At 45.2% G+C, this 144,179-nt stretch overlaps 2 protein-coding genes and 1 long non-coding RNA gene across 3 annotated transcripts; 2 read left to right on the top strand and 1 right to left on the bottom strand.

The window, feature by feature from the left end:
- Positions 1 to 36,044: 36,044 nt before the first annotated feature.
- CUNH13orf42 (chromosome unknown C13orf42 homolog) lies at positions 36,045 to 53,492 on the top strand. The gene is made up of 5 exons (XM_021181343.1): positions 36,045 to 36,443; positions 46,781 to 46,795; positions 50,346 to 50,493; positions 52,254 to 52,488; positions 53,318 to 53,492. The coding sequence occupies exons 1-5, from the start codon at positions 36,045 to 36,047 to the stop codon at positions 53,490 to 53,492; spliced, it is 972 nt and encodes a 323-aa protein (XP_021037002.1).
- A 7,248-nt stretch (positions 53,493 to 60,740) lies between these two features.
- LOC110309748 (guanylate cyclase soluble subunit beta-2) lies at positions 60,741 to 132,731 on the top strand. Its single transcript, XM_021182478.3, has 17 exons — positions 60,741 to 60,863; positions 64,047 to 64,169; positions 69,366 to 69,439; positions 84,244 to 84,338; positions 93,769 to 93,929; positions 102,872 to 102,971; positions 103,845 to 103,996; positions 105,957 to 106,068; positions 107,268 to 107,371; positions 109,530 to 109,746; positions 112,185 to 112,505; positions 113,366 to 113,514; positions 114,374 to 114,520; positions 115,881 to 116,035; positions 117,491 to 117,642; positions 121,319 to 121,417; positions 132,586 to 132,731. Exons 1-17 carry the CDS (start codon positions 60,741 to 60,743, stop codon positions 132,729 to 132,731), a joined length of 2,430 nt encoding a protein of 809 aa, XP_021038137.1.
- On the bottom strand, positions 61,239 to 66,512 carry LOC115029254 (uncharacterized). Its single transcript, XR_003834832.2, has 3 exons — positions 66,429 to 66,512; positions 64,383 to 64,557; positions 61,239 to 63,262 (listed from the first exon to the last, which is right to left on the bottom strand). It is a non-coding gene; the product is annotated as an uncharacterized LOC115029254 (long non-coding RNA).
- Positions 132,732 to 144,179: the final 11,448 nt, after the last annotated feature.

The following is a 144,179-nucleotide window of genomic DNA, read 5'->3' as shown; positions in this document are numbered from 1 at the left end:
TGTTAGCTTTAAGTATCAGATGTGTGTTTCAATCAGAGTAACCAACCACAGAGGTTAGGTGACTAGTTAGCGACCATCAGGGATCAGGGGATCTTCCAAGATGATCCCCTGTAAGTAGAATACAATGTTATAAAGAGATAAAAGTGAAAATTAGAATAGGATGATCAAGTGGGAAGGGAGATGGTAGAACAATGAAAAGAAGGAAATGTGGGTAGGGACAACAAACACTAAAAACATGTTAAAAAGCCATATGCAAACCTACTACTTACTAAGCTTTGTAAGAATATAAAAGGAGTTCAATGGAGTCACTCTATAACGGGGGAGACTGTTTCAACTAGACATCTCATGTTACCAAGTAAAGCTACCCCTCTCAGTAACAGGTTATATTTTGTTGAGTCATTGGACAAAGGGGTCTAGAGACATCTCCCCACCCCCAAAATATACAGGCTATTGATTACCCTCCATACCTGATCCCTCAGCCCTTATCATAGAAGTTTCTTCTTGCGATAGATGGTAGTTAACACAGAGACCCACAACTGTACAATGTGCAGAGAATGGGAGACATCGGAGCACTCAACCCTAAATAGGATGTCTTTACCAGGCCCCCTTCCTCAAGGCTCAAGGGTCTATGCAGAAGAAGAACCGGAGCTGGTGGCTGAGTACAGGGAAGCAGTGTCTTCTATGCACAGGGATCAGCAAGACTGATGCACATGGGAACTCATAGAGACTGTGGTAGTGTGCACAAGACCTGAGTCGGTTCAAAGCCAGACAGGAGAGAGTAGACACAAAGTCCCACCACTGATCAAGAAGTGATTTGCAGTTGATAGCACTGGAAAAGGGGTAGTCAGTTTCCTCCAGGAGAGGAAGCCTGGGCGTATCCACCATGCTCCAGGTCCAGGACCCAGGCCAAGGAGTAGTTGTCCAACACAAAACAGACTCCATGGTTTTTTGTTTTTTGTTTTTTTTTTGTTTTTTCTGTACTTTTTGTTTTGTTCTATTTTGGTTTGGTTTGGTATTTTTTTTGTTTTATTGGGTTTTGCTTGTTTTGTTTTAATTTTTGTTTTTTGCTTTTGAGGTGAGGGAGAAAATGAAGTTGAGTGCGCAGGGAAGTGGAGGTAATCTGGAAGGAGGAAGGGAGGGGAAAGAAAATGCTCAAAATATATTATATAAAAAAATTAAATTAAAACATAAAGTAACAAAAAAGTAATTTCACTGTTTTTCTAAGTTTGCTTCCATGTTTGTTATCTAGGCTTATACTAATTAGAGTATATGGACATTTATTAAAAATAAGTAAACATGGCTTTGCAGACACCTCTGTCCCCTGTCACTATTTACTGTAGCCATGTTCTTTGGTATCATGAAGAAGCCCTCCTCTCCTTCCAGCTGTTTGCAGACAAAATTCCAAAGTCAGAAAGCTTTGGTGGTCTAAGTACTGGAGAGTGGATCTGGATACAGGGTTCCTCTTTTCACAGAATTATTCCAGGATTCATGTGCCAGGGTAGAGAGTTCACACGCCATAATGCACTGGTGGCAAGTCCATCTACTGAGAGAAATCTGAGGATGAGAACTTTATCCTGAAGCATACAGGCCCTGGTATCTTGTCCATGGCAAATGCTGGACCAGACACAAATGGTTCCCGGGGTTTTGTTTGTTTGTTTGTTTTTATCTGCACTGTCAAGACTGAGTAGCTAGACAGGAAGCACGTGGTGTCTGGGAAGGTGATAGAAGCTGTGAGCATTGTGGAAGCCATGGAGCATTTTGGGTCCAGGAATGGCAAGGTCAGCAAGAAGATCACCATTTCCAACTGCAGACAATTCTAATTCTTCTGGCTTGTAGGCATTTTACCCACCAGACTATTCCTTCTGTAGCTCAGGAAAGCCCATCCCCAATTCTGCTCATAATGCCCTATAATCTCTTTTCTCATTAAAATTGTTTGGTGTCTATATTTTCCTCATTCCCCTCCAAGTCTACCTGGATTGCAGAGTTAAGTTTATGATTATGAATAAAAACTAGATAAGAAAAAACAGTTAAGTAAATATGTAGTAGTTCTGTCCAGGTCTGCTTTCTGTTGTAATGAAATATCAGAAGCCAGGTATGCCATGATATTCTGGTGTGAGTTTCTTCAGCAGCCAGGTCTGAAGTCTCGAGAGTCCAAGAGATTGGGGGAAGGGGCTCTTCTTACTGCATCACAAACTGTCAAGTCAGAGAAAATTAGGGAATCTCTTCTCCCTAAGTCATTGTCACCATCTTAAGGACCCTACTCTTATGACCTCACCTGATCCTAGTTACTTCCCAAAAGCCTCATGCCCATGTATCACTAACATGTCAACCCGGAGGAAAAAAAAATCTATTGAGAAAGGAATTTATTGGGTCAAATCCACATTCATAGGAACTTGAAGGTTGCATTCAAATTACAGCACTAGAAACTGTCTTGTTGAGACCTCGAGTAGATGTGGAAGAAGTGTGAAAATAATCAAAATTGGATAGATCCCAGAGCTAGATCAGGACTAGTGGCTCCTGGCATATTTTGGGCCATTTGTCATGTCTATGGGTGTTTCTGCTCCCAGAATTATATTTAAACCAAAAAGGAACCCTTTTCTTGCTGTCTTTCCCCTCTTCCTCTAGTCTTCAAGTTATGTGTAGTTTTTCTATTTCATGGACCTAGAGGGGCAGGGCAGCCACCAGAAAGTAAACACAAGAACCGGCTGAATCCAGCACACAAGCACACTAGACTCCTACCTGTAAGTACGGTACTCAAGCGGATTCCCAAACCTTCAGTATCTCTTCTAGTTCTCTCTAGATAACTTTCCACTTTCTTTACTCTTCTCTGACAGCCATTTATTTTGACTTTTCAATGTACATCTATTGGTCATTTGACTCCCAACTGACCAATTAGTTCACAGCTGGTGTGCTGTTATCTTGGTCTTTCCCCTTTGTGTTCTGTCCAAGGGGATAGTGCTGCCCACAGTAAAGGAACAGATCCCAGCACCCAGCCAATCCTCTCTGGAAAGGATTGTGCCCAGAGATGTGCCCCAGTCTCCTATGTGATTCTAAGTCCAGTGGAGATGGCAGTAAACATCTCCATGACCCCCATCATGGCTTCATCCCTGTCCGCTGACAGATGCCTATTGCCAACATTAGGAAGGCTCAGGACTCCTTGTGCTGTGCGGTGGCTGAGCTCATACCTGGCTTTGATTCTCTCTTATTTCACTGTCTTCCCATCTATATCCTAAAGACATTAACAAAGTACTTTTTACCCAGAACACTGTGTGTGTTCCGTTCACTCACAGCACCTCTTTGATGTGTCTCAGAGACAATCATGCTTCCTATTATAGACCCTTGGATGCTGCTAAGGTTTCTTATTTTTCAGAATCTTTGAACTTCGTGCATTCTTTTGCATGCTCAATGAGTAGCTCTGGAAAGTGTTGGGGGGGGGGTAACAAAGGCTCTGCTAATCTTGTATTCACCTAAGTCCTTTTGAGGAAGCAACACCTGTTTCTCAGAAGGGGAGGCAGAGAAAAAAATTGTAATTTAAAACAAACAAAGGTATTTTAGTTAGGTTTAACCACAGTGGCAGAGATCCAAACAATGACAACAGGCTAGGAACCTGGCTCAGAGTGGTGACACTTGTAATCCCAGCACTCAGCAGAGGCTGAGGCTGGAGGATTGTCGGGGGTGTGAGGCCAGGTTACATTATACTGAGACTCTGTCTCCATGAAAGAATGAAGCAGAAAAGGGGTGGGGGAGAGACAAGGTGAGGGAATGAGGGTGGAAGGAAAAGAGGCGGGGGCAAGAAAGGCATTGTTCCTCTCTGTTCATGGGTGGCTGGGATGTCAGTGGTTACACTGTGGTCTATGCACCCTCTCTGTTGGAAACTGTCCTATCCATGAACTCCAGAAAGGCTCACCATTATTTTGCCTTCTATGCCAGTGGGAAGGAGAGGGGGAACCATATTTGTGTAATAAAGCAAGCCTCAAGAAGCTTGTATCATGTCAGCATGTCGCTACTTGCTGTTCATCAGTGCGTAGTCACGGTGCTGTGAGGGAGGTCAAGAAACCAGCTTTTGGTTTGGGGAACCCATTCATGCAGCTAACACTGAGTGAGAAGGGAGGGTGTGTGCTGGGGAGGAGGGCAGTCAGCCAGCAGGAGATTTGTCCTTTGCACTCGGAGACCTACCAACCATTGAAACTGAATCTTGCCTTTATCACCTGCAATTTGAGCTTCCCTTGGGCATATTTTGTGATCTATGAAACAGAGATGGTAAATGGGGATGGATGCTTTCAAGAAAGGGGAAGAAGGGATGCTCTGTCAGGCTGCGTTGGGTAGCTAATGGAAGGCTTGGAGCCAGGCTTGCTCATGGGAATTTGGCATCTGTGTGGACATGTGTGCTGGGCAGTGGCTGCTGCAGAGCCTCTCCCTGGGATCAGTGGGGCTAACAGAGACTAGAAGTAAAAGTCAATGGGTAGCTCGGGAGATGCAGTCCAGCTCAAACCTGGCCATCAGGCTAAAAGTAGTTTCTTCCAGCACACCTGGATGGTGTCAGTAATGCCTAGATATCCACGGTTCAGGCGCTTTGAGACTATGTAGATGGGATGTCTGCACAGATGACTGAAAATAAGTAGAGGACACACAGCCACTTTTCAACCATGAAAACAGAATTTAAGGGTCATTTGTCACTTCCCTGCCATTTTGCCTTACTAGGAGACACACAGGCTTCCTGTCCTCCCTCCTGTGTAGTGGGATGGTCCCTGTATCATCTGGGAAGTAGTCCTGGGTCTTCATGGTCCATTTGGCTTCGAGAAGAATTTGGAGACACCCTTCTCATGAGCTTCTCATGAGCTATGTTACTTTTGCTTTTTTTTTTTTTTAACCAAAATACCTGACAGAAGCAACTGTTGGCAGGGAGGTTTGCTTTGGCTCTTGGTGCAGAGGCATTGCTGGCTCTTAGGGCATAGGACTGTGCAGTGGGGACTCCTCACATGGTGGCTGACAGTAGCAGAGCTGGAGAGATGAAAGAGTGAATTAAAGAGAATAACTTTGGTCTGCCCCGGCTCTTTCTTGTAAAGCTACAAGCGAGGGGAGAGAGGTGAAAACATGAGGCTATGAAGCACTTTTCAAATTCAAACCATCACAGGAGCTTATGGTGGATGCTCCTGGATAGACACCCACAAAGGCTGTTATCAAATTGAGCTGGTGCACTGGGTATTGTTGTCTAGAGAGCCATCCCCTCCTGTTACCCTCATAGGCACACAATGTTCAGGTTTCTCTCCTCAACCCTCCCCAGAAAGGTATACAATACATAAAAGTGTGTGTGTGCCAGTCAGAATGGCTAGGATCAAAAATTCAGGTGACATCAGATGCTGGTGAGGATGCGGAGAAAGAGGAACACTTCTCCGTTGCTGGTGGGTTTGCAAGCTGGTACAACCACTCTGGAAATCAGTCTGGCGGTTCCTCAGAAAACTGGACATAGTACTACCGCTACATCCAGCAATACCTCTCCTGGGCATATACCCAGAAGATGTTACGACTTGTAATAAGGACACATGCTCCACTATGTTCATAGCAGCCTTATTTATAATAGCCAGAAGCTGGAAAGAACCAAGATGTCCCTCAACAGAGGAATGGATACAGAAAATGTGGTACATTTACACAATGGAGTACTACTCAGCTATTAAAAACAATGAATTTATGAAATTCTTAGGCAAATGGATGTATCTGGAGGATATCATCTTGAATGAGGTAACCCAATCACAAATGAAGTCACTTGATATGCACTCACTGAAAAGTGGATATTAGCCCAGAAACTTAGAATACCCAAGATACAACTTCCAAAACACAAGAAAACCAAGAAGGAAGACCAACGCGTGGATACTTCATTCCTCCCTAGAATACAGAATAACATATCCATGGAAGGAGTTGCAGAGACAAAGTTTGGAGCTAAGATGAAAGGATGGACCATCTAGAAACTGCCCCACCTGGGGGTCCATCCCATAATCAGCCACCAATCATAGACACTATTGCATATGCCAGCAAGATTTTGCTGAAGGGACCCTGATATAGCTGTTTCTTGTGAGGCTTTGCCAGTGCCTGGCAAATACAGAAGTGGATGCTCACAGTCATCTATAGGATGGAACACGGGCCCCAATGGAGGAGCTAGAGAAAGTACCCAAGGAGCTAAAGGGAAGTGCAACCCTATAGGTGGAACAGCAATATGAACTAATGAGTACCCCCAGAGCTCATGTCTCTAGCTGCATATGTAGCAGAAGATGGCCTAGTTGGCCATCATTGGGAAGAGAGGCCCATTGGTCTAGCAAACTCTATATGCCCCAGTACAGGGGAACGCCAGGGCCAAGAAGTGGGAGTGAGCGGGTAGGGGAGCAGGGTGGGGGGAGGGTATAGGGGACTTTTGGGATAGCATTTGAAATGTAAATGAGGAAAATATCTAATAAAAATATGGGAAAAAGTGTGTGTGTGTGTGTGTGTGTGTGCGCAAATGTCTGTGGTGTAGGTACATGCATGTGTGTGGTATCTGTGTATGTGCATATATATGTGTGTGTGTGGTTTATGTATGCACATGTGTGTGTGCATGTATGTGGTGTGCATACGTTTATGTGTGTAGTTTGTGTACATATGTGTGTGCACACATGTATGTGTGTATACATATGTGTGCTTGCTTCCTCTGGAGTTCAAATGTAGCCAGTGTATTTTCTGGACAGAATGCTTAATATGTGAGTTCTCTGCTTTAGTCTTTGGCAGATATTTGCATATGGAATTGAGGCTGGTTGAGACAAGTATTTTTTCTATTGTAAGCTTAAAGTGATGTCTGACTTTTTGAAAACAAACTTCTAAGTGGAAAGTCCACACAGAACAGTGACTTGTCGGAGCTCTAGTCCCTCTGCTTTCTAGTTTTGTGAATTTGGAAAAGTGATGTAACTTCTCTTGTTGCTGATCTCTGTTTTTTACGTTACCCCCAGAGTGTATGTTCTGTGAAGCAGACATACTTCTCTTTGCCACCATACCTCTATAAATAGAATGTCACTTTGCTCATGACATTCAATAAATAGCAGTTGAATAACTCAATCAAGTGGAAATAGTAATCCTGTCTCATGGGGCAACCACAGAGATGGAGCAAGAAAGCCCTGCCAAGTCCCTGGCTGGGTCCTCTGGAGCTTTTCCATGTGAGTCAACATTTCATAACTCTCTACATGTTTATAGTGTTAAGTGACTAAAATGACGGCTTAAATAAGTTTTATGTCCAATATTTTATGATTTGGGGCTCAAAGCCCCAGCTTTATGCATGGTATACAAGGGCTGTGCCACAGAGTCTCAGCCCCAGGGCCTTTATAGCCAGTTTCCCAGAAGCCACGGCTATGTGTCATCACCAGGAAGCTCACCAGGGTCTCCTCTTAACGTTGTTCCTGTGACCTCTGCACATGGACGGTTCTGTCATTCACTAAGGCCCACCAAAACTGCCTTTGTCAAGTCCATCAGGGACTACGGCCCTGCTGAGCCGTGGCATTTCCCAGTCAGCCCCGTCTCCTGAGGTTTTGGCCTTGCTCAGTGTCCAGGATGCTCACACTTTCTTCAGCTTCCTGCTGCCTCCATGGAGCCTCCTCTGAGCCCTCGTCACATTCCCCTGTTCTTGTCAGCCTCTTAGGCTGAGGGTCACAGGTCCCTAGCCTTGAAGCTCTGTTTTCTCTCTGCATTAGTTGTTTCCTAACTAACTGAGAAATTTGAGGAGAGTTTGATAATGTAAATTTTATAAACATCATTTAGAGCATTAACATTACACAACAAATACAGCACTTACCATGAGGCTATGTTCCAATAAACCCATTGATGACAATATTGTAGGTGGACCATGAACTGCATATGTCTACCATGCAGACATGATAGATCAACAGGGCAGCACTTAGAGTGTAGGTTTATATCTCTTCTGCTTATGGAGATTTCTGTCACTGCCCAGTGTGCCAAAGGATGTCACCATGCCACTCCTGTACCAGGAAAGATCAAAAGTCAAGATCCAAATTGATTTGTACTAAATGTGCACCACTTTCACAACAATATAAAATAAAAAAATAAATAAGTAAAAACCAACCTATTACATTGTTGAATCATCTTTAAGTTATGGACCATCTATGTTATGGTATTGGAAACTGGGGGTTCCTGGAACCCAGAGAGGTTAGCAGAATGTGCTAGCTACTGGCTGGGAACTGTAGACAGAGTCAACACACTGCTCCACAGGGTGGATCTGCAGAGGCCCATGGCTGGAGAGTCTCTCCTATTGCTTGATTTTGTGCCCATATACAGAGCCCAAAGCCAAGTCAGAAATCTTGTTAATAAATTCCAGTGAACCAGGCTCCTGGGGTGAGGGTGTTTGTTCACCTCTTTGTTTCCAGTCCTTACAAGGTTTCTTTCTTTATCAGGCTGGCCTGACACTGTGGTGATGGGCTGACTTGCCTTGTTCTCGTTTCAGGGAGGATTGCCGTGGGGAACAGTCCTTACTGTGGGATTTCAGTAGATACTTTGAAAAGTCAAGTTAAGGATTTCATGTCTGTTTCTAGTTCACTAAGAGATCTTAATCATGGTCACTGTTGCCACTCATGTTCTACCTGCTACTTTGAGGGCAATTCTCCTCACATCCTTAAGAAATGACCTAGTGCTGAGTATCTTATAGTCAAGACTACAATTCCTCATCCAGTTTCAATGGGGAGAGGCTGATTTCTGACTTACGTTTTGTGCACCATAAAGTATGTCAAAAGTATGTCATTGGAGAGGAGGGAACAAATCATACAAACACACACACACACACACACACACACATTGGTTTTTCAAGACAGGTTTCTCTGTGTAGCCCTGGCTGTCCTTGAACATGCTCTGTAGACCAAGCTGGTTTCAAATTCATAGAGATCTGCCTGCCTCTGCCTCCCGAGTGCTTGGATTATAGGTATGTGCTACCATGCCGGATGCTCTCTCTCTCTCTCTCTCTCTCTCTCTCTCTCTCTCTCTCTCTCTCTCTCATCTTATGTGCTTTGGTGTTTTGCCTGCGTGTATATCTGGGTGGAGGGGTTGGATCCCTGGAAATGGAGTTATAGAGAGTTGTGAACTGCTGCTGTGTGGGTGCTAGGAATTGAACCCAGTCCATTCTAGAGGAGCAGACAGTGCTCCTAACCACTGAGCCAACTCTCTAGCCCCACAAATAATATTTTTAATCAGCATCATACTGACCCGGCCCTAATGTTACTGAGCAGGAATACAAAGCATCACGCTATGTACAAGGCATTAAACAGGAAGTGGACACTGTTCCTTCTTAGTCAACTTTGGCTTTTAGGTGAGACCCCAGGTCCTCAGGGTCTTCCCCTTTTATTGTGTGTGAGGCTTTCAGCTGCAGGCTCACAGTGGTAGCCTTGGCTCTCAGAGGTGGGATGGCTCTCAGAGGTGGGATGGCTCTCAGAGGTGGGATAGCAGCAAAGATTCAGAGTGGCTGATCCTTTTATAAAGTTACTAAAAATTCAGTTATAATCCATTCTCCAAGGAGAGGTCAGCAAGCCAGTGTCTCCCGAGGAAACACGGGGACACAGTGTCTCCAAGAGAGACTTCAGAGTCATTTTCCCTTCTTGCCCCCGAGTCCTCCATTTTCTGGCCCTACCATGACTTCAATGTGTCCATCACTGTCAGTGAAGGCAAGTGTGATGCTCTCCAGAATCCACAGAAGCAGTGTGCCTGGAGGAAGATCATGATGCACGGTTTGTAAGTTACCTCGAGTTGGTGCTCTGTTGGCTTGCCTGTCTGATGAGCTCCTGTGCATACGATGGCAGGTGATGGTGTGGCCCATGTGGAACATACCAGTCTCAATGACTCAGAACTAGGCAGTGTCTGTGTGGTGAGGAAGAGAGATTGGGTGAGCTCATTTTGGCATCAAACAAGCGCCCCAGAAACGGTCAGAAAAGTGAAAGTGAATCACAGACTGCCGGCATATTGACATGCAGTAGAATGCGTCTAAATGTTTTCCAATAGCCTGCACACAAGTAGGGACAGGACAAGATTGTCATTGGAGAAAGTACCTGCTATAACCTCTCTCTAATGAGCAGCTCCACTCATTGTCTGAGGGCACACTGTCATTTCATCTCTATCACACTGAGAGCAGTGGCTGGGACAATCAATTCCACAGAGCGTCGGTCAATTCAATTAAACAACCAGTGGGCAGGGGAAAAACCAGCAATCAATAACTGTGGCTTCCCTGAATGGATGGGTCTATTGGTTGGCTTGTGTGTGCAGTTGCTGCCAAGCCTGTGGAGTGTTTTGAGGACCTATAGGTCAGAGACAGGCCCCTGGGAAAGCTTACTATGTGAAAAGTGACACAGCAGGCTTACCAAGGATGGTGGTAGGGCTTACTGTATGTCAAGGGCATATATCCTTGTGACCCGAAATGGCCTTTGGAAAGCCCTGGGTCCCTGCTGTTATCAACTGCCCAGAGCTGAGCATCAAGCAGGGCAGACACTTTATGCATTACTGTTACTCACTTCTCAGTAAGCCAGCAAGTTGGATGTTGTTTTCCCTCCCTCCTCTTACTACTTGAAGAATGAAAAGAAAGTGCTCAGTCCATTAGCCAGTGATGAGAGGCAGGGCCAGGAACCCTCTGATCATTGCTGTGGTGGCCAGTCTCAGCTGTCAACTTGTCTGCATCTGGTCACTCCTGTAAGGGAGTCTCTTGATCAGGTTACTTGGTGTGGAAAGACTCAGTCTGGTGGCAGGAAGGTAGAGGTTAGGAGGGAAGTTGTACATTCTGTCTGCTCCCCTTCCCATCACGATGTTGAGACCAGTGGCTTTCTGGAAATCCCCTGTGCCTTCAATGGCTGGTTGGGACTGTTAAGACACGCAGCCTTGTATACTGAGTACTACTGTGTTCTTATCCTTTCTGGTCTGAAGATAGACGCTGCTGTACCTGTGAGCCAAATTAATAGTCTCTTTAGAACACACACACATTTCATCCTTGGTTCTGTTTATCTGGAGAACCTGAGTACCACTGCCAAGGTCCTAACCCTCCCGAGGATACCCTGTCCTCCTCCATCCACCTGCTGTGACTCAAAGGGATGGTCTGAATATTGGCATATCTACTTACTGTGCAATCTTGGGAAAATCATCCAACGGCGTCAGGTGTCAGGTTTCCCCTCTGCAGAGTGGCTTTAATTAATATACAAAATCCACTGTATCAGGCAGTGTAAATGTAGATGTAAATGTAGAAAAGCCAGATTTGTTTTTTAATTTAGATTTTTATTTATTTGTATGTGTATAAGTGTCTTGCCTGCGTGTATGCTTGTGTGCCACTTGTATGCACTGCCCATGGAAGTCAGAAGAGGGAGCCCTTGGAACTCAGGTTATAGGTGGTTTTGAGCTGCCACGTGGGTGCTGGGTATCAGATGCAGGTCCTCTGAAAGAGCAGCTAGTGCTCTTAATCATAAAAAAGCACTCCCACGGGGGATGCTCAGTAGGAGTCACATAGGTCACATAGGTGGGACAACTGTACTCATTCACATGTGGTCCTGGTAACGATGGCCTTGACTTCTCCCCCACAATTGATCAGCTTAAGTGAGCATTGGCCCAGGCAGCAGTTCCACTGTGACAAATGGGGACTTCCTCCACTTCCAGATAAGCACCAGATGACCTCGACAGTCAGTCCCCTCTTTCTAACTGTGGTAAAAGCCACTGTCTACTGCGCTGGGCCCTTTATAGATGCAGATATTTCCCCTCTAATCTTTACAATGATCTTATAATGTAGAAATCTTTTGTTCCAGTTTACCATTGATTCTGCAAATTATTTTACAAGCATGTGCTGAGCAAATCATTTGCCTTGGATTTCCCCTGTAATCAACTTTACAACTGAAACTAATGCATTGCTGTAATCTTTTATTTTCTGTTTTTAATTATATATTTTCTTTATTTACATTTCAAATGTTATCCCCATTCCTGGTTTCCCCACCCACTCCTGCTTCCTGGCTCTGGCATTACCCTATACTGGGGCATAGAGCCTTCAAAGGACCAAGGGCCTCTCCTCCCGTTAATGTCCGACTAAGCCATCCTCTGCTACATATGCAGCTAGAACCATGAGTCCCACCATGTGTTTTCTTTAGTTGGTGATTTAGTCCTAGGGAGCTCTGGGGAGGGGGTGCAAACCCCTTCAGCTCCTTGAGTACATTCTCTAGTTCCTTCATTGGGGACCCTGTGCTCTGTTCAGTGGATGGCTGTGAACATCCACTTCTGTCTTTGTCAGGCACTGGCAGAGCCTCTCAGGAGACAGCTTTATCAGGCTCCTGTCAGCAAACACTTGTTGGCGTCCACAATAGTGTCTGGGTTTAGTGGCTGTATATGGGATGGATCCTTAGGTGGGGCAGTCTATGGATGGTCATTCCATCAGTCTCTGCTCCACACTTTGTCTCTGTAACTCCTTCCATGGGTATTTTGTTTCCTCTTCTAAGAAGGATTGAAGTATCCATACTTTGGTCTTCCTTCTTCTTGAATTTCATGTGTTTTTGTGAATTGTATATTGGGTATTCTGAACTTCTGGGCTAATATACACTTATCAGTGAGTGCATATCATGTGTGTTCTTTTGTGATTGGGTTACCTCATTCAGGATGATATCCTCCAGATCCATCCATTTGCCTAAGAATTTCATAAATTCATTGTTCTTAATAGCTGAGTAGTACTCCATTGTGTAAATGTACCACATTTTCTGTATCCATTCCTCTGTTGAGGGACATCTTGGTTCTTTCCAGCTTCTGGCTATCATAAATAAGGCTGCTATGAACATAGTGGATCATATGTCCTTATTACATGTTGGAGCATCTTCTGGGTATATGCCCAGGAATGGTATTGCTGGATCCTCTGGTAGTACTATATCCAATTTTCTGAGGAACTGACAAGCTGATTTCTAGAGTGGTTGTACAAGCTTGCAATCCCATGCTCATGGGTTGGCAGGATTAATATAGTAAAAATGTCCCTCTTGCCAAAGAGCAATCTACAGATTCAATGCAATCCCCATCAAAATTCCAACTCAATTCTTCATAGAGTTGGAAAGGGCAATTTGCAAATTCATCTAGAATAACAAAAACCCAGGATAGCAAAAACTATTCTCAACAATACCTGACTTCAAGCTGTACTACAAAGCAATTGTGATAAAAAAAAAAAAAGAAAAAAGAAAAAAGAAAAAAGAAAAAACTTCATGGTACAGGTACAATGACAGACAGGTAAATCAATGGAATAGAATTGAAGACTCAGAAATGAACCCACATACTTGATCTTTGACAAAGGAGCTAAAATCACCCAGTGGGAAAAAAAGACAGTATTTTCAACAAATGGTGCTGGCTCAACTGGGGGGTTAGCAAGTAGAAGAATGAGAATTGATCCATTCTTATCTCCTTGTACAAAGCTCAATTCCAAGTGGATCAAGGACCTTAACATAAAACCAGAGACACTGAAACTCATAGAGAAGACAGTAGGGAAGAGGCTCGAACATATGGGCACAGGGAAAAATTTCCTGAACAGAACACCAATGGCTTGTGCTGTAAGATCAAGAATGGACACATGAGACCTCATAAAATTGCAGAACTTCTGTAAGGCAAAGGACACTGTCAATAAGATAAAAAGGCCACCAACAGATTGGGAAAAGAGCTTTACTAATCCTAAATCCAATAGAGGACTAATTCCAATAAACACAAAGAACTCAAAAAGTTAGACTCCAGAGAACCAAATAACCCTATTATAAGTGGGGTACAGAGCTAAACAAAGAGTTCTCAACTGAGGAATACCAAATGGCTGAGAAGCACCTAAAAAATGTTCAACATCCTTAGATATCAGAGAAATGCAAACCAAAACAACCCTAAGACTCTACCTCACACCAGTCAGAATGGCTAAGATAAAAAACTCAGGTGACAGCAGATGCTGGTGAGGATGTGGAGAAAGAGGAACACTTCTCCATTGCTGGTGGCATTGCTGTAATCTTAAGTTAAGCATTCGTCCATGCCTCTGACTCATGAATAAGAGCTGTGCCTTTGGACCTTTGGGTTGGGGACACAGGCTCATGGTATTGGAGTTCCAGCTTCTCGTCTCTTTGCTGTTTAAACTCAGCAGAATTCTTGACTCTATGAGCCTTCATGTGCTCCTCTTCAGAAACAGGGATAATGGTAGCTATCTCACAGAGGTGTTTGGGGCTAATCTTTGTACTGTACTGACCTCATACTGGCCTGAGTAAGATTATAGCTTACCATCAGTTATGCTGCTGAGTGAAGCTCATGGGCTCTCGGGTGTCATCCTTTGAGATGCAAAGTAACACTGTGGAGCCCAGCCAAACCACCTCTGTCTTGGCCTATAGATTAGGGAGACCAAATTCCCACATGTCTGAGAGGTTCCTGGATCTGGTTTGCTTCTTCTGTGAAGCTTTATTCTGGGCTCCAGGGCAGGAGGAGGGGTTGAGACCCATTGTTCTGTCAGACCTCAGATCTCACCACTGTTGTCCTCAAGTGAGCAATGGATACATTGATTTGAATGAATTAATGATAAACTTATCGTCATCACTCATGTGGCACTGTCACTTTAAGAAAAGGAAATTATAAAGCACTTTCCCCTGCTACCATTTGACCAAGAGAGAGCCCAGGTTTGAATTCTCTATTTTTCTTTTCTCCCTGGGTCTTCTGTCCTCCCTGTCTGTCTGTTGTATGTATGTGCTCTGTGCCTATCTGAATTTTGCCTTGTGAATCTGTGCCGAAGTCTGTACTGGTGTGTGTCCCTGACAAAGTGCTTGGCTCATTCATCTATTGAACAACTCAGAAAGCATCACATGGGGAAGTAATGAGAGATCATTCATAGAAGTCTCTAATGGAATTTACAAGGGATTAAGTTACTGCCTCCAAATGACCCAGATAACAAACAAACACTATCAAGCAACATATGCATTCTGCTTCCAGTATTTATGGTTAGCTATTCATCTTATAAAGCCACTTTGAGCTTGTTGTATATTTTGAGCATTTGTTACTGTAACACACACACAAACCCATACACATACAGATATATAAACACACACACATACATGCACACAAAACCTCTTATTCATGAATCAGGGGCATGGAAAGTGTGTGTGATTTATGATTGCAGCTTGCATTAGCTTAGACTGTAGCAGTTGATTACATAGAAAATCAAAAGTCAGTAAGATTGTTGCATTGTTTTCTTAAAGGCAGTAAAATAAACAGGCTGAATGCACAGTAGGCTTACAGTCTTAAGAGACCTCACAATGTATTATTAACCTTGGGTGTGAGGTCCAGCGAAATTTCCAGTCTCTTAAAATGTAAGAGCTATTTTTATCGTGAATTTTTTACACAAATTGCCACAAAAAGGAAAAGCTTTTCTGGTTTCGGTGGCAGTTTCTATATCTTGTGAGACACACAGGAGTCTGGAACCTTAGCAGAGACTGGGCTCTGGCAACTGCCCCTTCCTGATACACAAGGAAAAGGTGGTCCTTACAGAAACAGAGTCCCCCTTCTGAAGTCACTTGTGCTAGGCCCTAACAGAATCACTTCAGACATCTGGTCTTGGAAGTCAGAGACGTTAACATTAATCTACCTGGAGCTTGAGGGGAGAAATATAGTCAGAACATAGCAGACATTTTCTGCCATGCCCACTGCAAAGGTTCTGAAGGAAAATGAAAGCAGTGTACATTCACTACCCTTCTCTTTGCTGTGACTAAAGCAACTTAGAAAGGAAAAGGCTTGCTTAGGGTCATAGTCTAAGAAGGCGATGGTCCATTATAGAGAGGAAGGTATGATGTCAGGAGTAAGATGGGGCTGCTCACATCCTATCTACCATCAGGAACCAGAGGAGAGACATGAAGTGGGATAGGCTATAAATATTAAGTTCCCCACCCGGTAACCCACTTCTTCTGGAGAGACTCCACTTCCTAAAGGTTGTACAACCTCCCCAAACAGTGCCACCAGTTGGAGACCTAGTGTTCAAACACACGAGGCTATTGGGATATTTCACAGTCAAATCAAACACGGATGCTCAGATACTAGCAGGGAAGAGGAACACAGATGGGTACAGGGCTATTGCTATGGGGCCAGGGAGGCCATATGCAAATAATCCATCGGGGCTTGAGTTAGAGGAGGTGGGTCTCCACCACTATTACCTGAGGAGCGCACACAGATATCCTTGAGTGACTAAAGGAATGCAGTCCATGCTGAGAAACCCTCCAGTTCTTACTCCAGTGAAGAGCTCTTTTTATCTGATGCTCTCTGTGCCCTGTGCATGTACTGTATCTTAGCCTGACCCCTGTCTCCTTAGATTTTAAGTTGCTCATATTTAAAATATTGCCTGACTTACTTATATTTAGCATTCCCTTAGTAGTTGATATTTATGTTTTTGTGGACCCCCGTTTAAATTGAGTGTCATCAAGGAAATACTCAGGAATCATTCCGGTCTCGTAAACAAATGCACACATTTATAAATGCATATCTAAGGGAATATATTGCAATTTGTGCTTGTTAGTTTTTTTTTTTTCTCAACTTGACACAAACTAGAGTTATCTCAGAAGAAAGAACCTTAACCGAGGAAGTGCCTCCATTATATTGCCCTGTAGATAATGTCTGTGTGACATTTTCATTGAGGGGCCAACTTACTGTGGAAAGTGTCACTACTGGGCAGGTGGTCCTGAGCTAGATAAGAAAGTAGATTGAACAACCGAAGCAGGCAAGCCAATCCACAGCATTCCTCCAGAAATACTGCTTTCATTCTTGCCTCTAGTGCCCTGCCTTGAGTTCCTGCCCCGACTTTCTCCAATGATCAACTATAACCTGTAAGAGACACCAACTCTTTCCTCCCCATATTGCTTTTGATAAGTGTTTTATCACAGCAACAGAGGAAACTAACTAGTTTTCTATGACATCATTAAAGGTAAAAAATACCTAGGTAGTGCCTGAAATCACAAAGTGGTTTCTACCCTAGCCTATGAGCTCCATGCAGGCAGAGACAGTGACTCACGGCAGCTCTTCAACCCCAGCTCAGAGCCCAACCATTGCCCTTTATAGTATACGTCATGTTCAGCTGACATTGGTGCCATTGGTTGCAGGTAAGGCCCTTGGCTGCAGTGCTTACTGCTCTCTCGTTGGTGCCTTAAAGAGAGCTGGTGTCTAGCATCTGTTCAGTTCATCTGTATTGAATATATGCATGTATTGGTAAGAGGAGACCAGTTCCAGAAGGAGCTATAGGTGGCAGTAATGCATTTTTTTAAGTTCTTTGTTTTCTAGGGCTGGTGCCAAGTGGTCCTCTGATACAGTGTCTCATACATACCCTGGCTGTGGGGGTTGGAACCAGCTACAGAATTTACACAAGCCAGCTCCTAGTGTCCATGTTTGCTCGGAAAGCAGGAGTTCATCTAACCTAGCTACTCCACTTCTGGGTATATTTCCAAAGGAATTGAAGTCAGTGTCTCAGACAGATACGGCACACATGCTCACAGCAGCTGTTGGTGTGGTGGACAGGGTAAACAGTAGGTGACATTTATATACCATGGAAAAGGAAAGGAAACCCTGACCCATGCTGTAGCATGGATGAGCCTCTAGGTTATTATGTTAAGTGAAACAAACTATCCATAGAAATACCAATCTGGTATGATTTCACATATATGAGGTACCTAGAATACTGAGATTCATAGAGGCAGAAAGTAGAGATGTGGCTACCAGGAATGAGCAGAGGAGAGATGGGAATGTATTGTTTCACAGGTACAGACACTTCGGTCATGGGTCATAGAGAAGCTGAAGCTGAACTGAAGCTTCATCTACACTCCCTAAATGCTGCTCCAGAAAATGATATGCAGGTTACTAGAGGAGAAAATCATGAGCAGTCTTGCCCATTTATGAACCCTGCAAGCTACAGTGATAACCTGCTGGGCAAGATGTGCTCTCCAGTGCAATAGTGGCACAACTGATATGATATAATCAAATGCTTTCTGATGGGATTTGAGACCCATTCCATGAGGGAACTCATGGCTGGTTCTGTAAGCCTGGTCAAGAGTCCTTGGGATGGGTAGTCATAGACTCTAGTGGGAAACAGACTATTATTGTTTTGTTAAATCGTCAAGTTACCAAACTGCCTTCTAAATCATGTTTATCTTCACAGATTAGTGTTAGGCCCAGCTTTCCAGGGATGCATATTAATGTAAGAAGCTGAGAATAAATGATGGCAGAACTTGGCTCTGGCTGTACTGCTCCAAGGCTCAAGGAAGAGCAAGGAAAATAGGCAGAATGAACGTCAGAGCAGAGGATGGGAAGATACATGGCCAAAGATGTCTTCTGGGCATGACGTTACCCCTGCACTCTTGAACACACTGCAGATGTGGTTGTCTTTGAGAGACTTGCACAAGATTGGACCCCACAACATCTCATCAAGGATGAGGGAGGGTCTTGTGAAATCCTACCCCTCCCAGAGGAACCGTGGGCAATTAGCTATTGTTGAAGAGGTGTAGCTTTGTCCAGTGGTGTATAAGTTGCCCGTACTCCACTAAGTAGCTTCTCACTTATACTTGGGAAACTGGAATTAAACTCGGTAGACACTGTAGGCTTAGAGTTTTCAAAATCTACTTCTTTTATAAGGGCTCTTAAATGCTTCAACCTCCTTTCTAGCCCACCAACCAGAGGTAGGGGAAAAGAAAGGTCAATAGGAAATGGGGAATGTGGACCTGTTTACAAGTAGTTCTTTGGAACAATTCCAGTCTTTGTTGTTAGGATACCAGAAGTCCAGTCCAAAACATTAAATACAAATCAGTAGTGGCAGTCCAGTCCAGTTGCCAAGCACCAAACATGAATCAGTAGTAGAGGTTTGATCCAGAAAAAAACTTTGAGGCTCCGCCTAATCAGCACAAGTCTGAGAAGGTGGCAAGAAGCAACCAGAATGCCACAAGATGTTCTTGGGAGCTTTTCTCTCTATGAAGACAAGCTGACAAGCAAAGACAAGCAAAGCATTGTAAGATGAACCCAAACACTGTCTGCTGCGTTCTACTTATACTCTTTCCAAACATCACATGTCTTCTTTCATATCTGCTCCAGCAAAAACATCCTCTCACAAGACGACTTCCAGAAAAAAAAACATCATGCGACACAACTGAGTTTCCAAAGAAACCAGAAATTTCCATTTCAGAACAACACATAAAAGAAGACATGGAGATAGAAAGTAGCTCGTTGAGAAGAAGAGTGCCAAGAGAGAAGAAGGGACATGAGGGAGAGGGAAGGGGATACGAAAATGACTAAAATTTGTTATATAGATGTATGACAATGTCAAGAAATGAAAAAAAGAACAGGATGAAAACAGGATCATAGTTTTTGTTTTGAGAAATTAAAAGAGTTCTGAGAATTGGCTGTACAGAGAGAATCCACTTTTTGTTTGTTTGTTTGGTTGGTTGGTTCTTTTTGAGACAGGGTTTCTCTGTATAGCCCTGGCTGTCCTGGAACTCACTTTGTGGACCAGGCTGTCCTGGAACTCAGAAATCTGCCTGCCTCTGCCTCCCGAGTGCTGGGATTAAAGGCGTGCACCACCACGCCCGGCTGAGAACACACTTCTTGCTCCCAAGCCCTTACGATGGTTTAGAAGACCTTTCTATTCTGTGGACTTTTACTCTAAGTTAAAGAAAAGCTTGCTCTCCTTTCTATGATTTTATCTGGCCCATGAGAATTTTCAATTTGTTTTTCCATGTTGTATTCCCTCAGGCGCAAGGACACTCCTGAAATAAGACCAGACTCTCATATACGGTAGGAATTCTGCCCTGCCTCTTGGACTGCAGGGAGTGCATATCTAGTCCTCTCTGGGGATCCAGCCCAGACTATGTGGAGGCAGAAGAACACTCAGGGGAGAAATTGCAGGGCAGGGGGAGCTCCACAAAGAAAGAGTGGGGTAGAACCATGCAAGCTAGCTCTTATTGAACAGCATAAACCTAACAAATCTAATCTCTGTACAGAAGTGTCTCCAGGCTTCTGATGGAATACAGGGCAACCCTGAGTGTTTCTAGGAGACAGAGTTAACTAAGGGTGGAGCTCCAGCAGAGCAGAGAGTTTGGAAGCATCAGGGGGAAGGGGGGGTATAGTGCTGAATTAGTGGGAGGCTGGGCATGTAGTTCCTAGCACCATATTCCTAAGAAAAGAGCTGGTCTTATGAGTTCAGAGCCTCTGGGTTGGTTTTACTGCTGACTGGAGATGGAAGTAAATCAAAAGGCAGTAATTTGAAGATACAGCTGCCAGGGTACATTATTATGGAATGGATATAATACACTAGACAAAAAAAAAATTATTCCATTAGATTTGCTAGAGCTAAAGACCAACCTGTAGCTCATGCCCATAATCTCATCACTGGCAAGCTGAGGTAAGAGTGCTCCCATGAGTTTATAGCCAATCTGGGCTCTAGAATGAGATCCTGTCTCAAACAAAGAGACAGATAAGTAAACTGTGTAGATGGTAGAGCTAAAGTCACCTTCTTCCTCTCTCTCATCGTCTCATTAAGTTGTTGCTATGCAGACCAGGTTAGCCTGGAATTTGTAATCCTCCTTCCTCAACCTCTCCCTCACTTGTTGGGATTATAAGCATATGCCACCATACCTTGCTTGAAAGTCCCATTTTAAACAAATCATGCTGTTTCTTACCACATTTTATGAAGTCAAGCTTGCCCAGTGTTCTCACTCAAGACACGTGACCTGATGGTGCATGTGATACCTATGCCAAGGCTGAGAACAGCACTGAGCCCCTGAAGGTGGGGTTCAAGGTATCAGTCTTGGCCATAAGTAAGATGAGGGGTTTTATGGTTCAGGAGTAGGGGGCTTCCAAATGAAGAATTTGGCAGACAAATAGGTGGGGATACAGATGCAGAACATAGGCATAACAAGTGGGTCATAACAACCTCCTGAAGCAAAGACATGGTGGCAAGGTGGTCATAGTGAGGTGGTCATAACAAGGCAGGCAGTCATAACAGGGTGGTCATGACAAGGTGGTCATAACAAGGTGGTCATACCAAGGCAGTTATGACAAGGCAACTATGACAAGGTGATCATAACAAGGTGATCATAACAGGGTGGTCAAGACAAGGTGGTCAGGGCATAACAAGGTGGTCAGGGCATAACAAGGCGGTCATAACAACCTTTTGGAACAAAGGCATGGTTACCATTCCCTGGAACAGAACCATTTGTAGCTAAGGTCAAAGGTAGCACATAGTCCAATCCTTGAGAAATGGAGATTTATTAATGGAGATTAATAAATGAGAATGAGCCTGGTTTGTCTTTACTATAAGATGGCTTTTAAGCCTGATATAGAAGCAAGATGGCTTATCAGACCAAGGGTAAAAATCTAAGCAATCCTGGCTAATGGGTTGTCACTCCCACCAATGACCCATCATTAATTGGATTTTAATCTTATTCTTACAGGTGGTCTGACAGGTTATAGTAATGTGTGAAATCCCTTTTAGGGGTAAAAATTCTCCCTTTGGCTGGTGCTTCATCCTTCTCCCTCATGAGATTTCTGGGAAAATTCCCTCTTCTTTGGGGCCCATTGATCCAAAAGTATGATAGCCAGATGAGAGACAGTGTCTGGGAACATCCCCCAAAGGCTGGTATGTCTGAATAACTTTGGCTTCCAGTCAGTGGAACTGTTAGGGAAGGATTAGAAGGTGTGGCCTTGTTGTAGGATGGGTGTCACTGGGTGCAGGCTTTCAGGTTTCAAAAGCCACTCCCACTTCTGCCTCTGCTTTCTGGAGTCTCGGCTCTCAGCTGTTCCTGTTCCTGTGCCTTCATTCCACCACCACAGCCTTCTGGAACCATAGGCTCAATAAAACACTTCCTTTATATGTTGTCTTGGACATGGTGTTCTATCACAGCAAGAGAAATGTAACTAGTACTTGTCTCTTTAAAATATATCTCCATTTCTGGCAGCCTGGTTACAATTAGGCTCTGAGGGAAGTGACCAGATTCATGAAAATGAGGGTTTTAATAAGCTCATGGTGGGTACCAGGCCCTGGGGTTCTCTGCTGGGGTTTTGGTGGTGTCAATCGGGTTGGAATATAATGGAAAGATCACAGCTTCATTTCTGAAGCTTTGCATTCACATGGAAGATTCTGGCAGAGAGAGGGCTCAAGAAGGCCCTCCTAGAATTCCTGAGGTCACATTGTGAGCCTTGAGTCTGGGCTGTATGAACCATCCATATTCTTGGTGCTGTCTTTTCTTCCCGCGGAGACAGGAATGACATGGACACCAAGGCAGGTTCATGCAGCAACTTCTTTACTTGTGGCTTTTTCTCTTACAACTCTCTTCCCCAGCAGCTTCTTCTTCCTCCGTCCTTCTTGCAGCAAGGGCTATTCTCCTATACTCCCGGCAACTGACCTCATCTCGCTCCACACCACCTCATCCAATCAGAAATCACACACACACACACACACACACACACACACACACACACACACACACGCTCCAGGCAAGAGCTCAGGTCGGTCACCGATAGGCTGACAGATCCGGATCACGAGGAATACGCATGTTTTTTCACTGCACATGCTCGGGCAAGGCAGTAAACATGTGGGGTTCAAGGGGCCTGGCAATGGGCCAGTGCGCCATCTTGGCCCATGCGGCTGCACTTGCTTCCCGCACATATTTGGCATATAAAGATTCCTCTTAGTCTCATCTCTGAACACTGTTAAAGCTCACCAGGAATTAGGACTAGGTAGTGGTACTCTATTAGTGATAATGATACCACTGATTGCAGACCTCAAAATCGCTCCACATCTAAGATCTGTGAGGAGACTGATGAGAAGGAAATGTCCTGATTCGTTCAAGGTTACACAGCTAGCTGCTGAGGAAAATACTTAGGTTGGAAGGGTCACTCATTTCCAAATTCGGCTGGGTTCTGCTGGTACCCCATCCTCACCTGAACTAATGCTGAGATCCTAGACAGTTCCCTACCATTTTGGCTCTTTGTTCCCTCATGGGTAAAATAATGAGGCCAGACGAGAAGAATACAAGGAATTAGTGAATGCCTGGCACCGTGCAGGCGTTTTACATGTGACATTGTGATACTTATGATCCGCACACATAAAGAAGCAGGAGCTTATGAAAGTCAATCCACAAACAGGCTCCCCACCTCCTCACACACACCAGTTACAATCAGACCCAATCCAGATGGGAGGCTCCAAACAAGCCACACAGCCTTTCTGTGAGTCAGCTTCCTTCCCATAGCTTCTTGCTACTGCCAGGCATGAATGGGTTAATAAATGACTCCCACCAGTGCTAGTCACTGCCTGACATCACGCCTTCCAGACATGACATCACAACTTCTTTGCAGGCCCGTCCCATTTCCAATCCCAAGCAGCGTTAAACGTCGATCAGACATCTGTCCAGTACCGAAGTTTTCATTTATCAAACTAATCAGGCCTGGCACAGGCCTTTGCCAGTCAAATAGAGCTAGAAATGACTTCCTCCATTCCTGGGCAGAAGTCCCTGCTTTGGACCTGTTGGCAGGCTCTCTCTGTGCACAGCACCTTCCATTTGTGAGCATTGTTCTCCCAAAACAGCACCACAGAACCTTCTGTGCAGAAATGTTAACATATGGATGGAGAAATAATGATTTTTAAATTTGCATCTCAATTCTAGAATACTTCAACACCAAGGAAAAAAAATATAATATACTCTTTTGAATCCTTTTCTCATCCCAGCTCACTGAAATAGTTTGGGAAGCTAGGGAAAGGCTTAGCATGTGGGGGAACTTGCATGCAATCCTGAGGACCCAAGTTCAAAGCCACAGCAGGCAAGATGACAGGAACTGGGAACTGGCTGGTCAGTCAGCAAAGCCAAAATAGCAAGCTTTAAGTTCAGTAAGAAATCTTGTCTCAAGAGAACAAGGTGGAGAGAAATGGAAGAAAGAATTGTACGTCCTTCTGTGCCTCCACATGTATGCGCCCAAGTGCAAACACCTGCGTACACAACATATACTCCCCAACACACACAACACAAACAATAGAATTTTGTCTGGATGTAATTATTTTTAATGTTATTATTAATAGTAATGACACTTTTTAAGCCAGTTAGGTGGTGCCAGCAGGATCAGAGGGAAATGCTTATCTTATTAAGTGTTAAGACAAATACCCTTCAGGTTATTTCATGTAAGACGCTCAAGGCCCACAATTCCTCAGTAAAGGGAGACTATAGAAGTGGCACAGTCTCTGTTCTACGGCAGGTGTTTCTTAAATGCTTCACAATATTTAGATGAGAACGGTGATCTTGTAGGTCCACACATCCATGCAGAGGTATTTGGGCACCGACATGAAACTAGAATCCATTCACTCAAGCGAGTTTCCTTGCCGCAAGCCGTGCACAGCATCCCCTTGAGGACAGTGGCTGCATTGTTCTTGCTGTCTACTCAGTTCCAAAGCAAAGGTGAGTGTGGGAGAGCTGCCCTCTGGTGACAGACAGGAGACACACATGCAGTATTAAAGGATATCAGCGGCTAAGAGGCAAAAGCTCAGCTCTTGTGGTTTTCTTGCTTTAACTACATACGAAGAGGACAGACCAATGGAACCAGGAAACCCCCAATCGAGTCCAGGATGGCGGCGAGCAGAGACTATCCCACAGTGAATATTTGTTGGTTGATAGCAGATAAGCCTGAGAACTGTATAGACCTGGGTTGTGACTGTACAGACATAGGGTATGACTGGATGCTGACAGCTAGCGGAGGTGACCAGAGCAGTTCTGTATGAGCAGTGGGAATCCTGCTGAGCCTTGACATTTCTCAATATTCTCTTCCCATAACTCCTTAATTCCCCCAGCACTGTAAATGAGCTGTGAGGTTTCTCCCCCTCAGCTCTCTGAGTTATCGTATTGAACTGGCCAGCCATTCTCTGCATAAAGGCAGTATAAGGGTTTAGACATGAAATATATATGCTTAGCAGGTGTGATCCATGATGCAGGAAACATACCTCAGCCAGGCATTTGTACTTAAATGAAGCAGCGGTTTGATGGTTTCCCTAGGCCCCTCGAGAGCAAATGAAGAGCAAGTCTTTCTGCAAGAGGCACCCCGGGGGCTGGGGACTTAGGAGGGAAGCAACATAATTACATGTCGGGGTTACACAGGTACCTGGCATGTTTGCCAGTCTTGTGATCTTGAAAGACTTGTTGCCTCTGGACACACCCGTCCCTTACTTGTCATTAATAAGATGGGCACCAGTGCCTAGGGAGAGATGGCCACTGTGGGGCAGGCTGGTGGCAGACACCCTGAGCACTGGAACAATCTCTCCAGGTCCCTTTCCCAGGCAAAACTCAAGGAGGAAAATGAGCAATGTTTACGTGGGGTTTCACTGCATGTTCTTTGGAGACTGACTAAACGGAAAAGTCATATTGAACCCCTGGAAAGATAAAGGACAGCCCCAGATGAAAGCCAAGTGGTTTATTATGAGGGCACAGAGTCACACCGTAGGAGTTAGGAGTCATAGAAATGAGAAGTGTTAGAAAGTTTCAAACAAACAAACAAACAAACAAACAAGCCAGAACAAAACAAAAGAAAGAAACAAACACAAACCTCCCAAAACCTAGATCAAACTGAAGCCCTAACTGGCTCTTGAAGCTCTGTGGGGGACTGTTTCAATTCTCAGGAGATACGAGGAAATGTCTCACTAACCCTGGTGAGTGCCAAGAAGTCAGAAGAGCTCTGAGTATGTTTGCCGTGACTGTCATAACACCACCAATGACAACCACCTCTCCTCACATCCTGTTTCCAATGCTCGGGCACGTTCTCATTCCAAAACCAGACTCAAACCATGCAAGGCAGCAGGGCCGTGTGGTCAAGGGAGTTCTGGGATAGACTGGATGGTGGGGGACACAGCCTGTGGGCCAGCTGAATGTTCACATGGCCAACTGTTCACTTGGCTCACAAGTTTGGAGTACTTTCTTTGTGTCAGGGTGTCCAGAAAAGGCCAGAGAGAACTGGTTAGCCAAGGAGACACGGCCATATGCAGAACAGACCCCTTCCTAAGGCTTGCTGTCTTTCTCTCTTTCCTCCGTAAATAAGCTTTCCTGTGGGGTTGATGTCACATGAGGTTAAGTGATCAGAATAAAGACCCACGAGGTGCCAGGACCTTGCATCTGCTGGTGATTTATGAAGGAGCGATTAGGAAGCACAAGGGCGAAAGTTTTCAATGAATCTAGGGAGATGCTATGCTACCTGCTTGCTTTGCCAATCTACCTACCTCAGTGTGTATGAATTAAAGATGATACATTTTTTTTTCTAGCTTGGCATGATGGCTCACATTTGTAATCCTAACACTTAGGAAGTGGAAGCAGGATCAAGAGTTCAAGGCCAGCTTGGGCTACATGAGACTTTGGTGTCATCTGTTATTCTACAGTATCGTTTTAACAACTCTTTCATGTTCCATTGTTTAAACGTTGTTCATTTAGCTAATTCTGGTCTGAAGGAACTCTGTGGCCATGACTGTTTTTAGGCAGAAGGTTTAGGAGTAGAAATGGTAGGTCAAAGCCATGGCATAAATTTGGGGATCTTAATAGATGTTTCCAAACTATTGTTCACAGTTATTCCAATATATTCTATAACTCACAGTGCATGGGCATGGCTGTGGCTCACCCCCTCTCTTCTTACCTTCACAACACGGAGTCTTATTTTTCTCAGGGTCTTGTCCAACCACATCTAAAATTATCTTATTTTTATTTAAATGTCTTCCACAATGTGGAAGAATTCTACAGCTTCCTTGGTAAGTCTGTGGCCTCTGGGCCCTGGACCTGCCTACTTGAATCTCCAGGACAGTTTGTGGCCTTTCTAACAAATAAAAGGAGACAAACATTCCTCTGTGGGTGGAGCTGGTTCTAGTGCAGCACACCATTTCTTGTAGCTCTGGATTCAGAGCTGAGCTTTGTCACATGGTGGGAGTAGATGCCAGGCTCACATGCCTACCATTGTCTGTTCCAATGCCCCACTCTCTTGAGAGTCTTGTATCTGGTGATTTCTCATGAAGGAACGACTTCTGAAATTTTCTTGATAGTGATAATCCTTCAGGATGCTTCTTAGAGGAATATTTCACACGTTGTAGTCTCTCTGAGTCAGGGTTTCCTGGAAAAGGACTGTGAAATCTATGCTGTTCACATTGTGGTAAAGTGTGCACCATTTTTGGGTGTGCAGTCTATGGCATTGCACACTTCCGCCCTCTTGTGCAGCCACCACCAATGCCCATCTCCAGAATTCTCTCATCAGTCCACATGGGATCCCTGAGCACAGTAAACCCTAACCCTCCCCCCTCAGGTCCTGACAATCACCACCTCCTTTCTGTCTCTATAAACTTCATGTGAGTCGGGCCAGGAGTGTTTGTCTTCTAGGGTGTGCTTACTGCATATAGTAGAGCATAGTCTAGGTCCATCCATTTCATCATACATAGCAGGTTTATCTGCTTGCCCATCAGTGGGCACTTGAGTGCTTCTATATCCTGATAGGATTCTCTCTCTCTCTACACACACACACACACACACACACACACACACACACACACACAGTCACACACATACACAGATACACAGACACAGTCACACATACAGACACACAGACACAGTCACACACTCACACAGACACAGACACACAGACAACACAGTCACACACTCACACAGACACAGTCATATACACACATATAGACAGTCACACACACACAGTCACACGCACACTAGCAGCAGCAGCAGCAGCAGCAGCAGCAGCAGCCACCTCTTGCCATCCTTGCTCTATTAAGTGAGCACACTATGGACTATAAACAGATGCTGACTCACTCCAGAGAGGACTCAGACCAAAGGAACAGTTCCACCCAAGTGTAGCTTGATGAATCACTGAGTTTATTGGGTATGCTTACTGGTCCATGGGAGACTCAGGCGAAAGCCCACCCCAGCATGGGTGACAAATCACAAAGCAGCACCCCAGAGCCCCTTACACAATTTACAGAGGGTCCCTTGTCTGCAAAGTGCTGGTGCTGATAGAATCTGTAGCCGTCTACGTTTCCTCAGTTTTATCATTTTTGTGGGTTTCCCCAGTCTTATAAGTTCTATAAGCATCCTAAGTTTTGGGGCCTGCTCCATGCTCCAGGAGGGAATGTTGAGTTTAGAGGCAATGGCTACACAGCCAATCAAGGCAACCTTCTTAGACTCAATGAGCATTCAGTTATAACCATAACCTTACCTGTGAAGAGAAGAGAGTAATTGTAGTTCACCAGGTTTAGTGAAGAAGGTTTCTTAATTCATAGCAAATGCAGTCCTTTGCAAGGTTGCTCGGGTGTCATTGTCTAAAGCAGTGCCAGGCTTCCTGCCTCACACAGCTTTGCTCTCAGACTCGAGGCTCTCTCTGCACCTTATGCTTGGAGTCATGGGGCACAGCACGTTCCTGAGCAAGTGAATTACAGCAGGTGCTGTCCCCTGCTTTGGTTCCCTGTGCTCTGCTGTGCTTCTATGTGATACATAAGCCCCACTTTTTGAAACATCTTCATAGGGATGCCATGGAGAAATGATAGTAAACTGGATGTCTGGCCACCTTAAATAACTGGGAACATGGCCACTTCTCATTAGCGTACACGCATGGCTGCAGCTGCCTTCCCTCTACCTTGGATGCTTATCTGTGCAGTTTCATTCTCTTCCCCATCATGACTCATTGCCGTAGCCGAGCGAGGGGAGCTGGAGCTCCTCCATCCACTAGCATATGTCAGCTGCCCTGACACTGAGCCACAGAAGCAGCCAATACCTTACCGCAAAGGACATGCTGGTATGAAACACCTGAGGGGGGCGGGGATGCCCCTCTCCTCACATCCTTGAAGGTTGCTGAAGGAGACACCTGGGAGAGGTCTTTGCCCAGGAAGCTAAAGGGTACTGGCACCTTCTTGTGAAAATCTAGAGTGTAGGTTTTCCCTCTACAACCTACTTCTGGTCCAGAACAAGGAAACCTTTTCTTTCTCTGCTTTTGTTTTTTGTTTTTCTCTTTTCCAAAAGCATGTATGAGATCAAGCCATCCACTAGAGATTTCTGACTGTTCCCACCTACGCTCCAGAGATTTGCAGACTACAAGACTGGTTATGAACATAGAGTCCGGGCTGGATGCAAACCTGTAACCCTAAAGAAGCTATTTCTCAGCTTTCCATTCAGCACTGGGACACTGTGTGGGCGAGTTCTGGTAGACAGGAGATGATTAAACAACAAAGGAGAGGGCCAACCCCCTGCCTCCTGACTAAAACAAGTACACTTCATTTTGGAGACACTGTTAAGAGTGTAGACAACAGCAAGTGAGCCTAGGGTTCCAGAGAACAGTGAACTAGAAGGAACGTGGGCTTCTGGGAGTTCACGTGAGGAGAGGCATTTATCTGTCCTGGATTATCATTGCCCTGGATTAGAAAAGGGAAATACATTTTATATCATTTAGAGAAGCCAAACTGAATTCTAAGATTACACTCTTCACATAGAGAGGAGAGGGAAAGACAAATGGGAGGACAGATGAGGGCTGAGAGGAGACACAGGATAAGGCGGAGTGGGAGACTTGATCTTGTTCCAGCACCACAAGCCACCAGGCTAAGCACTGTGCCTGCACATTGGATAGGCAGACCCTGTGATTCTGCTGTGGACGGTAGAGAAAGTGGACATAATCAGAAGAGTACATTCTTCCCTGGAAGTTCTGGTACGATGTCATAGCGAGTGGCTTGGAAATAATTACGAATGAGGTTGGGTTCCTAAATCTTGTCTTCCTAAGCATTAGGTAACCAACTCCTAATTATTCATATTCTTTTTACATTTTGTGGAAATGTCACCCATTCCTCCAATGATTTATAGATTTACTTTGAATAATATATTCCTTTTTACCATTAATCTCAGCCGAATTCATTTACAAAAAAAATTAAATGACTGGGTATATATAATTTACTCAAAGTCTAATATAAATGACTTAGCGATTAGTCCTCAAAAGGAAAGTGTGGGAGCTGGAGATAGGGCTCAACATCTTGTTCTGTTCTTCTGGAGATTAAATTTGAGCCCTAGCACCCATTCCAAGAGGCTCACATCTGTAACTACAGCTCCAAGGTGTCTGAACACACACACACACACACACCCTCCCATCTCCCGTCAAACTGTATATGGTGTTATCAGGGGACAGACTCATCACAGTCTGCCCACACTGAGGTTTCTGCCTCTGGCAAAGAGCTTGCCCGGGCAAGCCACCAGAACTCTTCCAGCAGCTACAGGCAGAGAGCCTCTTCACACTCAGTTGGACTCTGGAAGGACACCTTCCTTGCAGCTGCTTCTGAGAGCAGAGGCTCTGTTCTCGGAGCTATGGGTTCCAGACCAGCTGGAAACTGCTAGGAATTGCACTGCAGGGAATAGCCCTGGGCTGGCTTAACTCTGCTGTTACTTAAGAGTTCAAACTTACATTTTAACCCATTTAAAAGTGTTTGCTCATCTGTTCCAGGGGGCTCCAAGCCCACCAGGAAGCAGGATGATAAAGCTATCTACTGCTCTGCTTTTACTGTGGAAGGAGGAGGTGCTTAGATGGGAGGCTTAGATGTGCTCTGTTCGCAGGGGCACAGGTTTTACTGGATAAAGATGATTTTCATGTCATTTGGTCAAAGATTGAAGCAAATACAGCACTGATCTCTGTGCCGGGAAAGCTATGCACAAGGAGAGTTTTTTCCTTGCCATTCGGCACAATCAGAAAGTGGAATGTTCCAGTAGGCTGTGCAAATGGACCACCATGACACGCTATCCATGTTGTCGAACTCTGTAATCTTATCCTTCATTAACTATTCAGAAGAGGAATTTGATCATTTCCTTCTCTCGGTATCCCCTTCTTCCTCCACAGTCTTCCTTTGGCCCCTCAACTGCCCAGCTCTGACATTTTATTTACCTCTGGGAAGCACTGAGTTGCCTTCCCATCAGGAACAGGATAACAGGGATTCCCCGACCTGATCCTGGGGACAAAACCATTTGGCAGTTTGTTGTCACTGCTGTTGTTTTTCAGGTCAGCCTTCTCTTTAGGGAGTGCAGGTACTGGCCAGTGTGGTTGGAAGAGCCACACCTTTGGGATGGCATCCCACTGTGGTTCCAGGCTATTCCACAATGGCAGCTATGCACCAGGTTGTAGGGAGGGGGGTGAGGTGCTCACTGGAATCCTGCCAGAAAGGGAAAGGTGTGGGGCAGGTGGCCTATGAGCAGCTGGCTGCCCCAGACAGGGCAACCAACTGGCATCTGGGAAATAGACCCTTCTCACGGTACTGGGAGAACCCAGCAGTATCTATCTCATCTGATCATTTAGGGGCCTGTCTCAGACTGTGGGCCTTTATAAATATCAAAGCACAACAGGCCTCCTGAATTGGCTGAACCCAAAGCATTTGCCTGGGAGATGAGTTTAACAACTGTCAGGCAGGTGCAATAAGATAGAAACCATGGTGATATTTTACACGAATATAATGCTACCTTTGATGGACACAATAGGACAGTTAGTGCTCTCTCCACCTTATCTCATCTTGTTGCCTTCTGTTTATTTTCTAATTGGGTATCCTTGAGATAAACATATTTCTAACATGCTCGTGATCTAATAGGATCACCCCCTCTTTCTAGGCAAGAGAACCAAATCCTGTATTCTTTGGTCGGGTCTTGCCAACGAACACAGTATTATTAACTGCATTTATCATGTGGTACACTTGATCTCTGGACTTACCTTATATATCTGCACACTTTCACATCCACCAGGAAGGAGAAACAGCCCAAATATCTGCTGACCAATGAATAGAAAAAGAAACTGCTCCAGCGGAATATGATTCTGTCTCAGGAAAGACTGTCATGCCATTTGCCACAATATTCATGGCCCTGAGGGGGGGAGGGGGGGGACCAGGCTAAGACAGCATGAAAGCTGCCTCACAACCACACGTATAGGTAGAATTTGAAAGTTGGATGTGTAGAAATGGAAAATAAACTATGGTGGGAAGAGAAGTGGAAACAGGGAGTTGAATGTGCTGTTGTTGTGGTGTGAATAGGAACTGCCACCCCCAATGGGCTCCTGCATGCAAGGCTTAGTTCTCATTGTAGCAGGTTTGAGAACTGGAGCTTGGGAAGGTTGTCAGGTCATGGGGGTCATGACGTCATAGATGAATTAACCCACGGATAGCTTTATAATTCAATGGCATTTTGAGAAAGCAGCACAATTAAAAGGTAGGTCAAGCTGGAGCAAGAAAGAACTGGGGGCCTTTGAAGTGTGTGTCTTGCCCACCGCACTACAGTCTTTCATTGCTTCTTGGCTACTGTGGGGTGAACAGCTTTCTTTCCACAGATCCTGCTGCCTAGATAACTATTCTCACTTCAGGACCAAAGAAACAAATCTTAATGACTGTGAGCCTAAGTAAGACTTTCCCTCAGTTGTCTTGTCATGTCAATGAAACACTAACCACGATGGTTAATTCTAACTGTCCGAGTGTCTGTCTGTGGGGTTGTCGAGATCAGGTTGTGTGTTGGGGATTGTCTCCATTGTTCTAATTGATATGGGGAGATCCAACTGGAAAGTGGATGGCACCATCCCCTGGTTTGGGGTCCTGGACCCCAAGAGATGAGTGGAGGATGTTATCCATTCCACTCTGCTCTCAACTGTGGGTGTGCTGTGGCCAGCTGTTTTAATGTCCTCCCTTGGCTCTCCTGCTGGGATGAACTGAAACCTGGAACTGTGCACTAAAATAAGCTGCTTCTCTCCTAAGCTGTTGTTTGTTGGGGTAACACAGCATCAGAAGTAACAGTGGAGTACCAGCTAACACCACAACACAGCTACCTGATTTAAACATTACAAGAGCTGCACGGGATAGGTATGTGTGTGTGTGTGTGTGTGTGTGTGTGTGCGCTCTGTTTCTGAGTCCAGGTTTCTCTGTGTAGCTCTGGCTGTCCTGGACTCCCTTTGTGGACCAGGCTGGCCTCAGACTCAGAGACGGACCGGCTTCTGCCTCCCAAGTACTGGGACCAAAGATGTGTGCCACCACTCCCGGGCTAAAGGAGTGTATACTTTTGATGACACAGATTCAATATACTAAGCACTGTGGGGTGAGCAGATAAAGAACTTTTGCAGAGGAGGGATTTAAAACTCCACAAGCTTAAATAATTATCCCAAGCTGGTGACCATTCAAGCCATGATCTGAATGTCTGCATTCTTTCCTGCCCTGCTGCTTGGCCCAGTAGGTTGTCAGCTGTGCAAGATGAGGCTCACTTGGAGTCGGCAGACCTCAGAGTCACCCCGTTCTGTTCATGCTACCTACTGGTTCCCTTGACTTCGCTGTTGAGATCTGTGGCTGGTGCAGTGGGGATTCCATTTTGGGCATTGTAAGAATGTATTATTCTAAAGCCAGGCAAAGCTTATTACACAGACTAACTTTAGGCAGGTTCTCTGCTCAAGTCTCAAGGCTTGGACAGCTCCGCAAACAGCACGTCTGTTGGAGCGCAGAGCCTAGCCCAGCTGGAATGAAGCAGCTTGGTTTGGGAGGACAGAGCTGATGAATTTTCTCTTCTTAGGAGGTACCTGTCCAGAGCTCGTCACGATTCAAGAGAAGATGGAGCCTGGAGGACCAGACTTGAGGTTTGAAGGCATTTGTGTAGTTTTCAAAACACACTTTGTAAAACCACGGGGTGAGTCACACCATTTCTTCCAGCTGAGACCATTAGAAAATCTAAGCAACTCAAGGTTGAGAAACCACCCATCTAGATGCACTTCCTTCATCCTCCAGAGAAGACACCCTTCTGTCTTCCTGAACACCCTAGAGGTTAGTCAAAGACATAGCTTTGGGCGCAGGGCTGGCACAGGAGATGATTAAAGCCTCCTATTGATTTGTGTCTATTGTTGATGCTTTGTTGGTGTGAAGTGCTCTGCAGGTGGACAGCCATATATATTTTTTCTCAATGTTCCACTTCTTTTTTTATTCTTATGCTGGGTGGTGGTGGTGCACGCCTTTGGTCCCAGCACTTGGGAGGCAGAGGCAGGCGGATTTCTCAGTTTGAGGCCAGCCTGGTCTACAGAGTGAGTTCCAAAACAGCCAGAGCTATGAAGAGAAACCCTGTCTCATAAAAAAAAAACCCAAAAAATAAAATAAAATAAAATAAAATAAAATAAAATAAAATGGTTATTACATTTATTTAAATGTGTGTACGGATGCATGCTGGAATATATCTTAGTCTTTGTATCTTTTTATATCTATTGTATGTGCATATGTGTCTCTCTGTGTGTGCTTATGGATATGTACAAACATTATTGAATGTGTCATTGTGTTTGTCTCTATGTGTGTGCATGAGCATGCTTGAATATGTCTCTCTGTGTGTGTCTGTGTGTCTGTGTGTGTTCATGAGCATGCTTAAACATGCCCGTATGTGCACAAGTGCATGTGTGTGCATGTACATGTGTGTCTATGTGTGTGTGTATAAGTGTGCATACCATGAGATGCACGTGGAGTCAGATATGTGGGAGTTAATCTTAGTGAACTCAGGTCATCAGGCTCTAGTGCAAGAGGCAGCTGTTCCGCCTAAACCTGGCCTTAAGAAGAATCCAGAGAGAAGGAACATTGTCATTTTATGCCTTTTGTGAGCAAGAGGTAAAGCAACAGGTAACAGTCTGGAAAGAAAACACTGTTCTTAAAATCTCTCCATGAGTTTTCTTGGTTCAGGCAGCATAAACATGGCCACAACCCAGTGGCATGGTCTGCTGAGGAAGGCTGAGCTTCTCAGTCATGGGACTTCTGAGAAGAGAAGCCACTGGACTTGCCCTGTATGGGCTCCTCCATACTGTGCCCCAGTGCAGGCAGAGGCAGGGAGAGGGAAGGAGTGATGCTGTGTCTTGGTGATTTTTTTTTTGAGGGGAATGTGGGGTTTGTATCTGGTTTGTTTTTCTTTGTATCTGATAAAGTTACAAATGCTTTCTGTCTCAAAAGTGAAAAAGGGCAAATCCGGCAAACTGCAAAAGGAAGGTGTGGTGCAAGGAACAACACCTTTCACACACTCCCGACTCACGGCTCCTCTACTATCCCAGCCTAGACCTAGCCCCCAAAATACCTGCATTTCAGAATCCAGGATTCCTTCTAGATCCAAGCCTGGATGAACATAAACTGTAGCAAGAAAGGAACGGGGCAGTGAAGTTCTGAATGGAAAACTTGGGGGGAAGGTCTCGGGGGTGCTAAGAACTTGGTGCTTTCGAAAAGTAATTTGCTTGATTTGTGCTATTCTGAGAAGTGAGTCTCTCCCAGTGCGTGTGATCGCTCATCCTCTCACTGACGCATTTGTGCTAAAAGTAGTGATCCAGATACCTGAATCCTTCAGCCCTCAAAGGCCTGCTATCAGGTGACCACCCCGAGGTCCTCTTACCGCAGGGCCAGCCTCCTCCAGGACGCTCAGATGGATGCCTGCTCAGAGCCCGGTTTATCAGGGCATCTGCCAGCACCTGCCAAAGGCCCTGGTTGTGTCCACCCTGGCCTATGAGGGTAGCTGGATCTCACCCAGAGCAACACCCGGGTTTTGGTTGAGGGTATTACAGCAGAGTGAGATTTTATTTCGGAGCTACACAATTCAGCACCAAGGCTAGCTCAACTTAGGCCGACTTCTTAAAACTTCCGCGAAGGCAAGCCAAATGGGATGAGACCACTCTTGGGAATGGAAAACGCAAAGGAAATATAATGGTTGAGCAGGTACAGCATCGCGTCCCTTCCCCTCCAACTAAACCTTTCCATGGAAAAGCATAGGACATATTTGCAACTGTTTAGAAAGGCCTGCCTGGGCACTGTCTCCTGTAGTGGGCCTCTGCAAGTCATCTTAGCTGTTCCCTGTAAGGGTCCCTCCATGAGAGAGGTGAAGGTCGCTTGCCTGAAGGCTCGTCCTCACTGGGGTTGTGAGAGCTGAGTCTCCTGGGAGGCCGATGGCGCAGGGCCTGCGTATGGGCTCCCCTGCCTGCCGCTGGATCAAGTGACGCTGGTGCTGGCGGCCGACGGTTCCCACGGTGGGAAACTGAGCACCATGTTCAGAAAGATCCACTCCATCCTCCACCACGGCCCACAGAGGAAGGCGGCAGCCGAAGGTCCCTACTACACGGGAGCCAGCCCTACTGTCAGGCTGATTCGCAGTACCTCCATGTACGTGGTTACGGACCACTTCGAGAGGCCCAGCGAGTCCTTAAAGAAGTACAGAAGCATCCACAGCATGGACACCAGCCTGCACTATCTGCAGCAGGAGGACCGCGCCTGGATGTACTCACGCACCCAGGACTGCCTGCAGTACCTTCAGGAGCTGCTGGCTCTGCGCAAGAAGTATCTCAGCAGCCTGGGCGACCTGAGGCCCCGGCGCACACAGGGCGTTGGCTCTACCTCTTCCAAGTCCTCCAAGGGAACAACGCAAAAGACCCCAGGAAAAGGCAAGGTAAGTTTGGAGCCGGCTGGCTGCAAGCTGTGGTTCTTCCCAGACACTTGGCACACTTGCTGCAAGTCCCTGCTCTGGAGAGGGTACCGCTGAGTCCCCAGACTTTCAGGGCTCCTGGGTTAGTGGGGAGCTGCTTTTTGGTGCCTAGGAGATCGAGGACCGCATCCAGAGCAGGAAGAAGGATAAGGGCTTCTGCACCGGGAGGTTCTGCACCTGCGTCTTAACGTATCACTTAGTGCCTGATTTGATAGAGGTAGCTTTTGGGGAACAACGACCAATCTCCCCAAGAAACGATTGCTCTTCTTAAAACAATTGTTGTCATTACATCTGAAAGGCCTCCAGCCAGACACGAGTGTGACGTCATGAAAGAAACCTTGTGCGTTTGCCTCACGGATGCTGCTTACTGTAGGGTTTGCAGACACTGCCTTTCTTTTTTCTTTCCTAGCCTTCAAATATGCCAGATCTTCTATGTCTCAAAAGGGGAAACTGAGGTTCAGAAACTGATCCGTATCTGCTGGGTCAGTTGCTTCTTTATTCATGTCCTTAGCATATTTCATTTTATTTTATCTCTAAGACTGGGTCTCTATGTAGCTGAGGATGGCCCTCAACTTAACAATCTTCTCACCTGGGCCCCCTAAGTGCTGGGGCTGTAAGCCTGTGCCACCACTTTCCGCTGTGTTGCTTATTAATAGCACCTGTGGTTTGAGAGTTGCCTGTTTCATAGTTCTAACAACCGTTCTCCTGATGGCTAGACCAGGTGTTCAGAGCAGGTCCCATTCTCTCCCCAGACTATCCTGCAAGCTCGACAAGGCCTATTAATGTTGAATGGCTGATTGGACTGTCATCAAATCTCTAGGACTTGGCTTTACTCAACAGGTTTCAACTGTTTGCATTTATTACCACATGGAAGTGGGTTAAAGGATCATTTTAACTGTAAAAGTGTGTGGGTGTTGAATCCCATATGGGGAGGGCCTCCTAGTCTGGGGTCAGGATGCTGAGGTCTGTGCCAGTTGGCTGTGGGGTTTGAGCCAGTTTCTCCCCTTGGAACAGGCACTGGAGACAAAGGGGGCTGCAGGCCCTGGGCTTCCTTCCAGATTGACTCTCTGGGGATTCTGGGCCTCGCTTAGCTGCTTACTGAGGACAGTGCTGCTTTTTGCTCTGATGGGGCCCTCCCTGTTAAGACACAGCAGGCTCCTTATGGTGCTAAGGATGGGGGGGGTGGGTATGTAAGAGCTCTAGCCCAGCGGAGAGCTGCAGTGCACATGGCCCCCTACCATGCGTGCCCTCCCCAGGTTATCTGGCACCTCTCTGCTCATAAAGTACTCTGTACTTTCCCCACATTTAAAAAGGAATCTGGAAACAGAGACCGGTAGAGGAAGATGGATTTATTTACAGTTTGGCCAGAGCTGGAGGTAGAAAATTCTTGGATTCTCTTCCCTTTCCTGGAGCAATGCTACAGTTTTATAGAAAAGATGAAACTGAAGCCTGATAGAAATGTGTATGCTGATGTAGCTATGAGAGAGGCTGTCTGAACAATGTGAAACCTCTTCCAGGAGGTAAGCTTCTCCTCTCCTTCCTCCTCCTCTTCCTCCCCTTCCTCTTCCTCCTCCCCTCCACTTCCTCCTCCCCTCCTCTTCTCCTCCCATCCCCATCCTTCTCTTCTTCCTCCCCCTCCTCCTCCTCTCCTTCCTCCTCTTCCTCCTCCCCCTCCTTCTCCATCACAGTGCCAAGGTTTAAGCCTATTTTCTCTGGGTAGGTTTTGCTCTTTGGGCTACTGTTTTAGGGCCACTTACACAAACAGGCCAGAATATTGAAAGGGAGTTGAAGGTAAACAGACTGAAGTTTGATCCCCAGTCTTCTGACTTCTTGGGGCAAAGTTATGGCTGTGACGTCATGCCCGGTGAGGAGTAGTGCCACCCAACAGGTGCTGGCACCCAGTCCCTCCTGCCGCACCACTGTTTATTACCTTAGAAATGCCAGGCACTTCCAGCCGGCAGCCACAGACCAGCTTCCTTTACCTTCTGTCTACAGAAAGCCTTATGCTGGGCTTGGTAGAAAGAGGACACAGTCAGGCTCCAGGACCTGCAACGTGGCTATCAAGAGGCCTCCTCCCTCCCGAAAGGCCCCAATCCTGCCAAGAGTCAGAATTTAGGCCCCGACTCTTCTTTCCCCTGCTCTCTGTTATAGATTGAACTGTATGTCGTCTCTCAAAACTCACACATTGATAATCTAGTGCCCAGCTCCACAGAAGGCGATCTTATTTGGAAAAAGTGCAACTGAAAGTTTTAGGGTTAAAACTCAGGTCCAGCAAATTCCAGTTAAGCAGAGGTAAAAGGCAGGGAAAGGAGATTTATTCAATGTGACCACATCAGGAAGAGGAAGAAAGAAAGGAGTTCTGTCGTCCCCTTAGTGTCAAAGCCGGGGCTCTGGAAGACATACTGAGCTGGACTCAGCAGTCTGTCCCAATACACCAATTAAAGAGACACGGACGAGTGAACAGTGGACCAGTGGACTAGTGGTGGGAGAGGGGATGTACTGGACGCAGCCGCTGCGTGAGAAGAGGAAGAAAACCTATCCATCGTTGCAGCACTGACGTGAGTTTACGTTAGTTACATACAGGACAAGAAGGATATATAAGGAAGCAGTCCTGGTCAAGGTGTACTCCCACTCTGTGATGATTTGAATATGCTTGGTCCAGGGAGTGGCACTATTAGGAGGTGTGGCCTTGTTGGAGTGGGTGTGTCACTGTGGGCATGGGCTTTAAGACCCTACTCCTAGCTACCTGGAAGTCAATATTCTGCTAGCAGTCTTCAGATGAAGATGTAGAGCTCTCAGCAACTTCTGCACCATGCCTGCCTGGATGCTGCCATGTTCCTGCATTGATGATAATGGACTGAATCTCTGAACCTATAAGCCAGCCCCCAATTAAATGTTGTCCTTATAAGAGTTGCCTTGGTCATAGTGTCTGTTCACAGCAATAAAACACTAAATATGACACATTCATTACTGACCCATCGGTGGCTTGTCTCTGGTCCGTCTCGTGGGGTGGCCTAGTTCATTGTTAGCACCATGTGACATCTCTTTCTTGGAGGCAAAGTCATTCTCTGGAAGCAGGGCTTTGGCCTTCCCCTGCTGCAAATATGAGATTCCAGGGGAATTCTCTCTTTCTCTCTCTCTCTCTCTCTCTCTCTCTCTCTCTCTCTCTCTCTCTCTCTCTCTGTGTGTGTGTGTATGTGTGTATGTGTGTGTGTGTATGCACATGTATGCATGGAAGTCAGAGATCAGCTTCATATATTATAGCTCATGAGCTATCTACCTTGGATTTTGGGACAACATCTCTTTCTCTCTCTGAAATCTGAGACTCACTGATTGGACTGGACTGGCCGGCCAGCAAAAGCCAGGGACTTTTTAATGTGGGTGCTGGGTGTTGAAATCAAGTCCTCCTGCCTGTGTGGCAAATGCTTTGTTGACCGTTGTGTGTCCTTATCCTTGAAATGTTTAATTCTTGGGAAGCCGTCATTCCATCAGTCTGACAGCACAAATCTTTCTAAAATGTCTCCTCTGCCATCAGGACAGTTCTCTTCTTTGTTTTCAGACCTCAGTTTTGCAGGATTTGGGGTGATATGCTGGCCTCGTGAAAAATCTCTGGGATACTTTTATTCCTGAAACAAATATCACAAGTGGTATTGGAGGGGCTAAGTTCAGAGCACACAGTCAGTGCCAGGTGACCATGGCTCAGAGCCATATCTCTGTAACGTCTCAGCCACTGTTGGAAGGGCTCACACAATTGATTCCATCTTTGTTGCTGCTTTTGAGACAGGGTATTCCTGTGAAGCTCAGGTGGACCACAAACTCAAGACCCTTCCTCTTCAGTCTCTCAATGAAAGGCAAGTGTTCCCTGCCCAGTGTGACCTCATTCACAGCCGATAATTCCCGTTCTCACTTCTGAGCAATTTTCTTTGAAGGCATTGATGATTAGCCATCTGGTTTGATATCAACTTCCCTTTGTTACTGGGACAAGATCTGTCCCGATGGGCTGATATGGTCCCATATCCTGAGGGACAAGTAACAGATGCCAAGGAGTTGGTGCCAGTAACACCCTTTATGGATAAATTTTAAGCAACTAAGAGATATAAAAGGGATGGCTGTTAGGCCAAAAGCCCACTCGGAGTCCATTCTTGAATTTTGCTGTCTGTAATGTGGGTGGTATCCTAGTATCTCAGGGGAAAAATCTGTTTGGGACCCTTCGTTAGAAACTGCTTCTGCATGGCCTAGTCGGCCACTGGGAAGAGAGGCCCCTTGGTATTGCAAACTTTATATGCCCCAGTACAGGGGAATGCCAGGGCCAAGAATTGGGATTGGTTGGGTCGGGAATCAGGGCGGGGGGGGGGGGAGGGGTCTAGGGAACTTTCAGTATAGCATTTGAAATGTATATAAAGAAAATATCTAATTAAAAAAAAAAGAAACTGCTTCTGCAGGATATTGATAAGCAACAGCCACAAGGGTGTGTAGGATGAATATAAACACAGTTGTATAAAGCTAATACTTAAAACTAGTTTGTTGTTCTGGAGAGATGGCTTAGCGGTGAAGGATATTTGCTGCCCTTCCAGAGGACCCAGACAAACTTCCCAGTACCCACACTGGCTAGTTGATTGCTACCTGTAACTCCAGCTCGAAGGACTCCAATAACTTCTCTGGCCTCTGTGGATATACAGATGATATTCGCTCACACATACATGTGCATGTACACATGAAATAAAAATAATACAAACAAACATTAAAAAGCAAACGTGAAAAGAAACGTTTGAAAATTGCATACTTACTAATAGATATGCCACCCAATGGCTAATGCCTTTGATTTAATTGTTAAACAGCCCAGTGTTAGGGCATACCTAGCCATCCTTGCTTAAAGGTTAGTTAATGATGCAATTAGGAACCACCTTGGGAAAGGTTAGTTCTACCAACAACTCTAGTTTGGAAGAAACTAGCTTGGGCAGGTACTCTGAGCTGGTTGGAACGAGAATGGTCCCGTTAGGCTTGTATATTGCAGTGCCTCGTCCCCATTTGGTGTAACTATTTGGGAAAGATTAGGAGATGTGACCTTTTGGGAGGAGGTCTGTCACTGTTGGAGTGGGCTTTGAAGTTCAAAAAGGCCAGATTTTCCCAGTTAATTCTCTCACTCTGCCCGCTACCTGTAGTAGCTCTCAGCTACTACTATAGCACCACACCCGCCTGTTGCCGTGCTCCCTGCCGTGATTATCATGTATGCTAAACCTCTGAAACTGTAAGCAAGCCTCCAAGAAACTCTTTCTTCCAACTATCATGGTGTCTTATCACTGCAAGAAGAAAGTAGCTAAAGCACTCTCCTAAGCGATGCATCTTAGAAGGCTTACGTAATCCAGCGTGGCATCCATTACGTGCTTTGTTAGGACACAGAGAGTTAGGTTTTAGCTTTATATTAGTACATAAAAGCATGCATCTTAACTGTATCTCATTAACAGGTTTTATAAGCAAAAAATTTTAAAGGCAAAAATTTTAAAGGCAAAAATTTTAAAATTCACTTTAAATTACTATTAGAAATTATAATGGGTACATCTTATTCTATGCTCTCTATGACTATTTATTATTTATGTTTTGGTTTTCTGAGTCAGGGTCTCATGACAATCCCACTTCACCTTCCCAAGTGCTGACGTTACAGAGATTTCTAGAATCGTGGGACTTGTGGGTCAGAGATAGATGGTATTAGCTTTTAGCGTCTCCTCTGATTAAACGATACTTCAAAATGGGTATTTGTCTTTATCTCTGCTTCTTGGCATTTATCTTCTAATCCTCAGGATCCCCCATCCTAGTGCCTTAGGAGGGACTGAAGGCAGAAAAAAACAAGGGAAGGTGAGAGATTCAGACCAGCAGCCACGGGGAGAGGTTGACCTGGTTACCAATGATCACTGAGTTAATCAATCATTATCTTTGTAATAGACTCCCTCCCCATATAAACTCCCAAAGCCGAGATTCAGAAGTCTTCCTACCAGAACACTTGGAGGGTCTGGACTATAGCGCCCACTAGGGGACATGGAAACTGCTTTTTCTGAAAAGCACACCACACCCATCCCTCTACCTTTGTTTATACGTTTGCCTTATAACACCCTTCATAATAACAGCAGAGTCTTGGGAGCCACTGTGTAAGCTAACTGAACCCAGGAGGAGGTATGGGAACCCTGGCTTATACCTGTTCAGTCATGCCGAGAGAAACAAGCCTCATCTCAAAGGAATAACAGATAAGGTTTAGTCCAGAGCATATTTTGAAGTTCCCATGACCCACGAACACACATTTGGATCTTTACAAATGTAATGTTCTCATGTAGAAGCAGTTTTGTGGAGTTATGTAGTAACAGAACAAAGAAAGCCATAAATCGAGGCAACTTAAAAACTCATGGGTGGGTGTGCCAGAGAATCAATCACACAAGATGGAGGACTTTCCCTTACAGGTCTCAGACGCTGTTTGATGATGTTCCAGCTTTTAGGTTGGTGGGAGCTGGTGGGTTAATACTAATACTAAGTTAATAGCTTCCACAATATCTATCCTTCCTGGGATGTTAGTACTGACACAGAGGTAGACATGTCGGGGACTAACTAGTGCACGATAAGGTGATTATCTGTAACCTCTGGGCCTGCATCATTCCAACCTCTGCCCAGCACTTCAGCTGTGATCAACCACTCGCTGCAGATACAGCCCCCTTCCAGGAATTCTCAACCACAGTCAGAAGCACAGATAGAAGCAGATATGAAAGGGGCGACTGGAACAAAGCCTTCCCCCTGTGGGATCTGATATTAACCTCAGGTACACCTGAGGCCAGCCATTGCTGAGTTCACAGTTATGCTTTCCCTCTCGTGGTGTTGAGCCGTAATAGACAATGGTGACAATGAGTTGTCCTAGGGTTCTTCCCCCTTTTTTTATCTCCTTGTGTTGATCTTCTCAGCTCTGCTCTCTACTTCACTGAGTTTTCATTCAACCCGAGCAAGCTGACTGATGCTTACCTGTGGAGAACCTGTATGTGGATATGTGCATGCCTGCGTTCAAGCCCTGTGACTATACTTTCTCTGAGTTGTTTTTCCTATAACGAACTCACATTGTTCCTTTAGAAATAAAACCCCGATTCAATTATGAGCACCTCTTTCTTTAAATGCTATAGTATAAAAAAGAATAGATGTGTTTTGGAGTAGGGTGTTTGGGTGCACATCTTTAATCTCACCAGGAAACAGAGTCAGGTAGATTTCTGTGAGTTTCAGGCCAGCCAGGGGCATATAAAGAGACCCTGTCTAAAACAAAGGAAGAAAAGGAACAAAGATACATATTGTTTGGGACAGGACTCTGAGCCTCCTGGCTGAGGATGGCAGAAGGCAAGATGCTGTAGTTGGAGCCCTGGGAACTTACCTTAAAGTCCTTTGACTAAACCACATGTTGTAGATGGTGTCCTACACCCCATGTGATTGGTAGAGAGCATCTCACAGAAGAGGTGTGGACTTAGTGCGGGGCAGCAGCAACATGTGTGTCTCCATGTACACAGGCAGAACATGAGTGTGGGAAAGCCTGTCTGGTTCTGTCTGTGGCCACCAGTGTGAAGACTTCAAGGAGGAGGGACCACAGGAGCTAACTCTGACCAATGGGTCTGGGTTGTGGTGAGGTGGGAGGGCACAGACAGGGGTGAAAGAACAAGAGGAGCAAGGAACTCAGGGGGGTTTCCTTGCCCTGGGGAGCATCTGGCTCCCCTCCCCTCTCTTTGCTGTTTACATGGGAAGTTCATTTGGCAGGACTCAGGCCTCCTGTGGATAATTACAGAAAGAGACTAGAAGAAAAGAAACAACCCAGGTACCAATAGGACAGGTAAAGCCAGGCAGGATGGCACATTGAAGAGATGTAGGAAAACACTGGAAATTGCCTTCAGGGAGTCAGAGACTAAAGTGGGAAATGCAATGGGGTTTGGTTTGGAAAAACACAATAGATTCCACGTAGGAAAAGTAATTCAAGCCTGCTGCTTGATGAGGCAGCAGGGCCATGAGCGCTTGGGTGATGATAACCTTAGGGACCTGTGAAAGCAAGTGAGTGTCTGCTGTTCTCTGGGACAGATCCCCTTAGAGGGTGATTTTCCTCCCCAGTGGCTGGAAAAGGGCAGATGGCAAAGGGACCAGAGAGTCTCAGGGGGAATCAGTCTGCACCAGAAAGCAGGCTACATTACACCAGCCTTTCTGCACAGTTAAGGTAGAGAGGAAGCAATGGGTCTGCCTGGAATTCTGAGCTCATGCTTACAGGATCTTGCTCTCACCTAGCATGCTGGTAGCAGACACCTTATCCTGCAGACCACCTCTTTGCCAAAGAGGTTTTCCTATCACATCAACCTTTGTCCCAGTCTTTGTGACAGGGGGGAATTGCCAAGGGTGTGGATCATGGGTGTGAATGGGGCTGTGCATATGTGATAGCCCGAGGGTAACCTTGGTTATCAGTACTTAACTTTCACTGTATTTGAGACAGGGTCTCCTGTTTGCCGCTCTGTACACCAGGCTAGCCATCATAGGGATTCTCCACCTAGATCACCATAGAAGAGCTAGTATTACAGATGTGTGTCACCTTGCCTAGCTTCATGTGACTTCTGGGGATCCAAGATCAGGGCTCCATGCTCAGGAGGCACCAAGCCATGCCTCCGACCCTAGAGAGATGGCTCAGTGGTTAAGAGCCCTGACTGCTCAGGTTGGAGTCCCAGCACCCGTGAAGTGACTCACAGCTATCTACAGAACCAGGGATCCAATGCTTTCTTCTGGTTTCTAAAGGCACTGCACACAGATGGTGCACAGACATATATGTAGACAGAACACTCATAAAATAAAAAGCACTTATTATTATGTGTGTGTAAGCATGCTGTATGTGTGGGCTGCATCACGGCATATGTATGGAGGTCAGGGGTTCTCTCCTACTGTGATTATATGGGCTCCGGGGATCAAATTTAGGGTTCTTAGGCTTTTGCAGCAAGTGCCTTTACTTGCTGACTCATCTTGCTGGATCCTCAGCTTTTTTTTTTTTTCCTTAATAAAACACAGTTCATTATGTAGCCCAGGCTAGCCTTTAACTCGCCAACCTCCTGCTGTTTCAGCCTCCTGGATGTCAGAATTGTATGCTTACACCACTGTGTGAGGTCTACGTGTCTGCTCATATTTCCAGAGAGGAATGATGGGAGACAGACAACGACTAATGAAGGGATATAATATACAAGAAGAGGTTGTCATGGAGACTGCCGCTCTCTTAAGCAATGATTCCAATTTGGTGGAACTACGAACATTGTTGTGGTTTTCCAAACACTAAACAAAAGTGAAGAAAGGAGCAGCCCTTAAAACTTGAAAACTACCTGTAGCCTACAATGGTGGCTGATCAAGTCAACAGCATAATCAATCACACCGGAAAGAGTTACTGCAAAAGGCCTTGGGGTCAAGGAAAGGTTCAGGACACAGGGCCCTCAACTGCATCCCAGGTTAATGGTTGGGAACGCTTTGAAATGATCATGTACAATAAGATACAGCAACTTATTTTGCTAATGTCATATGGAACCCAGATATCCAGAGTAGAAGAGATACAAATGAAAATAAAAATGAAAAAATTATAAAATTAATTTGAGAAATGCTCAGGATATAGAAACCTAGAAAGAATAACATTTCCATTTTAATTAATTGAATTAATCAGTTAGTTGATTAGCTTATGTTTTGATGATACTGTAAACTAAATCCTGGACTTCATTTGTTCTAGGCAAATACTCAACCATTGAGCTATGTCACCACACCATGTTTCTAATATTTTATTTTATAATTTTAAGTAGGGTGCCATAAACTCCCGTTCTTCTGCCTCCCCTTCCCAGGCACTGAGATGTCAAGCGGGAGCTACTGCTCCTTGCCCATACCCATTTCTACAACAACAATCAGTATGCAGCTAGTTAGTAACTTTCCTTTGAGCACCAAATAGCTGATGTCCCTGGGAAATCAGCCAGGCTAAAACCCCAGGGGAGAATTAGATGCTGCTGGTGGTAAGCCTTGGTAGTTACTGGGGACAGTCAGGGGAGGCAGAGGCAGGGGGCATTCCCAACAGCCTAACTAGTTTGCCTACAGTTTTTAGGCCATGACCTCAGGCCAAACCAGATCTTAGCTTTGATGCAGAGAAGACTTTCAGGACTGGCCAGCTTAAGCTGAGCTGGAGTTTATTGATATTTTCATGTGGACTTAAGCAGCAGGCTTGAGAAAAGAAGAAACACGCAGAAGAAAATAAGATACACCAGGGAGGAGATGTAGGTTTCTCGGAGTCCAAGGAAGTGCAGGTTTGGGCTCTCACAAAACTCATATATCAGCTTTTGGTGGGGTTTGAAGTAACTCTCTAGTGAGTGGTTGAGAAGCCTAAATGAGCTCGATGGGTTTCTGAGGGCACAAGAGAAGATTACAATTGACAAGGTCCCCAAAGAAGCAAGAAAGTAGGACATATTTATGCAAAGTTAATAGGTTGGTTCTTTTTTTGTTTTGTTTTGTTTTTTGTTTGTTTAATTTCAGGCAATGTCTGGGAAAAGGCATTGAGGGCGGAAGCCTGACACATTGTTACCTGAACATGAAGTATCCATACATGAAAAGAATGTGAACTGTCTGTCTTCAGCCTTTGTAGCAAATGTTCATTGTGTTGAAATCATGTGGCAAGAGGACTCGGTCTGACTCTGGAGCAGGAGGGCTCTTTTCCTTGCCCATGTCTTTGTCATGTCCCCTTCTTTCTCTCCTGCCCAGCAGGACAGCTGCACCTGCTCTTGTGAGGCAGCCATACATGTGGAAACCCCCTAAAGCTGTTGACAGATGACAGTAGCAAAGCATGAACTGGGGCAGTGGGAGTGGGGCTCAGAGGGCCACAAATATAGGGAGCTTTCTATTGTCATAAGTGGATGTTCACAAAAGACAGGCAGGCCCCAAGCCAGTATCCCTTGCAATGCAGGCCTATGGGAGGGACCAGCTGCTGAGGGACATTTATAAAGCTAGGCTAGACGGTTTTTCTTTCTCACAAATTTCCTGGAAAGGGAAATAGGGGCATTTATAAGGACTATTGAGACCAAGACTACAGATGCTCAGGAGGGCAAAGCCCCTGAGAAGCTTGTGTTCCCAAACATAGTGTACTGACTAAGATTAGGATTGGTCATACAAGCAGACTGTCTCCCTGTCTCCCACCACCAGGCAAACAAGCATCTAGAAGTGAACAGTAGTGGAACTCTGTCAAGAGGCAGCCACAGCGTGAAGGATTCTCTGTCAAGTGCACCACAGTGGGACCTGTGCTGAAGAGAAAGACACTCTTCGGAACTAATTAGCCTTCACTTTCAACATGGTGTTTCAAGAGAAATACACATATTTTTCTTGCGTGCATGGTAACCATAGAAACAAAAGATTTTTAACATCAGCAGATTGCCTAAGACTGACAAAAAGCCAAACCGAAGACCTAGCAAGGCAAAGACAGTTTTCAGATATTAAAACCCTCCGTGCTTATTGACAACACATCATCCAAGGAAGGAAAATGACAGCAGCGTCAAGAAACAAGGCCCTTACCAGACAAGACGCAGAGAGACAGATGCTGGAACAGTTGAAGGGAATTGTTTTTAAGCAATTATTGATGCTTCAAAGTCCAAGCGGAAAACATGGAAAGCATACAGCGTCTGATGGAAAAATCCAGTAAAAAGATAGAAACTTCCCAATGAGTCCAAAGACCAGACCAGAAAAGACACAGCTACACCATGAAGAGGTGAGGGTGCTCGTTCATTTTATGTCTACGTCACTCGAGTTAGAGTTATTTGGGAAGAGGAGACTTCAACTGAGAAAAGTTGCCCCATCAGATTGGCTCCTGGGCAAGCCTGTGGGCATTTTCTTGATTAACTGATTAACGTGGTAGAGCCCAGCTCACTGTTAGTGGCACCCTTGGGCTGGTGGTCCCCCGGGTCTATAACAAAACAGGATGAGCAAGCCATGAGGAACAAGCCAGTAGCTAGCACTCCCCCGTGGTCTCTGCTTCAGGGCCTGCCTGTAATTCTTGCCTTGGGTTCCTGTCCTGACATTGCTGGATACTGGACTGTAGTTATGCGATGAAATCAACCCTTTCTTCTCCAACTTACTATTGGTCATGGTGTTTTATTGCAGCAATAGAAACCCTAACTATGACAGATATTAGTACAAGAAAGTAGGCAATTGCTGTGAGAGACCTGACCAGGTTTTCAGGAGGATTGTGGGAGGACTTTGGGACACTGGGCTAGAAAAGCCATTGAGTATTCAGAGCTTGATGAATTGTCATGGTAACGTGAAGGATAATGCTAAGAGCAGGGCTGGCTCCTGGAGTTTCAGAGGGACGTCTGAAAGATTCCATTAAAGAATCTCAGGCTGTTCAGTATTTTGAACTAAAATTTCGTGGCTCTGGTCAGCTGGAGCTAAAGAATCAGCTGAGATTAAGCAGAAATAAGCATCCCTGAGGCAAGTCTTCAGGCTCGTGTTTCTCAAGGCCAGCGCACAGAAGCTGTGGGACAGAGGGGCCACAGCTGTACCTATGCTGGCAGCTGAACTTGGGAAGAGAAAGTATTTAAGTGTGTACTGTGGTGCTTCAGCAGCTTTTGCTATAAGAAGCCCGTCGAAATTCCAAAAAAGAAAAAGAAAATAAGAAAGAGATTACGTGTTAGTGTTTCCTAGTCATACAAGATGTCCACCACAACACGCACCCAGAGATGCCACGCCATATTATACTCTGTAAACTTAGTTCTGTTCATGGTTAATGCATGTGCACATACCACTCCCGGAGCCTCACAGAACCCGGATTCCATATTTCATCCAACAAGCCCACATTAACAAATAGTGTCCTGTCTGTTTTTCTGGAATTCTTCAAGGAGCTTTTCTCAGTTCATGCATCTATCCTGCCCATGTCACTTGGAGTTCAACGTAGATCCCACCACAGTACCCTGGCTTCCATGAGGTGGGCGCCTCTCAGTGTTTGCGAGTCACCTTCTCCCTGTAAAGCAGTTTGACAGCTGCTGTGAAGGCAAACCAAGGGCAAATTATTTTCTCTAGTGTCTGACGACAAATTATGACCAGGAAGGAAATCGATGTATTGTCTTCTCTTTCAGGATCCCCTTTGAAATGAGAAATCTGGCAACAGTCATGGATTCTCCTTCCACAAAACTCTCAGACAACTGTGCCTTTACATTTCTTTAATTGACATGTAACAGTTATACATATTTATGATATATGATATTAGTGTGTGATGATTTGACACAAGTGTGCAGTATTTAGTGATCATGTTGCGATGATGGATGGGTGGTTCCACTTTCTTGGTTTTTTGTTTGTTTGTTTGTTATTTTTCGAGACAGGGTCTCTCTGTGTAGCCCTGGCTATCTTGGAACTCACTCTGTAGACCAGGCTGGCCTCGAACTCAGAAATCCGCCTGCCTCTGCCTCCCAAATGCTGGGATTAAAGGTCTGCGCCACCACTAATTCTTTCTGTTGAATGTCTTCAAGCCCCTCTTCTGGTTCTTTATAAGACATATAACAAATTGTAACTACAGCCACCACTATGCTGATTCCATCTATTTTGCAGCAAATGGCAAGATCCCATTCTTCTCTGTGGGTACATAATATTCCATCCTTTAAAAAAATCCATTTGTCCATTGATAAGTATCTCGATTAAATCTGTATCTTGGCCATCAAATTTTCCTCTGAAACTCACAAATACAAAACCCCATGAATATTTAGTTTTAGGAATACTAATTTTTTTCAATGTGTCTGGATTGTTGTACCTGAGGATATTCAAGAAACTCCCAGCTAACTCTCTCTCTCTCTCACCCACACCCCAATTCCTCTGTCACAGAAAGCAGCCTCAAAGAAATACTCCCAGTTCAGCAGCGATGTGGCTGAGGCCATCGCCTTCTTTGACTCCATCATTGCAGAGCTAGAGACAGACAAAAGGCCGAGAGCTGCTGAGGCTGACCTGCCTAACGAAGACGTGGACTTCGATGGTAAGTGCAGGGGAGGCGCCTAATGTGGTGAGGGGAGGCAGGGCTGAGAGTGGGCTCCTGGGATGGCACCAGGGACCACACCTTCCTGACCTAAAAGAACTCCTTCCCTGGCATGTCAGCCTTGATCCCTCTCCCTTGTCTCAGTCACCCTTGCTGTCAATGCCCAGCCTACATCTGTGGTTCATTTACTACAGCTGTCATGGTGGGACTTCCCTAAGACTCCAAGCGGGGAGAGCAAGAGGAGATGATTAAAGAGAGAAGTGATTGACCAGCTAGTGTCTTACAGGGGAAACGCTTCTGTTTTTCAAGATGAGAAAAAGAAATCTGAAATGTGAACATTCCTTTTTTTTTTTTTAAGATTAATGCATTTTATGTATGTACACTGTGTCTTCAGACACACCAAAGAGGGCATCGAATCCCATCACAGATGGTTGTGAGCCACCATGTGGTTGCTGGGAATTAAACTCAGGAGCTCTGTAAGAGCCATCAGTGCTCTTAACTGCTGAGCCTTCTCTCCAGCCCAGTGAACATTTTCTTTCTTTCTTTCTTTCTTTCTTTCTTTCTTTCTTTCTTTCTTTCTTTCTTTCTTTCTTTCCTTCCTTTCTTTTTTCTTTTTTTTTTTTTTTTGACACAGGGTTTCTCTGTGTAGCCCTGGCTGTCCTGGAACTCACTCTATAGACCAGGCTGGCCTCCAACTCATAAATCCGCCTGCCTCTGCCTCCCAAGTGCTGGGATTAAAGGCATGCACCAACACTGCCCGGCTACCCCAGTTAACATTTTTTTTTTTTTGACACAGGGTTTCTCTGTGTAGCCCTGGCTGTCCTGGAACTCACTTTGTAGACCAGGCTAGCCTCGAACTCAGAAATCCACCTGCCTCTGCCTCCTGAGTGCTGGGATTAAAGGTATGCGCCACCACGCCTGGCCCCCAGTTGACATTCTTAATGGTGCATTCAAAATGGCTAAGATGGTGGTAATGGAATCAGAAGGAACAAGCCACAGGACAGCCAGTGAGAGAGCTCTGCGGCAAAAGTGTTTGAGGCTGAAAAACTGAATTAAATCTTCAAAGACAACTAACTCCTAAAGGTTGTCTTTTGATACACCTCCCCTCCCCCACTCCCCCAGAATAGCACCAATAATCTATGTTCACTGTAAATCAAATTAACCAAACAGCACAGCAGAGAATAAAAGTGTGAGGAGTCAGGGCCCAGCAGTTACAGGCTCACATTGCTCCCACAGAGGTCCAGAATTCAGTCCCCAGCACCCACACTGGGCTTCCATAGCTCTAGCTTCAGAGGATTCAGCTGGCCTCCGAGAGCACCCACACTCACATGCACATAATTAAAACCAAAAGCTAATTTAAAAAAGAAACTGAAAAACATTTACCATCTGTAAGTCACCATCCACTGTTAACACTTGGGCATGTGACTTTCACAAAGGGCTTTCAACACACTCAATTTTTATTTATATTTTCCTTTTAACAAAAATAGCATCTCTTTGAACAATATTCAGTACACTGGGGCGTCTTTCCAAGTCAATGAGTACAGATCTGGGCTCTGTCCCAGTAGGAGCCTGCCCTGGCCCCTGCAGCCTGCTGAGTCAGACTCCGCCCCCTGGCCCCTGCAGCCTCCCTCAAAACTCCCCATAGTGAGCTCCATCTTCCCTTCCCTGTGGATTGTTCTACTTGTTCATGCTCTCCTTTACTTTCTGCTCCCCCCCCCCATAGCGGCCACCTGCCCAGGTCACTTGCTTCTCTCTTCCAGTGGCTACCAGCTCACGGGAGCACAGCTTGCATTCCAACTGGATTCTGCGGGCACCGCGCAGACATTCCGAGGCCATTGCTGCCCATGCCACCGCGGATAGTCGGTTTCGGAGGAGCACAGAGCACAGGGTCGCTGGCACCCAGCGGAGGCTTGAGAGACACCCCATTTACCTGCCCAAGGCTGTGGAAGGGGCGTTCAACACCTTGAAATTTAAGCCCAAAGCCCACAAAAAGGAGTAAGTGCTTGGAATGAACAGAACCAGAGCAGTCTCAAACGCCCCAGACTCCAGTGTACTGGTCCCTTATTCCCAAGGGCTAAAGTGGTTGATTTTACAGGGCAAAGGTCAGGGATGGGGTGGTGGTGGTGGTAAGATGTTTTCTCACAAGCTGTACTCCCCCAGCCTAGCTCACTGCCGTCCTCTGCTCTGACCTTGCTTCCATCCTTCCTGTCCCCTTCCTCTCTGGTCCGCTGCTTACACCTTCTGGATATCTCTAATGTAGCTTGGGCTGTACAGAGCAGAGCACCCGGCAGGAGGGAGACATTGTTGCTTTGGAAGACAGTGGTGAACCTGCTCTGCAGGACTTCCTGCTGGCCTGGCTTCTGTGGGGACACTGCCGCTGGCTCCTGTGGCCTCTCTCCGGACACATCCTTCTCTCTTTAAGACTATTTTTCATGACCAAGTCCCACATTCTCTGTACCTCATGCAGGACAACCACTGGGCCATGTCACAGGACACAAGGGCCTATTCAGACTCCATAGCTGTCCTCTCAAAAGCCACTCAACTCTGGTGGAACCAGCGTTTCCTTGATAACTTTTTACTTCCATGGTAATAAGAAATGTGCTTGACATAGTTTAACCTTGGCCCAGCACTTACCCTTGACCTTCTCCTTCAAGATCAGGTTAATGCCCACCCGAAGTCCAGTCACACCCTACCCTGTACCACTATAAGGTTACCCCCAAGGCCTAGAACTGGGGGAGCAGCATGATGTTCTCTGCAGGAGTGGTGGGAATGTGGGTCTCCCTCTCCTCTGTGTACTTGACTTTCTTCTCTCCCTCCCTTGCAGCCTGGGATGCTCTGGACAGATCCTTCGCAGCTTCTCCAAAGAGGACATGGAGTGGGACGAGGAGTTCTTCACACAGGAGTCCCCGCTGTCCCTGGAAGACGAGCATTATGAGACAGAGAATCCCAAAGGGGAGTGGCTGGTCCGAGAAAGACTCTGGGAACGGACAGTGCCCTGATTGGACTTGCCTTAGCCTGGGTCTATGACAGGAGGGCTGCTTTCAGGGCAGTGTGAGATGTTCAGTTAGAGTTTAAAAAAATGAAATTATAAAGCTGTAAGACAACCAAACTCCTCAACACGCTACCCGTCAGAGCCCAGCTAGTGCCAAAAAGAAGCTGAGTTTCCCAGGGGGACATGTACTGGGGGAGTCAGAGCCTGGGCTTCCCACGGGAGTGGCCAGGAGAAAGCTGAGCCTGACTGCTGGTGTTCCAGAGCAGAGGTGCAGGGGACCTGAATGAGTGTCCCTGCCATCTTGCCTGGCCTGTCACACATAGGAGGTTGTGCAGATGGCTGCAGGTAATATGCTCAGAACTGGAAAGGAGCAAATCGGGAGTTCTGGCTCAAAGTGTCCAAGACTGTATCCCAGAAGCCTATTGGTGAAGTCTTGAGCCCCCTCCTTTCATGCAAAACACAGTTAAGAAAGCACCCACTCTGCGCTAGGTCTTTTCGGGGTTTCCAGAATCTTCTGCTGCTAGGCTAAAAATGAGGCCAATATCCTTTTGGTAGGGTAGAGGAAGGTCGCATCAGGGCTTCTTTGTGATCACACTGTCGCCCTCAGCCCAGTAGTTCTGCTCCTCCACACAGACAGCTGGCTCAAGGTGGTAGAGGTAGGTGAGTCTTCTCTAATTCTCCCTTCTAGTTCTCACACACATAAGCTGTATCCATGCAACCAGCTCACCACAGGCTCTGCATCTCCCCGTTAACAGGTAGCTGTAGCATGATGTTCTTTCTGTCTAGGACGAATTTTGTGGCTTAGCCGTTGGCTGGCTCACAGCTCCACTTTCAGTGTGTGCTTCATATACAGTCCAGCGCACGATCTTTATTTGGGCATAGAGTTACACCTATTAAGGTTACAAGCCACTGGTCAAAGAAGACACTCCACTTTGACCTTCCTGCTTCTTCTCTCATCCAAATACTAACCAGGTGTCTTAGACACTATTCCGTTGCTGTGATAAGACACCATGACAGAGGCAGCTTACAGAAGAAAGGGTTTATTTGGAGCATACAGTTCCAGAGGCTGAGCCCATGACCATCATGTTGGGGAGTAATGACTGCAAGCAGGCAGGCACGGCACTGGAGCAGAAGCTGAGAGCTCGCATCTTGAAACAACAACCACAAGAGAGAGAGGGAGGGGACAGAGAGAGAGAGAGAGAGAGAGAGAGAGAGAGAGAGAGAGAAAAGAGAGGGGGGGAGAGAGAGAAAGAGGGAGAGAGAGAGGGAGAGAGAGAGAGAGAGAAGAGAGGGGGGAGAGAGAGAGAGAGAGAAAGAGGGAGAGAGAGAGTGAGAGAGAGGTGGGGGGGGAGAGAGAGAGAGAAAGAGGGAGGGAGAGAGAGAGAGAGAGAACACAAGTTAACTGTGAATAATTGCTGCTTTGGAAACCTCAAAGTCATCCCAGTAGTACACCTCCTCCAACAAGGCCACACCTCCCAATCCTTCCCAAACAGTTCCACCAACTGGGTCCCAATATTAAAACATATATGCCTATGGAACCATTCTCAATAAAGCCATCATACCTGGCCTATACCTGCCCAGCTTCTGAGAGAACTGAGATCAAGTGTGCTGGTGGGGAGGTGTTGTGGGTGTCAGTAGACCTTCCTCACTGACTTCCGGCATCTTATTATACAAGGATGACTTTTCAAGGAGCATCCCCATAAATGTTAGCCTGCCTGGGATAGGGAAACAGACAGAGAGAGAGAGAGAGGCACCACCTAAATCAAGCCAGGCACACTCTAGGCTTAATGACAACTGCATAAAGTCCTGTGCGGTGTTTGCTTTTTAAAATTCAAATAGTAATAATTAAAACCCTTATTTATGTTATCTTTTGTGTCTGAAGCTGAGAATTTTTAACTCTGAAGAAAAGTGACAGCAACCATACAGCAGCCCTAAGAACATCAAGCCAACATTTCCCAGGTGACCACACACCTGTCCTTTGTGTCCTCCTCTGCATTGTTTTTCAAGTGCCAATGACACTGTCTGGGAGGTTTCTTTCATTTGTTGCTTAACCAAAAACAGCAACATCTCCAGAGGTTTTTGTTTTTGTTTTTGTTTTTGTTTTTGTTTTGTTTTTGTATACAGCTTTAATGCTGTGGTCCATCTGCAAAGATTTCTTCCCTGAATGTGGCTTTCTTTAAAGTTCTGTGTTTGAAAGCTCTTTGCTGGGAACAAACTTGGGTCTTGTGTCTAAAGATAAATCAAGGGAGCCAGATGGAGAAGATGCTCAGAGCCCAGCGAACTTTCTTTTTCTCTGGGGTTTCTTGTCTGGGATACAAAGCTATAGCAGTCCACTTTGCTTGGGGTTTTAAAAGCTTTTGTCTTTAGTAAAACAGCCTGCTGGCCAAGTTCTAAGAGGTGTACTCATGTCTATGGGACAACTTTTCTTTGAAGTTGATGGTAGATCCCAGGATCTGGGCTCGTGAATCTTGTCGATACATGGGTCTGAGATAAGTCAGACTGGAAACAATAAAACGCAGTTTGGGAAAACCAAGATGCTCTGGCTGATTCTTGTCCGTCTTGAGGCACCCAGTTATTTCAGGGGATCAGCTGGTTAAAACTGTCTTAGTTTGGGTAGATGATACCTGTAAAGAATGACACCTTATTCAATCAAGTTCCTGTAAGCAGAAAGACCTAAGTTCAACTCCCTACAACTTTTAAAAAAGATTTATTTTATGTATATGAGAACACTGTAGCTGTCTTCAGACACACCAGAAGAGGGCATCAGATCCCATTACGGATGGCTGTGAGCCACCGTGTGGTTGCTGGGATTTGAACTCACGACCTTGGGAGAACAGTCAGTGCTCTCCAACCTCTGAACACTCCAACTTTTTTTTTTTTTTTTTTTTAAGTAAAACAAAAATTCTGGAAGTCAAGTTTGGTGGCACACACTTGCAATCCCAGCTCTGGGAAGGCAGAGACAGGTGGATTTTTGGGACTACCAAAGTCTATCAGCGACCCTAATCGACAAGCTCTAGACCTGTGAGAGATCCTGGCTCAGACAAAATACAAGGTAGATGGCATCCAAAGAAAGACACCTGATATTGTCCTTTAGACACATATGAGCACACCTGCACAAGTGTGAACACACACACACACACACACACACAAAGGAACAGAAGGAAAAGGGAAAGAAATGAAGGAAAGAAACAATTTTAAAGAAAAATGAGACTCCCTGGCCTTTAGCCACTGGCTTTGTGCCCTCTCATCCCCATGTAAACTTCCCTCACTGGGTTGCTATGCAACAACTGAGAATACAGCTACCTGGTGTTAGACCAGAACATCTCTAACAGAAGGCTGTATTTCTCGCATTACTGGTTGTCTTTCATAGTGATTTATCTCTTCCTGTTGTTAATTATTTATTGCAAATAAGTTATAATTAAAAAAATAAATTATCACAAACACAAAAGCATAAAACCCCCACAAGTTTATTACCTTAAAGTTTGGAAGTGGGAAACCCAAATCAGCCATATTAGTTAAGAGACAGTAGGGCTTGTTCCTTCTGAAACCCTCCCTAGCCTCTGGGGATGCTGGCATTCCTTGGCTAGTGGCCTTTCCTTGCATGACCCCAGCCTCTTGCTTCCTCAGAGTTCCAGCCGACCTCTGCCTTCTATTTATAAGGACATTTGCAATGATATCAGTCCCTCCCATTTGGATAATTCAGGATACTCAATCCAACTCAAAAATCTTTCATTTAACCAAATAATCAGGTTCTCTTGTCAGGCAAGGTACTGCTCCTAGGTTCTGGGGTTAAGTGAGCATCTTTGGGGGGTGGGGGAGGATTCATTTTTCAACCATACTTGTCCAGTACCACAAGATGTCACCGAAGACTTGTCACAGGAAAGTCTGAGTTAGTCGCAGGAGGCTGGCTGGGGCAAGTTTTCTGACTCTATTGGTCTCCTCTCATTCTCCATGGTTAGCTTGCAGTCACAGCAGCGAGCGCCACTCTCTAGCCCACCAGCAGGTGTCCTCTGGGTTGTGCTCACAGCGACCTAACCTGAGTTCGCCCACTCACACACCAACACGCCCCACTTCACTTGGACCTGCAAGAGGGAGAACGTACGCTGAGCTACTGTCCGCAGTGCCTGGAGTCTCACTAATCACACATTGTAGATGGCTTGATTGACAGTTGGTCTGAATGAACAAAGTGAAGAACTCAGATAAGGTCTGGAGACAGCAAGAGGCATCACTGTGTAAAGAGTTTGGGGAAGAGAGAGGGATTCGGGCTAAGGCTGTATTGCGCATGCTCTGTGCTGGAGGCTGTGAGGCAGGATCGAGTAGCTTAAATTCATTCATGAATTGCCGAGCAGAGTGATCAGAGATGCCGGACACTGACTGCGGTGAATCCTGGAGCAGAAGAGCAAGATGGATGTGAGAGATGAATGAAGAGCAAGCAGTTAGCATTGCGGGTGTGCTGAGGACACGAAAGGCCTTATTTATCCCAAATATGAAGCTAGTATAATCATGATACTTTACTATTGTTGTTATTACAATTATTATCATTACGATCTCCTAATAGTTTAGATTATGACTTTGAACCATTATGCCTAGCTCTGTTATTTTCAATTAAAATACGTATTTGTTTATACATACATGTGTGTGCCTGCATGAGTTTACGTGGACCTTGTGTCTGCAGGTGCCTAGGGAGGCAGAGGACACCGGGTCCCCCTGGAGCTGGGGACAGAAATAGTTGTGAGCCACCTAATGTAGCTGCTAGCTCTAAAACCTGATTCCTATGCTAGGACAGTGAGTGGAGCCATCCTTCTAGCCTCTCTCCCCCTTTTATAGACAGCCTCATTATGTAGCTGATAGGTGTAGAACGCAATGCACAGAATAGGTTGGCCTAGAACTCAGAGAGATCCTGCCTCTGCCTCCTAAGCTCTAAGGTTAAAGATGGGTGCCAACATGCCTGCCATCATTGGCCTCGCCATCTGCCCGAGGTAAGACCCAGGCTGGACTCAGACTCTCTGTTCTGTAATGATGCTGGAACGTCTGTGCACCTCACATGCACAGCTGTAACGTTCTAACTTAGAGTGCTGAGGTGATAATTAGATGATCACTGCCTGTCAGAGTGCAGGGCCCATAGACATCACTAGCTGGCTATAATGAAGGCATATTAATTATCACCTAGGATATTCATTTTGTCACACACTTAAAACAGTAGTGGAAGAAAATTTCTAAGAATGTTTTTCTAAGCGCTGCTGGAAGAAGAATGATTTAAGAAAATCACTTTCAGGAAGACACTGTGATGAAATTACCCCACCCCACCCTCAAAGTCACAGGTCTGTCCCCTCGTGGACCGCCACCTCCCTGTCTGTAGATGATGTTCCTGGATCTAGCTCCTGATGTAGAATCAGGTCTGAGCAGAAGCAGGAGTCCTCACAGCAGCAGCTGGGGCACAGTGGGCGTGGTCAATTTGCAGCTAACATTTTTCAGGCTTTCAAAGCATTTGTATTCAAGTGCCAACCAGTTGTTTGCAAAGTACAGTGTGACCTGTTTGCAATCAGGTCACCTGATTTCTTCTTTATCAAGTAAATCAGATTCAATTAAACTCGAAAGAGACTGAATTTGGTCTCAAATGAGCCCCTGCATGTCACAATGCCTTTAGATTTATGAACATCAATCACCCTTACTAGGATCTGTAGGTATACATGACTTTGGCCACACGATGGCGCTTCGCGCCCAACAATTCCTGGTCGGCCACCGACTGAAATTTTAAAAGGCAAGCTGAAGAGAGAATGAGCGATCTGGGTAGAGCAGGTTCACACCGCCTGGAGGCGAGCTGGGCTCGTGGGTGAATGTCCTCACTGTGGAAAAAGCCTACGTTTTTTCTGGCTTTCTGGATCCCAAGCGAAGGTGCTGATGTGAAATGAAAGGAGTAAGTGCCCAAGTCCTGGTCCACATGCAAATCAAAACTCCATCTTCCAGTGTACCAGATTGAGAGAGCTTTTATCTATCTATCTATCTATCTATCTATCTATCTATCTATCTATCTATCTATCTATCTATCTATCTATCTATCTATCTATCTACCTATCATCTATCTATCTATCCATCCATCCATCTCATTTATTTTTGAAAGAGTCAAGTATTATTGACTTTCCTAGAAAAGGGGTATCACTTGATTCACTAAGCCTCTGTGGTGTGGCAGTCACAAGAAAACCTCTGGTTCCTCTGCACCACTGTTTGCGTCTTTCGAGGGAGTTAATGGTAAGAGGACCAGCTTTACAGGGTCACACTAAGGGGGAAAGGAAATTACATAGAATCTAATGACATTGCTCACACCCACTGGTGAAAACCCAGCAGTTTTGTGTGATTTATCCTAAACCAGGAGGAATGCGTGGGGCCCAGTACTGCGCAGCGGGTGGTAAAAACAAATGATTTCCATAGCTGTTGTGACGGGTCTAAAGCACCACTGCCCGCTGTGGCCGTTTAGGGGAATGGACTGTCTTCTGGGATCAGCTCCTCTGACTTTTGCATGCTGAATTAATAACTATGGAAATAGGCCTGGAAGAAATGTGGAGCCTTTGTTTCAGACTTTTTTTTATCATTATCATCATTATTATTAATTATTGTTTGTTTTTGAGAACGGGTCTTACTGACTTGAGCTTCCCATTCCCCTGCCTCAGCTGTCCTAGAGATTACAAGCACCAATCACAACGCTGCTCTCCTGACACCCTTGTTTCATTTTGTTTTGTTTTTAAAGACAGGGTCTTGCCCTGTTGCTCAGTCTACTATGGAGAACAGTCTCCCTCCCCAGTGTTCCAAATGGCAAGGCCAATAGCCAGTCCCATGGTGACTGGCTGGAAAGCCTGGCTTTTACCCCAGTCTTACCTTTAGCCCACTTATCCCCACTTAGCCACCTGTCAGTGAGATGTTAGCCACACCAGGGGAGTCAATCAAATAGCACACAATGCTACACAGATGCAAAGGGAAAACAGTCAGCCAAACCAGAGAAGGGTGGGACTTCTCCGCACCCGCAGATCCTTGTCCCTGTGAGATGCCTTGTCCAGAATAGCTAAAGCTTATTTAAGCACGTGGTATCCTTTAAACAATGAAAGCTTGTTTCTCATCGCACAGGATGCTAAGACTGTCTTGCTGGGTCAGCTTAAATGTTATCAGAAGAAGTGTGTGTGTGTGTGTGTGTGTGTGTGTGTGTGTGTGTGAGAGAGAGAGTGATGAGGTTGTATTTACAAACACCTGTCTAATTGAAAGGATGGTGATGTCTGAAGTGTTGTGTGCTGAGAATACGCTAAAGGTTAAAATGTCAGACACAGCAGACGGTGTGCTGTATGAGCCCCTGCGAGCGGAGTTTAGGAGCAAGCAAACCCATCTACAGGTACAGTGAGGAGAGCAGTGGGAGGGGTTGGGGGTGGCTGAATAGGGGCACCAAGGGAATTGCTGGACAATGCAGACACTCCATTTATATCTGGGTATGAGTTATGCTAGCATATATGTTTGCCGTAATTTTTTTTTATTTTTTTTTATTTATTTTTTTTATTACATATTTTCCTCAATTACATTTCCAATACTATCCCAAAAGTCCCCCATAGCACCCCCCACTTCCCTACCCACCCATTCCCATTCTTTTGGCCCTGGCATTCCCCTATATTGGGGCATATAAAGTTTGCAAGTCCAATGGGCCTCTCTTTCCATTGATGGCCGACTAGGCCATCTTTCGATACATATGCAGCTAGAGACAAGAGCTCCAGGGTTCTGGTTAGTACATTATGTTGTTCCAACAATAGGGTTGCAGATCCCTTTAGCTCCTTGGGTACTTTCTCTAGCTTCTCCATTGGGAGCCCTGTGATACATCCAATAGCTGACTGTGAACATCCACTCCTGTGTTTGCTGGGCCCCGTGTTTGCCGTAATTTGTGAGACTGTTCACTTCAGAGCAACAAAGGCAGCCACAAACAAACAAACAAAACAATAAAACAACAAAACAAAATAATAAAACCCCCTCAACCCCCCCCAAAAAAGCCAAAAAACTGGTCTCTCAAAACAATGATCCCAGAATATACAGGGAAGCCCATGATGTCATGGGAACGGAGGGGTGTCTTCCCATACAGTAACAAGTCCTCCCCAGCTGCTAATGCATCTGAAAAACCTACGAGATGCCAGCTAATCTTGCAGACAGCTTCGAAAGCCAGGGACAGCCTTCCTCATGCACACGCTGTCTGTGTCTTTTCAAATGTTTACAGAGTATTTACAAAGAGTAGTCCTTTGGGTGGCAGTTGTAATTAGGGAAACTGGCAGAGAAAATTAACACATACCATAAAAGAGGGATAATTAGTCCTCTGCCATATACAATATTATTATCAAAAGGCATTCACCCTGGAATCCGATTGGTTTACACACCCTGGCCTCATAGGGACGCTCCTCCCTTCCACATTACTCTGGGTATGAAGCTGCCACGTTCCTTGGATGATGGGCCATATGGTACTTAACATCAGAATGAAAAGGAGCTCGTGCTCCTTGTGCGAGATGCTAAAATTTATTAGAAAATCAGAAAGCCTAATTTCCACCAAGTTCCTGAGACCTACCATCTGCTTCATGAAAAAGAAAGAGGGAGTTGGGTTTTTTTTTTTAACCATTTGCTTATTGTGAAGTGTGAGCATGAGTGTTTGTATGTGTTTGTAAAAGCGGGGAGGGGGTTGAGGGCTGTAAGAGCGGGGATCAGAGCAAGTACATTTGGCAGGGCCGAAAGAGCTGTCAGCTGAATGTGCTGGGAAGGGTTTGGGAAGCATAATTATGGAAATCATCTAACCTGGGGACATTTTCTCAGGACCACATGTCCTCTCCACAGAGAAGCAGCACAGAGTCTTCTAGCCTTTGCAAGCACGCAAAATCATTCTTCTGGAGTAAAGAGACAGCTTCCCTCAGTCCTGGTGTCTCTGAGGGTCTGGCCTCTCCAGAGCATAGTTGGAGCCAGCCAGTGAAGACAGGAACAAACGCGCTGGAAAAAGTCAAGGACAGAGATGCCAGAAAAGCTTTTCTCAGGCGAGCTGCAGCTGGGTGGGAGAGGGCTGAGAGGAGGCTGGAGCTCCTGAGACACATGGCCAGGTACCTTCAGGAGAAGTGTGTCTGGGCACTGATTTCAGTGAACCATCTCAGCCTCCTGCGTAGTCAAGTTTGCGAGATGCTGTCTTAACTGTGAGTCATATTTTAGGGTGCTGTGGCCCTTGTGTGGTCTGGGAACCCTCTTCCTTTGGTTTGTGACATTTATTTATTGGTCATCTTGCCTTCGCACCACAGATGCCAGGTCACTGGAACAGCCTCGGGGGGATACTCAGGGGATCTGGTTAGTGGCTGGGTTTCTTATCTGTGACTCCAAGAAATACTCAGGAAGTAGACTTCAGGCAACAGTTTACCTGGGCCTTCAACATAGCAGTGATTCAGTGGAAGAATAAAGTTTTCAGGCCCCAGCGGACTCCACAAGATAGCATGACAGTGCCAAGTGCTGGTTGAGGCAGGCATTCCTTGGATGACATCCAAAGTGGTTTAATTAGAAGCCTCCCAGTAGACAGCATCCTGTAAGAGACAGCCTTCCTGAGGGGTAGACTTGAAGCCAAGTTCAGGCTTCTGGGAACGTGCTCATGACTTTCAGAAACAGCCGTGCTGGACTCAGTCCCTCGTGTGCTCAGGCCTCGTGGTTCCCGAGAAATGGCTTTGTCCAACAGCAGGCAGGGATTTCTGCATCTCAGAAAGAACCAGGCATGCCTTTGATCCCAGCATCCTGGAGGCAGAGACAGGTGGATCTCTGTGAGTTTAAGAACAGCCTGGTCTACAGAGTGAGCTACAGGATAGCCACAGCTATTTAAAGATCCTGTCTCAAAGGAAAGGAAAGGAAAGGAAAGGAAAGGAAAGGAAAGGGAAAGGAAAGGAAAGGAAAGGAAAGGAAAGGAAAGGAAAGGAAAGGAAAGGAAAGGAAAGGAAAGGAAAGGAAAGGAAAGGAAAGGAAAGGAAAGGAAAGGAAAGGAAAGGAAAGGAGGGAGAGGGAGAGAACGAGAAAGAAAGAAAGAAAGAAAGAAAGAAAGAAAGAAAGAAAGAAAGAAAGAAAAGAAAAAGAAAAAGGAGGGAAGGGAGAGAGAGAGAGAGAGAGAGAGAGAGAGAGAGAGAGAGAGAGAGAGAGAGAGAGAGAGAGAGAGAGAGAGAGTTGAGACCAGAGACCCTCTGCAGATGAAAGGGAATGCACAGCAGAATCAGTAGAAAGAGTCACCATTGTCTTGAGGGTCTGGTAGGACTGGGACACTCATCCTACAAGACTCCCAACTTGCCACACACACAGATGACAAAGTATGGCCAGCGCCCTCGAGCTCTGCTGGTCTCTGCTCCCTGGAGTACAGCTTCTGCAGGAACAGCAGGGCATGGTTATTGTGTTGACACCTCAAGGGCATAGTTTGGGCTTCACACTCAACTCCTGAGAGAGCTTAGTGGTGGTGATATGCGCCCCTGGGGTGCTGTGTGGCAATCCTGCTTGTTCCCTACAGGGACAGCCCAGATTTTACCTCCCTGGGCAGGGCTCAGCAGAAGGCCGAGGTCAGTTCCTAGCTTCACTGCGGAGCACCTCAACTGCCTTCCAGAGATTTGGTAAGACGCCGGGTGTGCAGCTCCGGCCTGGAGACACGACGCTGGACACCATGGTAAGCAGCCGCCAGTGGCTTTTGTTCTGCTGAGACAGAGTCTCCCTGACCCCAGGTCTAGGTAACATTATTCAAGATCTTGACAAAAATGACCCAAACGTAGGACAACTCTAGACAGTTTGTAAAGGTCTAGATGTGGCGTTTCAAAAGGAAGGTGATCTCAGCTTCAAGTTAAAAGTCAAGTAAGTTTTATGAACCATAAACACTACCTACCTTCCTAAGTCCATTGTCTTTCGAGGTCAGCCTGCCAACTTGGCTCTTCTCTTTGCCACTGAGTATGCTCACCGGATCGCCTCACTTTCTGACTCCTTTGTGTCCACCTATCCTGGATATCTTGTTATAACTAAAAATATCAATTTGAGGTGCAATTCTTCTTTCTAGAAGAATCCTAAAGAAATAGGAAATCACCATTGGATCACACAGTAGCAGCTGCCACAAGCCAGGACAGGAAGAGGGGCAGATTTTTTTTTTTAAACAGAAATGGGACATTTGCATCATCTCTAATTACCTTTAGCAAATAGTAAGTTCTGAGGAAACTGTGGTAGGGCTTAGTGTAGAGGATCCTAGCAGATGCTACTGTAGCTTAGTGTGCTGCATGCAGCACGTTAGCCATCCTGTGGTACACTGGCACAGGGTGGACAATGGAAGGTGATGGGGAGACAGGACAAGTGAATGCAAGATGGGATCCTGAATAGCTCAAAGGATGTTAGCAAAGCAAGCACACAAGAGACAACGAAAGGATGGCCTTTAGCTCCCTGAGTTAGCTAACACTGACAGCACCATGAGAGCAGAACGCCTCAACTCTGAGAGATGCTCCAGTTACACAGGATGTCATCAAGTGGAGCTGGGTGGGAGCACCCAGGAGGGTTGATTGGCATCCTCACAACCCTGCTGAAAGTTCAAAATTCTGCAACTCGTTTAGAATATAGCAAGATATATAAATGTGTGTGTGTGTGACATGTAGTATAGTTAAAAAAAAATCAAGAGTTGGTGGGTTGACCTGGGGTCAGCAGTGTGTAAATGGGAAGGCTGTGTTTGGAATAAGTCACTGCCTTGCTGCTAACAGGGCTTTAAAGTTGCTTCTCTTACAGTTTTATTCTGAAGTATAATTATCTGGTTATTATTGAAAACCTTTAAAAAAAAAAACACTACTATATTAGGCCAAGAAATAAAGGCACCAGGGCTGAGAAACAGCTCAGCGTAGGGCTTGCCTAGCACACACACAAACCCTGAGCTTTGACACCCACTACTTCATAAACAAGGTCTAGGCCTCTAATAGAAGCACCCAGAAGGCAGGGAGAGGGTCAGAAGTTTAAGGTCAACCTCCGTTACAAGTTCAAGGCCAGCCTGAAGTACTATGTAAAATTCCACATCAAAATTACAAATAAAAAATATTTTTTATAGAAAATTCATACAATACATTCTGATCTTTCTCCTCCCTCATCCTTCCCAGATCCTTTATTTTTTTGGGGGGGGGTTGTTATATTTTATTTTATTTTGTAATTCTTTTTTAACTTAGATATTTTGTTCATTTACATTTCAAATGCTATCCTGAAAGTCCTCTATACAACCCTCCGCCCTGCTCAACAACCCACCCACTCCCACTTCCCGGCCCTGGCATTCCCCTGTACTGCGGTATATCAAGGGCCTTTCCTCCCAGTGATGGCCACCTAGGTCATCCTCTGGTACATATGCAGCTAGAGACACAGTTCTGGGGGGTACTGGTTAGTTCATATTGTTGATCCTCCTATAGGGTTGCCGACCCCTTCAGCTACTTGGGTACTTTCTCTAGCTCCTCCATTGGGGGCCCTGTGTTCCATCCAGTAGCTGACTGTGAGCATCCACTTCTGTATTTGCCAGGCACTGGCATAGCCTCACACGAGACAGCTATATCAGGGTCCTGTCAGCAAAATCTTGCTGGCACATGTAAGAGTGTCTTCCCAGATCCTTTTACCTCCCCCATCCAATTCCATATCCTTCCTTCTTGCTCTTCAGAAAACAAACAGGCAAATAAAACAAACCAAATAGAATTAAGAAAGGAAGAAAGGCACAAGAAACACACACACAGACACACACATATACACCCATAACACACACATATACACACACCCTTACACATATACACACACATACACACACATCCAAACCTATAAAAACACAAAATGAGAAACCATAATATAAAAACAAAAGACAAGAAAGATTAAAAATACTCAAACAAAGCAATAGGAGACAAACCAAAACCAAACGAAACAAACAAACCTTGAGCTTCTAGTCCTCCTTCTGCCTCCAGAGTGCTGGGATGGCAGGCACGGACCATCATGCCCAGTTCCTGTGGGGTTGGAGATCACCCCAGCTCTCATGCTTGGCAAGACCTACACAGAGTGGCTATGTTCCCAGCCCTCTGGTGCATACTCTCTGATAGACATGACTCTTGGCATGAACAACTGTCATGTGCTTCTATCCTATCACGTCCTTGAGCTCCAGGAGGATCATTCTGATCCCCATTGTGAGATTTCAAGAGGGGCCAATGTCAAACAGCACCAACTTCAGCTTAGCAATCAGCCTTGCAGGGTTATTATACTCCAGAACTACTAACATACAACCCAACAACAGCCCCTCCCCCCATGCTGCCATCTAAAATGCTATCATCTCCACCTTAGTTCATGGAGCAGACTGGATTCATAGAAGTTAGAAAATTCACCCTAAAGCACGCAGGGAACCTTTTCCTCTAGGCTCCAGGATTCTCCCAGCCTCACTGAAGCTAAATTTCAGGATGGAGCGTGTACCCCAATCAGCAGGAGGAAGGCACAGACAGCGGGAGAAGGATTTAGTTAGCCCTCACCATTTTCAGACACTTCAACACTTATTTCAAACACAAGCCTTTCTCTGTGTGCCTCAGGTAGGACCTGAGTATGTTCTGAAAGACTGAGATGGCCCAAGCCAGTGGGAAGCCCTGCTGACTTGTTGATCTGACTGGATAGCCATCCTGGAAGCACAGCTTCAGAGATCAACGCTAAGGCTGGCCAGTGACTCTTGCCTATTTCCACATAGTCCTTGAATGTCCATAATGGGATGACGAGGGTATCCCCTGCAGATTGGAGAGCAGTGGCCCCAGCAGCCCTGGGCACACTCTCTGCAGCAGTCTGTCAACTGCCTCATGCTTTCCCCGGCAGCAACATCTGTCTGCCGCGAAGGAGAATGTACTCCTTTATCTTTATCCCTTCTCAAAAGCTGTGTGGTGCTGAGCTAGAACTCTGAGGGTTTGTGCAGACAAGGTCAGCCAGCACTCCCTCCTGAGCCTTGGCTGGAGCTGAGAACATGACAACAAGCCTCAGAGGCTGTGTGGGATTCTCTATGACCTATGGGTTTGGGAACCCCAGGAACTAGCTACGTAAACCCCAGACACTGCTGACCATCAAAGACAAAAAGCTGAGCCACTTGCCTTACTGACCAAATGTAAGGTGTATTACCCAGTGCTTAAAACCCAGAACAGATGATGGGGCTACAGTCCAGCAGCGACTGAACTCCCCTGAGCCTCAGTTTTCCTTGCTGTGCACTGGTAGGTATTTATGGTCATTTGGATGCAGACAGTAGGTCTTATCTTAATGCTCTTATCTGATCTTGCATCCATTTGTAAAGATGGATAGCTATGGTCTTTGTTAAGATTGATTGATTTGGGTACCTGCGGATTTTTAAGGATTTCCAGGAGTTCAGACTTGAGGCTTCAGTTAGGTGCTCATTTATTTAGTGTCTTTATTAAGTACCTGCTGTGTGCTAGGTTCTATTGTGGGACTTTAATCAAAATTTAGGGAAGTGATTCATGCATTGTCACCGTATGGAGCTTATGATGTAGTAAAGGAAGACTAGGGACCACTGCCTGTTGCAGGAGCCTTCATGGGGTCAGGCATGGAGGGGAGCCAAGGTTGGAGGAGTGTATACAGAAGTGAAGCTTGCATTTTATGTGTATGAGTGATTGGTGTCACGCTAGGGGAAGGGCACATCTAGGGGCTGGGGGACGGGAAGGGGAGAACATGGCACTGTTGTGGGAACTGGAACTATGGCAGGACAGAGGCCTGTTTCCAGGATACAGCCTGCCAGTGTGGCCCTCTGTGCTGTTTTCTCTTTCTGTCATGGGCTTGGGAAGCTGGTTCAGTTGATAAATTGCTGGTTACAGGAAGCATAAGATACTGGGTTCAGATATCCAGCACCTGTGCAAAATCCTGATGGATATGGGTTGGGGGTGGGGAGACCTGTAATTTTAGCACTTGGAGGTAGAGCCAGGACAATCTCTAGAGTTCGCTGGCCAGCTAGGCTAGTCAACCAATGAGCTCCAAGTTCAGTGAGAGACCCCTGTCTGAAAACATAGGTGGAAAAGTAAGGAAGACACCATACCACTCAACTTTGAACTCTGGTCTATACACACACACACACACACACACACACACACACACACACACACACACACACAGAGAGAGAGAGAGAGAGAGAGAGAGAGAGAGGGAGACAGAGACAGAGATAGAGAGATAGAGAGAGAGAGACAGAGAGAGAGACAGAGACAGAGAGAGAGACAGACAGAGAGACAGAGAGACAGAGACAGAGAGATAGAGAGACAGACAGAGAGACAGAGACAGACAGACACAGACACCAACACCGACACCAAGAGAGACAGAGGGAGAAGACAGAGAGGAGACAGAGACAGACATATATACAGTGCCCACACATACATCACACACACACACACACACATACCTATGGTGAGGACTCTGATGGTGCACTACAGCACTTGAGAAATAAAGGCAGGAGAACCAGGAATCCAAGGTCATCCTTGCCTTCATAAAAGTTTGAGGCCAGGCTGGATTAGAGGAAACCCTGACTCAAAAACCTAAAACGAGAAAGACCTGTCATGAAGTGTGTGCCCTCAGGTTCCCAGTGTCTGATAAAATGATTCAACCCCCTCATTTAACCAACAATCTCCTGTTGAGAGTAGGATCCCAGGGATCTGGAAGCGATTGGAACTCCAGCTCACAGGATCTCTGTGTGCATGCGATGTGCAGCTGAAGTCAGCTCAGCTTTCTTTCCACCATGAAAGGATGGTAGCTACTCAGAGTATAGAGAACCCCAGAAAAAAAACAAACCTCGGTCAGGTCTAGAGTGGCATTCTTCATTTTCCAAATTCTTTCTCCTTTTGTGCTCTAGTACGGATTTATCAACACCTGTCTGCAGTCTCTTGTGACAGAGAAATTTGGAGAGGAGACGTGGGAAAAGCTAAAGTAAGTACCCCTGTTGTTGTTGTTATTGTTGTTGCTGCTGTTGTCGTTATTGTTTTCCTTTTCCTTCGTTTTGAATAGTTCTAGTGTTTTACTGACTTCTTGACTGAGACGGTTGGATGGGTAATGTTACTACTTTAGCAGTCAGTGAGGTTTAGTGACTAAGACATCAACTGTAAATACCTGAAACACACTGGCGAGAAGACTCCTTAACCCCTATCTGGGTTCTATACGTCCATGTGCATGTATAAAGTGTATGGGTGCTGTGTGTTTGTGTGCATGCGGAGGCCAGAGGTCACCATCAGAGACCCTCCTCAGTCAGTCTCCACCATCTTGTTTGAGGCAGGGTCTCTCACTGAACCTGGAGCTCACTGGTTTGGCTAGACTAGCTGTCCAGCAAGTTCTAAGGATCTGCCTGCCTCTGTCTTGCACCATCCCAGGCTGGAGTGACAGACATGGACTGCCATACCCTGTGGGTATTAGGGACTCAAACTTAGGTCCTCATGCTCGTGTGACATGTGCTTTACTGGCTGAGTCATTTTCTCAGTCCCTCATATCTTCTCTATCTCTAAAATAAGCCTAAAAACAGGGACCCCCAAGTGTTACTAAGAAGTCACATGATTCCAGGATGTATGTAATGAATGAACTTCCATTTGTGCTCTCTCTCTCTCTCTCTCTCTCTCTCTCTCTCTCTCTCTCTCTCTCTCTCTCTCTCTCTCTCTCATTTTATGTCTCTGTCTCTCTCTACTCCTTCCCCTTCCTCTCCTAACAGTAGGGATTAAACTCAGAACCTTGGGTCATGCTTGGCTCATGCTAGGCCCTTGGCACTGACCTATCTCCTCTTCTGTTGTTTATAATCACTAATGAGAAAGCAAATCATATGTGCATAGGGAGCGAAAGGGGAGAGTGGAGGAGAGAGAGACACTAAGAGCTGAACAGTCTGGAGTGCACTAGGCAAGCATGCTGCTCCTAGGCCACCGCCTCCCTCCTCACTTGTTCTTTAGATCATTTCTGACTCCAGCCAGTAGGGTTTTATTTATTTATTTATTTTAAATTCTGTCATTTATATCTCTAAATAACCCCTCATTAGATTTCTGTAATCTTCTTGGCTCCACATCTTCCAGAGTTACAGACTTGGATCTGAAGTTCTCAGACATCACCTAGTTCTATACAGAGAAATGAATTAAAAACTATGGGAAATGATTGGCTTCCTCAGTTAATCAAGAATAGTTAAATTAAGGTAATTAGGCACAGCTTTGCTTATTAAGTCTCCAAAGATTTTACATAATAGCCAATCCTGGTTAAGATGCAGAACAATGGGAACTTGCCCATTGGCACTGACAGTCCTTGCAGCCACTTGAAGCAAAAGCTACAAGGATGAACACATGCTGACATTGGAAGCCAGCTTGTGGCATCCAGTCTTATCCTATGTTACACATATGCACATATATGTGGAGGAAGTGATGGCAACACATTTTTTTCTAGCCTAGGCCATGTCTCTGGGAGCGATCAGAGGTCATCTCTGTGAACGTGCATTGGCTGACCTCCGTTGGTATGTCTGGTGCTGCGAACAATGCTGCGGGGTTAATGAATCCAATAAATCACTCCTCCAGATGATGTCACCATCCGCAGAGACTTTACCTTACAGACCTGGAATGCAGAAAGTAGGGCGTCACAGGTCCACGTCCCACGGGACACTGAGATCATTTGTCTTGCCACAAAATGGTCAGGCAGGAGTCACTTAAAGCTCTATGCCCCTCTAACTCCCTCTGTCTCTATCTATGCTTAGTGGTATCAACCTTGGGAGGAAGATGAGAGAGAGCAAGCTCATGAAGGCTGTGAGATCCACATGATAGTAGGATGGGGAACCTCTCTGAGAAGCAACACTTGGCATTCCCAGAAGTCACAGCATTTGGCTGTGAGTCTGTAGCAGAGGGCCCAGGGCTACAGACACTGGAGGGTCAAAGGTCAGAAACATGATTTACAGTCTGCCTGGCCACAGAACAGTATCTAACCACTCAGTGAACCAGGTGCTTCACCATAAAAGAACGACCATTGCAAGTAGGTGTGTAGGAGGAGGTGTTAGGAGATGTGTAAGTCGGACACCCGAAAAGATGCTCAGCCAGAAGAGAGCACCCAATGAACCTTAGCTGCTGACACAGGAGGCGTGGTTTGTTCTCAGCTTATTTTCATGGGATCGGGAGGTGGAGGGACTATGTACGGGAGTGTGTGTCCATGAGCCACATGCCCCCTGTACCTGAATCTCTGATTCTGCATTGAAGAATAACACAACCGTCTGCTGGAGGGGAGGAGAAGACTGAGCAGACCAACACATCTTGGGGAATCTTGTAAGAACCCCACCGTGTTCTCCCCTCCTCCGATGCATAGGTGCAGCAGGAGGCAGCCACATTCAACATTGTTAGGAGCTGTTCTGCTGGTCTGCCTGCTGTCTCCAGAGATCTGCCTTCCTAAGACCAGCATGAGGCAATGGACCCCTCTCCCAGCCTGATCTCCCTGGCACTCAGTGTGGGCCACCATAGCCAGCAAGAGGGAAAGATGGATTTTTGGTTCAATGATCTGTATCATCTCAATTCTTGAGGATTCAGCTTGGCTCCCATTGTTAGTCCTGCCTAGGAAAAAGGAAAGAGTTTTGGAAGTTGCTGAAAATAACCAGGGATTTGCTAAAGTCCTCAGAAGCAAGCCCTGTGTTTGGCTCTGCCTCTGGCTGGCAACTGAGATGCCCTGTCTAAGACAGGCCTTACAACCTCTCGTCCATCATAAATCTGTTGTACTAATAGCATGGCCACTGACTGGTACTAGCTTGACTGAGCATCCCAAATCCAAGACAGAAGTGGGTTTTCATGTACAAAGATATCAGAAAGGACTGTCCCTCTTTGGACCCTTGGTGTGACCTTCCTAGAAGGACCATGCCATTTCTGTGTCATCTTCTCTCACTCTGTCATTTGGATGGACTCAAATTATAAAGAACATTAAAAGAGGATCATGGGATAATTGGTTAATTGGCAACTTGATTGTATTAAAAAAAAAAAAACAACACGCAGGGCTGGAGAGATGGCTCAGCGGTTAAGACCACTGAGTGCTCTGCCAGAGGTCCTGAGTTCAATTCCCAGCAACCACAACCATCTGTAATGGGATCCGATGCACTCTTTTAGTGTGTCTGAAGACAGCTGCAGTGTGCTTATATAAATAAAAAATAAATCTGAAAGAGAGACAGAAAGAGAGACAGAAAAAGAGAGAGAGAGAGAGAGAGAGAGAGAGAGAGAGAGAGAGAGAGAGAGAGAGAGAGAGAAAGGAAGGAAAGAAGGAAGGAAGGAAGGAAGGAAGGAAGAAAGAAAGAAAGAAAGAAAGAAAGAAAGAAAGAAAGAAAGAAAGAAAGAAAGAAGGAAAGAAGGAAAGAGAAGAAGAAAGAAAGATGGACAGGGAATGCCTGGGATGTATTTTTGGGTGTGTCTGTGAGGGTGTCTCCAGAAAGGATTAATGGAGAAAAAAACCAGCCTGAACGTGATTGGTGCTGTGGTGCTGTTCCCTGAGCTAGGGAAGAGCCTGCGGATGAAACCTCTCCATCCATCTCCCTCTGCTTCCTGATGGACCCAAATGTATGCAAGCTCCCATTCCCATACCTTCCCCACTATGGTGTACTGTTGCCTCTCGGACTATGATCAAGGGTAAGCTACATTTTGTTGGGAATCTGGTCGCCACAATGAGAAAGAAAGTTATAAGACAGGGCACAATCCTGCAGGGGGAATGAAGAACCACCACCAGAAGCAGAGGACCTAGCAAGACAATAGTCGGGTTGTGTCACCTGATTTGAGTTCTTTCGCATTAGCCTGTCTGCTTAATCTAGTCGTGAGAATGTGCTCGTATGGTCAGAACTAACTAGACATTTATGTGATTGCCCTGAGAAAGCCAAGAGTAAGATATGTCCAATAAGCTCAGCTATGAAACTAGATTCATTTAGGGAATACTATTAAAAAGAACTCCATAATACAGAAAATTCAGCTTATAAACACAAGCTGAAACTAAGCCAAGATTATTTGCTGCGCCAAAGAATCTGCTTTGGGCTATGTTTAAACAACAAATTCCCCAGTGCTTTTAAGGCAGAATTTTTGCTGAAAGGGGGAAAAAAGCCATCAATTCCCATACAAAATTTAAGAAGAAATGATTAGACAAAGTGAACTATGTCTCCAGACGGTATGACATAGATTTTATTTTACATGAAATAATCAGAAACAGATGTGTGTCCCCTTCTGCTTGCCTCACTGATTTCCCTCTCATAGAGTCTAGATTTATAGGTTTCTAATTCTGAGCCACCCTTTTGTAACCTCCTGGCTTAAACCTCAACAGTAGAGGCGACTAATGGGCTGGGGAGAGTTGGACCTTCGGGACGAGCTGCGTCTCCATGTTTGCCCAGATTACTCACCGGCTGTTTGAGCTGGGCCACTTTCTCCACTCTGCAGGTGTGTGTTCATCTCCTAGCATGTGCTGAGCAGAGAAGTACAGCCTCTGGGGAGGGTAGTGATGAAGACACAGGGACTGAGCCAGGGAATGGCTTCTAGTGTGAGGAACAGAAGGCAAACAAACAAATAGATGAGCTTCCTGGTTGCTCCGAGAGCTGTGCAAACATAGAACATTTGAAAGAGACCAAGGGGAGATGCACATTTCTCTGTGATAGCTGTACAGTCTCTGCATAGAGGTAATGTATGAACTGGCAGGAAGGAACCAACCCTGGATCATGCAAATGTGTTGCTCCAGGAAGTGGGGGCAGCAAGTGCAAAGGGCCTGGGGTGAGCTGAACTTGGTGGAAAACAACCAGACTGCAGTATCATACTTGTGCTGTCTGACAGACGGTAACAGTAGAGAAGCTGTTAGAGACCAGAGCATACAGACGTGTGAAAGGCAGGAAGGCCCTGGCTTTTCCTTCTAGTAGGCATGGGTTACTGAAGCCCCGGGGACTCTTCATACTCACTTGCAAGAGAAGAGGATAAATGGTCCTTGTCATGAGAGATGGCTTTAAGCCAATAGAAAGTCTTTATTAACTGGTCGGTGACTACACTAGGTGTTCAAGATCCAAGTGTGGCCCCAAGCCTTTCTCAGAGTGAGATTTTAAGAACAAAATCCATGTTCTGTTAACACCTCAGTTAACAAGCACAGTTAGCTAGAAACAGAAGTATAGAAGTCAAAAGGGAAGGTTGGTACATTTAGAGTCTTTTTCCAGAACTATGGACTTTGGATTAGGCTTTGTTTTAGTTTTGGCAGGTGGTGCTATCTACATGCTGGGTTTTACAGCCTGAATGGCACTTCCACCATGGAGTCAGTTGTGCTAAGGTCTTAATTCATACTAAGGTCTGAGGTCCTCTCTTCATCTACTTCGGAATACCCAAGGGTCTAGTAGGTGAGGTAGTTAACATCTCTTGGGACCTCAGGACTCTGCTTGCCAGGACCTGTAAAAAATGATTATTAATATTCAGTATATATTAACTTACATTGGGAATTAATATGGTGGCAGTTATTCCTTGATCAGTTAGTTCCTCAAATAATCACATAGAGGCATTTTAATATTTCAAAGCTTAGGCCTTTGCTAGGCATACTCTTGACTAGTTAGTTAACTAGTCAAGTTAACCCAACCATCTTATCCAGTCCATCCAGCCACATGGCTTGTTATGCCTTCCAGGACCATTGTCATGTCCGTCTGTCTCCCATTGTGTCTCCTGGTGAAAGCTTTCCTCTTTTCTCTTCCCAGAGTTCCCTTCTCCCTCCCAGGAAGTCCTGCCTCTCTCTCTCTCTCTCTCTCTCTCTCTCTCTCTCTCTCTCTCTCTCTCTCTCTCTCTCTCTCCTGTTCAATCACAGGCATTAGCCTTTTATTGACCAATGAACATGGGGAACAAGGTTTGCACAAAAAAAGCTGATGTATGTGAGAATTCACTCTTGGGGCAACCAGATCTAGGGCTACAGAATTTAGCATTTGAATACACAGCAGCACCAAACCAACCTCAGTAAGGACCAGCTATCTACTCTGTGAGGTAGAGTTTAAAGGTGTCAGTTCATGTGCCCAGGGGACCCCAGAAACTAAGAAGTAGAAGACAGTGGAGTTTCTATACCCCCATGCACACATGCTCACACATCTCTCTACATGTCTCTTCCCCCCTCCCAAAACTTTCCTACATTCTCTTTAAACCAGTAGCTCTCTAATCTTCCTAAAGCTGTGGCCCTCTAATATAGTGCTTCATGTGGTAGTGACCCCTAACCATAAAATTATGTTCGTTGCTACTTTGTAACATGTCTCCTACTGTTATGAATCACAATGTTAATATCTGTGTTTTCTGATGGTCTTAGGTGACCTCTGTGAAAGGGTTGTTCATTCAACAAGGGATCAAGACCCAAAGATTACGAACCAATGCTTTAGACTCAGTCACCATCATCAGACTGGCTCAGTCTTCCCGTACCCATGTTCCTGGTGGCTGAGACAGAGCCTTGATGGGTCAGCCTTGGTTAAGAGTCAGGCAGGTCCACTAGACAGACTTGGCAGGGTAGGGCCCTAAGAAGAAGTGATAGGCTCAGCCTCACAATTGGCAGATGGTCCCTACAGTAGAGGCAAGTGCACAGAGAATGGTGAGTGGCTGGGGATTCAGGTCTACTAGAGTGGAAGATGGTCAAATGAACAGTAGGTGACTAAATGGCTTTGGAGCCCAAGTTCATCAACTTGGGAAAGTGGTGAATCAGACTACAGGACTTCTCTCTATATCTGAGGCACTTAAGGAGGGGCTCATGGATATACCAGGGAGGGCCTCAGAGCTCTCTGAAGTAGCTCTCTGTCAAAGTAGCATGGCATCTATGTATATGGCTGTTTCTGAGGGAAAGGTGCTTAGTACACATCAGAATCCTCAAGAGCTCTGAGACTTAAGTGCCCCTGCCTGTGTATCCTGGGAGGTGCCCAGCTAAACACGAAGCATTTAAGCACCCAACATCTGGCACAAGATCCTCTCAAACACAGAAGGTCCCTAACCTGATGTTGACACAAAAATATAGCTCTTACCTGAAAGCAATTAAGAACTAGCTTATTCCAAAGTCAAATATGAGTGACCATTGTTCAGGTTACCCTGAAGAGCATAACCTAGCGTAGTTACAGTTTTGCCAGGTTTTTATAGTTACAAAACAAAAGAAAGTCATAATTCCAGAAACTTTTCAAATACATTGGTAGAAACGTCAGGTAGGCAGGCTACAGCAAAGTAGAGACTTTTTTTTTCTTACAAAGATGCTGTGTTCTTCAGGAAAATGCATGCAACAGTTTCACCTTACTGTGAAATGGGCCTTATGTTAGATAGCATTGCCCAACTTTAGGCTAAGCAAGTGTTCTCAGTACATTTAAGCTAGGCTTAGCTAATCTGTGATGGTCAGTTACTTGGGTATATCAAATGTATTTGGGATTTCATGATATCTTTCCATTTACAGTAGGTTTATTGAGATTTTGATCCCTTTCAAAGTCAAGAAATATCTCGTCTTATTTGGGCTTTAATAATTAACCTGACAAAGCCTCAAGTCATCTGAGAAAAGAGCCATAACTAAGGGACTGCCCAGGTCAGGCTGGTGTGCGGGTCTGTCATTGGGGACTCTCTTGATTGTTAACTGACTTAAGAGGCCCAGCCCACTGCAGGCAGCATCACTCCCTACACAGGCTATATGAAAAAATTAGCTTAGCCTGAGCCTGTGACTGAGCCAGTGTACAGCATTCTTTCATGGTTCCTACCTCCATCTTCCTGCTTGAACTCCTGCCTTGACTCAGTGATGAACTGTGACCTGTAAACTGAGCCCTTTCTTTCCCTAAGTTGCTTTTGGTCATGGTATTTGTTACAGGATCAGAATGAAACCAATACACACACACACACACACACACAATGATTTGAGCCATCAACAGCAAAATGACTCCCATTCTTCCCCTTTCTAGGGAGTCCTCACTCTATAGACTCACCTTTTCCTTTTTGACTGAAAGTCTCTTCTCCATGTCCTAGTTTTCTACAAATCAAGTCTAGTGAGAGAGTAGCTGCACAAAGCTGCTGTTCTCTCTTCCATTGTTCTGGGGATTGGGGGGTGGGAGACAGTTTCCTTCCTTCCTCCTGGCTAGTAATGTATTTGTGCTTCACCCAGCCTCAAACTATAGGCTAATAGAAGGACTTTGATATCAATGTGGCCAGAGCATTGTGGGTGAGGAACTGAGCTTCCAAAACATCTGAATGTGTAGGGAAATTTAAGAACATAGCTCATTTTATAATACTGTATGTAAAGTAGAATGTATATATATATATATATATATATATATATGTATATATATATATATATATATATGAGGAGAAGAAGAACTATCAAAGGTAAGACGTGTGATAGTTTTGCCTGGTAAAACAATATTTGGGGCGAATTAAGCAGTAAGAGAAACAGGCATTTGAAGTCTGAAGCTTATTTGACAGAGCCCTTCCTTTGATATGTGTGTGTGGGGGGGGCGGTGGCACAGAATGACAGCAAGTTCAAGGTCTGTAGGAACTATATGCAGAGTTCAAGGTCAGCACGAGAAAGCTGCCTCAAAACAAAAACAAGAAAAGGGGGTAGGCTATGAAGGCAGTGGTGGAGCACTAACCAAAATGTGGGTGACTCTAGATTCATTCCTCAGCAACAGGAAAGAGGGGATAGCTTGTGTTTCTTCTCTGTAATTATTTTTATTATGTTTTTATAGCAAGCTTTTGTTCCTTTCTCTGTTCTTGTTTTATGCAGAAATGCAAATGATTGCGTATGGCCAAAGTCTTAAGAGTGTGTAAGTGGAAACAAAGTGAATACACGGTGAATATAAGCCTAATATGCAATGTGTTAGCATTTAAGTAAGTCCAGTACAGAAAGAAAAAGCAGAACATGAAACTATAAATAGAAATGTAATTAATGGACAGACTTATTTAGTAGAGTGAATAATAATTTAAGGTTAACAGTTACCAAAAATGCCTGGACCAGAGTTCTTTATTCTTAGTTCAACCCAGTGGCTGGCTAGCCAGTCTTTGACTCCCTTCACATGGGTAGCTACAGCAAGACAGGGTGGTGACTGTGACCTCAGACAGCAATAAAGGGAGTGTTGAGATCCTCACTATTGCCACCAGGAACCTCAGCAGCAGTGATCTACCAATTTCTTAACCATGACTTCGTTCTTGATGGTGAAGGCTTTGTCCAACAGGAAGAAAGAAGTTCCACCATGTTTTTATTGCATCTTGCTTTTACTAATAACTTAGACGAATTTTTGTGCACATCTGAAGTATTTTCAGCACTTCCTTGAAGAGACATGCTTCTTCCCTGCTGGAGTTCCAGGGGAAACTTCTACTTTTGCCTGTCTTCTCCTCTCTCATATAGAAACCATTTGTTGAGGTCATATTAGGGTCCAGGTGCTTGCTGACTCAACATGTTGTGGGTGGTGCTTAGCTGGGTAAAAAGAACCCCACTTAGGGTCATTCTGGGGGCTTAGAGGGTGACCCCCAGACTTCCTGTCCTGAAGGAGGTTTCTGAGGAACTAGAGTCACCCTCAGTGCTATCGGCACTTTCCTTAGGGCTCCCAGATCCTTGACAAGTGGTCAGCCACTCAAACCATACAATGGCTTTCTTTAAAGTGTGTTACTAGAGTACCTAGGTCCACAGTTTACTTGGAGGTCAATCATTGCCCTCATATGTTTTCCATTGGTCACTGGGGCAGAGTTAGCTTACTGAAGGTGCAGAGGTCATGTTCGTATCTTTCATCTCTCCATCCCAGCAGCTCAAGGAACGCAGCAGTAGGAAAAGCTTTCCCAGTGCCCCCGGTGACTGGAGTAGTTCAGTTTCATCCTGGGCAGCAGAGTCTGGTCATTGTTATCCTTGCAGTTACATGCTAACTCTGCTCTTGCTCCCTCCTTCCTCCATTCTCATCTTTCTTTAGTTACATGAGAGTTTTGTGCAGTGTGATTTCATTGTGTTCTCCCCATCCCTCATCTCTTCTCAGATCTGCTTCCTCTTCCTTGTCCATTTGACTGTGTGTCCTCTCTTTTAATAATCTATCAAGTCCAGTTTGCACTGCCTATACACTCTTGGATGTGTGTTCCTCCACTAAAGCAGTGTAGACCTACCAGGGGTCACACTCTTAAAGTCAACTCACTCTTTCACTCTTGGCAGCTATTAATCAAACAAACTCTGGAACTAGGGGTTGGCTGAGCCACCTTCCCTCTCCATGCTGGGGTTTTGTCTGGCTTGAGCTTATACATGCTATCACAATTGATGTTAAGTTCCTCGTAGAACTTCCCTGGATACCCAGAAAACCATTTAATTATAGTCATACACTACTGCTAGCTCATATGATCTTTCTGTTTCTTCTTACACAATAATCCTTGAGCCTTGAAAGAAGGAGTATGATATAAATGTCCCATTTAAGGCAGAGAATATAGCTAGCTTTTATTCTCTATAGCTTGGCCAGTCGGAGGTCTCTTATATTAGTCATCAACTGCAAATAAAAGGTTCTCTGTAAAGGATTAGAGCTAGATAAAGTACCCAAGGAGCTGAATGGTGTCTGCAACCCTATAGGTGGAACAACAATATGAACTAACCAGTACCCCCAGTGCTCGTGTCTCTAGCTGCATGTGTAGCAGAAGATGGCCTAGTCGGTCATCATTGGGAGAAGAGGTCCTTGGTCATGCAAACTTTATATGCCCCAGTACAGGGGAATGCCAGGGTCAAGAAGTGGGAGTGGGTGGGTAGGGGAGCAGGGCAGGGGGAGGGTATAGGGGACTTTTGGGATAGCATTTGAAATGTAAATGAAGAAAATACCTAATAAAAATTTGAAAACAAAAAGGGATGAGAGATGCATTCATCTGTGGGCATAAATAATAAGTCATTAGAAGTTGGTTTACTACTGTGTCCATTCAGTAGAATAATGGTAGTAGGATCCTCTGTAGGGCCTATGATTTGTTTAGCTATGGACTCTCATTTTAATAATAGTACCAGACATGGGTTTCTTCTTTGGAGTAGTCCTTAAGTCCAAGCTGAAAATGGTTGGTTACTTCTGTGATGGTCTTGCCATTACTACACTAGTGTGTGTGTGTGTGTGTGTGTGTGTGTGTGTGTGTGTGTGTGTGTGTCTTGCTAGGTCAGTCATTATTATAAGCTCACAAGATTCACAGCTGGGTAAAAATGGTAGTTCGTTTTCTTCTCTACTAGTGTTCCTGGTACCTTACAGCACTATGAGAGCTGGCCAGTAGGGATGAAGCTTCCAGGTTAGTACCAGATTGACTTGGCCATGTTCTGACTCAAGCATGCAGTGTCTCCAGCAATAGGGTTTGCCATCAAGTTCTGGGGAATTGGCAGTAGCCTATGATGTTTGTGGGTCAGGAGCCTTATATCCAGGAATTACAAAAGAGGTGACCCATTCTTGGCATTGAACTTTTTTGGGGGGCCTGTATGATCTAGTTGGGTAGCTCCATTCAAGCTCTATTTCTACAACTTGTGTATGTACGGATTTTAGGAAGCTCCCATAGTCGTAGGTTTCCATACGACTTTTTCACAATTCCTTTGGTATTATCTCTTCCTGTATTTCCTTGATCCCTATCTCCCATGGCACGCCCCTGTTTAAACCTTCCTGTTCAATGGAAATCTTCTTTAACCCTTTATATCACTTCATTCGATCTCCCATCTCCTGCAAGCTCCCACCCACCCCCAAGTTCCCTTACTAATTTTCTGTTCTAAATGAAACACACATACCTAAAAATTCACAATTAACACCCACAATTGACCCAGCCAGCATTTGCCTTTCTAGCCTGGCTTACCTCACTCGGACCATTTCCTGTTTCATCCATTTACTTGGGAACTTTATAATTTTATTTTTCTTAGTAGTGGGATAACATTTCATTATATAAATGGTGTTCATTTCATTAGATATTCATCAGTTGATGGACATCTACAGTTTTTCATTTCCTGGCTCTTGTGACTAGGAAGGTAGTGAGCCTAGATGAGCAGGTATTTCTAAAGAATGATGTGGAGTCCTTTGGGTGAATGCCCAAGAGTGATAGAGCTGGATCATGTGGTAGATCTATCTCTAACTTTTGGATGAATCTTCATACCAACTTCCAGTACTAAGTAACCAACTACTTTGATATATCCAGTTAGAGTTGATAAAATTAAACAAAACAAAACAAAACACCCTCAAACCAAACAAAAACAAAAACACTCCAGAATGGCTGTATTTGAGGAAAAGCAACACTTATTTTTTGTTGTTGTTTTAAAAGAAAATATCTGCCAAATATATAAATCCAAGTAACTATAATTCACGTATCTTTCAAAAGTTCTCCTGAGCAGAGGTGACACTCTAATGAGAAGTGGCTAACTGGGCTTCCAAGCCCTTGGCCTCAGTGCCTATCCTGAGGGTGACTGTGCCACTTCCTCGTGCAACTGAAAAGCTTTGTGTGTACACATGCCTCCCGTTTCACCATACATCATGGTCCCAAGATGTGGATGCCCAAAGCTCTTCAGACTGATAAAATGGATACGCTTTTCTGCCTCTACCAGAAAAAAAATCTGTACTGAAATCAGCTCCCCCTCCCCCTGCACACACAGAAGGATGCAATGGCTATAGAGGGTGTGAGAAGCAATGGAGCCTCTTGGTACCTCTGCCTTGATTTGGGATGGGCATCAACATCAAAGTTGGCCCTGTAGCTCAGTGGATAGAGTCCTTGCCTTCATGCGCAGGCAGTAGCCCTGGGTCCCATTCCTAGCACTATGTAACGAGGCATGGTGACACATACTGACAATCCTACAACTCAGAAGATAGAGACAGGAGCGTCAGACGTTTAAGGACATGCTCAACTATGTATTGAGTTTGAAACCACCCTGAGTTACATGTGAGACCCTGCCTCGAAAAGGAAAATATCTTAAATTCTCTTTTAAATGTTTGTCAGGCTTATTTTGGGTGTCAAGGACAATTTTAGGTAATGGAGGGATTAAATCAAGGGACACACTCCTGATCTTTAGACTTGGTCATGTAGGAAGCATTGCACAGTGGGCCTTCATAGGTGTCAGAAATGGTCCAGGCTCAGGCAGGTGCCATGGAGCTTGGAGTGAGATGGGGGTAGATGCAGGCTTGGAATAAGCAGAGACAATGAGTGATTCTTGGAAAAAAGAGGAACCAAGCTGGCCAGGTTAGAAAAAGTGCACCCCCTTCTGGTAGAGGGAGCCTGTGGGAGGTGGGAAGGGGCTTGTGTGCAACTGGATGAGTGTATGTAGCAGGGGCCTGGCTGGAGAGGGGAAGGAGGAAGAGCCAGAAGTGTCCAGCTAAGCAGTTTGGATGCAGCTGAGGACACTGGGGGAGCTGGGAGGGATGAGCGAGAGGGACAGATGGTCAGGACAGGATGTACACTCCAGCCTTCCACGTCTTTTTGTCCCCAGTTCGGCTGTAGGCGTGCCTTACTACTGTAAGAAGTTCTTGACAGAACAGTGTACTGTTGCTTAAATCCACCCCATCCCCTTGGCCTGAGCCTTGTCTTGATTGAAGAGCTTCTCATTTCTCCTGTGACTGTCATGACTCACCCTGGACTCTAAGGTCAACTGGGACAACCACAGTTGACCAATGTAAGACCCATCATGTCTCATGTTTCATTTCTGTACTGAATCTAGAAAGCGCTGGGGAGCAGTGATTTCTCAGGAGAAATAGGAGGCAAATGGTTAAAAGATAAGATGCCCACAACCTGCTGGGGCTCAAGAGCCTGCATTCTTTCTTTTATTTTCAAGTTATTCTGATCCAAGGGGCCAACCCTGGCTTGATGCATTGACAGTTTGCATATCACTACATGTAACTCACTAATGAGGAACTCTTGATGTTCCAATGAAGTATCCATTAGTCAATGGCCTTAGAGTGTGGAGGTGAGCACTGTGTGTGTGTGTGTGTGTGTGAGAGAGAGAGAGAGAGAGAGAGAGAGAGAGAGAGAGAGAGAGAGAGTGAGAGACAGAGAGAGAGACAGAGACAGAGAGACAGAGAGACAGAGAGACAGAGACAGAAAGAGCGCCTTGGCCTGTCTGTAAGTGAACCCCTGCATGTGTGGAGGTGAGCCCCCAAATGACTTGCATTCATATTCCATAATGCATGTCCTCTCTGTGTCTCCCAGCACTTGCTGTCTCAAGTCCTGATCTCCCTGATATGTCTCCAGCTGTCACTTTTCCGTCTCCCTTCTTAAAAGAACTTCTGCTATCTCATTTAAAATGTCAATTTGTTTATATTTTTTAAAGTAAAACATTGGCAAGAGTACTGGTTTCCCAAAGCAGTTTGAAAGATTGGGTCCCAGTGTGCAGTGGCTGTGTTGACTGCTCCATGCAGGGTTGTAGCTGGAAGCCTTAGCAGTCAGTGTGTCTGCCACCCCAGCAACATGCAGCATGTATACAAACTCAGAAAGATTTGACACTACAGTATTATCAGGCTAGCCTTCAGGAAAGAAGAGGCCGAGTGACCTGGACAGAGGACAGCAGGAGGTCCTCTCAGAGGCAGGGACAGTCACAGTCACACAGATCATCCTCCAAAGGGCCCAAGAATCACATCATCTCCTTTAGGGCCTTCCTCTGCAATTATGGAAATCTATCATAAATTAGGGTCTTGCCTGTTGTGTTCTGGTTCATAGGACCCCCTGTGGTACAAATGGAGAGACCACCTCAACAAAGTGGAGAGTATCAATCAATAAGTGGAGAGTATGCATTGCAGGCAGGGATTGATCTCCAGTGACTGAGTGCTCACCTGCACTTGACGTATCTTTCAGGGCTTCTGCAGAAGTGCAAGATGTCTTCATGACCTACACCGTGTATGATGACACCATCACCATTAAGCTCATCCAAGAAGCCTGCAAGGCTCTGGGTAAGACAAAAAGGCTTGTTTGGGCTTCTTAAGGTTGCTAGAAAAGCAAAAAGGTCACAGCTAATTCTCCTCATTCACGGTTGCTCTGCTATGAAGTTGCTGCAGACAATGAAGAATATTGATATTTTGGCTCCTAGGGGAAATAGCTCAGTTCATGAGTCTGTAGTCACAGTCTTTGACAAGCAATCAATGTGTAATGTCATTTTTGTGGGCTGCTGTTTAAACACACACACACACGATTCATTGACATTGGCTCAGCCATTAAGAGTGCATAATGCTCTTTCTAAGGAACCGAGTTCAGTGTCCACATCCAGGGACTCATAACTCCAGTGTTGGGGGGTCTAACACCAGTGCCCGTATGTATTCTAACACCATGTTTTGGCCTCCTCATACAATGACCTCATAGTTCATAGCCACACATGGATACACATACACACATAATTAAAATAAAATACCAAGACACTGTATTCACAACCATTTACATTATAACATTATGTCTTAAAAAGCTAATAAGCTGGAAAAAAACAAACATTCGCTACAAGTCAGCACATCACAGCGTTCTTGTGCCCAGGGATGCACTTGGCAGTACACCCGAGGAACACTTTAAGCAATGGAATCACCAACAAAAATCAGAAAATGGTGAGCAGGGACTGTAGTGAGATTATGTGCTCCTGAGAACTGAAATAAACACAGAGCACATCGCCTTGCTTATCTTTCCTAGAGACTTGTAAAAGGAAGGGTTTGCTTGGCTTACAGACCCCAGTCCATCATTGAGGGAAGACAAGGCAAGAAATCAAGCAGGGTAGGAATCTAGAGACAGGAACTGGTGAACAGAACTGCCCTTGAACTCCTGGTGACCCTCCTGGGTTAGCCTCCGAAGTACTAAGATTATAGGCAGTAGCCATCATATCCAGCTTAATGGAACTGTGAATAAAACCTCAGAAGATGCCATGACAATGTCTAATATCTTCTACGCTAATCTAAAACCATGAAAGAACAAAAATAATTTAAAATGCACGATTGTGGTGTGAAATACCCTTTCCCAAGTCACACAGCCACATTTTTGCCTTTTTTTAAAAGATTATTTACCAATTTTAAATTTCTAAATATTTAAATTGTTTAGGGTTTTATCATTTCCAACCTATCTCCTCTCCAACCATTCCTGTATCCCTCCCAATTCCTCTTAAATTCATGGCTCCTTCTTTAATTATTATATATACCCCATTAAATCCATTTAGTCTTGCTCATGAAAGCATGCTTAGGGCTGACCACTTGGAATCAGATGACCTAGCAGAGAGCTTGACCCCAGAGAATCAGGTTATCTCTCTCAGCAGCCAGATTGCCTGCCACTCTTCATCAAGGTGTGGAGTCTTCTGAAATTTCTCCCATCCACATTAGCAGATCAATTGATGCTGCCATTCCACAGGTGTTGTTTAGATAGCCATACTGTTGAGCTTTCCCTGGCATATTCAGAAAGCACTGTCTCAAAGCAGATGTTCTATCTCTGGCTTAGACTCTTTGAGATGTTTGCTGAGCCTTGGATGTTGAGATTGCATTGTAGACACATCAAGTGTCTACACCCCAACACCCCATGCAAAGCCCCCACACCCCTTCTAGAGACAATTCTACAGCTCTGAGATTCCAATGGAGGTGAGTGGTCTCTGGGCAAAATCAATCATTTGCAACCATTTGCAATTGCTCCCTCTCTCCTCTACGTAGTCACATTCTCTCTGGAAAAGACAAGGAATGCTAGGTGAGAAGTGTGTGGTGAGAGGTGACCATTGACTGTCTGAGAAGCTGGAGTCTGACAGAGCTTACACTAGTATAGGGCTGGGCAGAATGCTGAAGTTAAGCTGTCTTGTTAAGTTTAATTTGTGGGGTTCTGGCAAGGAGGCAACAGCCTCTGATCTGTTCCCTATTCTCTGCTAAAGGGAACATTCCAGAGCTTAAGAGGCAGCCTCAGTTCTATCCTATCAGCTGTCTGACTTTAACTAGAATTTCCTTGAGAGGAGCGTCTTCTCCTCAGCAATGAACAATACCTCAGGAGGCTCTGGGGAGGACTCAGTTAAAGCACAAAGCAAGGGTAAGCCTTGAAGCAGCATGAGGTAGAGTAGCCTCAGCAAATGTGACTGAATGTTCTTGAACCTGAAAGAAAGGCGGCTACATTGCTATGTATGAATCACTATGTATGAATGAATTTCCTTAAAATTTGAGATGGGCTTTGCTGCTCACTTCAAATGGCTGTGGATAAAATTAATAATAATGCTCTGAGTCCTTTGGTCAGTGGTCAGTAAACTGTCTGCAATGGAGCTTAGAGGCCAAACCTGGGACCCTATCTGGTTTGTAAATAAAGTTTTATTGAAACATAGCCATGCCCATTTGTTTTTGCGGTGTCTGCCTTTTGTGGTATATTGTTAAAATTGAGTTGGCCCAATGGAACCCATACAGATTGTGATGCTTAAAGTATTCCACAAGTACCTTTTAGAGAAAACGTCTGTCATTTCATAGTCCAGAGAATGGGTCACCAACAAATAGCTTGTTTTTGAAGGCTCTCTCTCTCTCTCTCTCTCTCTCTCTCTCTCTCTCTCTCTCTCTCTCTCTGTCTACCATTTTGAACTAAGAGCTTCTGTGGACTGAATTGTGTTATGACAAAATTCATGTCTTTAGGTGTTGGCTGCCAGGGTGCTGGTAGTTGGAAAAATAACTAGGTTTAGATGTAAAGTGTTCCACTAAGAATTGACACTAGAGGCTCACCCTGTCTCTTCTTCCACATGCGGGCAGAGCAGGTTCTGTGGTTAAAGGCACGCCTGTGCTGTGCTCTTACCCAGTGCCCTCAGAGACAAAGACTAATGAGTATCTAGATCTTCAGCATGACGTAGAGCATTTGCCCTGTGAATTTGGTAACTACACTGCAGATAACAGCCTGTGCGGTTTTTGGGGACGATGCTTGTAGACCACTTGGCCCATGAATTTTTTGTAATGATGCTGTACAATACTCTTCAATGTGGCAGCAGTTTCAGGGGGAGATGCTGTCACACACCTGTCCTGGCCCTGTTTCCAACCCAAACAACACATTTAGAGGCAGCAACAAGTTTGTAGGCCTGTGAGGGGACAGGACTATGTCAGACATTTTTTTTATTTTTATTTTTGTGATTTCTAGAAAATCCATTGGTCCTATTTCAAAAGAAAGGTAACCGTGACAGGTACATTACACAAATAGAACATTGGGATCATGAATTTCAATACACAGGGGGTTGGGGGAGCAAACTTCTTCCTGTACAAAGGTGAGCACTTGAATACAGACCCCTAAAGCTTTAGTAAAGGCTGGCATGGCCACATGAGGCTATAACCCCAGTGCTGGGAGGTTGAGACAGTCAGATCCTAGGGCCTCACTGACAAGCCTATCTGGCCTGACCAAAGAGGTCCAGGTTTAGTGAGAGACCTCTGGCCCTCACACACATGGGTGCATGTACCTTCAGATACATGCATACCTGTTGCTGAACCCAAATAACTCTACAGAAATTGTCCCTGCAATGGAGGAATGTTCCTTGCTTCCTGCTCCACTGTTCTGGGCTCCCAAATGAAAGACACACACACAGACACAGACACACACACACACACACACACACCCTTATATTCTAATATGCCCAAAACATCTCAATGATTGGGCCACTTCTAAACCTTTACATGGCCAATACACCAACACACTCTGCTCCAATATTCCTGAGTTATAACTTACTAAAACCTATATTCCATCTTGGTTGTCCCAGACCCAGACCTGCAGCTCTCCTGGGCCACCATCCCCGATTTTTTTTGGGGGGGGGTGAGACAGGGTTTTTCTTTATAGCCCTGGCTGTCCTGTAACTCACTTTGTAGACCAGGCTGGCCTCGAACTCAGAAATCTGCCTGCCTCTGCCTCCCGAGTGCTGGAATTAAAGGAGTACGCCTGACTCGCCTTCCCCAATTTTTACACGATGGCTATGCTCTCTCTTCTGCACTTCCAAGACCTGGTATATCCTTCCTCCCAGGCATGGAGGTTAGCTCCTTCCTTGGTCCCTTGCCTGGACATCTAAAAGTCCCTCCTCTGTCTCTTGCCCAATCAATGGCCTCTGGCAACTTTATTTACCAATCAAAACCAACTGGGGGCAGGGACCTCAGCATCTTGCGGATGTGTGCAATTTTGGGGATCCAATTAACTTATTACAAGCATTAGACCAACTCCACAACACATACCCCTACTCCTTCTCCCTCTCTGTCTCTCCTTTTCTCCCTCTTCCTCCCTCTCTCTCTCCCCCTTTTCCTCTCCAAAAACAAACACAAGTGATTGAAATCATGGTGTTGTTGGGAAGCTTGCAATTTCTCTGTATTTGCACAACTGCCATGAGTCAGTGAGAGGGAGGCCCAGCCAGGACATGCATTTTCACATTTAATAAATTATGCTGGTCAGTTGAGACTGGCTCCATCCTTTGGCAGAGAGAAAAACATGTTTCATCACCAAGAAGCTGGTGCTGTGCCTTCCAAGTGGTCTCTAGGAAGTCATTCCCCTCCCTGTTTAAAGTGAGTTTTGGGACTCTTCCACAATTCTGTGAACTGCATAACTCTGCTTTCTAATTAGCATAATCAAGATGGGACCAGATGGCAGGTTGAGCATTGGACAAGTAATTGTTCTGTGTAAGACTAAGTGCCTACTTAGGTTATTAGTACATAGTTATTAGTGACCTGAAGTAAAGACACCCAAAACAGCTCCCACCAGGCACTTGGCACAGCTGTGCCTGTCTAGACATTGCCTGCTAAGAAGTCCAGAGTAAAATGCATTTCAACAGTGAGCCATCAGCAAATGTCAACAGCCCTTCCCCAAACTTACTTCAAAATAAGAGTACCAACAGGAAACCTAAGATTAAAAATGTACAAAGCCAGAAGCCAGTCATGCAGGCTAGGATACACAGCCAACAGTAAATGGAGACCTAAACAAGGGTCTCAATATCCCAAGACCAGTGCAGAACCTCTCAGGCTGGAGGACACATTGACACTGGCCCAGTGTGCACTTTGGGAGTCAGACAGAGGTGGGCTGGCCTTCAGCTTTATGTCTCATAAGGATGAGCCTAGTGTCATCCTCTTTGGTAAAATAGCAGTGACACCTGTGATATCAGAGATTGTCCTAGAGATCAAATGAAATAATGAAGCAAAGTGGGTACTTGGCAGAATAGATTCTTCTTCTCCACCTCCACCTATCATCTACCTATCCATCCTCTATCAATCGCGTACCTACCATCTATCTAATAATCCTCTATCTATCTATCTATCTATCATTCTATCTATCCATCATCAATCATCTATCATCTGACAATCATCTATCTGTCTGTCTATCTATCATTCTATCTATCTATCTATCTATCTATCTATCTATCTGTTTCTATGTCATCTATCTAGCTATTATTGATCTCTCCTTTACTATCTAGTTATCTATTATCCTATGATGGCCTTCATGGTCTTATGTCATATCTTTGTGTGTGTATGAATGTGGTGTATGTGTGCACTGTATGTGAGAATGTCTTGCTCTATCTTTCTCTGTCTTCTTTTTTGTGTCTTTTTAATGTTTTACATTCATTTATTTATATTAAGTGTGTGACCCTGCCATGACTTGTGTGTTAAGGGGTCAGAGGACAACTTATGGGCGTCTGTTCTTTCCTTCCTCCATGCAGATCCTTACCAAACTCGGGTGATGGGTTCTTGGCAAGTACCTTTACCCAGTGCACTGCCTTGCCTACTCATGCTTAATTCTTTTAAAGACAGGGTCTTCCAGTGAACCTTGAGCTAGACTGGTGACCAGTAAGCCCCAGTGACTCCTGTCTCTGCCCTCCACAATGTGTGTGTATGTGTGTGTGTGTGTTTCTTCTCTTATATTAGAAATTGAACCTCAATCATCTCACTTGTTAGACAAATGCTCTATTACTGAGTTATATTCTAAGCTCTCTAGTTTTTATTTTGTGATAAGGTCTCACTATAGGTTACCTAGGGTGGCTGTGAACTAGCTTTGTGTTTGAAGTCCACTTGATCCCTGAACTGGTGATCCTCCTGCCTCAGTCCCCTGAATAGCTGAGATTACTTCCTGAATATTAATTTGCATTTGTTTTCTTTCTCGGCATTCTCCTCTATCCTTATTTACACACATGAAACTGCAAGGTGATTCACAGCTCTGGAGCTATTCATAGAGTCCAGCCCCCTACTCTTCACAACTCTTGTCTAGACCCCATTCCCCCTGGGGTCTCTTAGGTAACTAATCTCAAAAGCCCCCAGTTTATACTGTTGGTGTTTAATTTGTACAGATAAAGCCCTCCCTTTTTAAAACTTTGCCTCTCATAGCCAAGGATGCAAAAATTCAGATACTAGAGATTTTGTTTGTTTGCACTGGCAAATAATATTTTAAAGGTGATGTGTTTCTGGCTCTCTCTCTTCCCATTTTCCATCTGTCTCTGGTCTCCTGTGAATCTGCGGGCACTTAGAATCCTAAATTCACAGAGGTGAAACTGTATACAAAAGTATGACAGCTGTTGATTTAAAAAAGAGGCCTTTGTCCCCTCTCAGACAGGCATTCTGCACTAGGAATCCCAGAAGCAGCTCAAGGCCAGCACATATGGCAGCTTCTCACCAAAGCCCAGGTTGTGGTTTAAGGAAGTTAGCCTCAGATGGATGTCCTGTCCTGTTAACAGTGCCAAGCACCCAGAGGCAAAATTGCTAGAACCGAAACAGCCAACACTGTGGGTTTCTGCTACCCCAGGTTTTCAGCTTTAAGTCAAAGGAACAGGTCCCCAGGGAGAAGGAGAGGGAGCAAGTCACAGTTCCTGGCAGGTGACAGGATGCACCTGCATAGAGCACCAGGCTGCACACTGCATAGGCCAGCTGTTCCATCTCAGCTTGAATGAGCTGAATTCATGCAACAGGGAGGGGTTGGAGAAAACAGAAACTAACAGTCCCACACCTGTCTGCATACTTCCCCGGGTTGGAAAAGACCCAAATAGAATGTATTTCAGTTCACTTAGGAGTGAGCAGGTGGCTCCTGAATTCTGGCATAGACAAGTTTGTTGTCAGATGGAAGGGACAAAAGAGACAATTCACACAGGCCCTGGTTTTCTCCCACCCTTCCATCCATACCTTTGTCTAGACTCAGAAGACCTAGCTAGTAGTCTTGGCAAAATATGTTTGATTTATCTGTGCAAGATTCCAGAAGAATTATCTTCCCAGAGATCTGGCTATGAACAGAGAGCTGCAAGGAACCTGCTATTCTGACGTGTGTGTGTGTGTGTGTGTGTGTGTGTGTGTGTGTGTGTGCACCTGTACATGCACATATTATTAGGGATTGAGCCAAGGGGGCTCATGTGTGTTAAGTGTCCCTCTACCACTGAGCTATATCTCTATCCTTTTTATTTTCCACTTTCAGATAGGTACTTACTAGATTGTTCAGGCCAGCCTTGAATTGACTCTATAGCTCAGATGTGCCAAAAGTTTGTGATTCTCCTGCCTTGGCCTCCTGAGTAGCTTATAGCTACATACAGGCTCGCACCATAAGGCTTTCCTGTTCTGAGCATGTTAAGTGAGCAAAGACTTGGAAATAAGAACCGCTCTGCATTCCTGGCAGTCTGTAGTACTCTTCATGGAAGTGCTCTGCTGAGCAGGACCCTCCTCACTGTGAGCTCCAGGTCCATCGGGAGAAACAGAGTCCTCAAAGGATACAGTCAGGAACTATGGCTCCAATAGGACTCCCAGGGATGCTCTTCAGCTCCACCAGGAGTCAGAACCCTGCCCTAAGTAAGTGAATGTTCTCAGGGATCTCCATGCTGGCCATACCAGTGAAGTCTTCATTCTCTGTCCACAATGACAGCGAGAGCAGCCTGTACCTTGTTGGGCTGCGGGATGTGGTGCAGAGGACATGGGATTCAGTCAGAGTCTCCAACTAACAAAGAGATACACTAACAGGATCATCTATTCCCAAGATCCTAGCATACTCTGAGAAGAGTAACTGATTATATAACATTGCTGGGATACAATCTGTCCCCATCATGAGATGGGAAATAGGGAGACTGGGCCATGCTCCTGTAAGGGTCTATGATTGCCAGAAGAATGATACCCTAGATTCGAATAGTTTGTAAATGCAAAGAGTGGTTTGTTTGTTTCTGCAGGTCCAGCGTGTTGGTGTCTACCATCTACAAAGATGGAGAGACCCCGAAGTGCACTCGCAGGCCAGATTTAAAGTACATTAGGGGAATTTTGGAGAGGTCTATCTTTTAGGGACATTCCAGAACCATTGCTGGGATCTGGGGGGGTTGGAAACTGTTGACTGTTGCTGAGGAAGTCTGGAAACTGCTGCTGACCCATTATCTTTGCCTCAGGCCAGGTGGTGGGGCAGCTTCTGAAGCCAGGGCTTGCCCAGTTCTTGGAAAGAGATTTGGGCCTAGTCTCCTGAACTGCCAGTTTGAAGCCTGTTATGGAGTCAGCCTAGCCTGTCCTCAGTCTACCTACTGTAGCTCTACTTCAGGAATGCATCCGGCACTTACTTTGTTATCTAGCAACAAGACAAGACAAAAAAAACAACAACAAACAAAACAAAACAAAAATCGAGGTAGGCCTCGGTTGCTGTTCACAAGAATTCTCTGAGAGGAAGACAGAAATGCAACACTCAGGGAGATCCCAGTCAAGGTGTCCTGGAGATAGGGAAATTCTCATGGAGAATGTCAGGTGAAAACAGCCCTGAAGGGAGGAAGACAGGGGCTTGGTGAAGCTGAGAGGGAAGGGGGTGAACAGCACAGCTGTGTGCTCTTTTCTTATGGGTGAATTTTGAGCAGAATCACTTTGCACTGAAGTGCTAGTCAGTTCTCAGAAGCAGCCCTTAATTCCACAACAGCCTGTTGTTTGAAGGTGTGTAAAGTGATAGGAGATCTAGCCCTGAGTTAATCTGGCTCGGGATCAGTGGTCAAAGAAGTGTTATCTCTACAGCTCTCTCTTGGGCCACTGGGAAATATCTCTCTTAGATGTGACAGAGAAAGGAGGGATTCACGGCTTAGATGCTCCATAGCTTTTTATGATGCCATGTTACACTGAGGTGATTCCTGTCGTGTCACTGATGAGGAAAGTGAAGAATTAGAAGGTCAGCAAGAGCCGGGCGTGGTGGCGCACGCCTTTAATCCCAGCACTCGGGAGGCAGAGGCAGGCGGATTTCTGAGTTCGAGGCCAGCCTGGTCTACAAAGTAAGCTCCAGGACAGCCAGAGCTATAAAGAGAAACCCTGTCTCGAAAAACCAAAAAAAAAAAAAAAAAAAAAGAAGGTCAGCAAGTATCTCATTGGTGGAATTTGAGCATTTGTATATGACTAAAAGCCACCCAAGCCATATCAACACCTTCTAGGAGTCTGACTCAGTGGGGTATGTATTCCACAGATGTATCCATGGAAGCCATTCTGAAGCTCTTTGGCGAATACTTCTTTAAGTTCTGTAAGATGTCCGGCTATGACAGGATGCTACGGACACTTGGAGGAAATCTCACAGAGTTTATTGAAAATCTAGATGCCCTCCACAGTTACCTGGCACTGTCCTATCAGGTAAGGCCATCTGGGCTTTATCTTGGTGGTCCTAGAAGTCAAAAATAGCAAGCTCTCCCCAGTGTCTCCTGCAGAGGAGCTGCACAACCTGTGGTCACTGGCATCAGTGGGCCCAGGAGCTCTCTTAGGGGAAAAGAGGAGAATAAATTCCCACTGGCTTCCTTTATAAATGGGCTGACAAAAAGTCAGAGTTCTAGCCTTGGGGTGGTGGGGGAGGGGAACACGTCTGAAGGATAGATGCAGACGTGAAATAAATCTGAGAAGCCAAACGCAATGGGAGCAAGGACTGAAAGGCAGGTTGTGATGGATCTTCACATCTCTCTTCAGGTCTCCTGGCCTGGGTAGAGCTGATACCATCTTATGCAACCAGATTAGGGTTGGTAAAGTACTAAGGGGCAAAAAACATGGCAGGGCCAAGAGCCAGAGCTGGAAGCCATCCAACACTGCTTAACAAATGGGGTGATGGACTGAGGTGTTAGGAGACTGAATCCCAACCAGGATATGTCCTTCTGGAGTTCATGCCTTGCTGGTCTTGGTAGAAGTTACTGAAAATTCAAATGCCTAGACTTTGTTCTTAGACATCAAAATGCTTTACTGCAAAAAAAGAAAAAAAAATCTTGGTCAGTTATTGGATGCCTTATTTTTCCATAGGATAAATAATAGTTTATTAACTTATGTAAAACAGTTCATTCTTATGGCCCTTTATAACTGACCAAGATCTTTCTTTTTTTTTTGATTTTTAATATTTTTATTACATATTTTCCTCAATTACATTTCCAATGCTATCCCAAAAGTCCCCCATAGCGCCCCCACTTCCCTACCCACCCATTCCCATTCTTTTGGCCCTGGCATTCCCCTATATTGGGGCATATAAAGTTTGCAAGTCCAATGGGCCTCTCTTTCCAGTGATGGCCAACTAGGCCATCTTTCGATACATATGCAGCTAGAGACAAGAGCTCCGGGGTTCTGGTTAGTACATCATGTTGTTCCAACAAGAGGGTTGCAGATCCCTTTAGCTCCTTGGGTACTTTCTCTAGCTTCTCCATTGGGAGCCCTGTGATACATCCAATAGCTGACTGTGAACATCCACTCCTGTGTTTGTTAGGCCCCGGCATCATCTCACAAGAGACAGCTATATTTGGGTCCTTTCAGCAAAATCTTGCTAGTGTATGCAATGGTGTCAGCGTTTAGAAGCTGATTATGGGATTGATCCCTGGATACAGCAGTCTCTAAATGGTCCATCCTTTCATAACAGCTACGAACTTTGTAACTCCTTCCCTGGGTGTTTTGTTCCCAATTCTAAGAAGGTGCACAGTGTCCACACTTTGGTCTTCATTCTTCTTGAGTTTCATGCATTTAGCAAATTGTATCTTATATCTTGGGTATCCTAAGTTTTGGGCTAATATCCACTTATCAGTGAATACATATTGTGTGAGTTCTTTTGTGATTGTGTTACTTCACTCAAGATGATGCCCTCCAGGTCCATCCATTTGGCTAGGAATTTCATAAATTCATTCTTTTTAATAGCTGAGTAGTACTCCATTGTGTAAATGTACCATAATTTCTGTATCCATTCCTCTGTTGAGGGACATCTGGGTTCGGTCCAGCTTCTGGCAATTATAAATAGGGCTGCTATGAACATAGTGGAGCATGTGTCCTTTTTACCGGTTGGGACATCTTCTGGATATATGCCCAGGAGAGGTATTGCTGGATCCTCCGGTAGTACTATGTCCAATTTTCTGAGGAACCGCCAGACTGATTTCCAGAGTGGTTGTACAAGCTTGCAATCCCACCAACAATGGAGGAGCGTTCCTCTTTCTCCACATCCTCGCCAGCATCTGCTGTCACCTGAATTTTTGATCTTAGCCATTCTGACTGGTGTGAGGTGGAATCTCAGGGTTGTTTTGATTTGCATTTCCCTGATGATTAAGGATGTTGAACATTTTTTCAGGTGCTTCTCTGCCATTCGGTATTCCTCAGGTGAGAATTCTTTGTTCAGTTCTGAGCCCCATTTTTTAATGGGGTTATTTGACTTTCTGGAGTCCACCTTCTTGAGTTCTTTATATATATTGGATATTAGTCCCTTATCTGATTTAGGATAGGTGAAGATCCTTTCCCAATCTGTTGGTGGTTTTTTTGTCTTATTGATGGTGTCTTTAGCCTTGCAGAAGCTTTGCAGTTTCATGAGGTCCCACTTGTCAATTCTCGATCTTACAGCACAAGCCATTACTGTTCTATTCAGGAATTTTTCCCCTGTGCCCATATCTTCAAGGCTTTTCCCCACTTTCTCCTCTATAAGTTTCAGTGTCTCTGGTTTTATGTGAAGTTCCTTGATCCACTTAGACTTGACCTTAGTACAAGGAGATAGGAATGGATCGATTCGCATTCTTCTACATGTTAACAACCAGTTGTGCCAGCACCATTTGTTGAAAATGCTGTCTTTCTTCCACTGGATATTTTTAGCTCCCTTGTCGAAGATCAAGTGACCGTAGGTGTGTGGGTTCATTTCTGGGTCTTCAATTCTATTCCATTGGTCTATTTGTCTGTCACTATACCAGTACCATGCAGTTTTTATCACAATTGCTCTGTAGTAGAGCTTTAGGTCCGGCATGGTGATTCCAGCAGAGGTTCTTTTATCCTTGAGAAGAGTTTTTGCTATCCTAGGTTTTTTGTTATTCCAGATGAATTTGCAGATTGCACTTTCTAATTCGTTGAAGAATTGAGTTGGAATTTTGATGGGGATTGCATTGAATCTGTAGATTGCTTTTGGCAAGATAGCCATTTTTACAATGTTGATCCTGCCAATCCATGAGCATGGGAGATCTTTCCATCTTCTGAGATCTTCTATAATTTCTTTCTTCAGAGACTTGAAGTTTTTATTATACAGATCTTTCACTTCCTTAGTTAGAGTCACGCCAAGATATTTTATATTATTTGTGACTATTGAGAAGGGTGTTGTTTCCCTAATTTCTTTCTCAGCCTGTTTATTCTTTGTGTAGAGAAAGGCCATTGATTTGTTTGAGTTAATTTTATATCCAGCTACTTCACCGAAGCTGTTTATCAGGCTTAGGAGTTCTCTGGTGGAATTTTTAGGGTCACTTATATATACTATCATATCATCTGCAAAAAGTGATATTTTGACTTCATCTTTTCCAATTTGTATCCCTTTGATATCCTTTTGTTGTCGAATTGCTCTGGCTAGGACTTCAAGTACAATGTTGAATAGGTATGGAGAAAGTGGACAGCCTTGTCTAGTCCCTGATTTTAGAGGGATTGCTTCAAGCTTCTCACCATTTACTTTGATGTTGGCTACTGGTTTGCTGTAGATTGCTTTTATCATGTTTAGGTATGGGCCTTGAATTCCTGATCTTTCCAAGACTTTTATCATGAATGGGTGTTGGATCTTGTCAAATGCTTTTTCCGCATCTAACGAGATGACCATGTGGTTTTTGTCTTTGAGTTTGTTTATATACTGGATTACGTTGATGGATTTCCGTATATTGAACCATCCCTGCATCCCTGGGATGAAACCTACTTGGTCAGGATGGATGATTGTTTTGATATGTTCTTGGATTCGGTTAGCAAGAACTTTATTGAGGATTTTTGCATCAATATTCATAAGGGATATTGGTCTGAAGTTTTCTATCTTTGTTGGGTCTTTTTGTGGTTTAGGTATCAGAGTAATTGTGGCTTCATAGAATGAGCTGGGTAGAGTACCTTCTGTTTCTATTTTGTGGAATAGTTTGTGAAGAACTGGGATTAGATCTTCTTTGAAGGTCTGATAGAACTCTGCACTAAACCCATCTGGTCCTGGGCTTTTTTTAGTTGGGAGACTATTAATGACTGCTTCTATTTCTTTGGGGGATATAGGGCTGTTTAGATCATTAACCTGATCTTGATTCAACTTTGGTACCTGGTATCTGTCTAGGAACTTCTCCATTTCATCCAGGTTCTCCAGTTTTGTTGAGTATAGCCTTTGGTAGAAGGATCTGATGGTGTTTTGGATGTCTTCAGGATCTGTTGTTATGTCTCCTTTTTCATTTCTGATTTTGTTAATTAGGATGCTTTCCCTGTGCCCTCTAGTGAGTCTGGCTAAGGGTTTATCTATCTTGTTGATTTTCTCAAAGAACCAGCTCCTTGATTGGTTGATTCTTTGAATAGTTTTTCTTGTTTCCACTTGGTTGATTTCACCCCTGAGTTTGATTATTTCCTGCTGTCTACTCCTCTTGGGTGAATTTGCTTCCTTTTGTTCTAGTGCTTTTAGGTGTGTTGTCAAGCTGCTAATGTGTGCTCTCTCTAGTTTCCTTTTGGAGGCACTCAGAGCTATGAGTTTTCCTCTTAGAAATGCTTTCATTGCGTCCCATAAGTTTGGGTATGTTGTGGCTTCATTTTCATTGAACTCTAAAAAGTCCTTAATTTCTTTCTTTATTCCTTCCTTGACCAAGGTATCATTGAGAAGAGTGTTGTTCAGTTTCCACGTGAAGGTTGGCTTTCTATTATTTATTTTGTTATTGAAGATCAGCTTTAGTCCATGGTGATCTGATAGGATGCATGGGACAATTTCAATATTTTTGTATCTGTTGAGGCCTGTTTTGTGACCAATTATGTGGTCAATTTTGGAGAAGGTGCCATGAGGTGCTGAGAAGAAGGTATATCCTTTTGTTTTAGGATAGAATGTTCTGTAGATATCTGCCAGATCCATTTGATTCATAATTTCTCTTAGTTTCTCTGTGTCCCTGTTTAGTTTCTGTTTCCATGATCTGTCCATTGGTGAAAGTGGTGTGTTGAAGTCTCCCACTATTATTGTATGAGGTGCAATGTGTGCTTTGAGATTTACTAAAGTTTCTTTAATGAATGTGGCTGCCTTTGTATTTGGAGCATAGATATTCAGGATTGATAGTTCCTCTTGGAGGATTTTACCTTTGATGAGTATGAAGTGTCCCTCCCTGTCTTTTTTAATGACTTTGGGTTGGAAGTCAATCTTATCAGATATTAGAATGGCTACTCCAGCTTGTTTCTTCATACCATTTGCTTGGAAAATTGTTTTCCAGCCTTTCATTCTGAGGTAGTGTCTATCTTTTTCTCTGAGATGAGTTTCCTGTAAGCAGCAAAATGTTGGGTCTTGTTTGTGTAGCCAGTTTGTTAGTCTATGTCTTTTTATCGGGGAGTTGAGTCCATTGATATTAAGAGATATTAAGGAAAAGTAATTGTTTTTTCCTGTTATTTTTGTTGTTAGAGTTGGCATTCTGTTCTTGTGGCTGTCTTCTTTTAGGTTTGTTGAGGGATTACCTTCTTGTTGTTTCTAGGGCGTGGTTCCTGTCCTTGTATTGGTTTTTTTCTGTTATTATCCTTTGAAGGGCTGGATTCGTGGAGAGATAATGTGTGAATTTGGTTTTGTCGTGGAATACTTTGGTTTCTCCATCTATGTTAAGTGAGAGTTTGGCTGGGTATAGTAGCCTGGGCTGGAGTTTGTGTTCTTTTAGTGTCTGTATAACATCCGTCCATGATCTTCTGGCTTTCATAGTCTCTGGTGAGAAATCTGGTGTAATTCTGATAGGCTTGCCTTTATATGTTACTTGGCCTTTTTCTCTTACTGCTTTTAGTATTCTGTCTTTATTTAGAGCATTTGTTGTTCTGATTATTATGTGTTGGGAGGTATTTCTTTTCTGGTCCAGTCTATTTGGAGTTCTGTAGGCTTCTTGTATGTTCATGGGCATCTCTTTCTTTAGATTTTGGAAGTTTTCTTCTATAATTTTGTTGAAGATGTTTGCTGGTCCTTTGAGTTGAAAAATCTTCATTCTCATCCACTCCTATTATCCGTAGGTTTGGTCTTCTCATTGTGTCCTGTATTTCTTGGATGTTTTGAGTTAGGATCTTTTTGCATTGTACATTTTCCTTGATTGTTGTGCCGATGTTCTCTATGGAATCTTCTGCACCTGAGATTCTCTCTTCCATCTCTTGTATTCTGTTGCTGATGCTCGTATCTATGGTTCCAGATTTCTTTCCTAGGGCTTCTATCTCCAGTGTTGCCTCATTTTGGGTTTTCTTTATTGTGTCTACTTCCCTTTTTAGGTCTAGTATGGTTTTGTTCATTTCCATCATCTGTTTGGATGTGTTTTCCTGTTTTTCTGTAAGGACTTCTACCTGTTTGACTATGTTATCCTGTTTTTCTTTAAGGATTTGTAACTCTTTAGCAGTGTTCTCCTGCAATTCTTTAAGGGATTTTTGTGCTTCCTCTTTATTGTCTTCTACCTGTTTACCAGTGTTCCTTTGTATTTCTTTAAGTGTGTTATTGAAGTCCTTCTTGAAGTCCTCTACCATCATCAGGAGATATGCTTTTAGATCCGTGTCTAGCTTTTCCGGTGTGTTGGGGTGCCCTGGACTGGGCGAAGTGGGAGTCCTGGGTTCTGATGATGGTGAGTGGTCTTGGTTTCTGTTAGTAAGATTATTATGTTTACCTTTCGCCATCTGGTAATCTCTGGGGTTAGTTGTTGTCGTTGTCACTGTTTAAAGATTGGAGCAGAAGCTGTGTTCCACTCACCAGCAGTCTCAAAATCCTGTGGCGGGGGTCGTGGGTAGCTGGCGGGTGTCAGGCAACCCTGCGCTCTAGCTACCCCGGCGCTGATCCGGCCGGATGAGGCCTGTGGCCCTACTCAGGCTGGTTTCTGCTTCCCTAACTAATGCAGTCTCAGGTCCCGCGCGTAATTGGATTGGAGCAGAAGCTGTGTTCCACTCACCAGAAGTCTTAAGATCCTGTGGCGGGTTTTGTGGGTAGCTGGCGAGTGTCAGCCGACCCTGCGCCCTAGCTGCCCCAGTGCTTTTCTGACCGGAAGAGGCTTGTGGCCCTATGTAGGCTGCGACCAAGATCTTTCTTAATTATTTCTGTATTTTGTGTTCATTGGCACCCTGGGTGGGTAGTCATGTGGATAAGCTGAGACCATGCTTGCTAAAGTGCCTCCTTAATTATTATGATGGTAAAATGGTTAACCTGCTGTCTTTAGAAGGTTCCCTGAAGCATGGAGTGTTTCAGTCTGGGAGGAAGCTGAATCATTACATACACTAACTCACTTTTAGGAATATAAAACAAGTATTTGAAAGTCAAGAAGAAACCAGTTTTCACTAGCATCCCTGCACCATAAAGGGCAGTAGTCTCTTACACCTCTTCCTTAGCTTAGACCAAAGTCCAGTGTCCTGGGTGCTGAGTTGCTGCTGAACAAGCAAGCAATAGGGGGACTCCCTGTTCATTCCCTCAGAGAACCCTCCAGTGACTTTTTCCTCATAAAAACCCTCTACCTGTCATAAGAGGGCTCTGTTGAAGTGTCTACAGTTATTTCTGGACAAGTAATATTTCTTCTGGTATGTTCTTGAGGGGTCTAGTTTTCAAGGGGAACAAAGTGAGCTTATTCTTTCCAGTCGTGAGGTCTCTGAGCCACCAATCTTCCGGAGTGAGAAGGCTCACATGGCTTGGTCACAGGCCAGGTATGGCTACAGCTAACCCTTTGGGAGTAGGTAGAAGCAGCACAGCTTGGTGCTAAGATCATGGAGGCCCAACAATGGTTCTCTCATTAACCTCATTTCAACTTCCCTGGGTGAGCCCAGTGGCCAAATGCCAAATGTTCAGGGAATGAGATTCGGGGTAAACTTCCTCAACCGGAGCTGAAGTGGTCATGTTATGTGAATGGAGGGATGATGGGAACACAGCTCTATGGGTGGTGATGGAGACATGCTATTGGTCATGGGTACATTGCTTCACGCCACCTAAAAACTGTAGTTTATAATGCAGCTATACCATTCTTGGGCAGATACCCAAGGGTTATAGGTCAGCTAAAGAGATGTTTTCTTATCCATGATTATTGCTGCACTATTTAAACAGCCAGCAAATGAAACCAGTCTAGATGCCCATCAGTGAACAGAGAAAATATGATACATGTACACAATTCAGTTTTATGCAGCTATATAGAAAAATAAAATGATGTTTTCAGGAAAACAAATGCATCTGAAAACAATTATATCAAGTGAAATAAACCAAAGTGAGAAGGACAAATACTATGTGTGTTTTTCCCACATGCAGAACATGGATTTAAAATTATGTATTTATAGACCAAGTGTGGTGGTATACTCCTTTAATTCCAGCATTCAAAAGACAGAGGTGGGCAGATTTCTGTGAGTTTGAGGTCAGCTTGATCTATGTAGTGAGTTATAGACCAGCATGGCTACACAGTGAGATCCTGTCTCAAAAATAAACTTACTGCTCTTTCATAGGACGTGGTCTCAGTTCTCTGCACCTCCATGGCAGTTCACAACCGTTTGTAACTCCAATTCCAGAGGATTCAATACTCTCTCTGACTTTCTCAGGCACCAGAAACACATGATACACACACACACACACACACACACACACACACTCAAATATTATGTACATGTACATATATGTACATATGTTAATATGTATGTGTTGGCATCACAGAATAGAAAACGGGATCATGAAAGGAGAGAGCTCAGCCGGGCGTGGTGGCGCACGCCTTTAATCCCAGCACTTGGGAGGCAGAGGCAGGCAGATTTCTGAGTTCGAGGCCAGCCTGGTCTACAAAGTGAGTGCCAGGACAGCCAGGGCTACACAGAGAAACCCTGTCTCGAAAAACCAAAAAAAAAAAAAAAATGAAAGGAGAGAGCTCTTAGGGAAGTGGGAAGTAGAGGTGATGGAACACTAGTGATAATGAAGCCAAAGGGTAAAATGAGGGAGGAATGGAGCCAGCTGGAGGGCGTGGAGGGCCAGTCTAGGAGGAGACTAAGAGTAAACTATGACGTATAAAGGTGCTGTGGTCGGACCCACTACTTTGTATGTTAACCTAGAACAATAAATATATATTATGAACCTATAAAAACCATAATATAAACAATATGCGTCCCCAGTGGGGAAATGTGCTGTGTCTGTTAATTAGGAAATGAACGCACCGTCCTTTCGAGTGGAGGGAGGAGCAGACGGGGCAATGCATCTCCATTACTACTCAGACAGACGTGGTCTGTGTCACATCGTACCAGGTAGGAAATGGATTAGCCCATCCCGTAGCTCTCTAGGGTGGCCATAGATCCGCTGTGAGCAGTGTACTCCACCCCCTGTAGTGACTGGCTTCCTTGTCATCATGATCTGAAGGATCTAGAGATTTTTAGAATTTCTGGAACACCAGAGGGAGACACGTTCTTTAACACTCTGCACAGTTGGTTGCATAGCTATGATAATTCTGTGGAGATTTTTGTAGCTATTGACTCTTTAAAAAAAATCAGCATTGTAGAAAAGCCTTGGTATGTAGTCTGTTTTTGTAATTTTACTTCAAACAGAACTACTTCTGCATTCTAAGTCCCCACACTCCTCCATGGAGGTACGTATCCAGCCCTAAACCTCCACCTAGGTGGCTGGATAGATCATATTCCCCTTAAATACCCCTGCTACTCTGTTTGTAGATGTTACTGATCCTTTGGTGATGTAGACACTGCTGTTGATGGGCAACTTCATGCTTGCTTTCTCCATAGTTTGAATTTTACCCCTGAGCAGGATTCCCAAAATAACAGTTTTGAACACATGATCTTTGCAATGCATTTCCAGTAGAATTTTGTTTCCATCATGTATGGAGTTTGCTTAGTGAGTTAGGTGTCTTCCTGCAATAAAAACATGAATAGATGTTGAAGTAGAAATTATAACGACAGGGACATATTTGGTATTCAAACTCACAAAACTTAAATCTTTGAGTGCTCTTGCCACCGAGCCTTCATAGGATGCCTATGGTGAGGCGAGGCATGAGCTGGGGCTTCATAAATGGAAGGACACTCATCAAGTTGTACAACCAGATATTGCAGTGCTTTTTGCCAGTGTGCAGGCTTCTGCCATTCCTCACCATGGGTGTCATTTTGCTACAGGCATCATTGAAGCTGTGGCCAAGGACTTCTTTGACACTGATGTGGCCATGAGTATCCTCGATATGAATGAAGAGGTGGAAAGGACCGGGAAGAAAGAACATGTTGTGTTCCTGGTTGTGCAGAAGGCTCGAAGACAGATAAGAGGGGCAAAGGTAAACCGGCCATGAGACAATGAGGACATCCAGGCCAAGCAGGAGGTACTGAATGTGCTCTGTCTTCAGACAACACAGTTCCCTAACTCTTGAATAGTGGAATTCAAGGCAAGCTCTCCCAGGCCTGGCTTTATTGACCCTGAGGACCAGGTTATTCTAGGTTGTGATGGGCTGCACTTTGTGCTGTGAGATCCATCACCACAGCACAGACATCTCTCTATCCAAGACAGATGTCCAATGTAGCTAGTAGAACCTTACCTCTTAGTTGTGGCAATCAAAAATGTTTTCAGGCATTGTCAATTGTCCCCAGAGTAGAGATGGGGGGAAAAACCCACTTCTAGCTGAGAATCGCAAAATCAAGGTTAAATTAATGCAGACTTTCTAGGATGTACTTGAGCCTGTAAAATGTTCATGTTTAGAAATAACAAAGCTAGGAATGGCAGTTTATACCTATAATGCACTGGGATGCTGAGACAGGAGGATTGCTATTACTTTGAGGCCAGTTTTGGATAAAGAATTTTATCTTGATACCTCAACAACAACAAAACATGATAAAGGATTTGAAGTTGGAAACTGGAATATTATGTCATAATCCTCTTGCTATGAGTGGATCTTCCAGGTCCTCAGTGCCCACACAGCAAGTGGAATCAGTTGCAGATCTAGTGTGCAGACAAGAGCCTACCTATCCTTGGCCGCCTTAGTACAGCTTATAAGGTGATCATTGCCAGTTTAGATGCTACATGGGTTAGGTGAAGATTTCACTGAGTCCATGTAGCCTGTTCAAACCTACAGATAGGACTGTGATTCCTGAAGGCCTGGGGGGTTATGTCTCACAGTGTGCAAAGCGGTAAGTATCTGCTCACTGGAGAGTATTCAACCCCAAGGAGAGTGGTCCCAGACAAATGACAGCCACCAAAGCCACTCTGAGCCAGTAGCTTCTGAGTTTGTTGTCTCACATCCAAGAAGAAGGAAACAAAGAGCTCCTGGGATGTGGGAGGGGGTTCAAGAGAGGACTTTTGATTGACACACTGTTCTTCATCTAGTAGATTTGGGGAACTGGATAGACACTAAGATCATCATTTTTGGAACTGGTCATTTTTTTAATGTATCATAGTCTGAACCATTAAAAAGTCCACAAGCTCCCTGCATACTCACTTGGCCCAAGTTGGGAGTTACTCATTGATCTAGGGGAGGGTTATGTGTGCTGTGTGACAGCTCATGGTCCACTAAGAGCCATGTACTTTCTGTCTAGGGAGAGGCGTCTCCTGTGGCGAGAGGACGCTCATTTTGTGTGTGAACATCTTCCGCCTGCCAAATGTTTCTTGTCATACTTAACTAGCCCACACCTGTGCATCTCCAGTTGCTACAAATCTTTTGCTGCTCTAAAGGAAGACTGAGGAAAGCATCCTTCCAACTGCTTTCTCCACATTTCCTAGTTAGCCCTGGGACATAGGCTCAGAGCAACACATAGGAAAGCATGAGCCTCTAAGGGTTCCCTGGAGATCTCTCTCTTTTTTTTTTTAAGATTTATTTATTTATTTTTTATTATATGTAAGTACACTGCAGCTGTCTTCAGACACTCCAGAAGAGGGCGCCAGATCTCATTACGGATGGTTGTGAGCCACCATGTGGTTGCTGGGATTTGAACCTCGGACCTTCGGAAGAGCAGTCAGTGATCTTACCCACTGAGCCATCTCACCAGCCCCTCCCTGGAGATCTTGCACACACAAAAATATCTAGCTGCCTTTGGTAGAAAAATGGTGTGAGGGGTAGTTGATGAGTACACCTTAGAGCTCCAGGCTCTTGATCAGAAGTGACCTTGTAAGCACGCACACTATCCGTTCAGCCACCATCATGCTTCCGTATATAAAGATGGGCTCAGCAGCAGCAGCAGCAGAAGGGCTTGTTCATCTCCAGTCCTGTGACCAGGTACCTGTGCTTCATCTCCTTCCCTCTGCAGCCACTCCAGGGAACACTCCTTAGGAAGAAGGAGAGGTATTTAAGCATCCCTGTTTGCCCTGGGGAGAAATCTCACTCAACTGTTGTGAGGGCATCAGTCCTGCTTAGAAAAGGTAGGTGTGCTGTTCTGCTGGCTCCAACTCTTAGATCAGGACAACTAACTGCCTGCTTTGCAGGGGAGGAGCCCCATTCACAAATAGGGCAAAGCTTCCTGCAATTTCAAAGCCCCTGATTCCCACAGAGCTTGGCTTTGGCATCTGTGGTCCTAACTTTAAAAATCAGCTTCCAACTTGCCACAAATCAGCTCTTTTGTTTGTGCTGGGTGACATGGAGACACTGTCATCTCTGTAATCAGGAAAGCCACTAGCTTGGACTCCGTCCCAGATCCTGACTGTGGTGAAGAGACTGGGCACGGACATACTAGCCACAGTGAATTCTGCATTGCTTCTGGACCCAGACCTTGACTGGGGTGTGTTTCTGGACTGGAAATCAGTGGCTAACCACAGCTAGCCAGCAGTACAAGGGACAGAGGGCAAGAACCAAGAAAGTGCATTTCTGTCTCTGTGACATGAGACAATGCAATCCCTTCCAGCTTTCCATTTACAAAGTAAAGGTGGTAAGCTCATCACAGCAGGTCTTTGGGCACGGAGCTGACCTGCCAGCCAGCACCTAACTCAAGTCTGAATCAGAGCTCTGACCCCAGTGGAGGAAGGGAGCTAGATGCTCCTTGTCATGGCCTGGTAGGTCAAATGACAGGCATCTGGGTGAAGGTCTGCAGGGCTCAAAGAGCTGCATTCTGAGTCCTTCAAGCTGTAGCAAACACAACTGACATCCTTTGTCTAGGAGATTTTCATATCAAAAAGGTTCCATTGAGAATCTGCAGCCCCTGCCAAATGGGACTGTTGGTTAAATTTTCACGTGCCACCCTAAACTGTCAGTCTATAAAGCTCCATGGCAAATGTCCCTGATGCTGGGCCCGACACACACTCGCTCCTCTTCTGGCTCATTGTCCGCTTGTCACCGTTTCAATGCCAGCTCTGTTTTCATGGTGAGACAGACTCAATTGGCCCAGAAACTAACTCTTCAGCGGCAGGCAGAAACTTGGCAGGGGGCAGGAGGGCTTCTCAACCTGGTCGCAAATTTTCTGTTTGTTTTAATTTGGACAATAATTGCAGTGGCCATCTGGAGAAGCTGAGGGAGCCTGTGCTAAAGAGTGGGAATCACACTTAGCCTGTGACACACTTAAGATTCTAACCCTGTTTGAGCAGCTCTGTGAGGGCCGCTCATTAGGGCTTTCTTTCTCTGTGTCCAGGGCCCCTTGGGGACACCTTCCAGCCTGTCTTTCCTGAGAGACTGTGGATTGAAGAGGAGGTGTTCTGCAACGCTTTTCCTTTCCACGTTGTCTTTGATGAAGCAGTAAGAGACCCTTTCACTTAGAAGCTTGGGATAGGGCGTAAATCAGGGTTGGAGAGTCCAGTTCACCACCATTACAGCTGTAAGGTCTTAGATCCCTGAGTTCACAGGGCTCAAGAGACTAGACTCTGCCCTGGAGGGTCCCCTGACTTTCCTTTATGTTATAGGCTCTTCTGAAATTCATGATCTTCTTAAGGTAAACATAGCAAGGGAGTTGGACCAGCGAACAAATGGGAAAGCTTATGATCAGAAAGAAAAGCTGGAGGAAGACTTTAAAATTCACTCCAGAAAGACACACCAAGACTGCAGCCTATACCCATGGTCCTAAAAGTGACCTGCCACCCAGACTGCAACAGATCCTCAATCCTATCCTGCTTCATTTCCTGCGTCTTAGTAGAGCGTTATGCTGTGTTCTGGGGAGGGGGGGGGGCGGTGGGAGTGGGGTGGAGGTGGCTGTGAGAATGAGCGTTTAAATTTGATTGCTATCAATTTCCCAGGATAAAAATATCTTTCTTTTTCTTGAGCTTGCATGTGACAGCTCACATCCGTAATCCTAGCACTCAGGAGGCTGAGGCAAGAGTTAAGTTCACTGTCAGCATGGGCTACATAGCGAGCGACAAAGCAAACCAGATGTAGATATAGATGATATAGACACAGGAACTGAGCTGACTTTTAAAAATTTTTTTACCTGAACAAAACACCCATGGAAGGAGTTACAGAGACAAAATTTGGAACTGTGACGAAAGGATGGACCATCTAGTGATTGCCATATGCAGGGATCCATCCCATAATCAGCTTCCAAATGCTGACACCATTGCATACACTAGCAAGATTTTGCTGAAAGGACCCAGATATAGCTGTCTCTTGTGAGACTATACCGGGGCCTAGCAAACACAGAAGTGGATGATCACAGTCAGCTATTGGATGGATCACACGGCCCCCAATGGAGGAGCTAGAGAAATTACCCAAGGAGCTAAAGGGGTCTGCAACCCTATAGGTGGAACAACAATATGAACTAACCAGTACCCCGGAACTCTTGTCTCTAGTTGCATATGTATCAAAAGATGGCCTAGTCGGCCATCACTGCAAAGAGAGGCCCATTGGACTTGCAAACTTTATATGCCCCAGTACAGGGGAACCTCAGGGCCAAAAAGGGGGAGTGGGTGAGTAGGGGATTGGGAGGGTGGGTATGGGAGACTTTTGGGATAGCATTGAAAATGTAAAAGAGGAAAATACCTAATAAAAAAAATAAATTATAATTTTTTTTTTTTACCTAAAGAGCATGTAGGCAAAAATGAATTCAGTCAAAAGTACCAGTTAAAATGGTCAGCCACTATGAATGTCTCTAGTGTTTATTGGAACTCATCTGCATGTCACTGCCAGCTGACTGCAGCATGAACACTAACTACGACATGCACTTACCTAAGGACAGTATCTTCCCTCAGAGAAGTGATGGTATTACAGCGGTAAATACACACCCCTAGGCCGAAAACAGAATTATAAGTCAATGAATGCCAGCAATTCTTCAGAGCCACAAGGTTACTAGTACTTGTGCCATTAATGTTCTCAATCCAACCTGCTCTAAGTGGTCCCCTTTCAACTTTTGGGTACAGAATAACAGAAACTGAATGATACACGGGGTTTGTTTTGTAGCTTACCTGAGTTCTTATGGTTTGTATAGGCCCTGAAGCCCTATGCTGGTATTAGACATGTGATGTCAAGGTCCCCATTCCACACTTCCTTCTGGGCATTCTCTAGAGGAGCAGAGAAACATTGTCCTGGTCCCTGGATGAACTGGTGACAGGTCCAGACTTTATTAGTTTATGACAGGGGCCAGGGTTGTATGGGGTAGGAGGTATGGAGCAGAGAGAGAGAGAGAGAGAGAGAGAGAGAGAGAGAGAGAGAGAGCATAGAATGAAGATCTATTGGCCTTGTTGACTATAGTTCTGATCACCCCAAGTTATTTCATGCCTCTTCCAATGTTAGCTGCAGATCTGACTGCAGCTGACATTAAATTACAGTTTTGGTGTGTTTATTCCATTACCGGCCCTCCTTCATCCCAGTGACTCACCAAGCAGGGCCAAGATGTCATATCTAAGGGAAAGCTAAGGGTGAAAGTCGCTTCCTGTTCTCCAGACTGACATGTGTCCTCTGTGGATAGCTAAGGGTCAAGCAAGCTGGAGTGAATATTCAGAAGTATGTCCCTGGAATCTTGACCCAGAAGTTTGGACTTAATGAGTATTTCTCCATCGTCCACCCTCAAGTTACTTTCGACATCTCCAGCATCTGCAAGTTCATTAACAGTCAGTTTGTCTTGAAGACACGAAGAGAGATGATGCCCGAAGCATGGAAGAGCCAGCCGACACTCAAACTCCGTGGTAAGAGCTCATGCCTTCCCTTTTTCCCTGTTAGGTCAGCCAGAATGGGAAGACAGCTTTTCAACTTCCCTCAAGCCAGGGAAGGGACTATATTGAGAACAAGTGGGGCTTTCTACCCCCTGATATTTATACTTGGCCTGACCAGTAAATAACATTTTATATTTTTAATCATTTCTGGTTTAAACATAAATGGACTAAATAATAAATGTATATATACATGTAAGCATATTATATTAAAACATATATGCATTCAAACAGTATATGACATGACCAACCTGTATACTAAAATATGCAATAGTAATTATAAATTCTATAGTTATAAAATTCTGCTCTCTGTTACATGAGAGATAATATTATATTAATTTAATGTCTATCCTTTCTAAAACAACAAACTCATCTGACCTACTGGTAGGGAACACATTTTGGTTTTGTTTGAATTATGATAGAAGTTTTTGTATATTTTAATCTACACTATAGGTGATTCATATTAAGAATATTCATAGTTTGTACATACACTGCCCTATTCATCTCTGGAACATTTTAAATATCTGCCAAATTCAAACTCTGACTATTAAACAGTTGCTCCCTGTTCCTCCAGTGACTGACTTTCTCCCTTCATCTCTGGGACCTGTGGCTGCTCTAGGTACTATGGAAGGAAGTAGCGTCTTGTAGGACCTGTTCCTTTGCAATTGGCCCATTTCCTTTTTCGTTTAGGCTGAGCAATATCCCATTGCCTCCTTGTCTCTACCCACCCATCTGTTGATAGATTTGTTGATTGTCTTACTTCCTCTGGCTACTGTGACTAGCTGTGACTATAGATATCCAAATAGCTATCTCCTTGAATGCATTATTTTAGTCCTTTTGAGCATATAGAGAAGTGGACTTAATAGATCATATAGTAAATTGATTTTTTATTGAAATTATTTTCCATACAATGTATTTTCATCATGTTTTTCTCTTTCTCCAATCCCTCTCAGATCCTTTCTGCCTCCTACCCACCCAACTTCATGTTCTCTTTTTTTAAAAAAATATATCACTAAAAGGAAAAGGGAAAAATAAAATACCAAAACCACATGCAACACACTCTCTCTCTCTCTCTCTCTCTCTCACACACACACACACACACACACACACACACCAGAAACCAAAATAAGCAAACAAAACGCAAATAAAACACACAAAAAAGAAATAACCCCAACAAAGCAAAATGAGACAAAAAGTCTATAAAACTAGCATTGAGTCTGTTTGTGTGGGCCAATTACTCCTGGACAAGGATCCCACTCTGAAGTGTGGTTGATATACCCAGGGTGACTTCATGGATAGCAGGTATCAATTGTAGATAGCTTCTTGGTTGGGGCTAGGAGATTATGCCCACTTCCTCCCCTCAGCACTGGGTCCCCATCTAGCTTGAACCTATGTGGGTCCTGTGAATGCTGCCAGCCTCTGAGAGCTCATATGTGGTGTCTGGAAGACACTCTTTCCATAGAGTTGTCGACCCTCTCTGGCTCTTAGATGTCTACCTCATCATCCCCTGAGCCTTGAAGAGAGGGATTTAAAGAAGACATCCAATTTAGCACTGAGCGATCTAAAGTCTCTTCCTCTCTGCACATTGTCTATTTCTGCCTCAATTTCTCACCTGATACAAGAAGCTTCTCTTGATGTGGGTTGAGCGAGGAATTGATCTGTGGCTTTATGTATAACATGTATAGCACTATGCCATCAGAAGTCATTTTATTGGCATGCTTCTTTAGCAGAATAATAGGATTTATTATGTCCATGACCTATCTAGTGTCAGGTTGTTGGCCAATTTAGCAGTGTCAGATGTGGGTGCCATCTCAGGGATCAGGCCTTAAATCTAATCACAAAGTAGTTGATTCCTCCCATGACATTCGTGCCACTATTTCACACATGCTGAAAAGTGTATCTTGGAGGCAGGTCACTGTTGAAGGTCACAGGGTTCGCAGCTGTCAGGTATTGCCTTTCTCCTCCTGTAGCATTGAGAGTACCTGTCTAGTACCATGAGTGCTAGGAGTAGGGGTGGACAAAGACTGAAGGAAAATGTCAAATAAATAGAGAAACTCAGTGAGGCATTAGTGGCCAAAAGCCTCAGGAAGCAAGATTTCCTGGGATGGTAAAAGAGCAAAGCAAAGAAAAGACCTAGCTGCTGGGGTTGGCATCTCAAGCTCAGAACTGCGGTCACGGGAAGAGTTGCTGAGCAGAGAGTGGCACATGAGTGAATGGAAACAGAAGTGTAGATGATTCTCATGGCATACCGCTAAGAAGGATGGAGCAAGCTGTGCACTGGGTGGATAAAGGGCACGTGGTGTGGATGAGGCTGTGCACTGGGTGGATAAAGAGCACGTGATGTGGACGATGCTTGCCTCTTGCTCCACCTTGGAGGCATTCCGTATTGTCACATTCCTCCCTGTGATGGGCAGGTCAGATGATCTGGATGGAGTCTCTGAAGTGCATGATCTTCATGTGTTCTCCAAAGCTCCGCAGCCTGCAAGAGCTGGAAGAGAGCAAGATGCATCTTTCCGACATCGCTCCCCACGACACGACCAGGGACCTCATCCTCCTCAACCAGCAGAGGCTGGCAGAGATGGAGCTGTCCTGCCAACTGGAGAAGAAGAAGGAGGAGTTGCGTGTCCTTTCCAATCACCTGGCCATCGAAAAGAAGAAGACAGAGACCTTGCTGTATGCCATGCTGCCTGAACATGTGGCCAACCAGCTCAAGGAGGGCAAAAAGGTGGCGGCAGGTACGGTACTCTTTCTTTTAAGGTGCCCTTGGAGTATAGGGAAGAGCGTGCTCACGCTAAGTGGTGCAAACTTTGAACCTAGGCAGATCTGAACATGATTATATCATTTAGAAGTGGCACCGCTACGTGGGCTAAGTGGTTAACCCACATCTCCTTCATTTCTCTTCTCTATATTGAAGATAAGAAAGATAATAGGAGTAGAGTCTGGATTGTTTCCAGAGCAGGACATGGACAAGGAGGCTCTGGAGCTGCAGTGATGACTCTGGGTTCTCATAGAAAAGGAGATTGTATGTCATTTTGTAGACAGTGAGGACTCACTGAAGTGAGTGTGTGTTGTATAGGCATGTGTGTGTGTTGGAGCATATGCCTATATGCACATGGAGGTCAGAGATGTCTGTCTCTATTCTTCTCTGTCTTCTTACATCGAGACAAAGCCTCTCACTGGTACCAGAGTTATGCTAGAGGACAGCAAGCCTCAGAAATCCTCTTGTATCTAACCCTCTCCACATTCAGGCTTTTGGAGGGCTGTTCATAGGTTTCTTGTGTGCGTGTTGAGGATTTGGACTGAGGCCTTCGAGCTTATTTTTTCAACTATTCTGGCTGGCCAGTGAGATCTTGTGTCTACCTGTCTCTGCCTTCCCAACCCCAATCCTAGGGTTACAAGTAATCACAGTAAGTAATCTTACCCTCTGAGCCATGTCTCTGTTCCCAAGTTCATTTTCCTTATAGTAGGAGTGGTATGACCAATTCTGCCTATGCCAGTTTTGACTGTGGTGTAGTGAAGAGGAGGCACCAAAATCAAAATTCATAGAACTACTATTCTGTATCCTTGGCTACCACTGACATGGTTTCTGTTGCAGGAGAATTCCAGACGTGTACCATCCTTTTTAGCGATGTTGTGACATTCACCAACATCTGTGCGGCCTGTGAACCTATCCAAATAGTGAACATGCTGAACTCAATGTACTCCAAGTTTGACAGGTTAACCAATATCCATGATGTCTACAAAGTAAGTGTGTGTGTGTGTGTGTGTGTGTGTGTGTGTGAGAGAGAGAGAGAGAGAGAGAGAGAGAGAGAGATAGAGAGAGATAGAGAGAGAGAGAGAGAGAGATAGAGAGAGATAGAGAGAGAGAGAGAGGTATGTGTGTGTGAGAGAGAATATGTGCATCTGTCTGTCTGTCTGTCTGTCTGTGCACACATGCGCCTGTGCGAGAGTGTGGGTGTGCATGGGTATGATGTGGCCTGCTTCTAGAATCAGGTTAGAGAGGAACTTAATCCTGTCTTCCTTTACTGTGTCTGCACTATTCTGAAAAGGAGAAGGCACACAGGGACTAAGAGAAGTGGTTTAGGAATCCTTCCTCTCTTAATACCCATGCTCAGATGGTATTTTGGTGCCCGTGAGCAGCAAATGGCACTTTCCAGGGCATTTAGTCTCCTGCTCAACAGAGACTTTCATCTACATAACTTACTATCTATGATAGAACATCATATGACCACCCAGGAACTTCATCTTCTCTGGGATTCATTTTTTTCCAAAAGCAGAAAGGAGGTCGGGGTATGGTTCAGAGGAAGTTGCTTGCTTAGCTGTGTGGGACCCTGGGTTCCATCCCTGGCACTGAAAGAAAATCAAAAACAAAAATCATAAAGAGCTTTTGGCCGTCCTGTGTTCCTTCCTGCTCTTTATTTCCACAGCGAAGAATCAATAGCTTAAAAAGATCTTATTGGCAATGTCTAGGAAATGGCAGGCACATGTAAGTGTTTGGTATTGTAGTTGTGTTGGTAGCTGTAAGTGTTAGTAGTGCTCCTTAAACACTGTTTTTGCCCCACCCCTCTCCCCCTTACCCCCACCCCATCCCCCACTCCGACAGGTAGAAACAATAGGTGATGCTTACATGGTGGTAGGTGGAGTACCAGTACCTGTTGAAAGTCATGCTCAAAGAGTTGCTAATTTTGCTCTGGGGATGAGAATTTCTGCAAGAGAAGTGATGAATCCTGTCACTGGGGAACCCATACAGGTAGGGAGCAAAGGAGCTGTGCCCGGGTCAGGTCTGGGGTGTGCTACAGTGTTCACAGAGCATCATCCATCAGAAGTCCTCCCTTCTCTTGCTCATGCTCCTAATCAGGAAAGCTACAAAGAAGGCTCAGCCTCCCCAGACCCCAGAGGAGACTATTGGCTTTTGAGATTTTCCTGTGACTCAAGGATAATCTTCTCTGTGACAGGATGGTGCTGAGCACACCTCATTTATAATTTGTTCAAGTATCAGAGCCGGGGACTTGGCTTTACTGAGCAGCCAACGATTCTGGCTTGGGGAAATGCTTGTCTGGCACGTCCCCACAGCTCAGAGCCCAGCTGAGGTGTAAACTGTTACTGATAAAAATGGAGACCTGGAGAGGCAAACTTGGATAATTTGGTGAAGTTTGACTTTGCTGAAAATTAAACAGGCATTTGTTTTATGACACAGGTGGCATCTATCTACATTTTTAGGTTACTTTGCCTGAAAAGAATTAACACACATGTTCAAAATGTATCTCACAAAGTGTTTATAGCTTCTATACTTATCATAGCTTCAAACTGGAAATAACCTAAATATTTACAAAGAGAAGCATGGAGGAATGAATTCTTCCAGTCTTCCTATTGGACAATAAAAATTATGACTATGGATCTATGTGACACTGTAAAGGAATCTGAAAAAAATGTTGTTTACACGGATCCAGATATAAATTACTCTTTGATAAAACAAGAAATCAATGCTCTCTTTTGGAAGGTGGGTGGGGTTGTGGGACTTTCCCTGAGAGACATAAACGAATTTTGATCTCGTGTGGGACACCAGTAACAGGCCAAAGGAGCAACCGAGCTAAGATTAGCTTTGTGAGGCAGTGAGTTTATTGGGGAGCATCAAATGCAGCTGTAACACTATGAAGCCTACCCAAGCATTAGTGGCAGTTGAGGGAGGCTGCTTACCTGGACCCCAACTCCGGCACTGTTTTCAGGTAGCCCCTGCAGAGACAGCTCCCCTTTCCCACAGACATTGCAACTTTTACAACCTTTGGAGGACCTTGTGAACCTCAGGGCTTTCTGAGATTCCCCATCCTATGCTACATTAGCTTTCTAAGACTTGAAGGCTTCCCTTCTCCCTCCAAAAGGAATGCTTTAATTATGCTCATAGCAGGTTGGGGGAAGCTAACTAGAAAAGGGCACAAGATAACTTTGTGGACTATTCTATATTTCATTTCAGAAATGGTCGCAGCGACATGTGCACTTGTCATAGAGCTAACTGCTTTAATAGGTGTCTTTTCATTAGCTCTGAACCGTGTCTTTAAAGCAAAGGCAGGAAGATTCTGTGTTCTCCTTTCAGTGACGTTCTCTCTACACAGATCAGAGTGGGAATCCATACTGGACCAGTCTTAGCAGGTGTTGTGGGAGACAAGATGCCCCGGTACTGCCTGTTTGGTGACACCGTAAATACAGCCTCTAGGATGGAAAGTCACGGGCTTCCCAACAAAGTGCATCTGAGCCCCACAGCCCACAGGTCAGTTATCCACTTACTCAGGCCTTCATTGTCCTGCCAGTTTCCCAGAGCCGTCCTACTGCCTAGCAACATGGGGAAGGACATGAAAGGAAGGGGCTGCTTCTGGGGCTGCTTATTCTCTGGTGCTACAGGAAATATTATGAGCCTTCTACCAAAACTTATTTTCAATCCTATAACCCCCAGGGCAAATCCAATTTGTTAAAAAATAGAAAAAAAACCCTTTTATTGGGACAAGACAATGGGACTTTGGGGAAACAACCTGTGCTGAGCTGGATGAAGAAGCAACATACACGCGCGTGTGCGTGTGTGTGTGTGTGTGTGTGTGTGTGTGTGTGTGTGTGTGTGTGACCCCAAACAGAAGCTAGAATTTAGCAGTGAGGTTTCTGTGATACAAGAGCTATGCCTTTATTTACATATTGTCTACAGCTGATGTCTCTGTGAGTGGAAGAATCAGGCAATCATGACAGAGATTACAGCTCTTGGTGCCTGAAGCAGTCACTCCTTGGTCTTTCAGAGAAAAATCTTATTGGCTTGATTTGTCAAAGGAAGAAAGAGAATTCGTAGTTGTTTTTGAAGTAGAACAAATGTAAAGATGTAAAGAACAAACCCGACACTGTCTCTTGAGTAGATAGGATTGGCCATATTTATATTTAAGTTTCTACTGGTTAACTCCTTTGCTGTTGAATGAATAGCTCTGTGAAGAAAAGCCACTGTCACTCTTATTCACGTGAAACACATTTTAAAAATCCAGTGGGATTTTTTTGTTTGTTGTTTTTGTTTTTAATTTCACTGTGAGGGAGAGAGAGAGAGAGAGAGAGAGAGAGAGAGAGAGAGAGAGAGAGGGAGAGAGGGAGAGAGAGAGAGAAAGCATGGAGTTGGATGGTGGGAGGATTGTAGGAGATAAGGAAGGGAAAAACTTGATCAGAATATAGTGTATGAAAAATTTATTTCAATAAAAAAAAGAGCAAATGAAAGAAATCTAAGAAAACAAAACAACCAACAACAAAACGGTTTGCATCGTCTCTGAGAAGGTCAGGAAGAGCTGGTGAGATTCAGACTCCTGCTCTAACCATTCTACTCTCCCACCAGCAGAATTAGAGAGTGGGATGTAGGAGACTGGGGGAGGGGGGGCGGGGATGTCAGTATCCAGAAAGGAAGGTTTTATGGAAATGCCTGAGCTGGATCTTGAACAAGGACATACACAAAACTAGGGTGCTGGAGAGTAAAAAACAAATGACAGGGTAGAGACAGGTCCGTGGTCCCCTATGGCCACTACCAGCTTTTGGCACCTTGCTCCTTACACTGGTCCTTCATACCTCTCTCCTTCCCCATTGGGTCCCTCACCCTGATGTCCCCACAGGCTGTAGGTGTCACCTCAGAGCCACCCTCCTTGCTGTGGGTCCAGGACTTGTCTGTGGTCTTTGATACCTGACACATTTGGTTTTCTTCATCTAGGGCTCTGGAAAACAAAGGGTTTGAAATTGTCACGAGAGGAGAGATAGAGGTGAAGGGGAAAGGAAAAATGACCACATACTTTCTGATCCGGAACCTGAATGCCACCGAGGATGAGATCATGGGGCGACCTTCAGCTCTCGCTGACGGAAAGGGTAAGGAAATCTTCTTGACCCAGTGCTGGATGCTTCTCACTGAGATCGTCAGATGTGTCTGAAGTGGTCATTAGGTCATTGGGTCTGACAGGCAGCATCCAGGCAGTGGACAGCCGCAAGGCTCAGCTCAGCTTTCTTTTCTTTTTTCTTTTCTTTTCTTTTCTTTTCTTTTCTTTTCTTTTCTTTTCTTTTCTTTTCTTTTCTTTTCTTTTCTTTTCTTTTCTCTTCTCTTCTCTTCTCTTCTCTTCTCTTCTCTTCTCCTCTTCTCTTCTCTTCTCTTCTTTAATAATATTTTTATTAGATATTTTCTTTATATACATTTCAAATGCTATCCCGAAAGTTCCCCATACCCTCCCCCTGCCCTGCTCCTCTACCCACCCACTCCCACTTCTTGGCCCTGGCGTTCCGCTGTACTGGGCATATAAAGTTTGCAAGACCAAGGGGCCTCTCTTCCCGGTGATGGCTAACTAGGCCATCTTCTGCTACATATGCGGCTAGAGACACGAGCTCTGGGAGTACTGGTTAGTTCATATTGTTGTTCCACCTATAGGATTGCAGACCCCTTCAGCTCCTTGGGTACTTTCTCTAGCTTCTCCATTGGGGGCCCTGTGTTCCATCTTATAGATGACTGTGAGCATCTACTTCTGTATTTGCCAGGCACTGGTATAGCCTCATACGAAACAGCTATACCAGGGTCCCTTCAGCAGAATTTTGCTGGCATATGCAATAGTGTCTGTGTTTGGTGGCTGATTATGGGATGGATCCCTGGGTGGTGTAGTCTCTGGATGGTCCATCCTTTCATGTTAGCTCCAAACCTTGTCTCTGTAACTCCTTTCATGGGTATTTTGTTCCCTATTCTAAGGAGGAATGAAGTATCCACCCGTTGGTTTTCCCTCCTCTTGATTGTCTTGTGTTTTGCAAATTGTATCTTGGGTGTTCTATGTTTCTGGGCTAATATCCACTTATCAGTGAGTACATATCTAATGACTTCTTTTGTGATTGGGTTACCTCACTAAGGATGATATCCTCCAGATACATCCATTTGTCCAAGAATTTCATAAACTCATTGTTTTTAATAGCTGAGTAGTACTCCATTGTGTAAATGTATCACATTTTCTGTATCCATTCTTCTTCTGGGTTCTTTCCAGCTTCTGGATATTATAAATAAGACAGCTCAGCTTTCTTTCCCTGGACTCTTACATCCTGGAGCCCATGGGCTCATCCTCATAGGATGCTTCTGCTTCAGTTTCCATGTGCTTGTCCACCAATGAAAAGAACTTTCCCAGAGATGCTCCTGTGCTAGGAAACTTCTGATAGCTATCCCTGCCCTTTCACCCCAGCAGAGGCTCCCAGACAGGCTCTCCTCACACACTAGAACCTTCCACCTTATTCGATTTTTTCTAATTGTCAAAATTGGATAAGAGACAAAAACATCACTCTCTAAGCTATAAGAAAGACCGTGGGACTTTTGGATAGAAACCTGGTAGTAAGTTGGACCAAAGAGCTACTGTCTTGCTTGTGGTGTCCATAACAGAAGCTAGAATCCAACCGCAAGGTTCCCAGTGCTTTGAAGAAGATCTGGTCCATCCCCCACACTTGGGACCTACAACTGCTGCCATATGAAGAGAAAAATTCTGGCCTGAGAGGGAACTCTGTGCAGGGACAACCCTTATCACCTTTGCAGAAAGCAGAAGGAAGTGGGCTCAACCCAACACCTGCTAATCTCCAGCTGCTCCAAGGCACCACAAAGGAAAAGCTCTCAATCCAGGGGCCTCTTGTTTACATAGCTAATATATGCTGGAGGACTCTTGACACAGGACACTTGACAATGACATGTGAGCTACAACTCCTTTCCTTGAAAGTGTTGTGGGTCCAACAAAGAGATGGCTGTTTGCAGAGCTTCAGGATTGGATTTCAGGGCGCTTGTCTTCTACTTTCCGTTCAGCTAAGCATCCCTGGCAGGTGATGTTAGTTTAGGCTATGTTTTCTAGATGGAGACTGAGATGAAGGGTCTAGTACAAAGATGATCCCTGGTTTAAAACGCCAGGAGCACTGCTCATTAGTTTTTGTGGCCCCACTGCTCATTAGTGTTTGCGGCCCCATTTCTACGCTCTGGTTGCCTTACCCACCAGCATCACTCGTCTCCTCCAGCTGCATGCCATTCTCATGATGCAGGGAATATTTTTGCCCTTCCTCTTCTTGATTGTTGTGCTTGAAGTGGGTGGAAGAATCTGGGCTATGCTGTGTGATGGTGGGAGCGGTGAGGGCAGGGCAGAAGCCTCCAGGAGGTTTGCCTGGCTTAAACGTCCCTGCACAGGTCTATGCCACTTGCTTGCAGGGGATCCAGTGCTTTCCAGGCTGAGACTGGTTGCTAGAGGCTGGCCCTGGCTTACAGAGCCAAACCCAACCCAGTTGTGAGTTGGGAAAAGGGCAGCCTGGAGTGACAGATAAGCAAGAATGTCCTGTCTAGAAGACCTTACGGAGCCCAAGAAACAGGCTGGTGGGGGGTTATGGAAAGAGAGGCAAGTGCTGGCTCAGTCTCAGGCCCGAAATAGGACTCTATACAGATTAGAAAAAGGCACTCCTTTGGAGGGTGTGGTGGTACCAGATAGTCACCAGGGATAGCTTTTAACAGAGGGAAAAGGCACCCTATCCTCTAGAGAAAGACCAGACCTCCCTCTTCCCATTAGTTAGGTAGCACCTTGCAGATAAAGCACCATGCACATCCTGTACAGCGTCCTCCAATGGGAGATAAAGACCAGCCTCCTCTCTGTCCCCATTGGCTAGGTAGTGCCATTCAGTTAACGTATCATGCACACCCCTGTACAACGTCCTCCAATGGGACCAATCACTTGCTTTTCACACACTGCCCCCACCATAGCCCTTTCCCTCCTAGCAGTCTTGGATTTCCTGTCATAAACCTTCTCTAGCTTCCAGGCCACGGCATGTCTGTCTCTTGGGCTGTTCTGTAATTCATGAATTACAAAGCCTCCAACAGCAATGGAAAAACATGGGGCTCTCAGGAGACATGTAGGAAGATTCTGTTTTCTAAAGGACATGGTAGCCTAAGGGGTCCTGGGCATGTTCCCCTAGTGACCATTACGTATCCATAGAAACATGATGGAGTTTCTCAAAGCCAGTGATGGAGGAAGAAGGGACAGAGGAACACTGCTGTGCAACTCCTACTTTTCCAGAACCCACGTCTTTCCTCACGTGTCCCCAGGTGATACACATGCTGGCGATTCACAAGATGTGAGGAGGGTGAACTTCAGGTGGCTCCAAGATGCATGGGGTCTAAACTCTTGAGGTTCAGAGCTAGGGAAGGGCAGTCTAGAGAGGAAAATGAGACGGTAAAAGAGACAGGCTTGGCAGTGTCTTCTTCTGTACCCTCTGCGAAGGTGACAGCCTCACCAGACAATAGAGACCAAAAGAAAGCAAGAGCTTTTGGGGGCAGCTGTCTCCTAAACATTGCTCCTTCCCTTGCTCTCAGACGCAGGCTTTTAGGGGTGTGAGGATATTTTCTGAATCTCTCAGCCTTCCTGACTCAGCACTTTACCACCGGACCTGCTGTCCTTCATCGGACAACCCGAGGCCATACTCAGGGGGGCTGCTGTTGATGAGACATCTGAAGAAATCCCCCAAGTCTCATGGTGCCTTCCCTTATGATTTTTTGCAGAAGCAAGCACTCCTAGAAACCAAGTCAAGAAGCCCCATGCTGTCCTGAGGAACACAGACCACCACCAGCAGCAAGTCTACAACAGTGATCCAGTGGATGGTAAGTGTGTGTACTAGATATCCTCACCAGATACCCACACTCAGCTCCGTAACCCCATGTAAGACCACAGGTTAGATAGGATGTGTCTCACTGAAACTAGTGGTAGACAGATCCAGGAAAAGCCAGTCTGGCTAGAACTTAGGGTCCTAGGAGAGGATGCACCCGACTTTCTGCTTACTGTGTTCTCAATGAGCTTTGCTGTTGAGCTACCCCCACCCAGATGCCAAGGACAGCTTTAGCCAATACCTGCAAAGAAACAAATGCTCAAGATATGTTAATATCTACCTATCTACCAAGTGACACCAGAACCCTCAGTGGCATGCCTTCCCATGGTGGGGACGGAAGAGCAAAGTGGAGCATAAGGTTCCCAGGGCTATGCTTTGAAGTTGTGTCCTGTATGAGTGACCAGCAGGAAGTGGGCATTAAGAGCTCCACACTTAGTAGTAAAAGAAGGCATAGTTGTCTCATCTTGATGAGTCCTTCACTTCTCTTAGAAGCCAATCTCAAGGATAACAAGATGTGGCTTTCAGCGTATAGTTAGAGGAAGGATGGAGACCCAGGAGTGGAGCCAGCACAGAGGCAACCACTGTCACCCTCTTCAAACCAGGCTATTCACATTGTCTTAGCTGCTTTTTGTGTTGCTGTAGTAAAACATCCTGACCGAGGCAACTTACAGAAGGAAGGGTTTCTTTGGGCTTATGATTGCAGAGGGTTAGAGTCCAAAATGACAGAACAGAGGCTGTAGGCTGCAGGCGTGGCACCTGGAGCAGCCCTTGATAGCTCACATATTTTGCAGCAGGAAGCCAAGACAGTGAACTAGAAATGACATGAGGCACTCAGCTGCTGTCATTTTTAGCAGATAAAGTTTCTTGAGTGACACGTGAGCCCTCATTAGTGGGCATTCTCCCAGGACCTAACGGTTCCCCTCTGGTTTGATCCCAGGCATCAAGGCTAAGAGAGGATCATCAGTTCAACTCTGGAGAGAGATCACAGAGGAAAACTTGCGATTCCCTTATTTAGAATCAAGGATGAAGGGAATTTGGGGTCCTGGCTTATGAGAAGCTGAGAAGAGAGGTCACCCATGATTGCCAGGGAGCATTTCTCTCTCTCTCTCTCTTCTGTGCTCCCAGACATCCTAGGCCTGCATGTATTGTCAGTCCTATAAAGGACAAGATGATACAGTCATAGATGCACACAACAAATGTTTCTCTTCACTCCAAAAACAGAGTGACCAGACCAGGTACTGTCCTAGGATTTGCTGGGTTTTGCCAGACTAAGTGCAGGAGATCATTCACTTCACGTGGATTGTGTTTATGTCAAGAGAACCAGATGGAAAACATGGAAAAAAAGGAAGATCGTTTTGGATAGGGTTGGAAGCCAGGGAGAAAGCTGAGTAGTGGAGAAGACCACGGAAGGCTGGAGGTGCGCCCTGAAGCTGAAGCTGGGATGCAGGTTGCTGCATGGCTCTCTGGACTGGAGCTTCCTGGCAGTACCATGCACTAAGATGTCACAGGGTTAGTGAGTTCAAGGGAGACCAGAAGTTGGTTTTTGTTGTTGTTGTTTTTGTTTGTTTTGTTTTCCTGGAAAGCATTGGAAGAGGATGGGAGTGGTAAGGGATACGGGGAAAGAAATAGTTCAGGAGTTCTAGAGGCTTTGGCCTTGGGCCTCCTCATCCACATGCAGGATGGATGAGCAGGAAGTGTGAGGCAGTTCAAGGGTTTGTGAGCCTTTCAAAGGGAAGAGACTTCCAGTATTGGAATTCCTTTGTTTGTTTGTTTGTTTGTATTTGTTTTTGTTTTTCAAGACAGGGTTTCTCTGTGTGGCCCTGGCTGTCCTGGAACTCACTTTGTAGACTAGGCTGGCCTTGAACTCAGAAATCTGCCTGCCTCTGCCTCCCGAGTGCTGGGATTAAAGGCGTGCGCCACCACGCCTGGCAGTATTGCTCAGGAGAGTAGGTCTATAAGCTTTTCAGGCCCCAGGAAGGTCAACAGTTGGATTTTGAAGACTTTTGTTGCACAGAGCTCTTCCATGGCAGATCACCAGTGGGACCGGGTAGGGCTGGGCATCTTGTTTAGAGGCAGGAGTCAAAGTAACTCACTGCTGCCCAGATTCTGTGTTTCATCCAGTTGCTGCTTTTCTGCACACAGGCTGATGAGAGGAGAAAGAGAAACCACCTCTATTTGGGGAAAATTGGAAGGGAGAGAGCTAGCATTTGCTTGATGACTCTGCGGGAGGGATTTTGCCCACTTGTCTGATTTGACACTTCAGTCATAGGACAGAGCAATGGCTTACCCACTCCAGCAACAAAGGCAGGAAACTGAGAATTTGGAAAGGCTCTGTGATTTATATAAGGCTAACAACTAGTGTGTGAGAGGAGCCCACCTTGATCTCTAGGATTGGCTGCCGTGAGCAGACCACATGCATGTGAGTCTACTTGGGGTTACAAGTCAAGACAATGGTTTTTACTTTCCTGTGCTTAGTCATGTTTCATCAAATTGCTCTGAGCACTGCCTGACATGATTTCGCTTAACTAAGTGAAATTAGTGTGGATGCTAATGACAGATCACATGGGAATGTAGCTCCACATGAGTAGCAAGTAGTATATGTATGGTGGGTGAGTGATAAACCATCAGGTGTGTACTAGAGAACCCATGAAGTGAACAGACAGCTGCCATGGACCGGGTCTAATTGGCCCCCGTCAATCCATGGGAATCAGGGGTTCCTGCAGATGGGCATAGAGTCGGCAGGAATTGGGGTGACAAACAGACTCGACACAAGGGAATGTGGATCTGAATGTAATTTGTCAAATCGAGCATCAAACTTTTTATACAGAAGAAAATAGGGAAGTTGGGTGACACCCCGGCAAGGTACAATGAAGTTACTGGATTCTTACACAAAACAGAGGAATGCAAACACAGAAGGACTGGCAGGAACCAACTGGGATAAAATTCAATGTTAACAACTGGGATCAAAAACAGCTCCACCTAAGGTCCACTTAATCTTAGAAGCCAGGGGTAAGGGTTTCGTGCCCTTGTCATAGTTCCTATTCTAGTCTATTGTATAGACCACCTTCCCCCTAGGTCATTGTAAATACTTGTATATGGGTGTAACTCTATTATTTCTAAGTATCTACTCTGGTTCCTCCTTAGAACACAAACTTCCTTCTTCCTAGATAATGGTAAATTTCTGTGTAGGGCAGTGACTTAGCTATCCATGCCCAGGGATGGATCAAGGACTGCCTAGAATCTAAGTTAGCTATATGTCAAAAAATCAATCCTTAGGAGCACTTGTAATAAAGCAATATTAAGGGAAAGCACACAGATCCGTTTACCAACTAAAGCAAGGACATTGGAGCATTCGTAATACAGGGTGCCACGGTTCCAGGAGACTAAATTTCTGTGAACTTTTCGCCTCGGGACAGTGCCCAGGTTTTTGGGGCCTGTCACGCTTGTCACTGCTGGAGTGGATATAGCAGACAGCCATATGGATCATGGTTCCACAGCCACCCAAACCCTTTCACAACTTTCCCTGTGTCTTATTTAGAGTTTCCATTGTTGTGAGACTGCAGCAACTCTTATAAAGAGAACATTTCATTGGGGCTAGCTCACAGCTCAGAGGTTCACTCCATTATTGTCATAGTGGGAAGCACGGCAGTATGCAGGCAGACATGCTGCTGGAGAGGTAGCTGAGAGGTCTGTATCTGGATTGGCAGGCAGCGGGAAGAGACAGTTAGCCAGTAGGCCTGGCTTGAACTTCTAAAACCTCAAAGCCTGCTCTCACCCTTCCCCCAACATTGACACACTTCCCCCAACATTGACACACTTCCTCCAACAAAGCTACACCTCCAATGATGCCCCTCAGTCCCTATGTATCTATGGGGGCCATTTTCATTCAGACCAGCACACCCTTGTAGTGTGACTTGAATGTCCCATGGTGTAGGCAATCTCCTTCTCTCTAGGGTTGGCAGCAGATGCAGCTCTTTACTCCATACCATTTCTACTGCGCATAAGGTGTGATTTCAGCCTGGTTCTACTGCTAGTCTCAAAGGTCTGCAGGCCTGCCTAGCTCTTAGGCAGCTGTGTAATATTCCCTGAGGAGACATAACCCCAGGTAAGGCATCGATGATAAACTAAAAGGCATGATTTCATCCAATCACAGAAGACTTGGTGAATCGTAAGTTGCTACATCATTAAAAGGCCCACCCAGCATGAGTGATGATCCCTAAAACTTCTTACCCAACTTGCAGGAGGCTCCACTCAAGAGTCTTCTCTCACTATAGCCTTGGAAAGGCTGTGTGAATCATAGATTTCAGAGCTTCCTCAGCCTTATAAGCTTTATTGTTTTCCTGAATTGTGTCACCCTTCTTCTTTCCTCCAGGAAAAAATATTTCAGTTCTGAGGATATAGCTCCACCAAAGTAGTGACCCCTCCTCCCAACACCTCCTTACTTGGGTAACATCGTGAGTGAAAGTGTTCCCATGGGCAGCCAGAGCCCACTAAGACGCAGAACGTAGGTCAGAAGGCCTCGCCACTTCAGGAGCTACTTGTTTCACATGCATCAGGGGACTGGGTGAACACCCAGGACTCCCCTCATTGGTCACATCTGTGCCCACCTCACCATCTGGCTACCTGTCACACGCAGTGGCTCTCTTGGGCATGCTTTTCTAGCTGACTTGGCTCATGGGTGTCAGATGCAGACAAAGCTTTGAAATCTTCTTGCCCTGGTAGGTGCCATTTCTCCTGAAAAAAAAAATCTCAGAGCCCTGGCAGCACCCAGGAGCCTTATGCATATGCCTCCTTGAGTCCTAGCAGCACCCAGGAGCCCTATGCATATGCCTCCTTGAGTCCTGGCAGCACCCAGGAGCCCTATGCATATGCCTCCTTGAGTCCTGGCAGCACCCAGGAGCCCTATGCATATGCCTCCTTGAGGGCCAGCCTAATTTCTCCTTCAACCCATATTAAGCAACCTTCTGCTGTGACGATTAGAAGCTCTGGGTAGAAGCCAGACTTATAGAACCCCGGGAACACTTCAACAACAGGCTTCTCTTTCCCTAGACAGCGAATTTGGGTGTTAGTCTGTGAGAAAACCTCTCCAGTATGATTAAAAAGGGAATATTGAGCCAGAGAGGAACTGGGCTATGTTTGCTTAGATATTTAAGCAACTGCCTTTCAGTATTGACTAGAAAGTTGCCTTTCCAACTGCCTCTGCTGGCAGGCTCTTCTGGCATGCAGTCAGGCCCCCTATGAATGCTTTTTTGCAAATTTCAGCTTGCCTTAACTTGTCTCCTAACTGAATCTCCCTACTCTAGAGTAATGCTTTTCAGGCTGACCTGCATGCATACAATGCTTAGGCAAGTGGCCTGGGTCCCTCTCTGGAGGTGACTCCTCCTTAGAAACCACAGTCAGAGGTATCTTCTTGCTAGGTTCCCTGCAGAGAAAGTTAGTTTGAAGGACTTCTTCAAACCAGCTCTTAATTGTTCCTCCAGAGAGTGTTAAAGGTTATAGTCTAAGTTTAGGGTTTGTGGAGTACTTGCTATGGCCCTGCTAAGTCACTTCTCACTTGTCTCTTCCAAAGCAGGACAGCTTTCCCACCATTTACAATCCCCCTGTTAGAGTGCTTCTTGGATGGGGTTGTGGTCACTTAACTGCCAGGATCCTGACCCCTTACTTTACAGAGTCCAGGCAACACAGAGTCTTTCCAGACATCCAATTAACTGGGGCTCAGCTGTTTGTGGCCAGCTATTCAGGAAGGCCGGGTGCCATACTCAGCTCCCAGGCCTTCCTGAGTCTTTCCAAAGTGTGACCGTCAAACTTTCCATACATCTCTTACCCAGGACTCAGGAGTGCCACAGCTGTTCTTAACCTCGGGCTTTTTGGAAGTTTGGCTGTGAACCCAGCCAGGCTCTATACAAACAGGACCTGGAAGTGTAAATGGACTCTGCACAAGCTCGAGGGTTACGAAAAGATGAGTGTGGATTGTCAGTGCTAGGGTCAGCCTCTAATGTCACTGTTGTCACACTGGAGGCCATGGCAGGGATGCCACACCAGAGGTGGATCCCATGGGAGCAGTGGGTATGAGGGTGACAGAAGCTCCTGTGAGATAGCTTGTGGGCAGACAGATAGCTGGGCATCACCCTGAAGACAGTTCAGGAGGTCCAGCATGGGGTCTGTGACTCTGAATTGATGGTTAGCTTTACCACCATTCTAATAAGCTGCTGGGTTCAGGAGCCATCATAAAGACAGAGAGCAGTGGAATCCAGAATTACTAGGGGTGTGTTAGTCTGCCACAAGCATTTGTTTTTGTTAGCCTGCAGAACCTACTTCACATAGTTGTTCTTAGGAATGCATTGAACAGGAGTCAGTCCCGTGACTCCAGATGTTTATATGACAGCCACTATTTGCCCAGGGCTCATTTGGAAATAAATGTGTAGTTATGCACAAAACTGTAATAGTGCCTACAGTTCTACTTATGTTTAGTAGCTTACAAAAGAAGACCTTCTGTATGTAGTGTGTGTCTTAGTTACTTTGCTGTGGTTGTGATTAAACACCAGGACTTACAAAAGAAGAGTTTCTTTTGGCTAATGGCTCCATAGTGATGAGCATCTGGAATGGCAGAGGAGAGGCGGGTGGCACTCAGAATGCATGCATGCCAGCTGGAGTAGGAAGCTGAAGGCTTAATTGTAATCCTCAAACACAAAGCAGAGGACCTGAACTAAAAATGGTGTGAGTCTCTAAACTCTCAAAGAGCACATACCGGTCACACACTTTCTCCAGCAAACAAGCCCTTGCCTCTCCAAACAGCACCAGCAACTGGAGGCCATGTATCCGAATACATGAGCTGACAGGAGACATGCTCAGTCAAACCACCACAGAGAGCATGAGATGAGCAGGACAAGAAAGGATCTATGTAGGCGTCCTCTCATGGTGATGCTGATCAGGCACTGGTGGTAGGCATGGGTGATGCTCATCAGGCACTGGTGGTAGGCATGGGTGATGCCGCTACACACATAGCACCCGGGAAGCCTTGTAGCTGAGGAGACCATGCTGTCACTGGACAGCAGAACTGGGCAGAGAATCTGCTCCGATCACTCAAGGACATATAGGTTCTGGAAGTTGGAGCTGTGTTTCCTCCACTGCACGGGCTCCCTTGCCCATGGAGAAGAAACAGGAGGCAGACCTCAAGTGACACTCTCTCTCCATATTCTGGAGATGCCATTGTGCCCTTTGTACCCTCACTTAGATTTCTCTTTTCTTTGATGGAATTGAACCCTTACCTCTCTTCCACGATTAATCTTCATTTCTGAGACCCATGACCCCTTTTTTTCTAGCCACCCTTGGATTTGGCTAACCTATTGCCTATCCTTCTTCCAGAGCCAGGTAATGTCACCAGGAAAATTAGATAAAGGTCCAGGGATTGAGCCAACAATATGCCTCTTGGCTGCCAAATATTCGAATATGCAAAGCTTCTGATAGGGTCAGACTGGAGTGCGGCAAAGTCTTGCAGATGAAGAAGACTGAAGAGTTTGTCTGTGTCCATGTTTTGTCCAAACCTTCTGGCCCATTCACAGTGTGGCAGTGATGAAGCCAGATTTGATCTTCCCTATTTTATTATCTAGGGAGTAGGACAGATGTAGCAATGCATGAGGGGAAAAAGGATGATTTTATTCACAAGTGTTAGAATATCTGCTTGTAAACTCTTATCACACCTGGTAGACTCCCAGAGCCCTGCCCTGACTAGCCAGGAATGGTTGAGATCCAACCTCTATTCCCCAAGACAGTAACATTTCTCCAGACTCTGACCTACTTTCCTGGCAAAGGCCACAGTACCATCCCCCATGCCGTCTTAACTGGCAGTCTAGTGCACACAGTGATGTCTGCCTAGTGGTCTATTGTCTACAGACACTGTTTTCATTTATGTGTGTCCAGGCTGTTTCCAAATGTGCTGCTTTTAGTACTGGACTGTGTGGTTTGTCTAACCAAAGAGTATTTCTTTATTAACTTATATTTCTTACTTATTTTTTATAACAGAAAGTACAGATAAACCAAAGGAAGAAAATGAACTCCCCTGTGGTTTATCACCCAGAGAGACTCATGTTTTAAAAACTGAGGTGCACAGCTTTGTGTGCACAAAGGTACACATGACTTCTCTTACACAAATGGGAGTATCCCACATACACATGTATGTGTGTTTGTGTGCATGCATTATATACTGTTTTTTACTTTCCATTAGTCTTTGACATACATTTTATTTTTATTTTGTTTTCACTTGTATTTTTATTTGTTTTTGTATCCATATACATATCTCATATGTATATGTGCATAGGTAGTTTGCCTGCATATCTGCCCATGCAGCACATATGTACTGTGCTTGTGGAGGCAATAATGGAATGAAAAATCCCCTGGGACTGGAGTTATAGGCTGCTATGAACTGCCATTTAGGTTCTGGGAATTAAATCGTGCTCCTCTAGAAAAATAGCCAGTGCTCTTAACGGCTGAGCCACCTCTCCAGCCCTTGAAATATATTCTAAAAGAGTAAGGAAATTAAACAAACAAACAAAAAAACAGTGTCCTTCACATGGTAGCTTAGTTCCCTATCACTTGTACTGTTACATACCCAAGCTCACATTTATATAGTATCATTATATAGCACATTAAATGGTATCAAATTACAGTTATCTTTTTGCATATATACAGAATAACTTCAGGGACCTTGATGTTCTGAAAGTCCCGAGGTTTCCTCTAAATTCTTTAAGAACAGTGAAGTTCATTGAATTTAGGTTTCATGTTTAGATTATCCCAGCTGTGTGGGGTTAGTAATCCATAGAGGATAAACCTGATAACGAATCAGGAGATGTAATTAGTCAGAATGTTACACTGTTTGTGCACACACATATTTACATGTATTTGTGTACATATATATGTGCCTGTGTATATGCAGGTGCTGTGTGTTTCTTATGGGAGTCGAAGGTTGAAGTCTTCCCTGCTTTTTGAAACAGAGTCTCTCACTGAACCTGGAGTTCACTGGGTGGCTAGGCTGGCCAGTGAGCTCTGGGGATCTGTCCAAAGGGCTGGGGTTACAGGTGTGTGCCACTTTGGCAGTATTTTGTATGGATGCTGAGGCCTTGTGGCTTGAGCCATTTTCCTACACTCTCTCGAGGCTTTACATAAGAGGAAAGCAGAATGAAGAAAGCTTTTTGCATCTGGAGAAACTGAGGCAGAAAGGGTTGTTGGGTAGGCAGAATTCAGTTGTTCTTTAATGTTGATGGAGACAGATGGCCAGGGAGGTTTTTACTTTAAATGTATGTGTGTGGTATGTTTGTGTGTGTGTGTTTGGTGGTGGGGTTCACAGGTTTGTGTATGTGTGTGCATGTTTATGGAAGCCTCAGTCTGGTAGTAGGTGTCTTTGCCGTTAAATACTGAGGCAGGATCTCTTAGCAAATGTGAGGCTAACTGTTTCAGAGTCTAGATAGCCACATTGCTAAGAGATTTTCCTGTTTCCACCTCCCCTGCTAGTGCGCTGGGTTTACCAGTAAACTACCCAACCCCAAGGACCTTTACAAATTCAATGTATGTAGCTTCTGGAGACTTGAACTATAATCTTCACACTTGAGCCGCTTTCCCCAATGAGCCATCTTCTAAACCCCAAGTGTTTTCAGTAGAAAACAAACAAATAAAAACCCCACACTGCGTTCTGCAATTCTGCACTGTGATGCTGGCATAAAAGGGAACCAGAGCTCTTCTGACACACTCTCCCAGCATTCAGTGTGCACGGCCCATTTCTGAGAAGTTTGATCACTTTTGAAATTATAGCAAGTATCAGGCTTCCAAGAAACCTAGTAGCGCAATAAACTCCATAGTTAAAAATGAAAGAAATAGTGGTTATTAAGAATAATAAAATCAGCACAAAAACAAAGAGAAAAAAAATGCACCAACCCTATTACTTAGGTAACAGTTGCTGGCTGAACATGATTCAGTATTTGCGTTCATGTGTCCTAAGTGGTGGCAGAGCGGGGAGAGGCCGTGGATATCAGGTGAACCTTTAGTGGCACCTGTACTTAGCCACTCCATTTGGACCACATTCTGTAAGAATGCCGTATTTGAAAACAAAAATGTACATGTGAGAGTTCTAGGGACCTCGATTCCATGTCACTTTAGACCCTCCCTAAACCCTGCACATAACTGGTCCTCTGTCGCTGCCCTGAGGCAGGTTCTGCCACCCAGGAGATCACCGGCTTTGCTCCATCTTCACCTCTTCTGTGTCTGAGGACACAAGACTGGAGACTGGCCCAGAAGCCCCGGGTTTCTGAGTCACCTCCCATATTCATGAAGTATTTTATCAAATAGGGTCTTTCACAGTCTGAAGCTGCCTAATGCTCTTCAGCTCTTAAAAGGAAACTGATTCTGATGCGGATGTGTGGAGCAGCCTGAGGTGTGAACAGCCCCCATCCCACGCCATCGAAACCTACTGATGTGGGGAGAGCAGATTTGATTGATTGCTTTCTGGGATGCTGGATGCACTCAAGCCTCAGTCCAACACATATGGGACCAAAATCTAAGATGCTGCAGGGTGGGCAGGCAGCAGGGCTGGGTTCAGCCTCTGTCATCCGGCCTCCTGTAGCCACAGCTCTCTAATCCCACTCTCTCCTCTCCCAACCCACATCCCAGAGGCATCCCAGTCCCAGACTGCTCTCTGGCCTTCTGCAGGTAGACACATTGGCTGTTGGAGTTTTTTTCTCCTCATGGGACCCTGTGTTAATAGCTTGATATAAATCATCAATCCAATTACTAGTTTCTCCCATTTTACAGATTAGGAAGCCCAAGACTCAGAGAGTAAGTAACTTAGCAGTCAAGGACAAGCAGTGCCACATACCCAGTACATGGTACCAGATCTGAACCTCATCCCCCATGGCCTTGTTGTTTGGGGCACAGGGACAGTTGTAGACCAGCAAGGTCATGTGAATTGTTCAGCAGTACAGGTGTGTGACATGGTAGCTCAGCCCAGTAGAACAAATGATAGAGAAGGGTGGGGCTTGTGGAGGTACAGTTAATTGTAAAGACTTTATTATACAGAGCGGTCAGATTGTGTTCCGGGGGCCTAGCTCCAGTGGGGTCCCCTTGAAGGGGAGCCAGCTGGAGTCCTTAGTCACTGACACTTCTGTCTTCTTTTAGCTTCTGATGAAGTCACACTTGCAGGGAGTCCAGTGGCAGGGCGAGACGACACAGATGCAGTCAATAGCCAGTCATCACCAGATGAGACCAAGACAAGTGCGTTTGCCAGTGACCCTGTGTTATCTGCCTTCTGTGCTGTGTTGTGATCAAGAGAGAAAATGAAGCCCTGGGGTCCATTTCCTGTATTCCATGGCAGGAAAGAACATTGACTTGTAAAAAAATGCAGAAGTTCAAAATGTGGCCGTTTCCATATCTTCCTCAGGACCCCTTTGAGAATAAATAATTAGGAATGAAACACAAGCCTGGAGGTTTGGAAAATGCTTTGCAGTGATGGTTCATGGCCAATCTTTAGCTGACTTGGGCTGTGTTTGTTCTAGATGTCGACTTTGCTGGTGGGTCTGTTTCTGTTTGCTTGCTCTCAGCTCTACCACTTCCCAACCTTTGCCTCTGGACAGGTGCCCTGGGTCCACTTTCACAGGACACCCTGACCTTGGGCTCCAGGGTGCCATTTAACTGGTAGTGGGAGGAGAGAGAAGGAGGGGTTAGAGACCCAGACCCTGCAGTTTATGTTACCCCTAAGACAGCTGTGCTGTGGAAGGCACTGGGCCAGCAGCGTGAAATGTAGCCATTTTCCCTTCCCAGTCCTGGGAATTCTGGGAAGCAACAGAACGAAAACCACATTTCCCAGATCTTTTTCTTAAAAGTAAAATGAAAAGAAAAACAAACAAACAAAACAAACTGAAAACAGCCAAAGGGCAGATTTGGGAAAGAATAGAACCAAGGCCAAGTCCTGCCCAACCCAGGTCCTGGATGTGGCGGGGGAGGGGGGGAAGGGGGGCACCACCACTTCTAATTTTAGGTAGAGAACTGCCTTCTGTAGACAGGGGAGGGTGTACTCAGTCCCTGGCCTGTAGGCCCCGAGACAGGAGGTGAGTGAGGGCAGACAGAAGTTGTCTATGCCCCATACATCTCCATGTGGATGGTGGAGAAGATGCTATTTTTACATCTAGAGAATAAGAACAGTCTTATGGGCACAGAGAACTGTGACCTGTGACTCATCCTGGCTGGTAAGTTCCTGGTCCCAAGAGGCACTGATACATCAGTTACACTTAGTACCTCCCAGGAGTGCATGAATTCTGTCCATAGACAACCCCAGGTGTGGGAAGGGAAGGTCACAGAGCTAAATTCCTTGCTCCTTTCTTGGTAACTGGGTTTTTGTTGAGAAGTGGACAGATGGGTGTCACTTGTAGCCCAGCAAAGCAAGACAGGGTCAGGCTTAAATGCAAAGGGCAGCATCAGTAGCTGTGGACTCTATTTCCTCTTCCTCATGTGTTGTATCCATTTTATCCACTAGGCTGGGATGTGGCTTAATGGTAGAGTACTTGCCTAGCCTATCAGGGTCCTATGTTACATGACAGTACACTCTTCCCCATAAAACGCATCAACAATAAAATGGGGTAGTGGCAGCCATCTTGCTTACCTCACAGGTTTTGTGTGTACAAGTGCAAGTGAGCATGCACACTCATGCACATGTGCACACATGTGCAGTTGTGCTCAGGTCTTGATTTTGTTTGTCTTCCCCTATCATTTCCCACTTCATGTTCTGAGGCAAGATCTCTCACTGAATCTGGAGTTTGCTGGTTTGGCTACACTGGTCAGGTACTCCTTCCAGCATCCACCTGTCTCAGCTCCCAAACTGGAGTTACAGACGTCCTGATTTCACATGGTCCCTATACCCACAACAAGAATTTTACCCACACTAAGTCTCTCCCCCAGTCCCACTTCACAGGCTTTGTGAGAATTCCATGAAGTTAAGATGACAACTGTGCTCATGGTAGCAGTGGTTGGTAACACTTACTATGTACACATCAACTGTGTACCAGGCACTGGCCCTGCATGCAGATGTTGCCTGCATCCTAATTACTAGAGACAACCCTGTTTGACAGCCCATCTAGATTCATCTTGATGGACCAGGAAATGGGAGCACGGCAGACTTAACAGTCTGAGTCCGTACTGCTGGGAAACAGCCTGACTCTTGGTTACACGAGAGAGAGAGAGAGAGAGAGAGAGAGAGAGAGAGAGAGAGAGCAGTTTGAAGGAGTGGACCCAGGAGACATACAGCGTCACGTTGGAATCCCCACTCTATGTTGGAAGTGCCATCGAGTCTACAGTGTTAAGGATAATCAGATAACCTGCCTCATGGGGCATTTAAAAACTGATCCTAAGTGTGGCATCTCCCTGTTTAAGTGAGGGGAAGGAAAGACAGCAGAATTCACGGCTCATTGCTGTCTCCATCTACTTTCCTTTGAAACTCTCTAGCCATGTCTTGAGTGAAAGCCCTAGCTAGAACGACCACTCTGAGGCAGTGGCATTACCTGGAGACCAAGACCAAATCGGTCATTTGGTGGGAAGCCTTTTCAGTTAAATTTGGAAGGAGAAACGCCAGAGCCTGGGATTTTGGATTGTTTTGTTGCAAGCTTGTTTGGCTGGGGTCACAGTACAAAATGCTACTTCACTGAACATTATATTTACAACTGTCAGACTTGTGCGACAGGTGCCATAGTCCAGGCCAAAAACAAGGACAATTTTTGTTCCACATTTATTTTGATTTAAATAATCATTTCCAGCTGTAAAAGAAAGGCAATCCTGTGTTAGGTACCACCCTGCAGCTGACATTTATTCTATTAAACACGGCTACAGACAATCTCCTGGTATTCGGATGTGTCCGTTACTCTTCTATTGCTACGTTAAAACACTACAACCAAGGCAACTCCTAGAAGGAAGGTTTTATTTGTGCTTACAGTTCCAGAGAGCTCAGAGTCCATCACAGTGGGGAAGGTTGACCATTCTCATCCAAACCACCACACTTGGGAAGTTTGGCAAGCTGCTAAAGTGCTCGCTCACAGGGCCTCTGAAACCTCAAAATGCACCTTCACTTGTTCTGGAATCTTCTGTGAATTGAGGCCCTTGAACCCAGCTTAGATGTATTAACTCCTACTGCACCGATTAGCTCATAGAACATCTATGCCCTGGCACACACCATCTGGTGGTCTGTCTCATGGCCAGCAGCAGACCTGGGCTGCCACTCAAATATGAGGCATGCTCATGAGCAGTGAATACTTGGCTTGGTGGGCAGCGTGACTCTCGCTAGAGCCCTTCCCAGAGTAGAACATTCCAGGGAACTGCCCTCTACAACTACAGCTTGGCAGGCTCAGTTTACCCCATAACCCTGCCTTGCTCCAGCCCCATCCCCTCCCTTGCCTCTGCCGCACCTAGCTTCTTCCATTTCAGGGCACCTGGCCCAGGCACGGTCTATCCAGATGGTGGCAGATGGCTGGTCCTCAGACCAATGACTGGCAGACTCATTGGCGTCTAGCCATGGAGGGAGGCGACAGTTTCTAAATAAGTTGAGAACACGCCACTGCTTTACCTTGGGAGCACAGACCTCAAGCTTCTAAAAGCCAGGCTGTTCCTGACCCCACTGTCCTGAATACCGTGGCAATCCTGGATGCTGGAGGCAGTGCTTCTGGGTGCTGAGGAGGAGGGGCGTCTACAGCTTTCTCTTCCAGTGGCTCTCTTCATCCTTAGCTGATGCTTCCCGACACTTCTCTCAGTCTTGGTGTCTTAGCCCTCTCCTAGGCTAAGACGTTTTCATTCTTCACAGATGCCTGGCTTCCCGGCCACCGCCCCCCCACCATCCCTTCTTAGTCTTTCTTTCACTTTCAAGTTTTCATTGGCTCAGAGTTGTGTGAGAAAGAAAGAGAGAGCGAGTGATTCACTGGGTTGCCTGGCTGAGGGGTGAGATCACTGCTGCCCCTGCAGAGAGTGGGTGCTGTGTGCTAGCCTGGAGACTGAAGAAAGCAAGTGGAGGACCGCTCTCCCCAGAAGACCATCTGGCTGAGACAGCCAAATGCTAATCTGTAGCTTTCGTTTCCTTTATTCCTCTTGGTTTGTTCTCTTCATCTGCAGCTGTACATTCAAACCCAGCCCCTGTGAAGGCAAGCGCTCATTTGGGGAGCATGTTTATTCGCAGCCCCCCCCCATGCTTCTTCTAGGTGTCAGGAAGCCATTGTTATCAATGGTGGGTTCTATGTGGCTTTAATGTCAGGACTGCACTTTCAGATGGAAATCAGGCAATTATGTGCCACATAGAGAAGAAACATGACAGATGCAGAGGTTTTACACAGCTGGCCCTGTCTGTGGGACAAAGGCACCTGGTGCTCCCCGAGGGATCATTACATAAATAGAATATGTTTTGAGAGCACAGAAAAACTCAAGAATAATTAACTGTGTGGTGAGCATTCATAGACTCTGGGGCTGTTTAACTTCAAAATGTGATAATGATATGTCAACCAACTGGCTGAATCACTCTTTAAAGGTGGCTTGAGAAACTCTGTCTCCAAAGGAGACACTGCCCTGAGTTTCTCCATGGTGCAGTCCGAAAATTTTCAGAGGATTCTGAATTCTTTCCCCTCAGGGGTTCAACTTGATGTGAGGTGAGGAGGAAATGACAGCAGTTCCATGTCTGCATTCAGTGGGGTCTAATGATGGCACTCTCTTAGATCTTAGTGGCCTATCTAAGCCATCGGCATCTACCCAGGAACTTGGGTTCACGAATATAGCAGGACCATTGTGGTACCCAGCTGAAGTCCTGTGAGCATTACACAGGTATGGTTTTTAGCCACACTGCGCAGACAGGAAACTAAGGTACAGACCGAGGACTTGGCCTTCAGACCCACCCTACCCCAACTCTGATCTTAACTCTCAGCCATTGGCTAGAGCCATCTCTGTGTTGGAAGCAAAGACTGTACCCCTGACACAGCAGCTCCAGTCAGATACGTGCTGTCATGAACCAAACAGGAGAGACCTAAAGAAAAGTTACAGCGTGATTTTTCACTGGAGATGTCCAGCTATTAAAAGAGACTGAAACATGAAGTCCCAGCTTTAAAATGTCCCAGCATACATTTATAGTTTACCACAGACTATGGTGTCCCCAGGTATAGTCAAGGCTCCTGTTGGCTGTGGAGCAAATACTTAGAGGCTTTTGACCTTTTGACTCCAGCAGACCCTGGAGTCTCCTCCAGATCTCTGAGCTGTGGTTTTAGATTATGCACAGCTGTGGCAGTTTAGAACAGAAAAATATAGGGGATGCTGTAACTCTGAGAAAAATGGTTTTAAAAATACAATATTTGTATTTATCCTTTGAGAATTTCATACATGTATAAAATATGTCTTGGTCATATTAAACCCCCACTCTTCCCAAAAGTAATTTTTAAACTCAGCATATGATAAACAAATTAAGCAGGTTCATGCAGGGCTCTTACTCCCTTTGCTAAGCTACAAATGCCATTTTGAAAGACTGTGAAGCCCTGTTTTAGAGACATTGTATGAATCTACCAAAACTGGACACATTAGGAACAAAACAAGTTTGCAAGTGCTAAATAAACAGAATGCAGTCATAATCTTCCCGTCCTCATGTGTTTTCCTCTGTGCTAAGTAGAGAGACAGTGGAGGCCATTCAGAGCCTCACCATTGTCAGTGTCATTAGTGATGGGAAGCTGGACACTGCACAGAGAGAAGCATGTGTACCTTTCCCATCTCAAGGCATTATTGTAAGATGCCAGCACCACCTGTTTTAAAATATTCTTAGTGTCTTATTAGGCTTCAGGGAATGATGCCCCTACATACTATAACTTGTTGGGCTCTCATTTGGGCAGGTATGTTGGTAAGACTTTATGGGTGTGGCTTCTTATGTTACTAGGAAACACAGTCTCACAGAAAACTCCCTGTTCCTCTGGCTTTTACAGTCTTTCTACTCCAGCTTCGGCAGTGTTCCCTGAGCTGTAGGTGGGGAGTGTTTTATAGATGCATCCTTTGAGATTTGGCTCCAGAACTCTGATTTGTGGGGTTCTGTAGTGGGCTCCATCTGTTGCAAAGAGAAATGTCCCTGATAAGGAGTGTAGCAACATTTACTTACCTGTGAGTATAGATATGTCTATAGATTGTTGTTATGAATTATGCTGGTTTAGTAAATTAGTGGTTGTAGAGTTTCCTCCAAGAACCAAGACTTCGCTAGCACTGAGTAGTTAGCTAGGTTTCCACTACCAGGCATGGCTTCCCTCCTGTTGAGTGGGTCTTAAATCCAACTTAGAGAGTTGTTGGTTACAACCACGGTGTGTGTGCCACTATTGTATCCTTAAGACTATTATTGTGGCATGCTGGCTGGGTTATTTTGTGTTCCTCCCACCTTCTTCTGATTTACCTCCCAGCTTAGCTCCAGGTAGAGAATGACTCAGTAGAGCACCCAACACCCTCCTCTGGCCTATGGCCCCACACACATGTGCATAGACCACACATCCACATGTGTAACATCCCCCTCCACACACCCAACACACAAAGTCTGACCATCTAGAAGTACAAGGTCAGAGAAGTCATGGTGAGAGACCCCCAGCCAGTTTCTAGCTACTTCTGTAGTGGGGCCAACATGAAATACCCAGAAACAAAGAGGGAGAGCCTCCAGAGGACTCTAGCCCAGCCAACATGGTTATAACCACACATAAATTCTACCTGGGAACTCCCAGCTAAGCCTAATCAGCCTACAGAGCAAGGAGAGAATTATGCACTGTGGTTCTAGCCACTGAATTTAAGGTAGCATATGATATAATTTAGACAGCTTGAAGACATTGTTCTGACACGTCAGGATTTAGCTCCTCATTAATGTACTCTGTAGACTGCAGTCTTGCATAATAACTTTAAGTAGTTCATATGAATAAACTTTTGCCACTACATACTGTAATGGGTCAATAGATCCCTGGAACTGGGATCACTATGAGAGGAAAAATACATTATGACTTGGAATTATTTTTTTCCTCTGTTCAAGCCATCCACTTCCTTGTCGGTTATGTGTTTATTTTATTAGGGTTATTATGAAGGTTGGTGACTTAGGTCAGCAGGTAAAGGCACTGGCACTGGGTGTCAAGCCTGATAACCTGAGTTTGATTTCCAGGACCAACATAGTAGAAGGGGAGAACCAGTTTCCAAAAGTCCTCTGGTGTTCATACACGAGCGCGCGCACGCAAACACACACTGAAAATCAAACTAAAACATAAAACCAGGAAGAAAATTATCCCAACCCTTCAAAAAAAAAAGCACACAAAAAAACAAAACAAAACCAACAAACAAACTAGACACACAAAAATATGGAGTCCATTTTGTATGGACATGGGACCTTCTCTAGAATGTGGTTGGTATTCAATGAAACTCTGCAGGAGAAAATTGATTTTCTCTTTCAGTGGACGCCAGTGGATATCAACACCACACTCTTAAACTTTGTACCCAAAACAGTGAATTTCACTACCTGGGATTGCAAAGATAATTTTAGTCATTCTTGTTTTAAACTTTTTTCCCGAAGATTCATCCTTATTTTCTCATATGAATTTTTAGTTTTTCACTTCTTGCATTTCAAATATCCTGGCGGCATCTTCTCATTGGTCTTGGGGAAATAGAGCTAAAATTCTCATTCAAAATCCTGGCTCATAAAGGAGATGCCTGATGCTAGGCAGGGTTGTGACTACGAATATTTCATTTAAGATAAACTCAGTCGATCTCGTGATTTTATTTTCCAGACTTGTTGAAAATGAAATTAAAAAAAATTTTGTTTAAAGTCCTATTATATTGAGTCATTTCAAGGAAGAAAAAAGTAAAGACCTTTTTGGAGGCAAGAGAAGCATTTTTCTAACAGTAAGTGAGATGGGCACACTGTCTGCTGGATACTTTCTACCTCTGTGTATACATAAGAGTCATGGACGTAAAGATTTCAGACTTTTCATAGGGGTTTCTAGAGAGCTAAAGGGAGATCATTTTTAAAGTGTGTGGTCACAGTGAGGCATTACAGGATGTTTGAAGTGTCCAAGGTATTGTCTCATTTGTCATTGGTGCAAGTCTTAAAGTTTGTTTTTTGTGGGATCACCGCCCCCCCCCCCCCACACACACCATGCAGGAGTTTGCCCACAGGATCCTTAACAAAGAATTTGCACAAGACAACTCAGGACTGAGCTCATAGAAATGAATCAGGGATGGTGGGATTTTGGCTTGTAGTACTTGGCTTTGGGAAAAGCTGGGGTCCTTGAGATAGACAGAGGAGAATGAATAGCCATGGAAAATGATAGCATGCTTGGCTGTGTGTTAAGAGTGAACTTTATATGTCCCAGTATCCCTGGAAGATGAATATACTATCAGTTCCTCACAGAAAACAAAAAGAAAAACAAAAAACCTATTCAAGATGGCAGAGCAAGAATGAAAACCCTGGCCTCTCTCATGTAGACTCATTCATTGGTCAGCATACATAAATGTGCAGGTTCATCCCAGCTGAAATCCATGGCAGCCTCTCAAGTGCTCCTGGCCTCTGTGCCCTCGACCGCTATACCATCCTCACGGTAATTATTTTAAGCCAAGCCTTTTTAATACTCATAGTTCTGACTCAGTCTCCAATCATGACTTCACTCATTAAATGGATCCACGCCACACTCACACATGGTGACTGAATCCAGGCTGTAAGACCAGCACTCAGGCAGCTCAGAACGGTGAAAAAAAAGGAATCGAACTTTAAGTGGGAGGGTATTCATTTCCTGAAATGTGAAAGCAATAGTTCCAGGCAAATTACTAATTTAAAAACTAGAGCAGTCTTTGAGGGCCCAGAGAATCTTTATGCAGATGCTCTCCTCAAAATAAAGTTGCACACCAGGCATGGTGGCGGGAACCTGCGATCTCGGCTCTGTGAAGGCTGAGGTAAGGCCCGCCACAAGCATAGGGCTAGCTTGGGCTACTTGGCTATTTGGGAAGACTTTGCAAAACAAAACAAAACAAAACAAAACAAAACAAACCAACCCCAAACCAAACCAAATCAAACCAACTAACCAAACAACCAAACGACTCCCTCCTCCTCCCCCAAAAAGCAAAGCAAGGAACCAGAAGGCTCATTGGTTTCCAGTTTGAAGAGATGCTGGCTTGTGGCCATTTGTTGATGGCTCAATGGTGCAGAAACCTTTTGTTTAGAAATAGTAAGACACTCTTCTGAAGAATCTTTGCTGGGAAGCACTTTTGTCTTCAGACTTTCTTGGTCTTGCAACTGTTAGTGGAGGGAGGAAGGTACCAGAGACGCTCTCCTGAGTCTTTGCAACAGCGCCTGTGTGGAGAGCACTAACTAGGAGATGGGTGGCAAAGGGACCAGGTTCCAGTCAGCCATTAGTCCTATGTCCCCTGCTAACAGTAGAAAGCAACGTGTGGCTTTAATGATGATACACCTTTCTTTGCACTTGGGTGAAAGAAACCTCCCGACTTCCAAGGGCCTTGCCTAGACCTGTCCAACCTCAAGGCCTCTAGAGAACTGCCAGCCTACTGGGCTGTGTCCCTGTTGGCAAGTTAGCCAACTATTGTTCTGATCTAACCACAAGTTCAAGTGGAATTGAATGGTGTGTTCAGGATATACACCAGGCAGAGGAAAGAAAAGAGTACCCAGAGAGAGAGGGGTAGGGGGTGGGGGGCAAGGCTCAGGCCATTTGCCTCCTGATTTTCTGCTGCTTCCTGTGCTGAGGGAACAGTAAGTAGACTGAAGCATAGATTAATGTGGCCCTGACTTAGGTGTCACCCAGTGAGTCCCATTTGTTCCAGCTAGGCCCACCTTCTCCACAGAGAATCTGACCTCCAACTGACAACTTTGTGTTACCCTGCCTTTATTTTTTTCTCTTGTGTTTGGAAGGCTACATTTCCATCCACGTTGCCTGGCTCAAAGAAGGCATGGAGAGCCTAATTTACCTCAGCTGTCGATGGATGACTGCTGCCAAACACACACACACACACACACACACACACACACACGGCCAATCCCCTGAGTCCCCATGCTGGGTGCTACATAGCAGAAAGATCACAGCTCTGCCAATTAGTCCTTGACCATCTATCTCACACTCAGAGAAACCTGGGGAGATGGCGAACAGATGGAAGGGCCGGCTCCCCTGTTGAATAAATTAACTCCACACCCCATGAAAGCCAAGTGGGTATTGCCAAGGGAGCATGGATGTAACAACATGGGATGTAAACCATTGCTAAGATGATTCTCCCTGAAGAGGTGTGCACTCACACCCAGTGGGGATGGCCTTGAGGTCATCTGCTTGTGCTAGTTACCCTCGTCTTCTTGAGCTGCTGAGACAGTGTGCCTGATTGTCCTAGTGGCTATGAGCTCTGAAACCAGAAAATAGAAACCTTTAAGAAGTGAAAAGAAGAGGCCGGGGTCTGGCTTAGTAAGAAAGGGCTTCGTGTGTAAGCATCAGGACCTGAGTTCAGAATCCCAACAGGCATAGAAGAGCCAGGTGTGGTAGTGTGCAGTGTAGTTTGGGGCAAGGCACCTACAGGTTTCCTTGGTGTCTTAGTCAGTGTTTGATTGTTGTAAAGAGACACCATGACCACAGTGACTCTTATAAAAGAAAGCATTTAATTGGGGTCTACTTAGTTTCAGAGATTCAGTCCATTATCATCATGCTGAGAAGCATGGCAGCATGCGGGCAGGCATGGTGCTGGAGAAGGAGCTGAGAGTTCTACATCCAGATCAGCAGGCAGGAGAGAGGGACGAAGACACACATGCATGCATGCACGTGCACACACATACAGAGGGAGAGGGAGAGGGGAAGGGAGAGGGGGAGAGGAAGGAAAGACTGGGATGGGCTTTGGAAAGCTCAAGGCCCAACCCCCCACTGACACACCTCCTCCAACAAGGCCACACCTCCTAACCCTTCTAATCCTATCAAAGAGATCTACTCCCTGGTGACTAAACTTTCAAATATAAGCACTTATGCTATGCAGGTCACTGTCATTTAAACCATCACACTTAGTTATACACACACACACACACACACACACACACACACACACACACACACGGCCAATCCCCTGAGTCCCCATGCTGGGTGCTACATAGTTATGACCAGTGTGAATCCAAGAGTGTGCAACAGTGAAAGTGGTCTCTGTGAATCTGTAGTTCTGGGCTTGTCTCTCTGCAGAGTATTAGCTCAGCTGGGTCTAGTCTGATGAACCAACCTCTCCAGCTCCCCCCTCCCCGCCCCAGCCCACCGCCTCCACCGTGCAGCTTGGTCTGATGAACCACCCTCTCTAGCTCCCCCCTCCCCTACCCCCGTGTAGCTCCGTCTCTTGCGAGCCTGATTTCCTGGAACATCAGTGGTACTGAAGATTCATACAACATCCTTATTATATCAAGTCCTGCAAACTATGAGAGCAAGAGCAGTATAAATTAGGATTATACAATTTTATTTGCTTCTAGAAGTGGCCCAGATAGCTTCAAATGGTGTAGAAACAACGTGCTCTAACTCAGTCCCATGAAACTCCCTGGAGAAAGCCATCTGCAGTCTTGGGAGTCTGGTTCCTGAAGCCATCTGCTCACTATCTGTTGGGAATTTGCCGACAGCAAAGGTGAGAGTTATTTCTCAGGCTCTCCCGAGGTAGTTGTATTGTAGACAGGAGCAGTGGCTCTCAGCTTGGCTATAATGTGCCCTAGGACAGCTAAGATTCATTATAAAACCGAGAAA

Source organism: Mus caroli, unplaced genomic scaffold (assembly GCF_978045245.1).
Source record: "Mus caroli unplaced genomic scaffold, Mus_caroli_1 scaffold_12, whole genome shotgun sequence".
NCBI lineage: Eukaryota > Metazoa > Chordata > Mammalia > Rodentia > Muridae > Mus > Mus caroli.
Note: the sequence above shows the minus strand (reverse complement) of the source record. Positions and strands in the feature narration are given on the sequence as shown.

What these genes read in the sequence shown, in the direction of transcription:
- CUNH13orf42 (XM_021181343.1), top strand. Translation starts at nt 36,045, where the DNA reads ATGTTCAGAAAGATCCACTCCATCCTCCACCACGGCCCACAGAGGAAG. An exon ending in CGAAGACGTGGACTTCGATG is followed by an intron (nt 50,494 to 52,253) that starts GTAAGTGCAGGG and finishes TCTCTCTTCCAG; the next exon opens with TGGCTACCAGCTCACGGGAG. An exon ending in CCCAAAGCCCACAAAAAGGA is followed by an intron (nt 52,489 to 53,317) that starts GTAAGTGCTTGG and finishes CCTCCCTTGCAG; the next exon opens with CCTGGGATGCTCTGGACAGA.
- LOC110309748 (XM_021182478.3), top strand. Translation starts at nt 60,741, where the DNA reads ATGGTGATGTCTGAAGTGTTGTGTGCTGAGAATACGCTAAAGGTTAAA. An exon ending in ACACGACGCTGGACACCATG is followed by an intron (nt 64,170 to 69,365) that starts GTAAGCAGCCGC and finishes TTTGTGCTCTAG; the next exon opens with TACGGATTTATCAACACCTG. An exon ending in AGCTCTCGCTGACGGAAAGG is followed by an intron (nt 117,643 to 121,318) that starts GTAAGGAAATCT and finishes GATTTTTTGCAG; the next exon opens with AAGCAAGCACTCCTAGAAAC.